The 122,540-nt window shown below is 45.1% G+C and overlaps 1 pseudogene; it reads left to right on the top strand.

Moving 5' to 3' along the window:
* The first annotated feature begins 1,974 nt into the window (after positions 1 to 1,974).
* LOC120394285 lies at positions 1,975 to 97,949 on the top strand (annotated as a pseudogene).
* The last annotated feature ends 24,591 nt before the right edge of the window (positions 97,950 to 122,540 follow it).

Genomic DNA, 122,540 nt, shown 5'->3' with positions numbered 1-122,540 from the left:
GTCTGTCCCCCTCCTGCTGGGAGACAGCTGATCGAAACAGGGAGGAACAGGGTTTGTGCAGCACACTCGGGAAGCCGGCAGAGCCTGCCTGCAGGAGCCCAGCTTGCTGGAGCTCAGTTCTTCCCCTCCCCTCCCTGCGGCAAGGATCAGCTGTCTCCCTCCTGCTGGGAGACACAGCTGAGTCGGCGGGGGTGGGAGTATGCAGCAGGCTGGGGAAGCCGGGCAGGCCCAGCTTCAGGCGGAGTGTGGGCCCCACCTCTGGTGCCATGGTAACCCGCCTAAAGCTCCCGCTTTTTGAAAATGTGCTGAGGGAAGCAGCTGCTTCCTGCACTAGCTACGCTACTGCATGATCCTATAGGAGTCTAACCAACATGGATTCTGCCAACAGACGTCATGTCTCACTAGTCTCAGAATTCTTTGCTTTATTGACATGTCCCTGGACAGAGGCAGCCATCGGATCTGCTCTGGCTTCCCTTTCTCCTAGCCAGTGTTTGATCCTGACGACCCTTTGCCTCTCACCCCCACGACTGCTTAGCTTGTCCGGGAGCCTCCTGTGCAGGACTTTGTCAAAGGCCTTTGGAAGTCTGAGGTCTGTGCACAGAGCAAAGAAAGCTGTGCAGGGCTCCCCCTCCCCAAGCTAGCTTGACTCCAGCTAGTGCAGGTAACAATAGCTGTGTAAACAGCGCAGTGCAGCCCTCAGAGGGCTAGTGCACAGAGTGCACACTCCCGAGCCATGCCAGACCAGAGGCCAACTTCCCTCATGGCAGAAGGTTCTATGCTAGAGTCTGTGTTGTTTAACATATTTATTAATGATCTGCTCAGGGCTGGGGGTGAGCAGGGAGGAGCAAAATCTGCAGCTGACAGCAAAGGTACTTAGATTAGTCAGGTTCAGAGGGGCTGTAAGGAACTCGAGAGAGACCTAAAGAAGCTCCAGGAACAGGCAATGAAAGGTGAAACTCACTGTTGATAAATGCAGAGTGATACCCACTGGAGGAAAGATTTAAACTCCTCAGACACTTTGCAGGGTCCTAGGGTAATGTACTGACTCATCAAAGGGTCCTAAGCATCACTGTAGGCAGCTCCGGTGACGACCTCTGCTCAGGGTGCTGCTGTGGTCAAAAAAAACTAGCAAGGCATTAGGGTCCATAAGGAATGGGCTAATGCAAAGAATATCACAGTGCCTTTAGCCCAATCGATAGTGTGGGATAATGGGATATTGTGGGCACTGGTCATCCCGTCTCTAACAGGTGAATGCAGACCTGGAGGGGGGCTCAGAAGGGCAATGGGAATAGTCACAATCCAGAGTAGATTTAATTAAAGCTGACAAATTTCAGGCAGTGTATTAAACCTTGTACTTCAGGGGTTAAGTAAATCTCTGTTAGAGACCAGGATGAGATGTATCAGCTTGGGGGTGGAGGCAGCGTTGTCCCACATCTGCCCCTTGTGAGGTTCTTACACCTTCCTGTGAATCATGAAGAGCTGGGCACTGTCAGAGACAGGCTGCTGAACTAGATTGCAGAAAAGGGAGCTGAGGACAGAGTCGTATTTCAGACTGTTAAATGTTCCCAGTCACCCAACCCCAGACCCTGGGCTTTCAGCACATGGGGAAAGAGAGACTCTATCAGATGTTGCAGACTTGGGGAAAAGAGCTGATCAACCCAACTGCTTCCCTGATGGGAGAGAGGTACCAGCACTTCACACGCTGCTCTGTTTCCGATGCTGGGGCAGGTTGAGAGCTGTCAGGTTACCCAGTTCCTACAAAGCACATCTGGAATTCAGAGTGGTAGCCATGTGGTCGCTTGCTAATCAGGTTCCAACTCCACCCCACACAAACTACATACATCAATAATTGATTCTATTTCTGTCTTTCCATAAGCACTTAGTTTCAGTTTTACTTTCTATCAGTGACATAGCAGAAGCATCCTATAAATTGCTCTCAGTCCTGGCAGAGCCCCAGTAGCCTGGCCGGACGGCACAGCGGCTGGAAGGGGCTCCAGAGGCTGCAGGAGGAGCACACGTTCGTTCTCCAGGCACACAGGTATTGTTGGCTGCTTGTCCTACACTTGGTTGCAATGTCTGACTAAAGAATGTGTATAACTGAAGATCTGTCACTGAAAGTGCTCCGGGGTTACAGGAAGAACAGGTACTTGACTGGCAGAGCTCTGTCTGACTCTCTCTCTCTGTCTGTACAAGATCCAGCTGATGCAGGGCCAGCTCCAGGCACCAGCTGAGAAAGCTGGTGCTTGGGGCGGCAGATTCTAGGGGGCGGCTTCCGCCCACTCCTAGGGCGGCACTGATGCTTTTTTTTGCTGCTCTGGCCGCCCTGTAGGGGGCGGAGGAGGGCAGCGCCCTGCAGCAAACTCGGCGGGGCAGCCCGCGTCCTTCCCTCCCCGCCGACCGGAGCAGCTCGGAGCTCTCCCGGCAGGCGGCGCGGAGGTGGTGAGCGCCCCCTTCTCTCTCTCCCCCTCGCTCCCTCCCCTTCCCCCCATTAGACCAGGCACCGCGCTCTGCAGCACAGGGAGTCCCCTGGCTCCGGCCGCCCTGTGGGTTTTTTTGTCTAGTTTTTCCCCTGCTTTGCCGGCCTCGCCGTTCCCCACCCCGCTTTGCCGCCCAGCTGCGCCGTGTTTCCCCTTCCCGCTTTGCCGCTCTGGCCGCTGTGGTTTTGTTTCTGTTTTTTCCCTGCTTTGCGGCTCCGGTGGCCCCGCCCCCCTCCTTTTTTTTTTTTTTTTTTTTGGTTGGGGGGTGCCCGAGCCGGCCCGGCCCAGGACGTTACAAATTCCATCTGTGTGACAGCCTGGGGCTTTCAGCTGCTAGTATAGATTCAGCAACATTGAGATCCTCCCAGCCGAGTTTACCTGATACCTGGGCACTATCTTAAAGAAGTTGGTCTCAGGATAGCTGGGTCTGGGGTATTTCAGAGCTTTGAGTAAGCACCAGCTTCAGCCGGTTAGGATTCATGATGTTACATCGCTCGTTACAAGTATTCAGGCAACTGCTGGTTATTTATTAAAAGGTTCACAAATCACAAAAGCTCAATGAGTTTTGCCAGAAATGAATATTCTTTGAACACTTATTGGAATGAATAAGATTCAAAGTGATGAGGATGCAAACACATACCCTGCCAGAGAGCATTTCATCCCGAGTATTCTGAATAGTTAATAAATCATGAATACACTTGCAGAAGTCAGGAGTGATTCACTAACCAAAATATGACAAGCTCATCATTCATTTGGCACATGATATCTGACCAGCTGTAGATATCACCAGGGAATGACCTATAGACCAGAAAAACCTGAACACTGCGAATTCATGTTTATAGAGGGAGCATCCTCTGCAATATGATGCTAAAGATACTAAATTTATGAGATGCTTTCAAATTAGCATGAGATTATTAACCGAGTTCAGTCAAAGCTCTCAAGGATCATCTACTGGGTGATTCCATCTCTCTTTGGGAATTGGCATCAGCCCCAATAAAAATAACAATAATTGTAAATTACAAACGATGGGCGCTGATGAGTGATCGTTCCTGGCGGCCAGGAAAACCAGACTCCCGCCCGGTCACGTTTATGGGGATTGTTATTTTTAATTTTCAAAGGGCGAGGAGGGGATGACTGGAGAGTTTCCATTGTTGTTCGTTCATGAAAAGCACCCGGGTGGGGCACGGGCGCTAAGCGGAGACTCGCCGAACAGCGACGTGGCTCCGCTTTAGGGAAGCAGCGGATAGCTGCGCGGTGTGTAGGAAAAGCCAGTCCCGGCCCGGGCACTGATCGGGGCAGAGCCATCGAACCGGCTGCGATCCGTGCAGGGAACGCGGGGAACCTCCACCTCCCTTCCCTGCCCGAAGGAGGACCCCAAGCGCCGGCTGAGAAGAGGGCTCGGACCCCAGAGCGGAGCGGCCAGGAGGCCAGCCGCGCTCAGCAGCGGGGTTTGAACCAGGCGCTGGCTGGACCTAGCAGCTGACCGCTCCCGCGGGAGTTACAGGGGAACCGCAGAGAGGGGGACAAGCGGCGAGAATTTCACTCCCGTTTCGGAGGGGCCGGGATACCCCGCAATTGAGAGCCTCGGGCTGGGTCTCCGAGGCTAGCGCCGGAGGGTGGCTGGCCGAGCGCTCCCCCTCCTCCCTCGGCCCAGGCTGGGGACTCCCCGGGAGGACCTGAGATCCCCGCTGAGCCCGGCAGCCCCGCAGCCTCATTGAGCAGCCCGGCCCCGCCACACGGGTTCCCGGGATTTCTCCTCTCGCCCCCGTCACTCGAACTCCTGGGGGAGGTGCTGCTTCTAAAGCGCCCCCCCTTTCCTTTCCCGAAGGGATCCCGCCGGGGAGCTGGAGAGTTTGGCCAAGGCAACACTTGAGGTCTCTCTGGGCTCTGCAATCACCTGATTCCTGCCTGGTGCCGAGCCTCGGGTTCACATTCAACAGTCACCGATTTGCCAATTGCGTTCTGAGCCGGCACTCGACTCACCCTGCTGGAAGGGAAAAGTGGGGAGGCTTTAAACCGGTGCTTCCGGCTCAGCACCTTATCTGTCTGCGGGCTACCAACCCCTCCGGTGGCCCCGTTCACCGGGCGGGCCAGCAAGGCGCGTCCGGTTTACACTAGGATGGGGGGAGAAAGAGAATTCAGGATCGAACTGGAAGCTCTGTGCTCTGTCCAGGGTGCTGACTTGCTCGGGCAGGGCTGCCTGTCGCTGTCCCTGGTGCTGAAAGGCGGATCGGCCTCACTCCGTCCCGGGTTCTGAGTGGCGATTGCATTTTCTAGACAAACCCAGAAACGCACACGAAAAATATTTCAGTTTTTTTTAAGAACATAAGAACATAAGAAAGGCCGTACCGGGTCAGACCAAAGGTCCATCTAGCCCAGTATCTGTCTACCGACAGTGGCCAATGCCAGGTGCCCCTGAGCAGTGGTTTCCCCAGGAATTGAAATTAGGGGTGTTCAGAATTTACAGGGGGTGTCAGGACCAATGAGATATATAAAGAGAGAGGACTAAAGTAAAGGTTTTGTTAGGATTATGCAAATTTAACGTAAGAATAATGCAAGTTACACCAAAACACATAACAGGTCTAGATTTCTAAAAATATATATAATTTTTTTAAAAAAGTATTTAATTTAAATTGACTTTTGAAAAGTAAGCCATCATGGGGTAAGAGGGAAGGTCCTCTCATGGATCAGTAACTGGTTAAAAGATGGGAAACAAAGGGTAGGAATAAATTATCAGTTTTCAGAATGGAGAGAGATAAATAGTGGTATCCCTGAGGAGTCAGTACTGGGACCAGTGCTGTTCAACATATTCATAAATGATCTGGAAAAATGGGTTAACAGTGAGGTGGCAAAATTTGCAGAAGATACAAAACTATTCAAGATAGTTAAGTTCCAGGCAGACTGCGAAGAATTACAGAGGGATCTCACAAAACTGGGTGACTGGGCAACAAAAATGGCAGATGAAATTTAATGTTGATAAATGCAAAGTAATGTACATTGGAAAACAATCTCAACTATACATACAAAATGAAGGAGTCTGAATTAGCTGTTAACACTCAAGAAAGATCTTGCATTGTGGATAGTTCTCTGAAAACATCCACTCAGTGTGCAGCGGCAGTCAGTGATTCCCAACATTCTGTTTGCTTTTTTAAAAAGAACAGGAGCACTTGTGGCACCTTAGAGACTAACAAATTTATTTGAGCATAAGCTTTCGTGGGCTACAGTCCACTTCATTGGATGTAGCCCACGAAAGCTTATGTTCTTTTTGCAATCCAGACTAACACGGATGCTACTCTGAAACCTTTGCTTTTTTAAGAAAGGGATAGATAATAAGACAGAAAATATCATATTGCCTCTATATAAATCCATGGCACATGTACACCTTGAATACTGTGTGCAGATCTGGTTACCCCATCCCAAAAAAGACATACTGGAAATGCAAAGGTACAGAGATGGGCAACTAAAATGATTAGGTATGAAACAGGAGACGAAATTAAAATGACTGGGAATTTTCAGCTTAGAAAAGAAACGACTAAGGGGGGATATGCTAGAGGTCTATAAAATCTTGACTGATGTGAAGAAAGTGAATAAAGTAAATGTTTTGTTAGGATAATGCAAATTTAACATAAGGAAAATGCAAGTTACACCAAAACACATAACAGATCTAGATTTCTAAAAAAATATATAATTTAAAAAAAATGTATTTAATTTAAATTGACTTTTGAAAAGTAAGCCATCATGGGGTAAGAGGGAAGGTCCTCTCATGGATCAGTAACTGGTTAAAAGATGGGAAACAAAGGGTAGGAATAAATTATCAGTTTTCAGAATGGAGAGAGATAAATAGTGGTATCCCTGAGGGGTCGGTACTGGGACCAGCGCTGTTCAACATATTCATAAATGATCTGGAAAAATGGGAAACAGTGAGGTGGCAAAATTTGCAGATGATACAAAACTATTCGAGATAGTTAAGTCCCAGGCAGACTGCGAAGAGCTACAAAGGGATCTCACAAAACTGGGTGACTGGGCAACAAAATGGCAAATTAAATTCAATGTTGATAAATGCAAAGTAATGCACATTGGAAAGCAATCTCAACTATACATACAAAATGATGGCATCTGAATTAGCTGTTAACACTCAAGGAAGAGATCTTGGAGTCATTGTGGATAGTTCTCTGAAAACATCCACTCCATGTGCAGCATCAGTCACAAAAGCAAACAATGTTGGGAATCATTAAGAAAGGGATAGATAATAAGACAGAAAATATCATATTGCCTCTATATAAATCCATGGTACGTGCACACCTTGAATAGTGTGTGTAGATCTGCTCACCCATCCTAAAAAATATATTGGAATTGAAAAGGTACAGAGATGGGCAACTAAAATGATGAGGGTATGAAACAGGAGGAGAGATTAAAGTAACTGGGAATTTTCAGCTTAGAAAGAGATGACTAATGGGGATATGATAGAGGTCTACAAAATCTTGACTGGTGCGAAGAAAGTGAATAAGGAAATTTTATTTAATCCTTCACACAACACAAGAACTAGCAGTCACCCAATGAAATTAATAGGCAGCAGGTTTTAAAACAAAAGGAAGTATTTCTTCACACAATATAAAGTCAACCCAGGAACTCTTTGCCAGGGGATGCTGTGAAGACCAAAACTATAACAGGATTTTAAAAGAACTAGATAAATTCCTGGAGAACAGGTCCATCTGTGGCTATTAGCCAGGATGAGAGGGATGCAACACCATGCTCTGAGTGTCCCTAGCCTGTTTGCCAGAAGCTGGGAATGGGCAACAGGGGATGGATCACTTGATGACTACCTGTGCTGTTCATTCCCTGAAGCACCTGGCCTTGACCACTGTTGTAAGACAGGGTACTGGGCTATATGGACCATTGGTCTGACCCAGTATGACCATTCTTATGTAAAAATTAATTATAATAAAAATGTTTAGTACAGAAACTCCCCAACATAATGACCTCCCAAGATAGCAACAATGTGAGATGATAACCTTGGCAAATACTGCATTTTAAAAATCTTCATAGAATCATAGAATCTCAGGGTTGGAAGGACCTCAGGAGGTCATCTAGTCCAACCCCTGCTCAAAGCAGGACCAACCCCAAATAAATCATCCCAGCCAGGGCTTTGTCAAGCCTGACCTTAAAACCTCTAAGGAAGGAGATTCCACCACCTACCTAGGTAAACCATTCCAGATCTTCACCACCCTACTAGTGAAAAAGTTTTTCCTAATGTCCAACCTAAACCTCCCTCTCTTCAACTTGAGACCATTACTCCTTGTTCTGTCATCTTCTACCACTGAGAACAGTCTAGATCCATCCTCTTTGGAACCCCCTTTCAGATAGTTGAAAGCAGCTATCAAATCCCCCCTCATTCGTCTCTTCTGCAGGCTAAACAATCTCAGTTCCCTCAGCCTCTCCTCATAAGTCATGTGCTCCAGCCCCCTAATCATTTTGTTGCCCTCCGCTGGACTCTCTCCAATTTATCCACATCCTTCTTGTAGTGTGGGGCCCAAAACTGGACACAGTGCTCCAAAATGAGGCCTCACCAGTGCTGAATAGAGGGGAATGATCACATCCCTCGATCTGCTGGAAATGCCCCTACTTATACAACCCAAAATGCCATTAGCCTTCTTGGCAACAAGGGCACACTGTTGACTCATATTCAGCTTTTCATCCACCGTAACCCCTAGGTCCTTTTCTACAGAACTGCTGCCCAGCCATTCGGTCCCTAGTCTGTAGCAGTGCATGGGATTCTTCCGTCCTAAGTGCAGGACTCTGCACTTGTCCTTGTTGAATCTCATTATATTTCTTTTGGCCCAATCCTCTAATTTGTCTAGGTCCCTCTGTATCCTATCCCTACCCTCCAGCGTATCAACCACTCCTCCCAGTTTAGTGTCATCTGCAAACTTGCTAAGGGTGCAGTCCACACCATCCTCCAGATCGTTAATGAAGATATTGAACAAAACCGGCCCCAGCACCGACCCTTGGGGCACTCCACTTGATACCGGCTGCCAACTAGACATGGAACCATTGATCACTACCCGTTGAGCCCGACCATCTAGCCAGTTTTCTATCCACCTTATCGTCCATTCATCCAGCCCATACTTCTTTAACTTGCTGGCAAGAATACTGTGGGAAACTGTATCAAAAGCTTTGCTAAAGTCCAGAAATAGCACATCCACTGCTTTCCTCATCCACAGAGCTGGTTATCTCATCATAGAAGGCAATTAGGTTAGTCAGGCATGTCTTGCCCTTGGTGAATCCATACTGACTGTTCCTGATCACTTTCCCCTCCTTTAAGTGGTTCAGAATTGATTCCTTGAGGACCTGTTCCATGATTTTTCCAGGGACTGAGGTGAGACTGACTGGCCTGTAGTTCCCTGGATCTTCCTTCTTCCTTTTTAAAGATGGGCACTACATTAGCTTTTTCCAGTCATCCGGGACCTCCCGATCACCATGATTTTTCAAAGATAATGGCCAATGGGAAACATATTTATATAAGTTTCCGTTCCCAGTCACAAATCTAGCATTCTGGAGCAAAGTGACTAAAATATAGTCCAACAAACAAATGGTTATTTAACGTACCCTCACTTTTCCCTCCACCACTCCACTCACGGTGTTGTCCTTGGTCAGTGGAGACTCAGACTTCACTTTCACGTGAGTACACCTCCCAGGTGGGGGTAAAAGGCACAGTTCGCTCTGGCCATGGCTGTTCATTGTGCCACCGTTCACTCCGCCGCTCTGTTGCCAATGGCCCTGCACAGTCACCTTCTGCTGTCACCTACCACTGTGATCTCTGCGAGTTGGTCTCTTGAGGTTCCACCAGCTCTCAGTGATTTCAGCTGAGCTCTCAGTGTGGGAACCTCACTGCTAGTGCAGTCTGGGCCGTCTCTTACACAAAAACACTGTACCCACAGGAACACTGTCCCCACAACAGGACTAAGCACTTAGACCTGATTGTCAGTGATTTCAGCTGCAGTGGTCACTTAACAGAACAAAAGACTATCTATTGAGCCTAATCAGCTCTGTCTTTAAACAGTGGAGAGGGACAGGTCCCCACCCTCTCTCTTGATGCCTTCAAATCATCACAGGCTAAGTACAGTTCTACTGCCCTTTACTCATACAATAAGAACAACATTTCATCCCCCCTTCCCCCCACATTCAAGTGGTTTGTAACCCAACCCCAGCCAAAATCTATCACTTGGACAACACAGCTCTGTTTGCTGGATACCTAGGTAGATTAGGTGTGAATGTAAATATAATCTGGCCCTGAAGCCTTAGCCCCCAGCTCATCACTAGCTGTCAGGGAGAGCTCATTTAGACTTTGCTTACAAATCATCATTTGAAATTATTTGGTTGGCCAACATCACCGAAATGAATGCACTGACATTGTCATAAAAAACAGCTGTATAAGGAAGCAAGGAAGCTAGTCTATGTTCATACTTTTCAAATCTATTATACTTTTTCAGATACACATATTTTATCATACACTGTATAAGCTTTTAAAGTGTGTATTAATGTTTCAGTTTAAATTCAGATTTCCAAACAGTCACTAAATGGGTATGTAACTAGCTCACAAAACTCGGGGGGGGGGGGTGTTGGGAAAATTCAGGGGGGGTGTAGGGAAATCACTGCCCCTGAGGGAGTGAACCTAACAGTCAATGATCAAGTGATCTCTCTCCTGCCATCCATCTCCATCCTCTGACGAACAGAGGCTAGGGACACCATTCTTACCCATCCTGGCTAATAGCCATTTATGGACTTAGCCACCATGAATTTATCCAGTCCCCTTTTAAACATTGTTATAGTCCTAGACTTCACAACCTCCTCAGGTAAGGAGTTCCACAAGTTGACTGTGCGCTGTGTGAAGAAGAACTTCCTTTTATTTGTTTTAAACCTGCTGCCTATTAATTTCATTTGGTGACCCCTAGTTCTTGTATTATGGGAATAAGTAAATAACTTTTCCTTATCCACTTTCTCAACATCACTCATGATTTTATATACCTCTATCATGTCCCCCCTTAGTCTTCTCTTTTCCAAACTGAAGAGTCCTAGCCTCTTTAATCTTTCCTCATATGGGACCCTCTCTAAACCCCTAATCATTTTAGTTGCTCTTTTCTGAACCTTTTCTAGTGCTAGAATATCTTTTTGAGGTGAGGAGACCACATCTGTACACAGTATTCGAGATGTGGGCGTACCATGGATTTATATAAGGGCAATAATATATTCTCAGTCTTATTCTCTATCCCCTTTTTAATTATTCCTAACATCCTGTTTGCTTTTTTGACCACCTCTGCACACTGCGTGGACATCTTCAGAGAACTATCCACGATAACTCCAAGATCTTTTCCTGACTCGTTGTAGCTAAATTAGCCCCCATCATGTTGTATGTATAGTTGGGGTTATTTTTTCCAATGTGCATTACTTAACATTTATCCACATTCAATTTCATTTGCCATTTTGTTGCCCAATCACTTAGTTTTGTGAGATCTTTTTGAAGTTCTTCACAATCTGCTTTGGTCTTAACTATCTTGAGTAGTTTAGTATCATCTGCAAACTTTGCCACCTCACTGTTTACCCCTTTCTCCAGATCATTTATGAATAAATTGAATAGGATTGGTCCTAGGACTGACCCTTGGGAACACCACTAGTTACCCTCTCCATTTTGAGAATTTACCATTAATTCCTACCCTTTGTTCCCTGTCCATTAACCAGTTCTCAATCCATGAAAGGACCTTTCCTTTTATCCATGACAGCAATTTACGTAAGAGCCTTTGGTGAGGACCTTGTCAAAGGCTTTCTGGAAATCTAAGTACACTATGTCCACGGATCCCCCTTGTCCACATGTTTGTTGACCCTTCAAAGAACTCGAATAGATTAGTAAGACACGATTTCCCTTTACAGAAACCATGTTGACTATTGCTCAAGAGTTTATGTTTTTCTATGTGTCTGACAATTTTATTCTTTACTATTGTTTCAACTAATTTGCCCGGTACCGACGTTAGACTTACCGGTCTGTAATTGCCGGATCACCCCTAGAGCCCTTTTTAAATATTGGCGTTACATTAGCTAACTTCCAGTCATTGGGTACGAAGCGATTTAAAGGACAGGTTACAAACCTTAGTTAATAGTTCCAACTTCACATTTGAGTTCTTTCAGAACTCTTGGGTGAATGCCATCTGGTCAGTGACTTGTTAATGTTGAGTTTATCAATTAATTCCAAAACCTCCTCTAGTGACACTTCAATCTGTCAAGTATCAGAGGGTGCCACAGGATTCTTTGCTACTTCAATCTGTGACAGAGAGTCCTGTGGCACCTTTAAGACTAACTACCCCTCTGATACTTGACACATTAAACACTGGGGATCAAATCCAGAAACTGTGAAAATGGAACCTGTATACTTTCTCTTTCTGTTATATAGGGCAGATCTACACCCAGCTGTAGTAAGTGCAGACCCTGATAAAGGCCCAGTTGAGGCCTGAGGCCTGAACTAAAGTATGGTCAAGCCTTAGCTAAAAGCAAAAGGCAAGCTGTGGGCTGGAAGCCGGCCCTGTTCACAGAAGTTGGCGAGAAAAGGGCTGATGTTGCATAAACATATATTCACCTAGTGTATTATAATATGATCACAGCACCAGAACACACTGTTGCCAGCACAGAGTGCCCGAGGAAGCAACAGCGGTTCGTTGCCCGCTGTGCTTCGCTCCAATAAACACACCAAGGTGGAGAAGCAAAGATTATTTGAGATCTCAAAGCGGTGCTCGGAGACACAGACACGTCTCAGATCAAGCACACAGCTACAAGCAGTTTTTCCCTCTTTATACATAACTTCAGCTAAGCATTCCTATTACCCCCACTACCCCCCCTTCTTCTCCCTCCCGTCTATTTTTCTATAGCAGATACATCATGCAGGTAGCAATTACATTAAGCAGTTAAGTCATACTTGGCGCCAACTAGACTAACTCATTAGTAGCTCTTCTTTGAACCGTTATCTTGTCCTGCTCTCTTTGATCTGTTATTTTGCCCCTTAGCGAGGAGCAAGCAGGCCTCATTATAGCAGGCCTCATTATTACCTTCTGATGCAGGTGTTGCAACTGATAACCATTCTCTGTTGCTGGCCTGTTAGGTCGATTAAAGTTCAAACATGGGAGCGCTTTGGTTTATTCAGGCCTACTACGGAAAGGCTTCATTGACACTGTGGTTTTCCACCCTCCAGAGTTACCTAGAGTCATGCCTAGTGACACCAACAACACTATACTGGAACATTCCACAGATAACAAGGGACAGGCCGACCCATCCCAATGACAGGGGCAAAAGGGTAATATGATGGATAGAGTTGTTTTGATTGAACCAACATGTACAAGGTGAGAGGTGGCACCTTACTACGTAAAGGGGTCGTACCTTGCTGCGTAGAGGGGTTGCACCTCAATACATCAGGTGTGATGTGTAACTTGTTTGTACCTGTGTATAAGATGCATCCCTGGGGCAGTGTCTTTGTCCGGCCGAGGGGGCAGCGGAAAGTCCCGCCACTGACTGAGCCGGGTCCATTGCCAAGAGGCACTTTCTTGTAGTATGCGCTGAATTAGGCTAAGAAACCTACAGGGAACTGCCATTGTGTCCGAGGTCGCAATAAACCTAGTCGACGTGACTTTGCATCTTACTGGACTCTGTGGTTATTGGGGTTCTCGTCGGGTCTGCTGTGTCAGCTATCTGCAGAGCTGGGGCAACACACAGAGGAGCACATGCATGCAGCCGAGTGATATCAACATTGGAGAAAGCAGAGCACCATACGGTAGCACTCTGACAACACCAGTGTTTGTACCAATTTAATTCTATTGATTTAGCTAAATGTACTGAAATAAGCTATAAAGGTGTTTATATCTGTGTAAATGCAGCCACATGAGGGTTGCACTGGATTCTAAACCAATATAGATAAATAAGTACAAAACGGTATGTATACCAGCCCTTTAGAAGAAACAGTCTTGTCTTTTTTAACTTGTAGCCAAGTATAAATATAGATATGATAAGATGTTTATTTTTGTTTTGTCTACTTCTCTCTATGCTTTTGAACTCTAATGCAACTTATTTTACTAAGAAGAAAGTTGCTGTTTGATTTAAAGATTCATCCAGGTTTTCCAACCGAGGAAAGATAAAAATGCAGGTAACTTCATCCAAAGAGACACACAGAGTAGAAGAATCTGTGGACCTAAATGTCAGGGATGCTTATTTTGGTCAGAAGAGCAAGGATCAGAGGCTCTTCTCCTAAGAAGGTGTGTTGAAGGCAAGTATGAAGGGTGTCGTTTAAGGAGATGCTGAAGGACCAAGGAGGAGCAAGAGTTTGAGGTGGCCTAAAGGTTACCGGGATGATACCGCCTCTTTAATACAAACCACACTGATCAATATGAAATATAAGATATAACTTGCCCCCAAGTATCACGTCAAGCTCTTTGTAGAAATAGCAGGTCACGGAGGCAGCACCGGAGTGGCTGTTTGCCTTGCGGGCTTTGCGGTAGGCATTCCGCAGCTCCTTCACTTTAACCCTGCACTGCAGTGCATCCCGGTCATGGCTCCTTTCTATCATGCTCCTTGATATCTGCCTGAAGGTATCGTAATTCCTACAGCTGGAGCACAGCTGGGACTTTACAGCTTCCTCTCCCCAAACACTGATGAGGTCCAGCACCTCATCATTGCTCCATACTGGGGATTGCCTGGCGCAAGGAGGCATGGTCACCTGGAAAGGCTTGCTGAGAGTACTACACTGAGCAAACAGGAAGGGGACTTTCAAAATTCCCAGAGAATTTGAAGGGCAGGTCTGACGGTTGGTCACCTGAGGACAGGGCAGTAGATTTCAAACTGATGACCAGAGTGGCTAGAACAGGCATTGTGGGACACTTCTGGAGGCCATTGAGAGCACATTAACAGACCAGGGCATCCACACAGGCGCCGCGGCACTCCAGCAGGGGTCCAGCAAACGTTATTCCAGTCGCCAAGATGGAGTACCAGGGGTGCTCTAGCTGCGGAGTCAGAGCGCTGTACTTGCCTTGCCAGTGTGGACGCATTGTGAGTTAGAGCGCACTGGGCTGCTTCAGTGTGCTCTAACTTGCAAGTGTAGCCATGCCTTAGACTCCACTCCAACCTCTGCTCAAAGCAGGACCAACCCCAACTAAATCATCCCAGCCAGAGGTTTGTCAAGCTGGGCCTTAAAAACCTCTAAGGGTGGAGATTCCACCACCTTCCTAGGTAATCCACTCTTCTACAGATTAAATAAGGACAGTTCCCTCAGCCTCTCCTTGTAAGTCATGTGCCCCAGCCCCCTAATAATTTTTGTTGCCCTCCGCTGGACTCTATTCAATTGGTCCACATCCTTTCTGTAGTGAGGGCCCCAAAACTGGATGCAGTCCTCTTGATGTGGCCTCACCAGTGTCAAATAGAGTGGAATAATCAATTCCCTCGATCTGCTGGCACTGATCCTACTAATGCAGCCCAATATGCTATTAGCCTTCTTGGCAACAAGGGCACATTGCTGACTTGTATCCAGCTTCTCATCCACTGTAATCCACATGTCCTTTTCTGCAGAACTGATGTTTAGCCAGTCAGTCCCCAGCCTGTAGCAGTGCATGGGATTCTTCCGTCCTAAGTGCAGGACTCTACTCTCCTCCTTGTTGAACCTCATCTTTAGAAAGACACTCAATTTGATTTTAAAAATTGTAAGTGATGGAGAATCTATCATGGCTGTTGGAAAATTGTTCCAATGTGTGGCGGGTTTTGTACCTCATCAACCCCTCAAGTTGGGGGGGGGCAAGTGGTAACCCCGCCTCTCTACACCTGGGTCTGTTTTAACCCCCTCCCCCCAGTAGTCAGCACAGTATGGCCCAATTGCCAGGGTCCATATACTGCCTCTCCCCGAGTGGGATAATGTGCCTGGCGGCCGGAGTCCATGAAATGTGCCCCTAGCGCAGTGTGACCCAATGTCCAGAGTCCACCTAATTGCCCCTCCCTTAGTGGGATAGTGCAACCTAGTGGCTGGAGTCCACGCTGCCCCCTTTGGATGCAAAACAGGGGATCAGGTAACTGGGGGCTGTTGAAAGGGGTGGCAGCCCCTGGTAGGGGGTGGGCCTGGGCCCACTCAACTCCACCGGGCCCTGACCCAGGGCCCTGCCAGTGGTGGAGTGGTCTGCCACTGGGTCAGCAGGGAATCTTCCCAAAACATGCTGACCTCATCATGTTGGGAGGTACCACTCCCCTACCTTCCCTGGGTCACTTCCTACCAGTTCTCCAGCAGCAGTAGTCTATATGGCATCGGAGTCTCCAGGTTCCCCAGCACCGGACACTCCCTGGGGTTCTGATAGCTGTAGGCCTCTGCTCCAGGTTTCTGGATCTTCAGCTCCGGGATCTTCAGGCTCCTCAGCACCCAACATTCCCTGGGATTCTGATAGCAACAAGCCTTTGCTCCAGGTTTCTGTCTCTTCAGCCCTCGTAGGTAAGGGCTGTAGCAGTCTCTGGACTGAAATCTCTACTGAGCATCCTTCCTTCTCGGCAGCCAGCTCTGACTGAGCAGCTCTGCAGGCTTTTATACCTGACTTCCAGTTAAAGCATGCCCAGCAGAGCCTCCGGGACGGAGCTTCCTCTGCTAGAAGGGAAGGGTTAACCCCCTCGGTACCAGTGCAGGGCCAATCTGTCCCATCACACAATGGTTAACTACTCTTACAGTTACAAATTAATGCCTAATTTACAGTCTGTATTTGTCAGCTTTAGCTGCCAGCCATTGGATGGTGTTATGCCTTTCTCTGCTAGATTGAAGAGCCCATTGTTAGATACTTACAGACTAATATAGATACTTACAGACTAATCAAGGCACCCCTTAACCTGTTTGTTAAGCTACATAGATTGAACTCTATAAGACATATTTTCTAATCCTTTAGTGGCTCTTCTCTGAGCCCTCTGGAATTTATCGACATCCGTCTTGAATTGTGGACACCAGAACTGCACACAGTATTCTAGCAGCAGTTGCACCAGTGCCAAATCCAGAAGCAAAAAATACCCCACTACTCCTACTTGAGATTGCCCTGTGTGTGCACTCAACAATCGCATTAGCCCTTTTGGCCACTGCATCACATTGGAAGCTCCTGTTCAGCTAATTATCCACCACAACTCTTTTTCACAGTCACTGCTTCCCAGGATAGAGTCCCCCCATCATGTAAGTATGGCCTATATTCTTTCTTCCTAGATTTATACATCTACAGCCTAAAGAGGCTAGGACTCTTCAGTTAAAGAGGCTAGGACTCTTCAGTAAAGAGGCTAGGACTCTTCAGTTTGGAAAAGAGAAGACTAAGGGGGGACATGATAGAGGTATATAAAATCATGAGTGATGTTGAGAAAGTGGATAAGGAAAAGTTATTTACTTATTCCCATAATACAAGAACTAGGGGTCACCAAATGAAATTAATAGGCAGCAGGTTTAAAACAAATAAAAGGAAGTTCTTCTTCATGGCGCACAGTCAACTTGTGGAACTCCTTACCTGAGGAGGTTGTGAAGGCTAGGACTATAACAATGTTTAAAAGGGGACTGGATAAATTCATGGTGACTAAGTCCATAAATGGCTATTAGCCAGGATGGGTAAGAATGGTGTCCCTAGCCTCTGTTCGTCAGAGGATGGAGATGGATAGCAGGAGAGAGATCACTTGATCATTGCCTGTTAGGTTCACTCCCTCAGGGGCACCTGGCGTTGGCCACTGTCGGTAGACAGATACTGGGCTAGATGGACCTTTGGTCTGACCCGGTACGGCCTTTCTTATGTTCTTATGTTCTTATGTTCTTACATCTAGCATTGCTAAAGTGCACATTGTTTGCCTGAGCCCAGCTTACCTAGCGATCCAAATTGCTTTGTATCAGTGACCGACCTGTCCTCGTCATTATTTACCACTTCCCCAATTTTTTGGGATGCAAACTGTATCAGTGATTTTGTGGGTTTTTTTCCAGGTGACTAATAAAAATGTTAAATAGTGCAGGGCCAAGAACAGAACCCAGTGAGACCCCACTTTAAACATCTGCTCAAAGATGATTCCTTATTTACAATTACATTTTGAGACTTATCAATTAGCCAGCTTTGAATCCATTAAATGTGTGCCGTATTCATCTTATATCTTACAGTTTTTTAATCAAAATGTCATGTAGTACCAAGTCAAATTCCCACAGAAATCTAAGTATATTATGTCAATACTAATACCTTTATCAATCAAACTTGTAAACTCATTTAAAAAAAGATACCATGTTTAACAGATCTATTTTCCTTAAACTCATGTTGGTTGGTGTAGTAGGAGGAAGAAGGCCTGAGACATAAGCCCTTGTATCAGAGGCCTGGTATGAGGCCTGAGGCCTGGGCTAAAGTAGTAGTCAAAGCTTTACTGATATAAAGCAAAGTCAGGCTGTGACTTAGAGGCAGGCCCCGCTCACAGACCAGGGCTGACATTACAAAACCACACATTCCTAAGAGGTGCTAGGCACAGAGCACTCACACAAACACATTCCAGAAGGGTGGTACCAGAAGACATTGATACCAACACATTCCCCAAGAGAACAGGAACACACTGACCCATCCTAAAGATGAGGTCAGGATAACAGTGTTGGTGTTACTAGGCATAAATCTAGGTATCTTGGGAGTCTGGAAGACCACGAGTGTCGATGAAGTTTTCTTGCTCTAGGCCTATGTGAACCAAAGTACCTTCATGTTAAGCACTTCTGTTAGCCTTACTAAACTTTTGTAATCTCCTGTGCTATGTGCTGACTGCTAGCAGCTGCAAGCCCTGTTAGCACTAGCTGCAGCCAATACTACATAAAATAGGCAGAAAGCAGATGCTGTAATCAAGGTTATATGCATGAGAAAGTAGCCCACACAGTGGGAAAGTACAGAAAGAGCAAAACAAGGGGGGGTATAAATACTGGGACCCCACCTGCGTGCGGGTGTGCAGGATTTGAGATTGCTATTTCTCCTTTGCACCTTATTTGGGCTCAGATAAACTTGTGTTAGCTTCTCCACACCGGGCAACGAACCTCGCTGTTGCCCCCACCCTCGGGCACTCTGTGCTGGCAACAGTTCTTGACGCCCAACGTGGGGCTCGAGGCAAAATTGTGCCTTGCCCGGACTCCTCCGACGGCCGGCGGACGGCAGTAGCAGCTGACGCCCAGCGCGCACTGGTACCTTTACCGGAGGCCTCGGCAGAGACGCGTCAGGTCGACCTCGGAGGACACAATGGTGCAACAAGCTCTAGTAGTGGAGAAGCTGTTGCGGACGACGGTGAGGAACCGGTCCCTTGGATAAGGTAGGAACAGTCCAGTGGTGTGGACTTTTGCCCAAGGCTGGGGACGCCCAGTCATTGCAATTCCCATTAGATGATAGAGCACCATATAATGGGTCAAGGGCATGGTATGGGGCGGAAGGTACAATGTACTCCGCTAGAATGCATTCTCAGGTATTGGAAGATCTTTCGATCAGATGTGATCCGAAAAATCGATTAAAAAGTTCTGTACAGTAGACTGGCCTCAATATCAACTAGAGGACCAGGAAAGGTGGCCACCGGAAGGATCACCTAATTATAACACGATCCTTCAATTACTCCTGTTTTGTCAGCGAACGGGTGACTTCTGAAGCTGTTTGTATGCAAAGCTCTTGTAAAAATCCCCCGCCGTGTGTCCCAGAGCCACACCGGGAGGAGGACAATTTTGTTCCTGTTCTTCCCCCCGTCCGGTAGTGCGAGGATTCAAAAGCAGGTTAGGGACAGTTGAGAATCAAGGGGGAGCTCAGAGTGATGTTCCCTCATCTTCAGAGAAATCAGGCAGCCTCACTCCCTCTGTGCAGCCTCCAGCCAGCCTTTCGCAAACTTGGCCAGGGACTGCTTTTCAAACACTCCCAATATTACAGCAGCCCTCGTCCTCACCCTTGTGGACCCCCACTAGGTCACTTAACTCCATGAGGGAGAATGTTTCTGAGACATCCCTGAAATTACAAGCCCTGTTGAGAAGTTATCTGGTTCCACTGGTTGCTGGGGAACATGAGATGGTTTTTATCCATACCCTGTTTAGAACTTTAGATTTGTTTGACTGGCAGTGCAGTATGCCTCATTTATGAGACAATCTTGAGGCAGTGGAAAAATGTTCTGCATAATCTTTTTCATTCGTGTGCCTATTTGGGCAAATGTAATTGTTTGTGTTCAGTGTCTAGACGAGCACCCCTCTGACTTTTGTGCTTGACTGATTTGTGAAATTAGAAAGCATGAGAATTTAAATCCTAAAAATGATCATGAAAAGGAGATGGTTAAAATGGTTTTCATGTCACAATGTGCAAAGGATATTGCAAAGAAATTTAAAGAGCATCCAAATGGTATGCAGGGGAACAGTTTGTCTGAAGTAGTTAGCATTGCTACTAAAATGTTTAATGGGAAAAAAAAAGAAAAAAGCAGCAAGAGGCAAAGAATGTGAAAAAGGAGCTAGAAGTAGTGGTTGTCATTATTGTGGTGCAGAAGGACATTGGAAAAAAAAGTTGTTTGTAAATGAATCTGCATTTGTTCGTGAAGGAATCATACACTCTGGATATGCAGTCACTAGTAGGCAGACTGTATTAATAGGAAAGCTCTCTCCGGGGTGAGTGCCCAAGCTGCAGAGTTAAAAGCCTAACCGCAGCCTGCTTTTATGCTAAGAGAAAAGGGTTAATATTTATAAGGACTTAAAATATGCTTTTGGGGTGTGTTATGCCACTGAGGTGCTTAACCCCTCTTCCTCACTTCTCCGCAGCCCCTGAGGTTTGTGCTCCAATTAGGTGAGCCCTAATAAAATAAGGAAATACTATCTGGTTCTGGTTGGGGGCCGGGCTCTTATCTGGTTATCTGGTTCTGTTTTGGTTAACTGGTTAATGTTTTTCTGCTCTGTTCATTTGGGCATTAGGTGTGTGGGCGGAACTGAGCCTCTCATTCGTAATTCCTCGGGGTGGAAGCCATTGCGTGCAATGAAGCTCTGAGATCAATTGAGATCCTTCTGTCCCGTCCCCTGGAGCGGTCCGTGTATAGAAGTGGAAAAAAACCTGGATTAGACCGTAATTCCCTCTGCTCTCTGTGTAATTCTCTTTTCTGTTTAAGTGTCATCAGACAGATGAGTGGGTCTCTGGGTAAACCCTCTAAAGGGTTTGAATTATATGTTAAGTAAATGGCCTTTACCCAATGGGCCATGTGTTTCTGCCAGTGGCAAGCCTCACAAGGGAGGGCTCAGGTAGTCTTGTGAGTAAAAATGTTTAAGGAAAAAGACCAGAAGGGTGGGGGCTAGTTAAAAGCCCACCCTCCTAACTAAACTGGTAGTGGAACAAGTTGGTGCCCATGGAAAGGACGGTTCAGCGAGAAAAGCAGGATCAGGCCCAGGCGGGCAGGCAACAGACAAAGAAATTGAAAAACAGGTTGGAAAATTTTGAGGTGTAGTGGAAAAAAAGTAAGTAAGTGTAAGCATGGGGATTTCAAATACACAGGACAATGCTTAAAATGGTGATTTAAGTTAAAAAAGTGGCTGTTGGGAGACGAGCAAGTGATTTAAGAAAAAGTGAGAAGTTAACTCTGTAGTTGCTGGAGGGACCTGCAGTTGAACCTCATAAACATGGTAAAGAGGACAGTTCTTGGTGTCTTTAAAATGTTTGTAAATAAATTCAGGCAAAGCAATTATTAAATTGCAATTATTTAGCTATGAACAATTTAGTTAAATTAGCTAAAAAATATATACAGTGCTATGTAATTAACATCTTATTAGGCTCTAAGAGCACTATAAGTGGTGATGTTTTCTTTCAGTGTTTAAACGCAGGAGTTAAAAGTAAAAAGCAAGCCAGAAAGCATCTGTATTAATGTAAATTATCTAACTAATAAGGTAGAAGCCACTGAAACCTGGGCTGCCTATGAAACACATACAAAAATATGGGGTAATTCCCCTGTTTTGCCTGAAATCAGCAAGGGTATTTGTATATTTTAAGCGATAATTGACTGCCCAGAAGGGTAGACCTATGTCTTTTGTCTTTCAAATAATAAGAAAAAAACTGATGCCAGCTGAACAGCATTTAACGTACCATGCATTTACTGGCACAATAGGAATTATGTTTTGTGTTCTATGTTCTGTCTTGTGGCGTTTGTCTCATGGCCAGAATTGTTGTGTTTAGTGTTTTCATGGAATGGTCTGGTTTGGAATCAAGCGGAAGTGTTGGATTGGAATGCAAATACTTGTTTTGTTCAACTTGGAATACAAAAGTGTTTGAATAAATCGGAAAAATGTAATATACTAAAGTCTAATACATTTCCTTAAGTAAGAAAAAGAAACTTCATTGGACAAATCTTTTACTAAAAATTGTTATTAAAATTTGCATACCAACAGTCTTTGGAAGCAAGGACATAAAAAGTTAACCCACTCCCCATATTGTACATGGGATCCTTCTGGCTATCTCAGACTTCTAGCCAGAGGGCTGGGGATGGTGGGAAGCTATTGGACTAGAGGTTGTATTGAATGAACTCATCAAAGTGGGTGTGCTTGTCCTGGCTTGTTGCTCCAAAACTCTGTAATAAGGTTATTTTAGTAGAAGGGCATATATGCCATACATTAAATAATAAGACTAATGTCTTGCATAATGGCAATGTTTATGTGTTCTCTGGTTAAAAAAAAGTGTATAAGTAAAAAGTAAAAGTTTCATTTACAGGTTAAAAAAAGCCAAAAAAAACCCCAAAAACAAATTAACTAAAAAAAAAAAATAGCTAGCAAGCTCAGGCTATAAATAAGACACTGACCCCATTCAAAAACACTGCTCACAGCTAAGACTTGGCTGACAACCAGGAAAAAGGGCAGGGCTTAAATGTACTTACGCAGCTATAAAATCTTGGGTTTTTCCCCATTCCGCTAAAATATTTGCTACTTGGGATTGCATAGAGCTTAATTGCTTGAATGATACTCTAATAAGTGTAAATCTTTTATGTGAGCTCCCATTGCATTCATCTTGTTTGCAAGCACCTCCTCATTAATGCTATTAAGGACTGCTCCTCCCGTTCCAACTGCTCCCCATAAGTCTCTTTTTACCCTCCTACGTTCCCTGCTAGAACTGTCTGGTTTGGGAATATTGCATGTTTCCATCAATTTTTCCAACCTTCAAATAAAGTGAACAAATTGCTTACACCGGGGCTCCATCACTGAGACCTTTGTCAAACTTAGGTCCAGAATGACCTTTTTGAGGGAGGGAGTAGGGTCAGTCACCAATTGCTTTTTGACATTGGTTCGGACAACACAGGGACCGATTAAAGAGGTGGGGAACTGGTGGGTTCAAAACCCAAACATTGCAACTTTTTACACCACGAGGCCCTCACAGAAGCCATTTTCCTGTCATGCCAACCTGCTCTCCCAGCAGATATCAGGTGATTAAAGTGTCCCATGAGAACCAGGGCCTGTGATCTAGTAACTTCATCCCCCTGGTCTGGTGGTCTATAGCAGACTCCACCATGACATCACCCTTGTTGCTCACACTTCTAAACTTAATCCAGAGACTCTTAGGTTTTTCTGCAGTTTCATACCGAAGCTCTGAGCAGTCAACTCCCCAACCTTTTCTGCCCTGCCTGTCCTTCCCGAACAGTTTATATCCATCCATGACAGTACTCCAGTCATGTGAGTTATCCCACCAAGTCTCTGTTATTCCAATCACATCATAATTCCTTGACTGTGCCAGGACTTCCAGTTCTCCCTGCTTGTTTCCCAGGCTTCTTGCATTTGTGTATAGGCACTTAAGATAACTTGCTTATTGTCCCAATTTCTCAGAATGAGCCCGGAGTCATCCCCTCTTGCACTCTCCTGCTCGTGCTTCCTCCTGGTAACTCATTTCCCCACTTACCTCAGGGCTTTGGTCTCCTTCCCCTGGTGAAACTAGTTTAAAGTCCTCCTCACCAGGTTATCCAGCCTGCTTGCGAAGATGCTCTTCCCTCTCTTCGTTAGGTGGAGCCCATCTCTGCCTACCACTCCTTCTTGGAATACCATCCCATGGTCAAAGAATCCAAAGCCTTCTCTCGGCACCACCTGCGTAACCATTTGTTGACTTCCACAATTTGTGGTCTCTACCCAGGCCTTTTCCTGCACAGGGAGGATGGGCGAGAACACCACTTGTGCCTCAAACTCCTTTATCCTTCTTCCCAGAGCCACGTAGTCTGCAGTGATCCGCTCAAGGTCATTCTTGGCAGTATCATTGATGCCAACGTGGAGAAGTAGGAAGTGGTAGTGATCGAGCTCTTGATGAGTCTTGGCAGTCTCTCCGTCACATCATGAATCCTAGCTCCTAGCAAGCAGCAGACCTCTTGTTTTTCCCGGTTGGGGCAGCAGATAGATGACTCAATCCCACTTAGGAGGAGTCCTGACCATCACCACCCATCTCCTCCTTCTCTTGGGAGTGGTGATCGTGGAACCCCCATCCCTAGGACAGTGCATCTCGTGCCTTCCAATCAATGGAGTCTCCTTCTGCTCCCTTCCCTCAGATGTAGAACCTAGTCCACTTTCTGCATTAGTACCTGTGGAGAGAACATGAAAACAGTTTGCTCACCTGTATCTGCATTGCTGGTACATGGATGCTCCTCTTTCTTCTTCTGGAGGTCACAAATCAAGGACTGAGAGATCTGTTAATGGCCAGTGACCCGAAGGCAGGAGCCTCTTACCTGATGCCACAGAAGCTGCAGAAGCAATTAGAATGCAAAAGGCAGCAAATAAACAGCAATTTGAGCATGAACAGAAACTAGCAGAAATTCAATTGCTGGAAAAGGGAAAGAATGCTGAATTAGAAAGAGAAGACAAAGGAAGAATGGCTGAGTTGGAAAGAGAAGCTGCTGAGAGAGAAAGAAGCTAAGGAAGAAATGCTAAATTGAAGAAGGAGGCTGATGAGAGAGAGAGCAAAGGGCTCATAAGGGGCATCTGGAGCTGCTGGCTGCTGAGGAGAAAGCTCACCAGAGGCAACAGGAGACTCAGCAGATGCAATAGGAGATGGCCAGACTTCAGCTCCAAATCAAAAACGCAAGGGAAGAACAGCAGAAACTGTACCCTTTTGAAAGTCCAGTTTATAACAATGTTGGTATGTTATATAACTCTGAAAGTTGTCTGGGTGTAACCAAATATACCCCAACAATGCCACCTTTTATGTCAATGCTGTTACTGTGAGTTAAGTAGAAGGTGACCCCATAAATTGTGCCAGTGCTCTGTATGGAAGTGATAATGAAAAGTTCATAGAAAGTGTAAAAGTTAATGGTAAAAGCTGTTTAGGGCAAATTATGGCTTCTAACATCACTCTTGTTAAAGCGGATCTTGTCAAAGAGGAAGATTACTTACCAAATCAGAGTGTGAATGTTGTAGTCCTCTATGAGTTTACTGTCCATGTGTCTTTAGCCAGAATCCACCTTGAGTGGAATGGGGCTCAGCATGAAGTTATAGCTGGGGTAAGGAAGTTATTGCCTAAATATCTTTTGATTGGGACAGATGTTAAAGCTTTGTTCAGTCCAGGTAGCCAGTCACAGGACAGGAATGATCTTAAACCTGTGTCTGTTATGGGCAATGATTTCCCTGGGAGGTTGCTCCACAGGTTTGTCTGAGGAGAAGAGCTGTTTGGCTGTGAATGAAGTTTCTGAAGGTCTGTCTAATGTCTCAGAAGTGAATCTGGAATTAGATCAAGTACAGAAAGATCTAATTGGTCAGGAAAATATTTCTCAGGAGCAGATTAAAGTGGATGGTCAGGTTGAAGCCTAACTGAGGAAGAAAAGGGTAGATTTGTGATGGGTGATGAATTGGTGGCTAGTACAGCTTGTAAAGGGAAGCTGAAAGAGTAACTGTGATTTGCTGGAAGTAGCTCAGTGTAGTGAGCAGAGCAGCAGTTTATCTGTTGGGAGGCAATGTGCCCAGTAAGGAAAGTTTGGATGAGCCTAGGCAGCCTTGTGAGCTGACGGCTTTGTCTAGTCAGCAGTTTGGGAGGGCAGGGATAGTGGAAGATGAGTGACCCTATCCCTTATGGACTCATGGAAAAGAAGCCCTCGAGGAATTCCACTGTGATTTTAACAATTTCCATCCCACCATCAACCTCAGCCTAGACCAATCCACACAAGCGGTCCATTTCCTAGACACTACTGTGCTAATAAGCGATGGTCACATAAACACCTCCCTATACCGGAAACCCACTGACCGCTATACTTACCTACATGCCTCCAGCTTCCATCCAGGACACACCACATGATCCATTGTCTACAGCCAAGCTCTAAGATACAACTGCATTTGCTCTAATCCCTTAGACAGAGATAAACACCTACAAGATCTCTATCAAGCATTCATAAATCTACAATACCCACGTGCTGAAGTGAAAAAACAGATTGACAGAGCCAGAAGAGTACCCAGAAGCCACCTACTAGTGTTATTCTAGCACTACTACAGGACAGGCCCAACAAAGAAAATAACAGAACGCCACTAGCCATCACCTGCAGCCCCCAACTAAAACCTCTCCAGCACATCATCAAGGATCTACAACCTATCCTGAAGGATGATCCCTCACTCTCACAGACCTTGGGAGACAGGCCAGTCCTCGCTTACAGAACAACCCCAAACCTGAAGCAAATACTCACCGGCAACCACACACCACACAACATAAACACTAACCCGGGAACCTGTCCTTGCAACAAAGCCCGATGCCAGCTCTGTTCACATATCTATTCAAGTGACACCATCATAGGACCAAATCACATCAGCCAGGCCACCAGGGGCTCGTTCACCTGCACATTCACCAACGTGATATCTGCCATCATGTGCCAGCAATGCCCCTCTGCCATGTTCATTGGCCAAACCAGACAGTCTCTATGCAAAAGAATAAATGGACACAAATCTGACATCAGGAATTATAACATTCAAAAACCAGTGGGAGAACACTTCAACCTCTCTAACCACTCAGTAACAGACTTGAAGGTGACAATTTTGCAATAAAAAAACTTCAAAAACAGACTCCAAAGAGAGACTGCTGAACTCGAATTAATATGCAAATTAGATACAATTAAGTTAGGCTTAAACAGGGACTGGGAATGGTTGGGTCATTACACTAATTGAATCTATTTCCCTATGTTAAGTTCTCCTCACACCTTCTATGGGTCATCTTAATTATCACTTCAAAAGTTTTTTTTCTCCTGCTGATGATAGCTCATCTCAATTGATTAGACTCTTCCTGTTGGTATGAGTACTTCCACCTTGTCATGTTCTCTGTATGTATAAATATCTCCTGTCTGTGTGTTCCATTCTATGCATCTGAAGAAGTGAGCTGTAGCTCATGAAAGCTCATGCTGAAATAAATTTGTTAGTCTCTAAGTTGCCACAAGTACTCCTGTTCTTTTTGCCTATACCTTACCTGTTTCCTGTATGAAGAATTGTGACAGTGAAGGGAAAGTACCTGTGTCTGTTAGGGGTATTGACTTAGCTATGGAGGGAGCTACACCAGTCTTCAGGCAGTTGTCTGTGAACAGCCCTGTGTGCTGGGAGAAGGAAAATTTGATCCCAAGCTGTGTGTCTGTTAAAGGGGATGGGTTCTGCAGCTCTTCTTTGTCAGTGGAGCAGACAGAAGGTGCCTTTCAGCCTGTGATGGTTGAGGATAATGCAATTGTTTCAGAGCTGGTTCTGGATTCAACTAAAGCCCAGGAAGGGAATGCGCTGCATCCGAGGGTGCTAAAGCAGTTGGATGTGATTGCAGAGCCATTGGCCATTATCTTTGAAAACTCATGGTAATCAGGGAGGTCTGGATGACTGGAAAAGGCTAATGTAGTGCCCATCTTAAAAGGGAAGGAGGAGGATCCGAGGAACTACAGGCCAGTCAGCCTCACCTCAGTCCCTGGAAAAATCATGGAGCAGGTCCTCAAGGAATCAATTTTGAACCACTTAGAGGAGAGGAAAGTGATCAGGAACAGTCAGCATGGATTCACCAAGGGCAAGTCATACCTGACTAACCTAATTGCCTTCTATGAGGAGATAACTGGCTCTGTGGATGAGGGGAAAGCAGTGGACGTGTTATTCCTTGACTTTAGCAAAGCTTTTGATATGGTCTCCAACAGTGTTCTTGCCAGCAAGTTAAAAGAAGTATGGGCTGGATGAATGGACTATAAGGTGGATAGAAAGCTTACGAGATTGTCGAGCTCAAAGGGTAGTGATCAATGGCTCCATGTCTAGTTGGCAGCCGGTATCAAGCGAAGTGCCCCAAAGGTTGTTCCTGAGGCAGGTAGATACGCTGGAGGGTAGGGATAGGATATAGAAGGACCTAGACAAATTAGATGACTGAGCCAAAAGAAATCTGATGAGGTTCAATAAGGACAAGTGCAGAGTCCTGCACTTACGATGGAAGAATCCCATGCACTGCTACACACTAGGAACTGAATGTCTAGGCAGCAGTTCTGCAGAAAAGGACTTGGAGAACTGGGGAACTGGGGAAACTTCTGGGATGGGAGGAGCCTATACAGGAGAGATGGGCTCCACCTAAACCAAAGCGGAACCAGACTGCTGGCACTAAACATTAAAAAGGTTGTAGAGCAGTTTTTAAACTAGGAGATGGGGGAAAGCCAACTGCTGCAGAGGAGCGTGTGGATCGGACACAGACTTTTCTTAGGGGGGAGTCTGATAGAGAATCTTCAGGTTATAGTCAGGAGCAGAGGACTGAAGAGTATAATGTAAGGGCCGGATCAGATGATAAACAGTCACATAAAAATGAATCTGGCACGTCAGAAAAAGGCAGGCTAATAAACAGGGACAAGTTTTAAAAGTGCTTGTACACAAATGCCAGAAGTCTAAATAATAAGATGGGTGAACTAGAGTGTCTTGTGATAAAGGAGGATATAGATATAATAGGCATCACAGAAACCTGGTGGACTGAGAGCAATCAATGGGACACAATCATTCCGGGGTACAAAATATATCGGAAGGACAGAACAGGTCGTGCAGGGGGAGGAGTGGCACTATATGTGAAAGAAAGTGTAGATTCAAATGAAGTAAAAATCTTAAGCGAATCCACATGTTCCATAGAATCTCTATGGATAGAAATTTCATGCTCTAGTAAAAATATAACATTAGGGATCTATTATCAACCACCTGACCAAGACAGTAATAGTGATGATGAAATGCTAAGAGAAATTAGAGAGGCTATCAAAATTAAGAACCCAATAATAGTGGGGGATTTCAATTATCCCCATATTGATTGGGAACATTTCACTTCAGGACGAAATGCGGAGATAAAATTTCTCGATACTTTAAATGACTGCTTCATGGAGCAGCTGGTACGGGAACCCACAAAGGAGAGGCAACTCTAGATTTAATCCTGAGTGGAGCGCAGGAGCTGGTCAAGAGGTAACTATAGCAGGACCGCTTGGAAATAGTGACCATAATACAATAGCATTCAACATCCCTGTGGTGGGAAGAACACCTCAATAGCCCAACACTGTGGCATTTAATTTCAAAGGGGAACTATACACAAATGAGGGGTTAGTTAAACAGAAGTTAAAAGGGAAAGTGACTAAAGTGAAATCCTGCAAGTTGCATGGGCCCTTTTTAAAGACACCATAATAGAGGCCCAACTTCAATGTATACCCCAAATTAAGAAAAACAGTAAAAGAACTAAAAGAGCCACCGTGGCTTAACAACCAGGTAAAAGAAGCAGTGAGGATAAAAGACTTCCTTTAAAAGTGGAAGTCAAATCCTAGAGAGGCAAATAGAAAGGAGCACAAACATTGCCAACTTAAGTGCAAAAGTGTAATAAGAAAAGCCAAAGAGGAGTTTGAAGAACGGCTAGCCAAAAACTCCAAAGGTAATAACAAAATGTTTTTTAAGTACATCAGAAGTAGGAAGAATGCTAAACAACCAGTGGGGCCCCTTGACGATCAAAATACAAAAGGAGCGCTTAAAGACGATAAAGTCATTGCGGAGAAACTAAATGGATTCTTTGCTTCAGTCTTCACGGATGAGGATGTTAGGGAGATTCCCAAATCTGAGCTGGCTTTTGTAGGTGACAAATCTGAGGAAGTATCACAGATTGAAGTGTCACTAGAGGAGGTTTTGGAATTAATTGATAAACTCAATATTAACAAGTCACCGGGACCAGATGGCATTCACCCAAGAGTTCCGAAAGAACTCAAATGTGAAGTTGCGGAACCATTAACTAAGGTTTGTAACCTGTCCTTTAAATCGGCTTCGGTACCCAATGACTGGAAGTTAGCTAATGTAATGCCAATATTTAAAAAGGGCTCTAGAGGTGATCCCAGCAATTACAGACTGGTAAGTCTAACGTTGGTACCGGGCAAATTAGTCAAAAAAATAGTTAAGAATAAAATTGTCAGACACATAGAAAAACATAAACTGTTGAGCAATAGTCAACATGGTTTCTGTAAAGGGAAATCGTGTCTTACTAATCTATTAGAGTTCTTTGAAGGGGTCAACAAACATGTGGACAAGGAGGATCCGGTGGACATAGTGTACTTAGATTTCCAGAAAGCCTTTGACAAGGTCCCTCACCAAAGGCTCTTACGTAAATTAAGCTGCCATGGGATAAAAGGGAAGATCCTTTCGTGGACTGAGAACTGGTTAAAGGACAGGGAACAAAGGGTAGGAATTAATGGTAAATTCTCAGAATGGAGAGGGGTAACTAGTGGTGTTCCCCAATGGTCAGTCCTAGGACCAATCCTATTCAATTTATTCATAAATGATCTGGAGAAAGGGGTAAACAGTGAGGTGGCAAAGTTTGCAGATGATACTAAACTGCTCAAGATAGTTAAGACCAAAGCAGATTGTGAAGAACTTCAAAAAGATCTCCCAAAACTAAGTGATTGGGCAACAAAATGGCAAATGACATTTAATGTGGATAAATGTAAAGTAATGCACATGGGAAAAAATAACCCCAACTATACATACAACATGATGGGGGCTAATTTAGCTACAACGAGCCAGGAAAAAGATCTTGGAGTCATCGTGGATAGTTCTCTGAAGATGTCCACACAGTGTGCAGAGGCGGTCAAAAAAGCAAACAGGATGTTAGGAATAATTAAAAAGGGGATAGAAAATAAGACGGAGAATATAGTATTGTCCTTATATAAATCCATGGTACGCCCACACCTCGAATACTGTGTACAGATGTGGTCTCCTCACCTCAAAAAAGGTATTCTAGCACTAGAAAAGGTTCAGAAAAGGGCAACTAAAATGATTAGGGGTTTGGAGAGGGTCCCCTATGAGGAAAGATTAAAGAGGCTAGGACTCTTCAGCTTGGAAAAGAGAAGACTAAGGGGGGATATGATAGAGGTATATAAAATCATGAGTGATGTTGAGAAAGTGGATAAGGAAAAGTTATTTACTTATTCCCATAATACAAGAACTATGGGGCACCAAATGAAATTAATAGGCAGCAGGTTTAAAACAAATAAAAGGAAGTTCTTCTTCACACAGCGCACAGTCAACTTGTGGAACTCCTTACCTGAGGAGGTTGTGAAGGCTAGGACTATAACAATGTTTAAAAAGGGACTGGATAAATTCATGGTGGCTAAGTCCATAAATGGCTATTAGCCAGGATGGGTAAGAATGGTGTCCCTAGCCTCTGTTCGTCAGAGGATGGAGATGGATGGCAGGAGAGAGATCACTTGATCATTGCCTGTTAGGTTCACTCCCTCTGGGGCACCTGGCATTGGCCACTGTCGGTAGACAGATACTGGGCTAGATGGACCTTTGGTCTGACCCGGTACGGCTGTTCTTATCTTCTTATGTTCTTATATGACCTAGGAGTTACAGGGGATGAGAAGCTGGATATGAGTCAGCAGTGTGCCCTTGTTGCCAAGAAGGCTAACGGCATTTTGCGCTTTATAAGTAGGAACATTGCCAGCAGATCAAGAGACATGATTATTCCCTCTATTCGAAATTGGTGAGGCCTCATCTGGAGTACTGTGTCTAGTTTTGGGCCCCACACTACAAGGAGGATGTAGAAAAATTGGAAAGAGTACAGCAGAGGGCAATGAAAATGATTAGGTGGTTGGAGCACATGACTTATGAGGAGAGGTGGAGGGAACTGGGATTGTTTAGTCTGCAGAAAAGAAGAATGAGGAGGGATTTGATAGCTGCTTTTAACTACCTGAAAGGGAGTTCGAAAGAGGATGGATCTAAACTGTTCTCGATGGTACCAGATGACAGAACAAGGAACAATGGTCTCAAGTTGCAGTGGGGGAGGTTTAGGTTCGATATTAGGAAAAAAAAATTCACTAGGAGGGTGGTGAAGCACTGGAATGGGTTACCTAGGGAGGTGGTGGAATCTCCTTCCTTAGAGGTTTTTAAAGTCAGGCTTGACAAAGCCCTGGCTGGGATGATTTAGTTGGGAATTGGTCCTGCTTTGAGCAGGGGGTTGGACTAGATGACCTCCTGAGGTCCCTTCCAACCCTGATATTCTATGGTTCTATGATTCTAAGGGAATGGTCCTAACTTTGAATCTGCTGGAGAGAATGGTACTGTAACTAGGTTGCATCCAGTTAGAGTCCTAGCAAAATCCCAGAGTCCAGACAATTCTGATACTTGGATTTTGCCTTTTACTGATGTGTGGCTGGAAAAGGGTGTAGCAACTCTGTCTGATCAGGGTGATACCCTAGCCAGGGCACAAGGAGAGCATGAAGGTGATTTGATTGTGTTGCCTACTGACAGTCTGACGACTTGTAGCAGGAAGGAAAAGATTCCTGAACTTGTGTGTGGCAAAGAGAAGGAAAATGCTTCTAACTTTTATCTAGTGAGTCTATGAGTTTTGCCTGAAAGGGGATTGTGCAGGAATCCGCCTGATGAGCCAAAGGTGATCCTGGATGTATGCAAGACCCAGAAAGAGTCTATTGTTGCTCAGGGAAGTGTTCCTTTAGAACAAGCCCTAGCAAAAGAGGGTAAGGGCAGAATTTCTGTGAGGGGTGAATTGTTGCTTAAAGAAGCTCCTAGGGAAAGAAATTTGCATGGTAATCTGTGCAAACAGTTTGCTGTAGCTGAAACATATGGAAGTGATTTAATCAAGAAAGTTTCAGTTCCTGATAGCCAGAAATTTTCTGCTAAGAATGAATTCATTAACTTTGCTTTGGAAAGATCCAGTGTGGATAGGTCTAAGAGGGCTTCAGATGAAAGGAAAATTGTTATGGAATTTGAACAGCCAATTATAATTATAACCGTGACTGTGCTTGACCAGTTTGTTGGGAAGACAATGTTGTTAGGACAGGAATATCTCCATGTAGATTCTGTGAGTGAACAGTCTGTGTCTCAGGTTCACAGGGAAGACTGGGTAGCTGAGTCTGCAGAGCAAAAAAGCTGTGCAGTTAATCTCTTGAGAATGCAGGGGAGGGCAGTTACACTCATCTCTAGACACTTTGGATGTGACTTGTAGTCTCTCTGTGGACTTAACATCTGATTCCATGTGGAAGCAGAGGTTGGTAATAGAAGGACCACAGAACCTTGCATCTAACGTGCTAGTAAAAATGGACGATATCTCTTTAAAACAGAGTCCAGCCTCGGAATTGGTAACAGTTAAGGATCTAAAAACTGGTAAAGGGGCTCCTGTCTGTTTGGATGCAAATTATCTTAGAGCTTGGATACAACCGCATTTGCTCCAAACCCTCAGATAGAGACAAACACCTACAATAGCTCTATCAAGAGTTCTTAAAACTACAATACCCACCTGCTAAAGTGAAAATACAGATTGACAGAGCCAAAAGAGTACCCAGAAGTCTCCTACTACAGGACAGGCCCAACAAAGAAAATAACAGAATGCCACTAGCCATCACCTACAGCCCCCAATTAAAACCTCTCCAGCACATTATCATAGATAGTTAAGGGTTAATGTCTCTTACCTGTAAAGGGTTAAGAAGCTCAGTAAACCTGGCTGACACCTGACCAGAGGACCAACAAGGGGACAAGATACTTTCAAATCTTGGTGGAGGGAAGTCTTTGTTTTGTGCTCTTTGTTTTTGGGGCTGTTCGCTCTTGGGACTAAGAGGGACCAGACATCAATCCAGGCTCTCCAAATCTTTCTGCATCAGTCTCTCATGTTCCAAACTTGTAAGTAGCACAGGCATGGCGTGTTAGTCTTATGTTTATTTTCTCAACCTATAAATGTTCCTTTTTGCTGAGAGGATTTTACCTCTGTTTGCTGTAACTTTGAACCTAAGGCTAGAGGGGGAGTCCCTCTGGGTCATAAGAATCTGAGTACCCTGTAAAGTATTTTCCATCCTAATTTTACAGAGATAATTTTTACCTTTCTTTCTTTAATTAAAAACTTTCTTTTTTAAGAACCTGATTGATTTTTTTCTTTCTTGATTTAAGATCCCAGGGAATTGGGTCTGGACTCACCAGGAGTTGGTGGGGGAAAGGAGGGGGGAAGGTTAATTTCTTCTTGTGTTAAGATCCAAGGGGTTGGATCGGTATCACCAGGGACTTGGTGGAAAAGCCTTAAGGCAACCCAAGGAGGGGAAGGTTTTGGGGGGACAGGGAGTGTGCCAGAAACTGGAATTTCTGGCTGATGGCAGTGTTACCAGATCTAAGCTAGGAATTAAGCTTAGAAGGGTCCATGCAGGTCCCCACATCTGTACCTTAAAGTTCAGAGTGGGGGAGGAAACCTTGACATGCATCATCAAGGATTTACAACCTAACCTGAGGGATGATCCCTCACTTTCACAGATCTTGGGAGACAGGACAGTCCTTGCTTACAGACAGCACCCCAACCTGAAGCAAATACTCACTGGCAACCACACAACAGAAACACTAACCCAGGAACCTATCCTTGCAACAAAGCCTGATGCCAACTTTGTCCACATATCTTTTCAAGTGACACTGTCATAGGACCTAATCATGTCAGCCACAGTATTGGAGGCTTGTTCATCTGCACATTTACGGACGTGATATGTGCCATCACGTAATAATAATGGGAGGTATACCTATCTCCTAGGGTGGGAAGGGACCTTGAAAGGTCATCGAGTCCAGCCCCCTGCCTTCACTAGCAGGACCATATACTGATTTTTGCTCCAACTCCCTAAGTGGCCCCCTCAAGGGCAGAGCTCACAACCCTGAGTTAAGCAGGCAAATGCTCAAACCACTGAGCTATCCCTCCCTGGGGCTAGCAATTCCCCTCTGCCATGTACATTGGCCAGACCAGACAGTCTCTACACAAAAGAATAAATGGACACAAATCTGATATCAGGAATCATAACGTTCAAAAACAAGTAGGAGAACACTTCAACCTCTCTGGTCACTCAGTAACAGACTTAAAGGTGGCAATTTTGCAACAAAAAAAGCTTCAAAAACACACGCCAACAAGAAACTGCTGAACTGGAATTAATTTGGAAACTAGATACCATTAACTTGGGCTGGGTTATTACACACATTGAATCTATCTCCCCATGTTAAGTATCCTCACAACTTCTTGTCAACTGTCTGAAATGGGCCATCTTGATTATTACTATGAAAGTTTTTTTTCTCCTGCTGACAATAGCTCATCTTAATTAATTAGCTTCTTAGAGTTGGTATGGCAACTTCCACCTTTTCATGTTTTCTGTTTATATCTATCTATCTATATATCTTCTTACTATACGTTCCATTCTATGCATCTGATGAAGTTGGCTGTAGCCCATGAAAGCTTATGCTCAAATAAATTTGTTAGTCTCTAAGTTTCCACAAGTACTCTTGTTCTTTTTGCGGATACAGACTAAAACGGCTGTGACTCTGAAACCTGTCAATATACGGAGTGCCACTAGAGCTGACCAAGGATGAGATAGCCAAAAGCATAGGAGAAGATAAAATGGTAGTCAGTAAGCAACTAATCAGTAAAGGAGGAGGAGAAAAGAAGCCATCAACAGCTGCGCTGATTGCATTTAAGAGAGAGACTCCACCTGAGAAAGTAACACGAGGGTTTCAGATATTCGGAACCAAGCCACATATCCCCCACCCCTCAGGTGTTACAAGTACCAATGGTATAGGCATGTAGCAGCTGTTTCGTAAAGGGAAAACAAGATACGGTAGATATGGGGCAAAGCATTCCAATGAAAATTGTGTAGAAGGGACAGAGATCAAATGCAATACTTGGTGGTAATCACAGTCTGACATATGAAGAGTGTATTGCAGCAGGCAAGCTAAAATAGTACAAACGACACAAATTGTTAACATATCTCAGTGGAAGCTGTAAGGAGACTCTCAAAGCATCAGAGGAGAGGAAAAGACAGCACAGGAAAAGGGGAACTGCAGACACAGCCTCACTGTATAAAGAAAATGATGAACACTGTGGAAGGAATAGGTGATGACATACTAGTAATGAAAACTAAAGGTTTATTGTGTTTATGATAGAAGTGATAAATTGTACTCCACAGACTAGGGGAAAGTCAGAAACAATGATTTTTTTTCCAAAGGCAGCGGAAAAATACTTGTATATTAGCAATTTGTCAATGAACCACCTTCATGCAATTTTGAATGAAGTTAATGGTGAAATATGACTACGAGGGGATCTCAGTCTTTTGTTGTAATGTGCACAGTCTGATAGCATATAGTCAAGAACTACAAGAAAATAGCCTTGAAATAAAAACTAAACAAGATGTCATATGTATCTAGTACACATGGATGGTGAAAATCTTATGCTTACAGTTCCAGGATATATTGCCTTTAGTCAAGACCAAAACCTAGGAAGAGGAAGAGGTGTTTGTACTTTCATAAAGGAAAGGTTAAACTATATAGCAGTAGATAATGAAAAAATAAAGCTAGAAAATAATGCTCTTGAGATCCCAAAGCAGATTATACATATATGTATATAATATCTATGTGGGAAAATTAGAAAGTTCAGAGCTACAAGAAATGGTGAAAAATGTTAAAAGACCACATATCATATGTGGTGAGTTAAATAGTCATAATAAACTGTGGAGATAAAAGTGGTGCATGCTTAGAAAAGTTCATTGCTGAAAACAATCTAGATGTTTCAAGTGATGGCACCCCACCAGATTTAAGGCAGCAGATGGTAGTTTTTCCTGCTTATTTCCTGGAAATGATAACAGCAGATATTGCAAGTAAATACAACTGGGAAATATATAAGGAAGAAGGAATGGGAAGTGATCATTACCCTTGTTAACTTTCAAGGGCAAGGTAATGTTGGAGATGATGGAAAATTACCCATCTGGAATTACCCACTGGGAGCTATTTACAAGTAAATGTACTGAATTTGAATGATCATTGTGTGAGTGATTACATTCAATTATAACGTAATAAAGGGATTACTAGCAGTAGCTACTGTGGCCAGACCTAGGGTACTGATGTATCCCAGATATAAAAACTCACTTTCATAGTAGAATGAGGTGCAAAATGGCCGTTAAACATCTACAGAAAATTTTGTTGATGCTTTGGTCACAGCAAATCCAAAAGACCTCCAGAGAGAAGCTCTTAAAGAGGAACTTAGAATCTTTTACAAAATAAAAGACTATTCCAACTTAACAGTTGATGGACATATAACCTCTGCACTTACACTTCTTAATGCTCTCTTCAAAAAAGGGTTGGAAAATGTGTTTCCACAGATTTGTATTTGTTTACACCTACTAACAGTGTTGCCAGTGTTGGTAGCATCGGGAAACGTGCATTTAGTAAGCTAACATTGATTAAACATTGTTTGTGTTCAGCCACTGGGGAAGAAAGGCTGAACCATTTGCTCACTTTGAGCATAATATATGAAATGGCCAAAGACATAAGTTTTGATGACACTATTAATGAGGGGATAGAGAATAAGACTGAGAATATAGTATTGCCTTTATATAAATCCATGGTATGCCCACATCTCGAATACTGTGTACAGATGTGGTCTCCTCACCTCAAAAAAGATATTCTAGCACTAGAAAGGTTCAGAAAGAGCAACTAAAATGATTAGGAGTTTGGAGAGGGTCCTATACAAGTAAAGATTAAAGAGGCTAGGACTTTTCAGCTTGGAAAAGAGAAGACTAAGGGGGGATATGATAGAGGTATATAAAATCATGAGTGATGTTGAGATATGGATAAGGAAAAGTTATTTACTTATTCCCATAATGCAAGAACTAGGGGTCACCAAATGAAATTAATAGGCAGCAGGTTTAAAACAAATAAAAGGAAGTTCGTCTTCATGCAGCGCACAGTCAACTTGTGGAACTCCTTACCTGAGGAGGTTGTGAAGGCTAGGACTATAACAATGTTTAAAAGGGGACCGGATAAATTCATGGGGCTAAGTCCGTAAATGGCTATTAGCCACGATGGTAAGAATGGTGTCCCTAGCCTCTGTTCGTTAGAGGATGGAGATGGGTGGCAGGAGAGAGATCACTTGATCATTGCCTGTTAGGGTCACTCCCTCTGGGGCACTTGGCATTGGCCACTGTCGGTAGACAGATACTGGGCTAGATGGACCTTTGGTCTGACCCGGTATGGCCGTTCTTAGTTCTTATAGTTCGCCAAAATGAAAGCAAGGAAAAAAAAATTGCAACTTGTGATTAATTTGAGCAAGAGTATGGGGAAGCTTAAGATGAACAACAGTATTACCAGTGTTAGGCCTAAAACTTCTGGAAGCTTTATAGATTGAGCTTTGTAAAATTTTCTTTAAAAGGCGAGCTTTGCAAAATTAAGCTACAACTTGTGGTCAAAAGACACCTGCAACCAGGCAACATTTTATGCTGACTCCTATGTAGTAAAATAGGTCATGCCCATGGGTACGGCTTATTAAGACCACCTTTGAAACTTGTGGTTAAGAGACACTGCAGCCAAAGAACTGATTCCTGTGTGGATTTGATGGGCTAGGCCTTCAGGCATAGGTCATCAAAATAACCTTATCCACAATCAAGACAACAGCCCACTTAGAGGTAAGTTATGTCCTTGTAACTTAAAAAATTAAAGCACCAATTGGCTATTAGAAAAACCACAGTCGAGACAATGGGCTATATGAAAATAAGTTATCTCCTTGTGCATAACTTATAAAACTAAAACAACAATTGGCTACAAGAAAATAAATAAGCATAAATTATACAGCCAAAGCGAAGATTTGGCCTAACCTGATTGGTTGACCTGCTTCAAAACACAGCAGGCAGATGGGATTAAATGTGTAGAGCCTCAGGTGTGTGTGTGTGTGTGTGTCTTGGTCTAAGAAGTTATTCTCTTTGATTGGTTTGACCCACACCACCTGAACCGAGGAAACATGAACTGCACCGACTATCTGCACCTGCACAGTGCAACAAGCGGTCAACTACAAGGTAACATATTCAATGCTGGTCTTTAATTTTTCTCTTCTTATTCTGTCTCTGTTGCATTTATAGACATAAGTCATTAAAAGCCTATCTTGAGGAATAATCAGTAGTTTTAATTTCTTTATACGGACACCACTTAACCTCATTACATCTGTGTTGAGTGGTGGGAAGTATGATCACCCAGAGCCCCATTTGGGCCCTGATGTGTCCCCTTCTTCCTATATCTCTGCACACCTGTATAATTAACGCTCAGAACAATTTGTAAAAAAATGATTTCATAAGAACCATTATGTAATTGCAAATGTATACATACCATTAAAGCATTTAATGTTTTCAAATAATGTATTTTGTATGTTTTCAAATAATTAAAATTTAATTTTTGAATGTATTTGACCGGTTATTTTTTACATTTCCAAATACATGTTACTAGTGTATTGCACCTTTTTTTTATGGAAGGACCCCAAAATTGCTTTGCCCCAGGCCCCCTGAATCCTCTGGGTGGCCCTGGTCCGCTGGCTCTCTCGATGCCTTCGAGGAGCAGTGGGTGCTGTTCGGGGTTCTCTGCTTGGTGTCCCCTTCTGGTTCCCTAGTTTTGTCCCTTTCACCCTCAAGCCTGTTCCCGTTATTGCATTTGTTGTCTCCCAAATTCCGTTGGGTTCCAGGTTTAGTAGCCCCTCCTTAAGCTGGAGGAGGGGCCTTTAGCAGTGGGTGAGCTAGCACTCACCCACATCCCAGTGCTCAAAAGGAGCACACTCTTATATTCTTCTGGTCTGAATCTGTCACACTAGATTAAACTTGTTTTGTGCCTTAGCCTTTCTCACTTTGTCCTTACATGCTTGTTTTGTTTGCTTGTATTTATCCTTTGTAATTTGACCTAGTTTCCACTTTTTGTGGGACTCTTTTTTGAGTTTAAGATCACTGAAGATCTCCTGGTTAAGCCAGGGCAATCTCTTGCATACTTCCTATATTTCCTATGTATTGGGATAGTTTTCTCTTGTATCCTTAATAAAGACTTTTTGAAAAACTGCCAACTCTCTTGAACTATTTTCCCCCTTTGACTTGCTTCCCATGGTAGTCTTACCTACCAGCTCTCTGTGTTTGCTAACAACTCCCTTCCACAAAACCGTTTTCTTTATTCTGCTGTTTTCCCTCCAACCATTCCTTAGAATCATGAACTCTAGCATTTCATGATCACTTTCACCCAAGATGTCTTCCGCCTTCAAATTCTCAACCACTTCCTCCCTATTTGTCAAAATCAAATCTAGAACAGCCTCTCCCCTTGTTGTTTTCTCCACCTTCTGAAATAAAAAACTGTCTCCAATACATTCCAAGATCTTGTTGAATAAACTATGCCATGCTGTGTTATTTTCCCAACAGATGTCTGGATAATTAAAATCCCCCATCACCACCAAGTCCTGTGTTTGGGATGAGTCCCTGGGTTTGGGATGATTTTTGTTAGGGGGCTTATTTTTTTACCCTCTCACTTCCCTGGTATTTCTTGCGTGAACAGAGAGCAACAGTATCCAAAGTCCAAAGGTGCAAACAATTTGATGTTTATTGGGGTGAACTTTTAGCAAGCAGGATTCCAGTTTCCTTCCTTAATGACCCCCTTCCCAGCTCTGACACCACAGAGCCTGGCCTGTGTCCCTGTTCCTGTTCCCATCCTTTGTTTCCATTTTTCCCTTTAGCAACACATGATTTTAATTCTCCCATCCCCGGTCCCTGTTCCCATTTCCCCCCGCCCCTTCCTGATTGACTGCAGACTATATAGTAAAACTTGAATTCTGCTTAGCTATACCTTAACCAATTATTTTATTGAAATTTATCCTAACATATTGTAACATGGTTATTTAACCAATTATATCCCACCACCTTCATTGGTTTACACCCAACAAAATTAATTATACAGCAGACAGAAACAATCACAGAACCAGACAGGGACCATGCAAATAAACATAGAAAACAATACAGAGGTGAGGATTTCACAACTACATCTATACAGACATAAGGGTTTTCCAGCTGTGTCTATTGATAAGTGAGTTCTTGCCAGACAGGATGCTATTAAACTAAGTTTCCTTTTACATCTTCTAGGCTTTACCCTTTCTCTGAAAGTAATAAGAATATCAGGACAGGATTGTATTCCTAATAGCCCAATAGCACCTTATTTCAATGTGACTAGTTTGGAATGTAAGAATGTGACCAGACACTTCCCAGCTTATGGCTGCCTGACTACATCTTAGCGGAAGGCCTTAGCCTGTCACAGTAAGAGAAGGCCATTCCACAGACAGTGATCTTTGATTACTTCTTTTATACCTCTATAACTAGCTAAGTAATAAAAATACACCTACATTTTTAAAGTCGAGGCCTTTGCAGACAGGCCTGAATATCTATATCCTAACAATTTTGTTAGTCATTTATTTAAAAAAAAAGTCCTCATCCACCTCTCCTTCCTGGCTAGGTGGTCTGTAGGAGACCCCTACCGTGACATGACCCTTGTTTTTTACCCCTTTTATCCTTATCCAGAGACTTTCAACAAGGCTGTCTCCTATTTCCATCTCAACCTCAGTTCAAGTGTATACACCTTTGATATACAAGTCAACTCCTCCTCCCTTTTTCCCCCTGCTTGTACTTCCTGAGTGTTCTGGGACTGGGGGATCCGGGGCTGGGAGAACTGGGGCTGAGGCGCCCAGTGCTCAGGAATTAGGGTTGTTGGGACCATGCTGCTCAGCACCCCGGGGCTGGGGTCACTCAGGCAGGCCGGCCCGGGGCTAGGATGGGGTGAGGGTCATGGTTGGGGAGCTCAGGGTTCCGGCAGGGCAGCAGGGCAGTGGGGCCTCGGGCAGAAGTGGTGGGGCCAGGGACTAGCCTCTCTGAATGGGTGGCTCATATGCCACCCATGCCTATTTTGGATTGAATTCCTTCTCCCTGATTGTCAACATTAATTGTGTTGAGTATCTAGTCATCATTAACCTCCTCAGTGAAGGCTGACACAAAATAGACAGTAAGCCCCTCAGCTTTCTTGATGTCATCAATTATTACCTCTCCTTCCCCTCTAAGTAGGGGGCCTGCACTTTTCTTAGTCTTCCTCTTACTCCTAATGTATTTAAAGAACATCTTCTTATTGCCTTTTATATCCCTAGCCAGCTATAACACTGATTTTTGTCCCTACGTGCTTGTGCTGATCTTTTGTACTCAGCCGTGTTTCCACTCTCTGTAACATTCCCTTTTGATTTTCAGGTGATTATAGAGCTCCTGATGGAGCCAAATTGGTCTCCTACTATTCTTACTATCTTTCCTTCCCAGCAGGATGGATTGCAAATTGTGCATTTAATATTGTCTCCTTCAGTAACTGTCAGCTCTCCTGAACTCGCTTAGCCCTTAGATTTTCTTCCCATGGGACTTTACCTACGAGTTCTCTGAATTTGTTGGTCTGTTTGTTTTTAAAGTTCATTGTCCTTATTATGCTGCTTTCACTCCTTCCTTTTCTTAGAAGCATGAAATCTATCATTTCATGATCACTTTCACACAGATTGCCTTCCGCCATCAGATTCTCAACCAATTCCTCTCTGTTGGTCTGAATCAAATCAAATATAAAATGGCTGTTCTCTTGGTTACTACTTTTACTTTCTAAAACAAAATGTTGTGTTTTGCCATATTTTTCCAACAGACATCTGAGTAGTTAAAGTCCCTCATTTCTATCAGGTTTTGTGTTTTGGATATTTGTGTTATTTGTTCTAAAAATGCCTTATCCACATCCTCTTCCTGATTTGGTGGCCTATAGCAGACCCCTACCATGACATCACCCCTATTTTTTTCTCCTTTTATCTTTACCCGAGACTTTCAACTGGTCTGCCTCACACTCCTTCTGGATCTCAGAACAAGCATATATATTTTGGATGTATAATGCAAAACCTCCTCCCTTTTTTCTCTGCGTGTCCTTAATGCACAAGCTATACCCCTCTATACCAACATTCCAGTCATGGGATTAATCCCGCCAAGACTCTGTGATGCTAATTGCCATAAAGTGTAACCCCTCCAAGCTTGTGGGCATATAAAAGGGCAAGGAGGAGAGTGGAGTTGGTGTGTAGGTGGGTGGAGAGGCAGTTCAGAGCAGCAAGGATGTTGGGGGTGCTCAGAAGATCAATGAGGATGCTAGAAGTTAGAGCACTGTGGAGCAGTGCTGGGGGAGACTGAACAGTGGGGGAGATTATGTTATGCAGACAAAACTACACAGGATTGTTTTGGGGGATAAGGCAAAGATGCCACATTTATTATGATAACACAATTTGATTTATGACCAATAACTAATACCTAATACCTACACACACACATCCATTAAATGTTCTGCAGCTTCTGTATAGTTACTAGTATAGCTTGAGTTTGCAGCTTGGGTTCGTAGCTTGTGACGGTAACTGGCCAGGAAAGCTGAGCACAAGGATGAGCTGGGTCTCTGTTGGGCGTGCACCGATGCCCTTCCATGTTGGCAGCAGTATGTGACCCTCTAAAGTCTCCCATCTCACCCATCCTTTTTGTAGGCTTTAGTTTGAATCCAGAGTCTATAGGTCTTGCTGTGTCAGGCTGCCTCTGGATTTGGTGATTGGTCACCCGTCAATTGCAGGAGTGACTTTCAGCCTCAGACCTGGCTTTGATCTTCCTTCTATTGTACCTTTGTTCTTTTCTTTTTAGGGTGGACTCTGCTTACTTGGTTAGGGCTCTTGTCTGCATCTTCAGCTGGTGGTGTTTGAACTCTATTTCATCCGGACAGGCTGGTGCTGGAGGTTGATTCCATCATCCATCCATACCTCATTCACACATTTAACCTAAACTAATGAGATTACAGCAGGGTTTGCAAAAATGAAGGTTGGAGACAGCTTTTACAAAATGGAGTAAGGGGCAAGGGGAAAGGATAGCTCGGTGGTTTGAGCATTGGCCTTCTAAACCCAGGATTGTGAGTTTAGTCCTTGAGGGGGCCACTTAGGGGGCTGGAGCAAAAATCAGTACTTTATCCTGCTAGTGAAGGCAGGGGGCTGGACTCAATGACCTTTCAAAGTCCCTTCCAGTTCTAGGAGATTGGTATATCTCCTATTATTATTGTAAAATAGTTTGAATTACAATATGGCAAACAGTGACCAGAAGTTACAATGCTGAAACAGTGCAAGTCTCAGGGTACGTCTACACTATGGGATTATTCCAATTTTACATAAACCGGTTTAGTAAAACAGATTGTATAAAATCAAGTGCATGCGGCCACACTAAGCACAGTAATTCGGTGGTGTGCGTCCACGGTCTGAGGCTAGCATCGATTTCTGGAGCTTTGCACTGTGGGTAGCTATTCCATAGCTATCCCATAGTTCCCACAGCCTCCCCCGCCCCTTGGAATTCTGGGTTGAGATCCCAGAGCCTGAGGGGGCAAAAATCATTGTCGCGGGTGGTTCTGGGTAAATGTCGTCAGTCACTCCTTCCTCCGGGGAAGCAACGGCAGACAATCATTTCGCACCCTTTTTCCCTGGATTGCCCTGGCAGATGCCATAGCATGGCAAGCATTAAGCCTGTTTTGCCTCTTGTCACTGTCACCGATGTGTACTAGATGCCGCTAACAGAGGTGATTCAGCAGCGCTACACAGCAGCATTCATTTGCTTTTGCATGATAGCAGAGATGGTTACCAGCTGTTCTGTACCATCTACCATGCCATTGTAAATTGGCAATGAGATGATGGTTATCAGTCCTTCTGTGCTGTACCATCTGCTGCTGTCATAGGTGCCCCTGGCTGAGATCGGCCGGGGGCGCAAAAGACAAAAATGGGAATGACTCCCTGAGTCAATCTCTCCTTTATGATATCTAAAAATAGAATTAGTCCTGCCTAGAATATGGAGTAAGTGTACTAGAGAAGCAATGTCCAGAGAGCACAGCTGCTCTGTGTCAGATCCCGCAGAAATGATGAGCTGGATGCCATTCACAGGGGGTGCCCCTGCAACAACCCCACCTGTTGATTCCTTCCTCCCCCAGCCTTCCTGGGCTACCGTTGCAGTGTCCCCCCATTTGTGTGATGAAGTAATAAAGAATGCAGGAATAAGAAACAGTAACTTGTCAGTGAGATAAAATGAGGGGAAAGCAGCCTCCAGCTGCTATGCTAGTCCAGACAGGACATTGAGCAGCATGGGGTAGAGGAGCCCAGCATCCCATTGCTATGATAGTCCAGGCAGTACAGAATCTTTTCTTTACACATGAAGGGCAGGGTCTTATGGAGCTCAGCCCCCTGTTGCTATGATGAAGATGGTTACCAGCCGTTCTGTACCATCTACTGGGAATGACCAGGAGTTTTTTACCCAGGTGCCCCCAGCCAACCTCACCGGAGGCCAGCCAGGAGCACTCACGGGCTGATGATGAGAACTGGTACCAGCCCTATTGTGCTGCACCATCTGCCACAAGGCTGATGATGACAATGGATATCAGTCATATTGCACCATCTGCCACCAGGGAGGGGGAAAGAGGATACTGCAATTGAGTGCCGCAGCATCGCGTGTACCAGCAGCATTCAGTAGACATAGGGTGACATTTAGAAGAGTCAAGAGACAATTTTTTTTCCCTTTTACTTCTGGGGGTGGGTGTGGGGAGTAACTTGATGAGCTATGCCCTGTAACACTGCGGACAATGTGTTTGACACTACAGGCATTGGTAGCTCATCCAAGAATGCAAATGCTTTTCGGAGAGTGCAGTAACTTTTGGATAGCTTGAGTCCTCAGTCCCCCTCTCCATGAGCGTCCATTTGATTCTTTGGCTTTCCGTGACGCTTGTCACGCAGCAGTGCACTGAGTCCCTGCTATGGCGTCTGTCTGGAGATTTTTTAAAAATGCTTTGGAATTTCGTCTTCTGTAACAGAACTCTGATAGAACAGATTTGCCTGCCCATACAGCGATCACATCCATATGGTCCATGCTGGAGCTCTTTCTAGATTTTGATTTGGGACTGCATCGCCACCCGTGCTGATCGGAACTCCACGCTGGGCAAACAGGAAATGATATTCAAAAGTTTGCGGGGCTTTTCCTGTCTACCTGGCCACTGCATCCGAGTTCAGATTGCTGTCCAGAGCTGTCAGTGGTGCACTGTGGGATACCGCCCGGAGGCCAATACCATAGATTTGCGACCACTAACCCTAATCCGATATGGTAATACCGATATTAGCGCTACTCCTCTCATTAGGGAGGAGTACAGAAACCGATTTAAAGAGCCCTTTATATCGATATAAAGGGCCTCTTGGTGTGGACCGGTGTGGCGTTAAATCAGTTTAACGCTCCTAAAACCAGTTTAAATGCGTAGTGTAGACCAGGCCTCGGTGATTTAAGCAGGAATTGCATTGACGGTGAAATTTACAAAGGCAGCAGGCTGAACAGCTGTGGCTCTTAAAAGCATCTTGTCAATTAGCCAGTTATTGGGGTAACCAGTTTTATGAATGACTGTTGTTTCATTCATAAATCTTTACTTATGAAGTTACATTAATAAAGTGAACAATTAAAAACAATTTCATTCATCAATTCTACAGTTATGGGGGTCACAGTGGTGAGGGGGAGTATATGGGGGTTTAGAGCAAGGCAGGGAAGAGTGAGTGCAAAGGTGAGGGTCAGAGCTGTGCAGCGGAGGATTTGGGGGGGACTTCGGCACTGTCCACCAAAAATGCTCCCACATCTTTGCCTCCCCATATTTGTCCTCTCTTCAGAAAGTTTCCCCACTGACTCCCTGCTATCCCTGCACTGTTCCTGCACCCTCTCCATAGACCCTCCTCGTGGGTCCCATGCTGATACCTGCCTCTCCATGGGGATGAGGGCAGAGGTGGGAGAACCAGACTGTGCTGGACGAGCAGAGAAGAGAAGGAAGTAGATGATGCGGGGTAATGAAGGGAATAACATACAGCCCGTGCCTTCTGGCCAGGTAATCATTGCCAAGGAGCCAGAGTCAGTGGAGAGGACAGCTGGGCTGTAGAACATATGGGTGGTGAGAAACTATTTTTTAAAAATCCAAGTAATGAAATGCCCCAAAAGTTTGTTAAAACAGTGTTAAGTGTGTCCAGATATGCCTCATGTCCTTCTAGAATGTGGCGAATGGCTAAACGTAATCCTCTTTAAATCAGGTCACGGAGAGTTAAGGTACACACCACTACTGTAACTTTCACTCTGCCTTCTTTGAGTGATGCTCCAGCACATCAATAACAGACATACTGGCAGTCTGTCAATAACACACATACTGGGCCCAGAGCACATGATCATAGAGCCTTGCAACCTGATCCAAACCTGACGGGACCTGACTACAAGTGTCAGAGCCAGATCTGGTCTGAAAACTACTTGGACTTCTCAGGATTGGGTTGGAGCATCGTTGAAGGCCTCCTCTTGCCCGTGGGGTTAGGCTGGTGGTGGCTGCATGTCCAGCTGTTGTCACCTCGCTGTGGTATGTGTCCTGCAGCTGAACTGACAAGCCACTGCGCCTCTCACTCCACAGCACTCGCAGCACGGCAGGGTGTGGCAGCCCACAGGAGCCGGGCACCCAGCTCTTGCTGTGTTGACTCCGGAGGCAGGGGGCAGCCAGAACTGGAGTGTGAGCTTGGGGCATGGGCTGCTGGAAGCTCTCACGGGGCAAACCCAAGGATGAGGCAGCAGTGGCGGCAGGTCTGACAGAGGTTTGAGGGGAAGTGCCTAGTTTGGGTGGGGTCTGAAAATAACTCGACCCTCTCAGGCTCGGGTTCGGGACAGCTTGTACCTGGGTCAGGTTTGGGTCAGGCTTTGAAATTAGGCCCAAGCCGACCTCTACATGAGCACTGCAGGATACACTCTATTACCTTCTCCTTGCTATGGTGAAACTTGAGTTCAGGCCTGGCAAAGAGGAGCTACCTACTGGGACTACACTCAAACACCAAGCTACTCCACACACCTCAGACTCGCTAAATGTCACTACCCCTCACCCTTCCCTTGAGGATTCTAAGAACATAAGAACGGCCAGACTGGGTCAGGCCAAAGGTCCATCAAGCCCAGTAAGTATCCTGTCTTCTGACAGTGGCCAATGACAGGCGCCCCAGAGGGAATGAACAGACAGGTTATCCTCAAGTGATCCATCCCCTGTCACCCAATTCCAGCTTCTGGCAAACAGAGGCTAGAGACACCATTCCTGTCTGTCTGAGATGTGGCCTTCACTTACCCCTCACTAATCCCTGGAGACAACTCATGGTCTTATGTCTGCCACCAGACTGCTGCCAAACCCTATGGCCAGAAAACACCCGTGTGCCTCTGCTGCAACAACCTAACCTATCGACCAGTCATCTCTGTCAGAAAGCATGTAGACAAGGCCTTAGTTATGCCTCATGTTCACTTATTGTAGAACCACTCATACTGAATCACTCCCAGTGACTATTGCCAGTTACAGGGAGGGGGCAGAGTTAAGGTTGTATTGCAGAGGTGTCGTGTATCTGAACTTTTCACTTTCTGATATTCAGAGGTTTAAGTTTAGCCACTCTCCACAAGGGCATGAGGCACCCCTGGGCAATCTTAACTTTGCATTAACAGGTTTTTTGAGCAGTTAATAAAGGTTGTGAATGGTACAGAATTGTTAACACTTCCCTCCTCCAAGGATATGAAGCCAGGTATGGTGGTGTGGAGGCAGGCTGATATGGGAGGGAATAGATGTCACTTTGAAAATGATACACATGGAGGCTGGTGCAAGAGTCCCAGCCAGGATAAACCAGCTGTCTGAACTCTTTACTGGGCAGCACTAGGCATGATGGATTGGGTCTGTGCCAAGCGCTTAGAGCAGGCATCCAGTTCTGAAAACAGCATGAGGGAGCCGAGAATGGGCATGCTCAGTGCATGCCACGGGCACATACTGCTGAGGTCTGGAGAGAGGAAGGAGATTCTCAAGGATATGAATGGGCAACTTCATATCTGTCTGAGTCCCTTTGTCGCAGCCAAATTTGTGAAGCCTTTTACCCTTGCACTTACCCCCTGCAGTGCGTAAGGACTCTGGGATTCCTCTCCCCACCCCCTTGCTGCCTCCAGCTGGGAGGAACACACTTCACAACCCTCAGCTACTACCTCACCTCCTCCTCATCGCCTCATGGCCCATGGAAATTAATCTCTATATTCAGTGCATGCTTGTGTGCTCAGTAAAGTCTGGGCCCACATATTGAATGTGGGGGATAAAAAGAAATATTGAATAACTACCTGTTCACTGACTGAGGCATAAGTCTTGTGGAAAAAATAGTATCTGATGATGTAATACCTTCATTCTGGCATTTCCTAATGTCCGAGTGCTTGATTTTCCAACCGTGACATTCTGTTAATGTAGTGTAGGCTTGCTAGATCGGAAGACTGGAACTTAAGAATTGTCCGGCTGGATCAGACACAAGGTCCAACTAGTCCAGTATCCTGTCTCTGACAGCCGCCAAAGTCAAATGATTCAGAGGAAGGTGTAAGAACTCCACAGTGGCAGCTGTGGGATAAGCTTACTGTGGTAGTATGTGTGTCTCTGGGTTGGTGGAATTTGCATTTCCATAAACTTTGTGTTCTATGATCCTGTTTCTCCTTTCAATGTGGTTTCGTATAACTCCACTGACATCTGTAGGGTTATTCCTGATTTACAACATTGTCTGTAAGAGTAGAATCGTGCTCTACCTTTTAAAAATACCTGCAGGAAAGTAATATTTTGTGTTTTGATTTTTAGGTGAAGGCTGAATCCATTATGGGAGGAGGCTCAAGTTCAGTGAGTATCACAACAAACACATTTATTTCAGAGTGCAGCTAACTGAAACATGCTGGTGCAAATGTATAGGCAGTACATGGGGAGATTAGATATGCATTGTGGCTTCATCTTGTCTTTGGTCAGCTCAGTATCTTGACGGAAGAAGCAAAAGGAGCCTTCTCAGACACAGCTACATTGCTAGAAGTTTGCTCCCCAGCACCAGGATATGTTCCATTTGATTCCAGCATCCATAACCTTGGTATCATCTTTAATCCTAAATTTGACTCCTCTCACATCTTCACGTCTGCATATCTGCTGCCTCTGCAACATGCTTCTCCCGCACCCCATAGATGACTTAGTGTCATCTGCAAACTTGCTGAGGCTGCAATCCATTCCATCATCCAGATCATTAATGAAGATGTTGAACAAAACTGGCCCCAGGACCAACCCCTGGGGCACTACACTTGAAACCAGATGCCAATTAGACATGGAGCCGTTGATCACTACCCCTTGAGCCTGATGCTCTAGCCAGCTTTCTACCCACCCTATAGTCCAATTAGCCAATACATACTTATTTAACTTGTTGCAAGAATATTGTAGGAGACCGTATCAAAAGCTTTGCTAAAGTCAAGGTATATCACGTCCACCGCTTTTCCCATATCCACACTAAAAGTTTATTATAAAAGCAAAGAACAAGAAGAGAGTTGTTAAATGATAAAGCATGCAGATACATACAGAGATTTCAAAGTCCATAGATCAGGTTCTCAGCAGTGTTGGTGAGTTTGCTGGCTTGAAAGTTCCTCTGGAACATCCACAGCTTGGGTGGGTCATTCAGTACTTTGTGCAGAGCTTCAGTTTGTAGAAAAGTTACTCCAGGGGTGGGAAGCAGGAATGAAGACAAAATGGAGATAATGCAGCTGCCTTTTATCGTCCTTTTGTCATGTGGCTTGTACTTCCTTTGTCCCAAAGACAAGCTTTACAACACAAAACATGGCATGGGAAAGTCTTAGAGTTCTCTGTCCAGAGGCATGACCCTACATATCTTGCTGACTCATAAAGTGTAGCCCCTGCCTTCTGTCAATGGACTCATATAGCTGATTGCCTTTGATAGGCCATCAAACAGGCTGGATAGTGCTGATGCCAATCTGTCTGGGGGTGTCACCCAGTAACACAGCTCAAGTTTGAAATACAGGTTCATAGATTCATAGATTCTAGGACTGGAAGGAACCTCGAGAGGTCATCGAGTCCAGTCCCCTGCCCTCATGGCATGACTAAATACTGTCTAGACCATCCCTGATAGACATTTATCTAACCTACTCTTAAATATCTTCAGAGATGGAGATTCCACAACCTCCCTAGGCAATTTATTCCAGTGTTTAACCACCCTGATAGTTAGGAACTTTTTCCTAATGTCCAACCTAAACCTCCCTTGCGGCAGTTTAAGCCCATTGCTTCTTGTTCTATCCTTAGAGGCTAAGATGAACACATTTTCTCCCTCCTCCTTATGACACCCTTTTAGATACCTGAAAACTGCTATCATGTCCCCTCTCAGTCTTCTCTTTTCCAAACTAAACAAACCCAATTCTTTCAGCCTTCCTTCGTAGGTCATGTTCTCAAGACCTTTAATCATTCTTGTTGCTCTTCTCTGGACCCTCTCCAATTTCTCCACATCTTTCTTGAAATGCGGTGCCCAGAACTGGACACAATACTCCAGCTGAGGCCTGACCAGCGCAGAGTGGAGCGGAAGAATGACTTCTCGTGTCTTGCTCACAACACACCTATTAATGCATCCCAGAACCACGTTTGCTTTTTTTGCAACAGCATCACACTGTTGACTCATATTTAACTTGTGGTCCACTATAACCCCTAAATCCCTTTCTGCCATACTCCTTCCTAGACAGTTTCTTCCCATTCTGTATGTGTGAAACTGATTGTTCCTTCCTAAGGGCTGGTCTACACTAAGGGGGGGTGTCGAACTAAGGTACGCGACTTCAGCTACATGAATAGCGTAGCTGAAGTCGAAGTACCTTAGTTTGGGCTACTCACCCGTCCAGACACCGCGGGATCGAAGTCCGCGGCTCCAAGGTCAACTCCGCCACCGCCGTTCGCGGTGGTGGAGTTCCGGAGTCGACCGGAGCGTGCGGGGAGTTCGAACTATTGCATCTTGATTAGACGCGATAGTTCGAACTCCGGAAGTCGAACTCTCCGCGTCGACCCGCGCGGTAAGTATAGACCTACCCTAAGTGGAGCACTTTGTATTTGTCTTTGTTAAACTTCATCCTGTTTATCTCAGACCATTTCTCCAATTTGTCCAGATCCTTTTGAATTATGACCCTGTCCTCCAACGTAGTTGCAATCCCTCCCAGTTTGGTGTCATCTGCAAACTTAATAAGCGTACTTTCTGTGCCAATATCTAAGTCGTTGATGAAGATATTGAACAGAGCCGGTCCCAAAACAGACCGCATATTTGTAATTCACAACACAAAGATGATACAAACATATAAACAAGATTATCAGCAAAACATAACATTTTTACTGATGTTTTACATGATATAGCTGGTAAAATTCCTTGCAATTTTATAATATTGGTTTCAATAGTATAAACTATCTGACATTTTCCATACAGGGGGAATGGGGAACACAGAGCTCCTGGCTTGGGGGAGAAGGGCAATGGAGATGTTGCAGGGATGATGCACCCCGTAACCTCTGGGAAGAGGTTGAGTGTGTTACAGCTCTGCGGTCGGTTCAGGGTCATGTGGTCCTGTGGGCTTACTCTGGTCTAATGGACAGATTCAGTACCAAGGCCTTGCTTATTGGGGCATTGTGGCCCAACGGCCAGAGTTCAAAGCACGGCCTTCTCTCACTCAGGGTAGTGCAGCCCAATGGCCAGAGTTCAAAGCACGGCCCTCCTTCTCAGGGCAGCGTGGGTGGGACGTCCTTGGCTAGGAGAGAAGGGTTAACCCCTGCTGTACCAGTGTAGGGCTGACACACCCCTTTAGAGGTGCATATTCTGGGCTCTCACTCCCTCCTCCCTCAGTGCTATCTCACATAAGGTTGAACAGTTCCATCTGAGTCATCCTGTTTAATATACCCTTCTGATGGTGGGGTTGTTTGTTGTTGGATGCTGTGGTTGGAGAAGTCATTATCCTGCTGTGAAATAATATGACAGGTTTGGTCACAGAAACTCCCCTCGAGACTGTCACTCGATGAGCTGGGATACCACTGAGAATAGCCCTCCTGCCAGAACAGGCACTCTAAACTTGCTGAGTTAGACAGTCAGCTCCAGCACAGATCCAGAGGGTGGGCCATGCCCCTCTTCAATTCACTGAAACTGAGATTCACTCAGCCCAGGGGCTACTCAGTTAACAGGGACTTTCCCAGTGCCCAGTGTTCAGCCTTTCTGGGAGCCTGAACCCGAAATAAATCTGTTTTACTCTGTATAAAGCTTATACAGGGTAAATTCATAAATGTCCACCCTCTATAACACTGATAAAGAGATATGCACAGCTGTTTGCTCTCCCTCTCCCACCTCCCAGGTATTAATCACTTACTCTGGGTTTATTAATAAACAAAAGTGATTTTATTAAGTATAAAAAGTAGGAGTTAAGTGGTTCCAATTAATAACAGACAGAGCAAAGTAAGTCACAAACCAAAATAAAGCAAAAACATACAAGTCTCAGCCTAATACATTAAGAAATCGATTATAGGTAATATCTCACCCTCAGAGATGTTCCAGTAAGCTTCTTTCAGACTAGACTCCTTCCTAGTCTGGGCCCGATCCTTTCCCTGGTACAGCCCTTGTCAGTTCCAGCAGACATCTCAGGTGGTAAGCAGGGGTTTTCTCATGACCGCCCCTTTGTTTTCTAGACCTTTACACATTTTTGTTGCTCTTCTCTGGACTTTCTCCAATTTGTCCACATCTTTCCTGAAATGTGGTGCCCAGAACTGGACACAATACTCCAGTTGAGACTAGTCAACATGGAGTAGATGGAAGAATTACTTCTTGTGTCTTGCTTACAACACTCCTGATAATACGTTCCAGAAGGATGTTTGCTTTTTTTGCAACAGTGTTACACTGTTGATTCATATTTAGCTTGTGATCCACCCCCAAGATACCTTTCCGCAGTACTCCTTCCTAGGCAGTCATTTCCCATTTTGTATGTGTGCAACTGATTGTTCCTTCCTAAGTGGAGTACTTTGCATTTGTCCTTATTGAATTTCATCCTGTTTACTTCAGACCATTTCTCTGGTTTGTCCAGATCATTTTGAATTGTAATCCTGTCCTCCAAAGCACTTGCTACCCCTCTCAGCTTAGTATCATCGGCAAACTATAAATGTACTCTCTATACTGTTGTGGAAAAATTGACCACACCTTTGAATTTAGAATCAGGCAGCCTGAGGCACTTTATTGTAGTACAAGCATGCATGCAGGGAGAGGGTTAAGCTCCCCTCTGCCTGTTACAAATTTTACCAAGCTTATAAAGGTTAAAACCGCAAATTAGCATTTACTTAAAAGTTCCTTATTTGGGAGTATCAATTGTACCATTAGCAAGCTACTTCAGTTTTCTCCCATATATGGTGTTTTCTTTTATTGTTTCTGGGCAGTTTTCGTTGGTGGTCTGCCAGTCTTAAGACCCTTTCTTTGTGGTTACATTATACAGGCTAAAATTCATAAAGCAATCTAAAAACAAGCTGAACACTCCTTTCTTATTTCCTTCTTTTGGTTCCTCATTTTCCCTGAATGCCCTCTGTACAGATAAACATATTAAAAGCAGAAATGCAAACCTTGGCTTTATATATAACAATTGTCTAGACTATAGGCCTTTGGGCCTAATACAATAAATGCTGCAAGCAAATAATAACCTAGGCTGGACAGGGGGGGCAAATTTTCCCTATCATTCCCTCCTTTTTGATGCCAATATTTCCTTTGGCATCAACATATTAAATTTGGATTTGCATTAATTCTTGAATTTCGGAATCAACGACTTCGGTTTCCCGGGGGTTTTCTAAGGAGTTACATTTATTAACGGAAGGCATGTTTAGGTAATTATAAAAATGGGAGTCAGGAGAACAGGGGTCTACATCTAATCCTCTTAATGGGACAAGGGCTATTTGATGAGGGGGTTTTAAGGGCCATAAAATTCATTAACAATCATAAGCTTCACTTGCTCTTATACATTAAAGCTAACAGGTTTAGGACTAGGCAAGCAATAATAAATGCATCCATTACAAAAGCAACAATAACATAACCCCATACCAAACAATAATAATAAAACAATAACATTCCTATGGCAATTAAAACGAGACACAAAACATCATATTTTGTATATAAAATAAAACCCTATAGGCTATATAAAAAGCATTATTTTTAATTTGATATATATTCTAAAATATATAAATTTGCCATTGAAGTTCAGAAATTTTGTACTTTTGGTAAGACTACAAACAAATTCTGGAACCAGTCAGGCACTAGGGTAATCCAGCTAAAGGGCATTTAAGGATCTAAGGGTATTTAAAGGATTAGTTACAAAATTACTTTTTTTAGGCCAAATACAATATATGACTGCCTGCAGCAGTGATAAGATTAAATGTATGTCTTGTAAATGGTGGTCTTTACAAGCACACAACTATCATTAGCTTAGAGAAGCAGGTGTCCTGTCAGGATAGTTTCTTGTTCTATACCCTTCCAACAAAAGTTATCATTAACTGTGACAACTTCTCCTGGCTTCAGTTTACATACACACTAAAGCTGTGGGGGTTCTAATGGCGAGAGCGTCCATTGGTTTCCTATCCTAATCCAAATATTGTTATTTTACGAGCACTGACTATGAATTGGCTAGGCATATCAGGTGGCTTGATTTCCCAAATGTCTTGGTGAATCACCCAATTTTACATGCATCCTTCCCACGGGCCTGGCAGGATTTGGTATGTGGAAGCCCACACTTCCTTTAACCGGTCCACATGCTTGGAAGGAGCACTGTGAATGCACACACTTTTACCCAGAAAATTTCCAATTATGTCTCTATGACACAGGTCAGATGGTACTCCTGAGATGTCTGTAAGGGCCGTGGGCCAAGCCTGGTGCTCAAGATCACTCTGAATGGCCATGAGCTGGTCATTCAGGAAATCCCGAACTTCTGAGCATGCCTGATCCCACTGCAATGCCTTCCCAGCATCAGAGACACGCTGGATCATACGGCTAAACACGCTTTGGGTGATGACACTAAGGGCGGAGATTAAATGCAGTTCTCCAACCCCAGCCCCGACCCCAGTGATCTGTGCCTCGGAAATAAATCCTGCCGCTTGTTCCAATTGTCCCAATCTGCTTTCATATTGATGGGGCTTATAAACACTCCAAGCAGAGGCAACACTAACTGCCCCTTTCCGCAATGTGTTAGCAAGATCCCTCCTTTTTCTAGACTTACGAACCCAAACGCGTTGTAACAATAGTTGGATGGCTGCCCCGCCCCCCCGGGAACAATTAGGATAGATGGCAGCAATTTGAAAATAAGGTAAAGACAATATAAACCTAATAGTCCCTAATGTGGTATTAAGTATAGTCCATTTAAATCCCTCGGGGTCAATAGTTTCTAAGGTTTCATACCACAACTGCTGGGGGTGGACTTAGACACCCTGCTTGGATGTGGTCTTGTTAATAGTATGTGTGGGGGTCAACTGGACAAAAGTACATGTAATAAAATGGATATGTACAGTTCCCAAAGGTTCCCACTCCACTATCCGTTGATAGAGGTGGCCTTAAGCGAAAAAAAATAATTTGGTTGAACAATAAGAGAATAAATTGTTAATAAGACAGGGCCTAGGCCATGTAAAATTGTCAAAGGTCATTTTCTTTTCCCGGTGGGGATGGGGATGGAGTGTAGGAACAATTATTCTAGTTGGGGCTGATGGAAGAGAAGGTTTAGGTTCTGACAACAATTCGGGGATAGTTTGATATGGGTATGGTACTTGGCCAATTTTTTATATCATTAATGGTCAAAGTCTTAGTTCCCTTCTTTACCTCTGCCGACCGCGCTATCCTTTTCTTTTTTCTAGGGCTGGGCATGGCTTCGTGGGTGGGGTTGGTTTTGTTTTGCACAAGGTTGGTTTGGTCTTCCGTAGGGGGGACCTAAAGATGTTATAGGGATCGGGGTGACGGGAGCACTAGCTTTCCCTGGTATCAAAAAAAACCATAAGGGTATCATGAAAATTTAAAAGCAACAAAAAAAAAAAACATGGTTACACAGATAAACCAAAGGGACGGCATAAGCTACTTTCGCACCATGGCTGATTCTTTGATTTTTGCTCTGGGATCAGCCATTGCAATAAGTCTTTTAACAGATCGGAAATAAGTCTTTTCCTAGTTTTCCTTTAGAGTCTTTTTCTGAGGTTATATCTTGGCTCCTTTTCCTGAGGCTCAGGTGTTGAAGGGTTTTCTACTAGATTATAGTCCCTTTTAGTGAATTGGTGTTGAACCTCAGGAACGAAGGGTGCCGTAGTGGGATCCAAAGGTGGGGCAATCTTTTTACAGTGAGAGGCGTGGACCCAACGTGGGAATCCCTGGTACTTGACCGCCATGTGAGTAACCAACAGCACCTGGTGAGGGCCCTTCCACCGAGGTTCCAGGGAGGATTTCCGCTGGTGCACCTTAAGGTAGACCCAATCTCCTGGCTGCAACGGGTGGCATGAAGTATCCGCAGGTTCAGGCAGGGTGTCTTTAACAAGTTTCATTTTCAGGTAGTTTTGGCTAGCTTCCGCAAGCTATTCTTCGAGATTTCGTAGTCTTAATTCACTTAGCTGTCCGGCAGTGAGGCGGCAAGGGAGAGGTTACTAGCACAATCACCTTGCTTGCTTGGAGGCTTTATTATGTCCTTAGGTGGAGAGGTTGTTTTCTCAGCAAGATTCAAAGGCTCAGTGGGTCTGTCAGCCGACAAAGGAAAGGTTGCCACATTTTTACCTTGTCCTTCACTCCTGCTGTTTAGAAGGAGCAACAACGCCAGAAGGAAGGATAGACCGATCATCAGTCGGAGAGCCATTACAGTGAGAAACATGGGCAGGTAGTTAGTTTTTGACACTTCACAGCGGTGTTGGCAATTAACAGGATTTGATAAGGGTCTTTCAGAATGAGGCCAGAGTAGTTTTTTACTGGTGGACCTCCATGTAGATTCAGCCTTCTGGTTTCAGCAAGCAGCAGAGCTACTGTATATAAAAAGCCTAACACATTTAATTAGTCTCTGGCAATAATTAAACATTGTGTTATGTATTAAATAAATGTCCATCTAAATCAAAGCCAGCAGGGCGCTGTTGATAGTTGCATTAGGTGCCCTGGTACAAATTGTAGAAAAGCTTAATTAGGCCTTTCAATTGGGAGTGGCCTTCAAAAGGCATGTTACCATACTAGATCTGTGAAGCTGCACATAACTTATTACAATTTGTCCAATATATTAAGTTCACAATCACTGTTGCTACTCACAGGTATGCCAAAGTTTTACAGCAGTTTTGGCATTTGTCTTTTTACAGAAAATACTTTACTAAAATTAACACATACGTACAATTACAACATTCAAACATATAATTAATCTAAATAATTTTTCTTTATAAATACCCTTACCGATTGCAGGCAAAACTGAGGAATTACTCAAATTATTCCCCATATTTCCTGTATTTGTTTTATAGACAGGTCAGGTTTTAATGGTTTTTATCTTTTAACTTCTGTTTTTAAATACATGTTGATTTTTAAATGGAAAACACAATCCATTTTGGCTTTCCCTTGACAGCGTAACCGTTGATTGCATAGAGCCACCTTAAGGCTTAGTGTGGGGTACTTACTACAGCTTTTATTTGCTATTTGTTACCAAAACAGATTTAAAATCTTTTACCAAAATTGTATAACACATTAAAGTACCTTAAGGATTAAATACTAAATTCCAAAATTAACACTAGTTTCTTTTTGTTTGTTTTTACAACCCCAAAACAACACCAATTTATTATAAAACAAAGATTGTACCCACCATACGCGTTTTTAACAAAATTGACTATCTTTTATAGTCAAATGATTTTACTTAAATAACCTCTTGCCTGGATTATTCACAGACACTCCCAAAGGAATGACTGCAAACAAACCAAGATTTCTCTTTTCATAACACCTTCTTTTAATAATTGTATATAGTTTTATTGCTTAATTTCCTTCAATAACTACAGAGTTAAGTTCCAACTTTCCTTCTTTTAACTTCCTCAAACTGCGGTTGCCTGCTTGTATGGGCCCGATCCTTTTTTTTCTTGCTACGTTAGTTCTTTTCATGGGCACAGGCATTGTTTCACTACCAATTTAGCAAGGAGGGTGGGCCTTTTGACTGAACCCCCATTTATCTATTTATATACAGCTATTTACATACCCACATTACATCTTGATGCATTTTATTTAATAACAACATTTTTCTATGTCCGGACTTGATACAATCCTCTTTTGAGGCGATAACAACACCTCAGCACCGGTACATTATAAGAAAGAATAATAGCAGGGCTACAGACAATGGGAAAGGTAAAAAAAAAAAAAACAACAGCATCAACAGCATAGTAAAATTCCCTTCTCGGTCTACTTTGAGAGAGGGTTCTACTACACTTTGGGAAGTGGTCTTGCTGGGTTTAGGCAAAATTTCAGCCAGTTGGGCAGCCCCAATGTGCCCAACCTGGTTGGCATGATCAGCTCACAATGCCCGCAGGGAGGGAGAGACCTTCACCAGCTGTTCCTGTTGCAACGAGGAAGGGCCGGGGTCGGTCTGCTCCTGTAGAGTATCCTTCTGAAAACCTGCCAGGACCTTATTGTGAGCGGGATCAGACACATCCAGATACACACCATTTGGTGATTACAGAATTTAATTCACAAAACAAATCTTTTTGATATTTCTTACCCTCGGGGCCTGTGGGGGCTGGGCAGCAGCTTCCTATCTACTTCCTAGGACCATAATTTGGGTATATATACGTGGCAGGAGTGCCCTTTTTTGGCATGGGAATCTGCTTAGATTTCCCCATGCCCCCATTATGGATACCGGGCAGACAATTACAACCCAGCTGACAGGCATCCCTAAAGGACTAAATATAAAACACCTAACAGACATGCTAGCACAGTAGACAAAACACACAATAAAACATACCACATTTACCATGTGCCCTTCCGCCCCGTCACCATCAGTCAGGGTGTAACTTTTAATTATTTCAGGATTTACTGACACACCTACGGGCTTTTAGCTTCAATTACTGGCAGCTAGTTTTACGGCCCCTCCACTGTCTGCCTATTGCTGACGAGAGCCTTGGCCAACCTTATTTTTAGGGCCACTCCGGGGTTACTCACTTTTCAGGGTCCATAGTGGCTTTTACCTCGGAGGGGGTTCTAACCCCAAACCTATAACCAACACAGGCATGGCGTTGACAAGGAGTGCACTCCTGAGGTGTACAATCTTGTTAAGGTTAAAACTTCCCTTCAGGGGAAACTGCAGGGTTGGATCATCTCTGGTATACCAATTCCATTTCTTTAAGTATTTAACAGTCGACTGATTATAATTTAAATACCTATATGCAGCAGGCGTGCCTTTGGGTGGGAGCGGAAGGTCTTTTGACCCTCGGTTCCCCATACTCACTCCAGCTCGGTTTCACGCAAGCCAATCACACAAGGAATGCTTATTAGGACTGCCCCGGTTCTATCACCAGTGGCCCACTGACCTGCCCATGGCAGGAACACAAGGGAGCAGGTTCCGAGGCTCGGGATACCGCCTCTGCCAAACCTACAGGGCAAGCGGGTAATGGGGGCGGGCTAACAGAAAAGCCCGTGGTCTCCGCACGTCTCTTTTCAGCCCTGAGCACCAGCCTTCAAGCCAACGGTGCTGCAGCAGCTTCCGAGCCGACGGTGCAGTTTCCCTGGGGCTTCCCTCCTCTCCGAGAAGGGAAGGGAGCTTATAGCTCCGGGGGGGAAACAAAGGGACCCTGCGGCCTTCGGTGAAGGCAGTGCTCAAAGAGCGGTCACAGGATCATGGGGACGTGGAGAGGGAAAAGGGTAACGGGACGGGGGACGTACATGCACCTCGACTGGTTAGCCACTCACCAAGGCCTGCCAGTCGGGGAAGCTTCCACAGTCTCTCTTCAAGCAGGGTTGTGGGGCTTGCTTTCGAGACACTCCCGGTCATGAGCTTTCGCTTCGCAGAAGGTTCGGGGCATCTTCCCACAACCGACAATCACACTGGCCGCATGGCCTTCACACATACAGGCACGTTTCTGGCACAGTCGCCAGGGCGAATACTGCTCTGGTCCCTCCCGACCTGGCGGCTCCGGGACCCCCGAACCCCTAAAAAGGCGATCAGTTCCCTCGGACGAAAAGGAGCGCGGGTCCGAGGCTTGAGCTTGCCGGCACTTTTAAACAACCAAACAACCAACCAACTCCGGACTCGTTACCACACCGGGATTTACACGGGTCAAATTAACCTCAAGAAAAGGCGTCCGGCCTGACTGATGTTAAAAGTTCAGATCCAGCTTGTGACTTACCCCCAAGCCAGAGCCTACGGATCAGTCCTCCTCCAGACCCCTCCAGAGATTTCAAAAGGTCTCTTACCTTTCAGATGGGCCCGGGGTCTGTAAGGGAACCGCCCGCGGTCCTCCGATTCAGGGATGCCATCTGTGGATCCCGGACGAGCCCCCAAATTGTTGTGGAAAAATTGACCACACCTTTGAATTTAGAATCAGGCAGCCTGAGGCACTTTATTGTAGTACAAGCATGCATGCAGGGAGAGGGTTAAGCTCCCCTCTGCCTGTTACAAATTTTACCAAGCTTATAAAGGTTAAAACCGCAAATTAGCATTTACTTAAAAGTTCCTTATTTGGGAGTATCAATTGTACCATTAGCAAGCTACTTCAGTTTTCTCCCATATATGGTGTTTTCTTTTATTGTTTCTGGGCAGTTTTCGTTGGTGGTCTGCCAGTCTTAAGACCCTTTCTTTGTGGTTACATTATACAGGCTAAAATTCATAAAGCAATCTAAAAACAAGCTGAACACTCCTTTCTTATTTCCTTCTTTTGGTTCCTCATTTTCCCTGAATGCCCTCTGTACAGATAAACATATTAAAAGCAGAAATGCAAACCTTGGCTTTATATATAACAATTGTCTAGACTATAGGCCTTTGGGCCTAATACAATAAATGCTGCAAGCAAATAATAACCTAGGCTGGACAGGGGGGGCAAATTTTCCCTATCAATACCATGATCTAAATAGTTGATGAAGACATTGAAAAGAACCTGGGGTAGCTACCTAGTCTCTTTTCTTGTAATTTCCATACAATGTGCCATCAGAAAATCATTTCTTCCTACCAGATACTAGTTTGCTATATTTGTCACCTTGGTGGAATTACCACTTCCATCCTTTAGAGGATTGTTACATCCTCTGCCATAATTACTCCAGCAAATTACAGAAATGTGTTTCCCAATTACAGTTCATGTTTTATCTACCATATTATGATTAACTCCATACCTCATCAAGAAATCAGTTTGAACCAATGCCCTCAGTCGAAATCCTATGCCACACACACACACACACACACACAAAAACCCCACCAAATTAAGAGTGTTGATTTGTGTGGTCATTGGCCAATTACCAGATTTGGCATCTGCCACGTGAAGCACCCCAAAATAGGGAGCTAGTTTCTGAGCTCTCACCCTAGAGGCTTCTTTCAATTGGCTTTGAAGTAACCCTGAAACTAGTGACTCAATCAATTAGGATCTTACACCAAAAGTCCTGGGTATAAAGGCACCACTCCCCAGAGTGACACTTAAATACCTAAATGGTTTCTAGCTTCCAGATGGGGAGTTAGTGGCACTATTGCCTGCTCTGGTCTGCCAGTGTCAGTTTTAATCAGTGTGCAATCCCATGTAAACTTCAAAGACTTTATGGCCAGATGGGACTATTGTACCTCATCTGACCTCCTGTATAACATACACCAGATAATTTAATACAATACTCCTTTATTGAGCCCAGTAATTTATGTTTGGAATTCAGCTTGGAAAAGAGGTGACTAAAGGGGGATATGATAGAGGTATATAAATACATGAGTGATGTGAAGAAAGTGGATAAGGAAAAGTTATTTACTTATTCCCATAATACAAGAACTAGGGGTCACCAAATTAAATTAATAGGCAGCAGGTATAAAACAAATAAAAGGAAATTCTTCTTCACGCAGTGCACAGTCAACTTGTGAAACTTCTTGCCTGAGGAGGTTGTGAAGGCTAGAACTATAACAATGTTTAAAAGAGAACTGGATAAATTCATGGGGGTTAAGTCCATGAATGGCTATTAGCCAGGATGGGTAAGGAATGGTGTCCCTAACCTCTGTTTGTCAGATGATGGAGATGGATGGCAGGAGAGAGATTACTTGATCATTGTCTGGTAGGTTCACTCCCTCTGGGGCACCTGGCATTGGCCACTGTCGGTAGACAGATACTGGGCTAGATGGACCTTTGGTCTGACCCGGTACGGCCGTTCTTATGTTCTTGTGTTTGGCTTAAGCATAACTTTCAGAAAGACAGCCAGTCTGGATTTGCAGGTGTCAAGAGATTGAGAATCCACCACTTCTTCTGGTAGCTTGAATTTGATTGGATTTAACTTCCACTCATTGGTTTTTGTTCTGTCTTCCTTTGCTAGATTAAAAAGCCCTTTAGTACCTGGTATTTTCTCCCTGGAACAGTGCTTATACACTGTAAATCAAGTCACCTCCCAATCTTCTTTTTGATAAACTAAACAGATTCAACTCCATAAGTCTCTCACTAAACTGTTTTCTTCAGCCCTCACATCATTTTTGTGGCATCCTCTACAATTTTTCAATATTCTTATAATGTGGTCATCAGAACTGGATGCAGTATTCCAGTATTGGTCTTACCAGTGCCATATACATAGGTAAAATCACCTCCCTGCTCCTACTCATTAACCCCCTGTTCATACATCCAAGGATTGCAGCAAACCTTTTTGCCACAACATCACAAAGGGAGTTTACGTCAGGTTGCTTGTCCACTATGATCATTTTCAGAGTCATTGCTTTCCAGGATACAGTCCCCCATTTGCTAGGCAAGGCTTGCATTCCTTATTCATATAATCATAGAATATGAGAGTTAGAAGGGACCTTAGGAGATCATCTAGTCCAAGTCCCTGCTCAATGCAGGATCTACTTCCTACTAAATCATCCCAGCCAGGGCTTTGTCATGCCGGACCTTAAAAGGACCTCTAAGGAAGGAGAGTCCACCACCTCCCTAGGGAACCCATTCCAGTGCTTCACCGCCCTCCTAGTGAAAAAGTTTTTCCTAACTGTGACGGGTTTGATCACAGAAACCCCTTTGGGAGCTGCCCTCTGATGTGCCAAGACTACCTCTGCTCCTGCTTTCCCTGCCAGCTCAGGACTCCAGTATCCTGTCCTGCTGAGCCAGACACTCCCGTCTGCTCCAACAAAGACCCAGGGTCCGAATTACTTGCCCCAAAACTGCAGGTTTACCTAAAACAGCTCACAGAAGTGTGCTTGTCTTTAACACCCAGATGCCCAACTCGCAATGGGGTCTAAACCTAAATAAATCTGTTTTACCCTGTATAAAGCTTATACAGGGTAAACTGATAAATTGTTCACCCTCTGTAACACTGATAGAGAGATATGCACAGCTGTTTGCTCCCCCGGGTATTAATACATACTCTGAGTTAACTAATAAGTAAAAAGTGATTTTATTAAATGTAGAAAGTAGGATTTCAGTGGTTCCAAGTAGTAACAGACAGAACAAAATAAGTCACCAAGCAAAATAAAATAAAATGTGCAAATCTATGTCTAAGCAAACTGAATATAGATAAAATCCTCACCAGTTCCAGAATGCTCCCTTTTACAGACTAGTCTCCTTTTAGCCTGGGTCCAGCAATCACTCGCACCCGTGTAGTCTTTGTCCTTCGTTCCAGTTTCTTTCAAGTATCCTTGGGGGTGAAGAGGCTCCCTCTTTAGCCAGCTGAAGACAAAATGGAGGGATCTCCCAAGGGTTTAAATAGACTCTTTTATCTGGGTAGACACCCCTCCCTCCCCCCGTGTAGAATCCAGTCACAAAATGGAGATTTGGAATTACATGGGCAAGTCACATGCCACATGCATGACTCAGGGCTTGCAGGTAGCGGCCATTACCCACATCCTACTTTGAACGTCCTCAGGTAGACTTCGTATGTGGATTGGAGTCTTCCAAGTTCTTTTGTTTGTTAAGTGCTTCCTGATTGAGCACTTAACTTGCACATTCCTTTCCCAACAAGTGACCAAATGTTCTAATTAAGGCTATTTAGAAATTAAGGAAGTATATAGCCAATGTTCATAACTTTGAACACACAAATGGTACCTGCATACAACTAGGATGAACATGACCAGTAGATCATAACCTTTACATAGATATGTTACATGGCATATATAGCGAAACCCTATTCCAGTTATATCATACATACATCTATAAGCACCCCCCCATAAAGCCTTATGGGATACACTGTCACACTAATATCCAACCTAAACCTCCCCCACTGCAACTTGAGACCATTGCTCCTTGTTCTGTCATCTGCCACCACTGAGAACGGCCTACCTCCGTCCTCTTTGGAACCCCCTTTCAGGTAGTTGAAAGCAGCTATCAAATCCCCCCTTACTCTTCTCTTCTGCAGACTAAACAATCCCAGTTCCCTCAGCCTGTCCTCATAAGTCATGTGCTCCAGCCCCCTAATCATTTGTTGCCCTCTGCTGGACTCTCTCCAATTTATCCACATCCTTCTTGTAGTGTGGGGCCCAAAACTGGACACACTACTCCAGATGAGGCCTCACCAGTGCTGAATAGAGGGGAATGATCACATCCCTCGATCTGCTGGCAATGCTCCTATTTATACAGCCCAAAATGCCATTAGCCTTCTTGGCAACAAGGGCACACTGTTGACTCATATCCAGCTTCTCATCCACTGTAACCCCTAGGTCCTTTTCTTCACAACTGCTGCCTAGACACTCAGTCCCTAGTCTGTAGCAGTGCATGGGATTCTTCCTTCCTGAGTGCAGGACTCTGCACTTGTCCTTGTTGGACCTTATCAGATTTCTTTTGGCCCAGTCCCCTAATTTATCTAGGTCCCTCTGTATCCTATCTCGACCCTCCAGCATATCTAACACTCCTTCTAGTTTAGTGTCATCTGCAAACTTGCTGAGGATGCAGTCCACACCATCCTCCAGTTCATTAATGAAGATATTGAGCAAAACCGGCCTCAGGACCAACTCTTGGGGCACTCCGCTTGATACCGGCTGCCAACTAGATATGGAGCCATTGAATACATTGAATACTGTGGAAGACCGTATCTAAAGCTTTGCTAAAGTCAAGGAATAAAATGTCCACCACTTTCCCCTCATCCACAGACCCGGTTATCTCATCATAGAAGGCAATTAGGTTAGTCAGGCACAGTCAGGGAATTATGATGTAATTGGAATAACAGAGACTTGGTGGGATAACTCACATGATTGGAGTACTGTCATGGATGGGTATAAACTGTTCAGGAAGGATAGGCAGGGCAGAAAAGGTGGGGGAGTTGCGTTGTATGTAAGAGAGCAGTATGACTGCTCAGAGCTCCAGTATGAAACTGCAGAAAAACCTCAGAGTCTCTGGATTAAATTTAGACGTATGAACAACAAGGGTAATGTCGTGGTGGGAGTCTGCTACAGACCACCAGACCAGGGGGATGAGGTGGACGAGGCTTTCTTCCAGCAACTAACAGAAGTTGCTAGATCACAGGCCCTGGTTCTCATGGGAGACTTTAATCACCCCGATATCTGCTGGGAGAGCAATACAGCGGTGCACAGACAATCCAGGAAGTTTCTGGAAAGTGTAGGGGACAATTTCCTGGTGCAAGTGCTGGAGGAACCAACTAGGGGAAAAGCTCTTCTTGACCTGCTGCTCACAAACAAGGAAGAAATAGTAGAGGAAGCAATAGTGGATGGGAACCTGGGAGGCAATGACCATGAGATGGTCGAGTTCAGGATCCTGACACAAGGAAGAAAGGAGAGCAGTAGAACAGAGACCCTGGACTTCAGAAAAGCAGACTTCGACTCCCTCAGGGAACTGATGGGCAAGGTCCCCTGGGAGAATAACATGACGGGGAAAGGAGTCGAGGAAAGCTGGCTGTATTTTAAAGAAACCTTATTGAGGTTTCAGGAACAAACCATTGCAATGTGTAGGAAGAAAAGTAAATATGGCAGGCGACCAGCTTGGCTTAACAGTGAAATCTACGCAAAAGAATAAATGGACACAAATCTGACATCAGGAATCATAACATTTAAAAACCAGTGGGAGAACACTTCAACCTCTCTAACCACTCAGTGACAGACTTGAAGGTGGCAATTTTGCAACAAAAAACTTCAAAACAGACTCAAGAGAAACTGCTGAACTTGAATTAATATGCAAACTAGATACTATTAACTGTGGGTTAAACAAAGACTGGGAATGGTTGGGTCATTACACCAATTGAATCTATTTCCCTATGTTAAGTTCTCCTCACACCTTCTATGGGCCATCTTAATTATCACTTCAAAATGTTTTTCCTCCTGCTAACGATAGCTCATCTCAATTGATTAGACTCTTCCTGTTGGTATGCATACTTCCACCTTTTCATGTTCTCTGCATGTATAAATATCCCCTGTCTGTGTGTTCCATTCTATGCATCCGAAGAAGTGAGCTGTAGCTCACGAAAGCTCATGCTTAAATAAATTTGTTAGTCTTTAAGGTGCCACAAGTACTCCTGTTTTTTTTAGTGAAATCCTTGCTCGTCTTAAACACAAAAAAACAGCTTACAAGAAGTGGAAGATTCCAAATCACACTTGGAGTTGCAGCTAGCCGAGATGTTAGGCGTAACAAGAAGGGTTTCTTCAGGTATGTTAGCAACAGGAAGAAAGTCAAGGAAAGTGTGGGCCCCTTGCTGAATGAGGGAGGGAACCTAATGACAGAGGATGTGGAGAAAGCTAGTGTACTCAATGCTTTTTTTGCCTCTGTCTTCACAGATAAGGTCAGCTCCCAGACAGCTGCATTCTGCAGTACGGTATGGGGAGGAGGTGACCAGCTCTCTGTGGAGAAAGAAGTAGTTCGGGACTATTTAGAAAAGCTGGATGAGCACAAGTCCATGGGGCCGGATGCACTGCATCTGAGGGTGCTAAAGGAGTTGGCCGATGAGATTGCAGAGCCATTGGCCATTATCTTTGAAAAATCATGGCGATCGGGGGAGGTCCCGGATGACTGGAAAAAAGCTAATATAGTGCCCATCTTTAAAAAAGGGAAGAAGGAAGATCCAGGGAACTACAGGCCAGTCAGTCTCGCCTCAGTCCATGGAAAAATCATGGAACAGGTCCTCAAGGAATCAATTCTGAACCACTTAAAGGAGGGGAAAGTGATCAGGAACAGTCAGCATGGATTCACCAAGGGCAAGCCATACCTGACTAACCTAATTGCCTTCTATGATGAGATAACCGGCTCTGTGGATGAGGGGAAAGCAGTGGATGTGCTATTTCTGGACTTTAGCAAAGCTTTTGATACAGTCTCCCACAGTATTCTTGCCAGCAAGTTAAAGAAGTATGGGCTGGATGAATGGACAGTAAGGTGGATAGAAAACTGGCTAGATGGTCGGGCTCAACGGGTAGTGATCAATGGTTCCATGTCTAGTTGGCAGCCGGTATCAAGTGGAGTGCCCCAAGGATCGGTGCTGGGGCCGGTTTTGTTCAAGAGGTAACTATAGCAGGACCGCTTGGAAATAGTGACCATAATACAATAACATTCAAAATCCCTGTGGTGGGAAGAACACCTCAACAGCCCAACACTGTGGCATTTAATTTCAAAAGGGGGAACTATATAAAAATGAGGGGGTTAGTTAAACAAAAGTTAAAAGGTACAGTGACTGCAAGTTGCGTGGGCCCTTTTTAAAGACACCATAATAGAGGCCCAACTTCAATGTATACCCCAAATTAAGAAAAACAGTAAAAGAACTAAAAAAGAGCCACTGTGGCTTAACAACCATGTAAAAGAAGCAGTGAGGGATAAAAAGACTTCCTTTAAAAAGTGAAAGTCAAATCCTAGTGAGGCAAATAGAAAGGAGCACAAACACTGCCAACTTAAGTGCAAGAGTGTAATAAGAAAAGCCAAAGAGGAGTTTGAAGAACGGCTAGCCAAAAACTCCAAAGGTAATAACAAAATGTTTTTTAAGTACATCAGAAGTAGGAAGCCTGCTAAACAACCAGTGGGGCCCCTTGACGATGAAAATACAAAAGGAGCGCTTAAAGATGATAAAGTCATTGCAGAGAAACTAAATGGATTCTTTGCTTCAGTCTTCACAGCCGAGGATGTTAGGGAGATTCCCAAACCTGAGCTGGGTTTTGTAGATGACAAATCTGAGGAACTGTCACAGATTGAAGTGTCACTAGAGGAGGTTTTGGAATTAATTGATAAACTCAACATAAACAAGTCACCGGGACCAGGTGGCATTCACCCAAGAGTTCTGAAAGAACTCAAAGGTGAAGTTGCGAAACCATTAACTAAGGTTTGTAACCTGTCCTTTAAATCGGCTTCGGTACCCAATGATTGGAAGTTAGCTAATGTAATGCCAATATTTAAAAAGGGCTCTAGAGGTGATCCCAGCAATTACAGACCGGTAAGTCTATCGTCGGTACCGGGCAAATTAGTTGAAACAATAGTTAAGAATAAAATTGTCAGACACATAGCATAACATAAATTATTGAGCAGTAGTCAACATGGTTTCTGTAAAGGGAAATCGTGTCTTACTAATCTATTAGAATTCTTTGAAGGGGTCAACAAACATGTGGACAAGGGGGATCCGGTGGACATCGTGTACTTGGATTTCCAGAAAGCCTTTGACAAGGTCCCTCACCAAAGGCTCTTACATAAATTAAGCTGTCATGGGATAAAAGGGAAGGTCCTTTCATGGATTGAGAACTGGTTAAAGATAGGGAACAAAGGGTAGGAATTAATGGTAAATTCACAGAATGGAGAGGGGTAACTAGTGGTGTTTCACAAGAGTCAGTCTTAGGACCAATCCTATTCAATTTATTCATAAATGATCTGGAGAAAGGGGTAAACAGTGAGGTGGCAAAGTTTGCAGATGATACTAAACTGCTCAAGATAGTTAAGACCAAAGCAGATTGTGAAGAACTTCAAAAAGATCTCCCAAAACTAAGTGATTGGGCAACAAAATGGCAAATGAAATTTAATTTGATAAATGTAAAGTAATGCACATTGGAAAAAATAACCCCAACTATACATACAGTATGATGGGGGCTAATTTAGCTACAACGAGTCAGGAAAAAGATCTTGGAGTCATCGTGGATAGTTCTCTGAAGATGTCGACGCAGTGTTCAGAGGCGGTCAAAAAAGCAAACAGGATGTTAGGAATCATTAAAAAGGGGATAGAAAATAAGACTGAGAATATATTATTGCCCTTGTATAAATCCATGGTACGCCCACATCTCGAATACTGTGCAAAAAGGTTCAGAAAAGGGCAACTAAGATGATTAGGGGTTTGGAGAGGGTCCCATACGGGGAAAGATTAAAGAGGCTAGGACTCTTCAGCTTGGAAAAGAGAAGACTAAGGGGGGATATGATAGAGGTATATAAATACATGAGTGGTGTGGAGAAAGTGGATAAGGAAAAGCTATTTACTTATTCCCATAATACAAGAACTAGGGGTCACCAAATGAAATTAATAGGCAGCAGGTTTAAAACAAATAAAAGGAAGTCCTTCTTCACGCAGCACACAGTCAACTTGTGGAACTCCTTACCTGAGGAGGTTGTGAAGGCTAGGACTATAACAATGTTTAAAAGGGAACTGGATAAATTCATGGTGGCTAAGTCCATAAATGGCTATTGGCCAGGATGGGTAAGAATGGTGTCTCTAGCCTCTGTTTGTCAGAGGATGGAGATGGATGGCAGGAGAGAGATCACTTGATCATTGCCTGTTAGGTTCACTCCCTCTGGGGCACCTGGCATTGGCCACTGTCGGTAGACAGATACTGGGCTAGATGGACCTTTGGTCTGACCCGGTACGGCCGTTCTTATGTTCTTATATTCTAATATCTTCATTCATTGTGCCTGACTAACCTAATTGCCTTCTATGATGAGATAACCGGGTCTGTGGATGAGGGGAAAGTGGTGGACATTTTATTCCTTGACTTTAGCAAAGCTTTAGATACGGTCTTCCACAGTATTCAATGTATTCAATGGCTCCATATCTAGTTGGCAGCCGGTATCAAGCGGAGTGCCCCAAGAGTTGGTCCTGAGGCCGGTTTTGCTCAATATCTTCATTAATGAACTGGAGGATGGTGTGGACTGCACCCTTAGCAAGTTGCAGATGACACTAAACTGGGAGGAGTGGTAGATACGCTGGAGGGTAAGGATAGGATACAGAGTGACCTATACAAATTAGAGGATTGGGCCAAAAGAAATATGATGAGGTTCAACAAGGACAAGTGTTAAGTCCTGCACTTAGGAAGAATCCCATGCACTGCTACAGACTAGGGACCGAATGGCTGGGCAGCAGTTCTGCAGGAAAGGACCTAGGGATTATGGTGGACGAAAAGCTGAATATGAGTCAACAGTGTGCCCCTGTTGCCAAGAAGGCTAATGGCATTTTGGGTTGTATAAGTAGGGGCATTTCCAGCAGATTGAGGGATGTTATCATTCCCCTCTACTCAGCACTGGTGAGGCCTCATTTGGAGTACTGTGTCCAATTTTGGGCCCCACACTACAAGAAGGATGTGGATAAATTGGAGACAGTCCAGCGGAGGGCAACAAAAATGATTAGGGGGCTAGAGCACATGACTTACGAGGACAGGCTGAGGGAACTGGGATTGTTTAGCCTCCAGAAGAGAAGGATGAGGGAGGATTTGATAGCTGCTTTCAACTATCTTAAAGGGGGTTCCAAAGAGGATGGATCTAGACTGTTCTCAGTGGTAGAAGATGACAGAACAAGGAGTAATGGTCTCAAGTTGCAGTGGGGGAGGTTTAGGTTGGACATTAGGAAAAACTTTTTCACTAGTAAGGTGGTGAAGAACTGGAATGGGTTACCTAGGGAGGTGGTGGAATCTTCTTCCTTAGAGGTGTTTAAGGTCAGGCTTGACAAAGCCCTGGCTGGGATGTTTTAGTTGGGTTTGGTCCTGCTTTGAGCAGGGGGTTGGACTAGATACCTCCTGAGGTCCCTTCCAACCCTGAGATTCTATGATTCTATGATTTGCCCTTGGTGAATCCATGCTGACTGTTCCTGATCACTTTCCTCTCCTCCAAGTGCTTCAGAATTGATTCCTTGAGGACCTGCTCCATGATTTTTCCAGGGACTGAGGTGAGGCTGATTGGCCTGTAGTCCCCCAGATCCTCCTTCTTCCCCTTTTTAATGATGGGCACTACAGTAGCCTTTTTCCAGTCATCCGGGATCTTCCCCAATCACCATGAGTTTTCAAGGATAATGGCCAATGGCTCTGCAATCACATCAGCCAACTCCTTTAGCACCCTTGGATGCAGCACATCCGGCCCCATGGAATTGTGCTAGGCCAGCTTTTCGAAATAGTCCTGAACCACTTCTTTCGCCACAGAGGGCTGGTCATCTCCTCCCCATACTATGCTGCCCAGTGCAGCAGTCTGGGAGCTGACCTTGTTTGTGAAGACAGAGGCAAAAAAAGCATTGAATATATTAGCTTTTTCCACATCCTCTGTCACTAGGTTGCCTCCCCCATTCAGTAAGGGGCCCACACTTTCTCTGGCCTTCTTCTTGTTGCTAACATACCTGTAGCAACCCTTTTTGTTACCCTTCACATCCTTTGCTAGCTTGCTAGGGTGATTTGGCCTTCCTGATTTCACTCCTGTATGCCTGAGCAATGTTTTTATATTCCTCCCTGGTCATTTGTCCAATCTTCCACTTCTTGTAAGCTTCTTTTTTGTGTTTAAGATCAGCAAGGGTTTCATCAATCATCTTATGGTCACTTCCTCCTAGGTTCCCATCCACTTTTGCTTCCCCTACTAATTCTTCCCTGTTTGTGAGCAGCAGGTCTAGAAGAGCTCTGCCTCTAATTGGTTCCTCCAGCACTTGCACCAGGAAATTGTCCCCTACACTTTCCAAAAACTTCCTGGATTGTCTGTGCACCGCTGTATTGCTCTCCAAGCAGATATCAGGGTGATTGAAGTCTCCCATGAGAACCAGGGCCTGCAATCTAGTAACTTCTGCTAGTTGCCAGAAGAAAGCCTCATCCACCTCATCCCCCTGGTCTGGTGGTCGATAGCAGACTCCCACCACGACATCACCCTTTTTGCTCACACTTCTAAACTTAATCCAGAGACTCAAGTTTTTCTGCAGTTTATACCAGAGCTCTGAGCAGTTATACTGGTCTCCTACGTACAGTGCAACTCCCCCACCTTTTCTGCCCTGCCTGTCCTTCCTGAACAGTTTATATCCATCCATGACAGTGCTCCAGTCATGTGAGTTATCCCACCAAGTCTCTGTTATTCCAATTGCATCATAATTCCTTGACTGTGCCAGGACTTCCAGTTCTCCCTGCTTGTTTCCCAGGCTTCTTGCATTTGTTTGTAGGCACTTAAGATAACTTACTGATCGTTCTGCTTTCTCAGTATGAGGCAGTAGTTCTCCCCTCTTGCGTTCTCCTGCTCGTGCTTCCGCCTGGTATCCCACTTCCCCATTTACCTCAGGGCTTTGGTCTCCTTCCCCCGGTGAATCTAATTTAAAGCCCTCCTCACTAGGTTAGCCAGCCTGCTTGCGAAGATGCTGTTCCCTCTCTTCGTTAGCTGGAGCCCGATTCTGCCTAGCACTCCTCCTTCTTGGAACACCGTCCCATGGTCAAAGAATCCAAAGCCCTCTCTCTGACATCACCTACATAACCATTTGTTGACTTCCATGATTCAATGGTCTCTACCCAGGCCTTTTCCTTCCACAGGGAGGATGAACGAGAACACTACTTGTACCTCAAACTCCTTTATCCTTCTTCCGAGAGCCACGTAGTCTGTAGTGATCCGCTCAAGGTCATTCTTGGCAGTATTATTGGTGCCCACATGGAGAAGCAGGAAGGGGTAGCAATTCTAGTGCTTGATGAGTCTTGGCAGTCTCTCCGTCACATCGTGAATCCTAGCTCCTGGCAAGCAGCAGACCTCTTGGTTTTTCCAGTCGGGGCGGCAGATAGATGACTCAGTCCCCTGTAGGAGGAAGTCCCCAACCACCACCATCCGCCTCCTTCTCTTGGGAGCGGTGGTCATGGAACCCCCATCCCTAGGAGAGTGCATCTCATGCCTTTCAATCGGTGGAGTTTCCTTCTGCTCCCTTCCCTCAGCTGTATCATCTAGTCCACTCTCTGCATCAGTACCTGTGGAGAGAACATGAAAACGGTTCCTTACTGTATCTGCATTACTGGTACATGGACATTCCCCTTTCTTCTTCTGGAGGTCACATGCTGCCAATTTTCTTCCCCATCATTCTGTCCCCACTCTGCAGCCAGCTCTGATTCTTCAGAACGTTGTGCCCATAGAAGCATATCCTGACATCTGTCTAGGAAATCTTCATTTTCTCTTATGCAATGCAGGGTTGATACTTGCTTCTCCAGTCCTTGAACCTTCTCTTCAATATGGAGACCAGCTTTGTTAGGTTCTATGGAGGCCGTAGGTCCTCCTAAGGTGCTCTGCAAGAATGTGAGTTATTGGCTTTAATGAAGGTAAAGTGACACACCCGCAACAGGGACTACAAGCATTGCTGTCACGGAGGCGGGGAACCCAGCGCCCCGGAGCTCGGCCTGGTACGGAGTCCAAAAAAAGCTCAAAGCATGCTCATATTTATATAACCGGCAGCAAATCAGCTTATGCATAATGCAATAGGGACTTTCCACCCTCCGGGGCTGCCCCCCTTGGCCGACAGCCTAGGGGCTTTCCACGCAGCGGTTCCAACCGGTTATGGCAGGTTGGAACTAGCATGCTGTGACCTACAATAACTGGGCACTGAGAAAGCGGAGCTGCCTAAGCTAGGCTGTGACAAAATCTTCCGTGATTTTCTGTCCTCCTACAAGCTTGCACTTTGTCCTGTGGAAGAAAGACAAACATGGCACAACCTGTGCAGGTCACAGCAGCTGATCACTCACCATCCATATTTCTTTCCTTCTAAGAGCTTCCTCAGCTGTTGAAGTAACTACTCAGAGAAACCCGCAAGATGAAAGCCTCAGTGGGTTCTCCCCAGGCAAACTTCCAGTCAAACTCCCTCTATTAGCTTCTCTGCTGTTCGCCACTCACCTGGTTCACAGCTGACTGCCTTTTTATAACTGTCAGACCCACCTGGAACAAAGCACTCCCAATTCACACATTCCTAGATGTATAGCTTTGCATTTGTAAAACACACTTTATTTGAATGGGCCCATCTTACTAAAGGATCTAGGTCACTTTGTATGACTGGTCCTTAGAATATAGCAGGTCTACTAGCTGGGCCTGTGCCTTTGTCTTTCTCTGCATAACTCAAGCACCTGGCTTTCTCTTCAGCTACTCATAGCTCATCTTTCCTGTCTCTCTTTTCACTATTCTTTTCCCCAAAAGACTGAGACACTTTTTCTCTTTACTTTGTCTCTCTACAGCACTTGCTTTCATTGCTGCTGGCACTTATTGGCAACTCACGACAGTCATAAGTAGTAGATGCTGCCACCATATATCACAGTTCCAGAGTCAACTGCATCTCTGCCCCTTCCATGGTCTCCTCAAGAGACCCGTGTCCCTTTCCCTCCAGATCAGAGTGTTGGCCTTACAGTCCCCCTGCAATTCACTGTGCTTATCCCAACAAGTCTGACTTTAGGCCAGCAATTGTGCTTTCTTCTAGGGACTATGACAGGGTTACTAGTGATCAGCCAGCTTTCATAGAGCACAGTATATTTATTTTGGACTAAAGCATCACAGAGAAAACATAATAAAACAATAAACGGTCAACACCCATGCAAAGCTTGCCAGGTGTCACCCATCTGCCACATGGAGACCCTGATAAGTTCCAGATCTTCCACCCTTCCACTAACTTTCCCTTTGAGCTAAAGCCTCATGTTCATTTGTGGACCACATGAGGGTTAACCCGAATTAGTTCAGGCTTTCTTCAGTTTACTGCTGTTGTTCCCTAGCCTTCTGAAATAGGTAAAACCAGTCACTGTCCCCTTCCTTAGGTGACAAAGCTTCAAAGAGTGGATATCTGCATAACCAACTGCACTGGAACTTTACATAAATCACTCCTTAGTGATTCTAGTTTCCACAAGAACCCCCATTCCCCGCCCCAGCCATTCAGGAACATAAAGACACACATAACAAGTATTGATACAAAATTCTATAAATATTCCATGTGCCTAAAGCATCTGGCATATCTGAATGTAACTGTCTTTGAAGTTTTCTACGCTTCCAACATCTCACATCTGTCACAAGTAATTGCTCCATCTTTGATTTGATATAACTTCTTACCTTGGGTACCATTTAGTAATAAGTGCCTAGGAAAGAGATTTGTCAGGTTAGAAGACACTGCACACTCTGTTTACTGCACATGGAGCAGCCTCAGGTGGAGATTTCTCAGGCTTCTGGAAATATCCCAACATACTCAGTGGCTTCATAGGGGTGTCAGTATAATCACTCCCATACCAAAATCACATGATCACATTACCAGAGTTGTTCTTATACTAGTAATGTGTTATCTGGTCTTACAATAATCATTCTGAATCTAGGAGTATAGAAGCTGTTCCAAATAGCGCAACTTTGCTTTAGGAAGATATCCCCCCTACCCTATAATCCACATTTCTAAGTGTAATTTGGTTTATAAATAGTATTGTTTTTCTGCATCTATTTCAGCCAACGAAAATCGAAATACGGGAAGATGACATGGAAGATGCAAACTACTCCTATGGTAAGACAATGGCTTCAAGAGCCCTGTTCTGCTCTCATTTCTGACATTCAGTATTGCCATGTTCCTCTAAGAACATGCACATGGCCAAGAGCTGGAAAATACACGAACCTCTGAAATCCAGGAAATAGTTAACAAGATACAGATATTAGAAAACTGGGAAATACACAGGTAAGATTATGCATCTCTGCCTGCCTTGTGCCTCTTCTCTCCCCCAAGAGCCTTAGGACCTTCTTTAGTGACCAATCAACTCCGCCCTTTCTCCACCAAAATCTAAGGCAGCTTATCTGTCTCCATTACACTGACACTGGATCATCAGCCCCAGGGCCTTCCTAAAGATGATTGTCTTGCTTCTAATTATCCTACTTAAGGCTTTCCTGATCTACTGAGCCTATCAAGAAAGATGGAGGTGTCTGTGAGGCCACCTCCATCTACTAACTAGAGCAAGTGGAGGAGGGCAAGAAGCCTAGTAAGGCTTACAGAGGGATAGAGGTCTTCACGAAAGCATTCTAAGGTTTCCAGTGCGATGGTGGGCTGGGTTCAGAGGATCCTCCTAACCCTCACAGGTAGGGCCACCAATACACCTGGCATGGCATGCTGCTATTCAGTTGGTGCCTTGCTCTCTTCTTTCGCTGTACGGCTGCTTCGCCACCCCTTACTACTCTTCCCTTTCTGCTGTCACCTTCCATGTTCCACTCCAACACTGCTTTCCATAAGCTGTACAGACCTCCTGCTGACCTCAGAAGCCTCTCAAGAGGTGAGCCTGTTAGGAAGGCTACAGGAGCAGAAACCGGGGCTATTGGTGACTGAAATGGAGGTAAAGTGGAGCAGAAAGGTTAAATCTTTCATAGAATCATAGAATCATAGAATATTAGGGTTGGAAGAGACCTCACAAGATCATCTAGTCCAACCCTCCGCTCAAAGCAGGACCAGCCCCAACTAAATCATCCCAGCCAGGGCTTTGTCAAGCCTGACATTAAAAACTGCTAAGGAAAGAGATTTCACCACCTCCCTAGGGAACCCATTCCAGTGCTTCACCACCCTCCTAGTGAAATAGTGTTTCCTAATATCCAACCTAAACCTCTCCCACTGCTACTTGAGACCATTGCTCCTTGTTCTGTCATCTGCCACCACTGAGAAGAGTCTAGATCCATCCTCTTTGGAACCCCCTTTCAGGTAGTTGAAAGCAGATATCAAATCCCCCCTCATTCTTCTCTTCTGCAGACTAAATAATCCCAGTTCCCTCAGCCTCTCCTCAGAAGTCATGTGCTCCAGCCCCCTAATCATTTTTGTTGCCCTCCGCTGGACTCTTTCCAATTTTTCTACAACCTTCTTGTAGTGTGGAGCCCAAAACTGGACACAGTACTCCAGATGAGGCCTCATCAATGCCGAATAGAGGGGAATGATCACGTCCCTTGATCTGCTGGCAATGCTCCTACTTGTACAGTTCATAGCAGTGCATGGGATTCTTCCATCCTAAGTGCAGGACTCTGCACTTGTCCTTGTTGAATCTCATCAGGTTTCTTTTGGCCCAATTCTCTGATTTGTCTAGGTCCCTCTGTATCCTATTCCTACCCTCCAGCGTATCTACCACTCCTCCCAGTTTAGTGTCATCTGCAAACTTGCTGAGAGTGCAGTCCACGCCATCCTCCTGATCTTTAATGAAGATATTGAACAAAACCGGCCCCAGGACCAACCCTGGGGCACTCTGCTTGATATCGGCTGCCAACTAGACATGGAGCCATTGATCATTATCCATTGAGCCTGCCGTTCTAGCCAGCTTTCTATCCACCTTATAGTCCATTCATCCAGCCCATACTTCTTTAACTTGCCAGCAAGAATACTGTGGGAGACCGTATCAAAAGCTTTGCCAAAGTCAAGGAATAGCACATCCACTGCTTTCTCCTCATCCACATGGCCAATTACCTCCTCATAGATGGCAATTAGGTTAGTCAGGCATGATTTGCCCTTGGTGAATCCATGCTGACTGTTCCTGATCACTTTCCTCTCCTCCAAGTGCTTCAGAATCGATTCCTTGAGGAGCTGCTCCATGATTTTTCCAGGGACTGAGATGAGGCTGACTGGCCTGTAGTTCTCCGGATCCTCCTTCCCTTTTTTAAAGATGGCACTGCATTAGCCTTTTTCCAGTCATCTGAGCCCTCCCCCGATCACCATGAGTTTTCAAAGATAATGGGCAATGGCTCTGCAATCACATCCGCCAACTCCTTTAGCACCCTCGGATGCAGCGCATCCGGCCCCATGGACTTGTGCTCGTCCAGCTTTTCTATATAGTTCTGAACCACTTCTTTCTCCACAGAGGGCTGGTCACCTTCTCCCCATACTGTGCTGCCCAGTGCAGCAGTCTGGGAGCTGACCTTGTCTGTGAAGACCAAGGCAAAAAAAGCATTGAGTACTTCAGCTTTTTCCACATTATCTGTCACTAGGTTGGCCTCCCCCATTCAGTAAGGGGCCCACACTTTCCCTGAGCTGCTTCTTGTTTCAACCTTGTTGAATTGATACCTCTGATTAGCTTAATTTCAATTGATTCCCACTTTCTATTCTCAAGTTGTCTTAGCCAAAAAGTATTAGAAAATATTTCTATTTGCAGTGCACATTGCTCTTTAAAAATACATGTGTCGTTAACTTCCTTTTGGTATTCAGATTCTCATGTTTGCATTTTCATTGGTTATTGGTTTGTATTTCATGGTCTATCTCTGCAAGGCAAATGATTAAACTTAAGCTTTAATTTAAAATTTAAAACCTTGGTCTTCAATTTCAATTTGTCACTTCCATTCACAGATCTCTCTATTCCATTATTCTATTGAAAAGCAATGTTATCATATTATCCACCTCTTGCTGTAGGACTACATCCTGGGTTCCAAGTGTCCATTTAAAAAAATGTTCCTAACTCTTATTGTGCAAAGATACTCATGAAAATTTACTGTACACTAAGTGTAGCTGATGAAGTGATGTATTCCCAAATCTGCAGACAGCTTGAAATAATAGCTATGGCATAGAACTTCACTGCGGTTTCATGTTGAGGTAATTATCTGTGATGACCCCAAGTGTTTTGCTGAGTCATTGCTTTCCAAGACAGTCTCCCTTCTGGTAGGTACAAACAACATGCTTTGTTACCAGGTGTATTTCCTTGTATTTGGCTGCATTAAAACATGTTTTGGTGGATTGTGACCATTTAACCAGGCATCTCAAATCACTCTGTAACAGTAATTTGTTCTCATTATTTATTAGCTCACCAGACCTTGTGTCATCGATAGATTTTACCAGCCAAGATTTTATATCATTGTTTTATTTGTTGATAAAAATATTGAATATCATTGGACCAAGAACCGATACCTCACGGACACCAGTAGAAATAGCCCCACTCATTAATGTCTCCTTCTTAACAATTACATTTTGAGATCTACCAGTGAGCCAGTTTTTAATACATCTAATATGTGCCTTGTTAGTTCCATATCATGTAATGGTTTTTTTAAAATAAAAATGTCATGAAGCAAGTCAAATGCCTTGGAAAAATCCGAAAATACTATATCAGCACATTGGCTTTTATTAACCATAATCTTATCAAAAAATGGCAACTGGCTTGTTTGACAAGATCTTACTTTCAATGAAACCATACTGATGGGGATGCCATTTACTTTACTTTTTTCCATTATTTATATATTGATTTTGTGTGTGTTTTATCACCTCTTCCACATCGCCTTTTAACTAGGATGTTTTTTGTCCAGTATAAAGCTTTTATGTTTGTTTGTGGAATTGTGGCTTTTTGTGAATCCAACAAGATGTCCTAGAACAATTTCCAGTTTTCGGTATGTACCACTTTAAATTTATGTTCCCAGTCAGTTTTGCCAACAATTGCTTTAAGCTTTGGAAAATTTGCCCTTTTAAAATTCCAAGTGTATTATTGGTTGGTGTCATATTCTGTTGACTCTTGACAACTTCTCTGTGGCAGTTATGAATTATCAATTTGACATATTGAAAAGTGATGGTGGAAATTAATTAATTTAATAAGAAAATAACATTCTTATCCATATACATGTCCAATACTTTTCTGAATCCTGCTAAACTCTGCCTGATACTTTTGGCAATGAGTTCCACAGGTTCTTGTCAGTTGTGTTTAAAACACCATGAGGAAACGAATTTTTCATTCACTGTAAGCTTTGAATAGTATGCAATAATAAGGTCACCAACTGAAAGATGAGGATTAAAATTTTGAACATCTGCCACATTCCCTGAACACGGTCCATCTTGTGCACTGAGGGGGATCAGGCCCTGAATGAGACAAAGACCTATGGAAAATATATGATCATGTAATTATTCTGTTATAGCACATTTGCACAAGAGAGCAGAATTAAGGTGGCGTGGGCAATCTAAATTCTGGCATTTCCTAACTTTTTATAGCTTGACTTTGTAATTTAAATAACTGTCCTTTAACACAAGGTTTTAACAAAATGTAATTAATACATGTGTTAAACAACACTTCTTACACAGAACACTAACACTTCACTGTTCACCTATTGCCGTGATGAAAAGTGCCCATTCATTCTTTTTCGTTGAGGCATTTTGTCAAATGTTATTTCAAAGTCCATATATATTATGTCAACTAGCTCTCATTTGTATACTATTTTATTGACACATTAAGAGAATTCCAATAGATAAGTGAGGCACAATTTTCCTTTGCAGGAGTATGTTGATAAGATCATATCATGATCATCTTAAATGTTGTATAAATCTCTCTTCACTTATTGTTTCACCCAGTTTACGAGACATGGAAGTAAGGTTCACTGGTCAGGAATTCCCTGGATCAACCATAATGCTTCATTTAAAACATAACTACACTTGCTAACTGCCAGTACTCTGGTATAATACAGAATTCAGTCTAATGCCATGCACTCATCTGTTGGTAGTCCAATAAAGTAAATGTTATCCCTCTTTTTTGCTGTGTCTGAAAACTCAGGAACACTTTTTGAACTTTTGTGAACATAGTTGTTTCTGGATATCATAGTTGATAAACTGTTCTGTCCTATTCACTTGAATTTTGATTTTTAAACAATGCTACTACTTTAGGTACAAGTCATAGGCACCGACTGTGTGGGTGTTCTGGAGCAGGAGCACCCATGTCAAAAAATTAGCGGGTGCTCTGCACCCACCAGCAGCCAAGCCCTTCCCTGCCCCAGTGCGTCTTGCCCATTGGCGGCCCCCTGACCCTCCCAGCACTTCCTGCCTGCCGCAAAACAGGACACTCCAGGAGGAAGTGGGAGGAGCAGGGACATGTCATGCTCAGGGGAAGGGGCGGGAAAGGGGTGGGGACTTGGAGAAGGGGGTGGAATGGGGAGGGGTGGAGCAGGGGAGGAAGAGGTGGGGCTGGGACAGGGGCTTGGAGAAGGGGTGAGTGGGGGCGGGGACTCGAGCGGAGGAGGGGTTGACCATCCACTGGCCAGAAGGGAAGTCACTGCCTATGGTACAAGTGATCATGACATGATCACATTTGTTATGCACAAACAGAATAAAGTACAAACGTAATAAATATACTTCTTGTTTTAAAATGACCAATTTCACAAAACAATTATGAACCAAATCAGCTGGGAGGAAGAATTTAAAAAGAAGAATGGGAATAATTGCAGAACTTTTTAATAGATGCCCCAAAAGCCACAATCAAAGAAGGGCACACTGATTAACAAGACAACCTGGCTTACAGGGGAAGCTAAGCTAGCTCTAAAAACAACAACAACATATATATATCTCAAATACAAGAAAAAGGGGAAGTAGATAATAATGACTATAAATCAGAATCTAGACATTGTAGAAAATTGATAAGGAAAGCAAGAGGAGTGGTAAATACTGATGAGGCCAGGGCAGTCATACAGAGAGATCTAGATCCCTTTGTAAGCTGGTTCAATTCAAACAAAATATGTTTTATTACAGCCAAATGCACCTAAGAACAAGGAACTCAGGCCTTGCCTACTGAGTAGGGCACTGTATCCTCAAAAGCAGTGACTCTGAAAAAGATTTTGGGGGTCACAGTGGACAGACAACTCAATATAAACTCCCAATGCAATGCTGTAGCAAAAAGGGCTGATGTGATCCTTGAATGTATAGACAGGGGAGTGGTGAGTAGGAGTAGGGAGGTGATTTCACCTCTGTATACAGTACCAGTGAAACTGATACTGGAATACTTGTGTCCAGTTCTGGTGTTTACATTTTAAAAAAGCATGTTGAAAAATTGGAGAGAGGGCAGAAAAGAAATACAAAAATGATTGTAGGACTTGAGAAAATGCTTGACAGTAAGAGGACTTGAAGAGTTTGATTTTCAAAGAGTTTAAGTTTATCAAAAGGAAGACTGAGAGATGACTTGATTACAGTGCACAAGTGCCTTCATGGGGAGAAAATACAGGTATTAAGGGCTCATTAATCTAGTGGAGAAAGCAGATCATGAACCATTGGCTGGAAACTGAAGCTAGACAAATTCAAATTGGAAATAGGGCACAGATTTGTATCAATGATGATGACTTAAAGAAAATACCCAGGAAAATGGTGGATTCTCCATCCCTTAATGTCTTCAGATCAAGACCACATGCCTTTCTGGAAGAGATTTTTCAGGCAAACGCAAGTTGTTGGGCTCAATATTTAGGATCTGGGTGAGATTCTCTGGCCTGTGTTGTACGGAAGGTCAGTCTGGTTGATCTAATGGTCCCTTCTGGCCTTAAACTGTATGGGCTAGATTTACAAAAGGACTTAGGTTCCTCCCTGTCACCTTTGCCTAGATACAACATTTAGGCATCACAGGCATTCACAGAACCCCCACTCAGCTGCCGCTGAACTCTGTAGGCACCTAAACTCCCTTGGCGGCTAAATTTCCAGCTAGTAAAGTCCTCTCAGCATCTAAGCTTCACCCTTTGCATGTGTTCACAAAAGCTTAAGTCTAGGCATTGCTGAGCAGTTCAGCATCTAACTCACACCTGGCTGTCAGTGGGAATCAAAGTAGGTGTTCCCCAGCCTAATTCACCTCTGGGAGCTGATCTGGCAGGCACTCACTCATGCTGCCTACCAGATGGCATCACACACAAGACAGCTGGAGGAGGAGAACACTCTTCTACCCACCAACCCAGTAGTTTGAGCACTCATCTGAGATGTGAGAGACCTCAGTTCAACTTGCTGCTCTGTCTGATCAGAGAAGGGGCTTGAACCCAGGTCTTCCTCATCCCCCATGCAGTGCCCTAACCATTGGGCTATAGGATTATCTGGGGTGGCATTTTCTCCTGATGAAGTGGTTCCACTTGGTATAATAATTAAATATTCATTGAAGCAGGGATCTCCCATATCCCAGGATCCTTACCTAACCACTGGGTGATAAAGACATTGTCACTCTCTCTCTCTAGCTCAATGAATGTTATATACCCCGTTTCTATCTTCAAAAAATGGCCCCCACTCTCTTTATGTCATCCCCTGCACCCGCTAGCCCCACAGTCTGTGGGCCCTCATCAATTCCCATCTTCCTGTGGGGAGGAGGCTGTGGAGGGGTGACTGGTCTGTGTTGGACAGGCAGAGAAGCTGCAAATGGGGATATGATGCTGGGGCAGGGAAGGGGTTAACATGCAGCCGCTGAAGTCTGGGGCTGGGGTAATCATTGCTAAGGAGCAAGAGGCATTGGAGGAGGAGAACTGGGCTATGGTACTGTGACATTCCCCACGGTACATGCTGGACTGCTGTGCCCCTTAACTCTCCAGCCTGGCGTGCCTTTTACATTGCTTTGCTGTGAGAGCAACCACTTCTGGTTGGCTCACACACAGCCTCCATCATGTAAAATCAGATCTTCCCCCTGCCAGAGAATGGCCGCTTAAGCAGGTGATAGCCTTTTAACATCTGGCTGGGTGCTGGTTTGTCCTTTATTTCTGAGAACCTGGTTTGAGCCTGTGCGACAGGTTGAACCCCCTGGGATGTCACCTGAGGTCCTGGGACACCACTGGGTCAGACTCTTCTGCCAGCCTGGGCCCCCTTTTTGCCTGGACTTGCTGGGCCAGGCTCTCCAGCCTTTTCCAGCCAAGCACACAGGCAAGGCCACACCCAGCTGCACAGAGACAGAGATCTGCTCTGGGAAGGCTCAGCTTAAGGGACTTGCCACAGCACCCAGATGTTCACTCCCCTTGGAGAACAAACCCAAAATTATATGAAATTCGCCTTTTCCCTCAGTGTGGAAGAGAGTATGCACAATTTCTTGCCCCCCCCAGTTAGAAATCACATAAACAGTTGTATATTATAAATCAGAAGTAAATGTATTAACTATAACAGGTGTATTTTAAGTACAGTAACTCCTCACTTAACGTTGTTACGTGGCTGATCTATTAGGGAACAAGTTGATTTAATGTTGCACAATGATCCCTTATAAGGTGGTTTGGCAGCTGTTTGCTTTGTCCACTGCTTGTGGGATTCTCTAGAAGAGCAGTCCCTCTTCGTGGGGATTAGAACCAGGGCGGCCCGGCAGCCCCCACATCAGCTCCCCTAAACTCCCTGTAAGGTATGTGGCTCTGCAGCTGCCCAGCAGCACTTATGGGGACCCTCCCCCGACTGCCCTGCTGCTCCTGCCCTGCCCTCTGCCTTAGAGCTGCTCTCGGGAGCCTCCTGCTTGCTGGGGGCAGGGCCGGCTCTAGGCACCAGCCTACCAAGCTCGTGCTTGGGGCGGCACCTTGGGAGGGGGCGGCGATCGGGGTTTGGTTTGGTTGTTTTTGGTTTGGACAGGTGGCGCTGGGGGGGCAGGGACTTGGGTGCTGCGCCGCGGCGCTCCGGGGCGTGGGGACTTGGGTGCTGCATCACGGCGCTCTGGGGGCGCGGGGACTTGGGTGCTGCGCTGCGGCGCTCTGGGGGCGCGGGGACTTGGGGGCTGCGCTGCGGCGCTCTGGGGGCGCGGGGACTTGGGTGCTGCGCTGCGGCACGCCGGGGCGTGGGGACTTGGGTGCTGCGCTGCGGCGCTCTGGGGGCGCGGGGACTTGGGTGCCAGCCGCGCGCCTGAGGGCGCGGGGACTTGGGTGCTGCGCCGCGGCGCTCGGTGGGGCGGGGACTTGGGTGCTGCGCTGCGGCGCTCGGGGGCGCGGGGACTTGGGCGGCGTGATGCGGCGCTGGGGGCAGGGACTTGGGTGCTGCATCACGGCGCTCGGGAGGGTGGGGACTTGGGTGCTGCACCGCGCGCTTGGGGGCGGGACTTGGGTGCTGCGTCACGGCGCTCGGGAGGGTGGGGACTTGGGTGCTGCACCGCGGCGCTGGGGGGGGCGGGGACTTGGGTGCTGCGTCACGGCGCTCGGGAGGGTGGGGACTTGGGTGCTGCGCTGCGGAGCTCGGGGGGGCGGGGACTTGGGTGCTGCGTCACGGTGCTCCGGGGGGGGGCGGGGACTTGGGTGCTGAGCCGTGGCATTCGGGGGAGCGGGGACTTGGGCGGTGCGACGCGGCGCTCCGGGGGCGGGGACTTGGGCGGTGCGACGCGGTGCTCGGGGAGGGGTTGGTGGCGCTCTTTTTTTTTGCTTGGGGCTGCAGAAATGTTAGAGCCGGCCCTGGCTGGGGGGATGGGAGGGGAGGGTGCTGATATCAGGATGTGCCCCTGACCCCCACTCCATACCCCCGCTCAGCAAAGCGGAAGAGGGGACAGGGCTCAGGGACAGAATGGAGGGAGCTTGCTGGAAGCTGTTGCTTCCTGTCCGAACTGGTTGATCTGCTTAAAAGGGCAACGTACTTGAAGTGGGGTCAACGTACTTAAAGGGGCAATGCACATCAATCTCTCTCACTCATGCATGCACCCCCCAGCATTTTGGAACGTCGGCACCTGTGCAGCCATGCATGTGCTGTCAGGAGGAGGGAGTGGGGCGCTCCAGCTGGAGAGCATGGGCTCATCATCATTTCAGTTTTTGCAGGAAAGTGTTTGCAGCTACTGCCCTGCATCTACTGTGTTTCTTCCCTCCTACCTCAATCCATGCTGCCTCGTAGAGTGTGAGGCTACATTAAGAACAGCCTATCAGCCACTGAGGGCTCAGCCAAGTGCTAGTTCATCATTTAGCAACAAGGCATTACCTGGGAAATATCCCACTCTCTGACTCCACCACCTCAACCAAGCTTCACATCATCAATTGCTGTGTACAATATTAAACTGTTTGTTTAAAATTGTTTAAAACTTATACTGTATATGTATATAATGTCTTTTGTCCGGCGAAAAACATTATCCTGGAGCCTAACCTCCCCTATTTATATTAGTTCTTATGGGGAAATTAGATTCGCTTAACATCATTTTGCATAAAGTCACATTTTTTCAGGAACATAACTACAATATTAAGTGAGGCGTTCCTGTAATTAAAAAGGTAGCTGACAGAACAAGGCATATTACTTAGAAAATAAAACAGAACATGCAAACTAAGCTTAATACACTAAAGAAACTGGTTACATGTAACTTCTCACTCTAAATGTGATTCTAATAATCCTCGTCACAGGCTACACACCCTTCCAGCCTGGGCCCAGTTCTTTCCCCCAGTTCAGTCTTAGTTGTTTCCAGCAGTCTTCTTGGGTGGAGTAGCAGGGGAAAATTGACGACAAGGATAACCTCATTTCCCCCCCTTAAATTGGATTTGCATAAGGCAGGAGTCCTTTGTTTCCTAGTTTGACACTCCAGCTCCTTGTGGGAAAGTACAGAATTCAAGGTGGGTTCCAATATCAGGTGACATGGTCATGTGCCTCTGTAAGACGCCTGAAGCCATTCTTCACAGGCTGACCCACACGTCCACAGGAAGATGAAGCTCTTTTGCAATTCATTGTCAGCACTGATGGCCCCATTGGCGCTGTCTGGCTTTTCCATTGTTGTATCTGAAGTGTTAGCAGTGGGAGTAACCCAAAGCAGCAAACATGAAATACAGATACACAGGTCATACAAGCATGATACATACATATGAATGGGATAATCATATTCAGCAAATCATAACCTTTCCAATGATACCTTACAAGAGCCATCTTGCATAAAACATATCTTAGTTATGCCATATTCCTACCACAAAAATATTTTCATAAAAATATGGAGTATAATGTCACATCCTGCTTTTCTTAAACTTGGAGGATGTTACAGTGATGATGCATAGAACAATCTTATAACGTCACATACAATGTTGATACACATATTTTACTGACTATAATGTTCTACAGGAACAAAGGACTCGAAAAATCTGGCTAGAAATCTGGCATGACATAAGAAGGCAGCAAATCACCACAGAGAATTCCATAGGTGGAAAGAGCTTGAGATGAGACTAAGATTAAAGGCCATCATAGATGATCAGCATCAAGAGAAGATTGCATCAGAGTCTCTTTACTGGAAAAATGTTCTGAAAAGGCTCATTGCCATTGTGAGAATGCTTGCTACCTAAAACCTAGCACCGTGTGGCACTTCAGATCAGCTGTATGTGCCAAACAGTGAAACTTCCTTAAAATTGTGGAGCTGATGGGTGAGTTTGATGCTGCAATCCAGGAGCATCTAAGAAGAGTCACCACCCAAGAAATGTACACACACCACTACCTTGGAAAAAGAATTCAAAATGAGATCATACAGTTACTGGCAACAAAAGTCAAACAGAAGATTGTGACAGATCTGAAGTCAGCAAGATATTACTCTGTTATTCTGGACTGCACACCTGACATCAGCCATATGGAACAAATGACTTTAATGGTGCGTTTTGTAACAACAGAACCTATTGACCATATCCCTGCAATGGTGACTGTCAGAGAGCATTTTCTAGAATTTATTGACATTGATGATACTACAGGAGCTGGTATGACAAATGTGCTTCTTAAAAAGCTGGAAGATAGGGAATTGCGATAGCTGACATGAGAGGTCAGGGCTACAATAATGGTGCCAACATGAGAGGAAAGAACAGAGGAGTGCAGACATGCATCTGAGTTAAACCCTTGAGCTTTTTTTGTCCCTTGCAGTTCTCATTCATTGAAGTTGGTGGTCAGTGATGCAGCCTCAGCTTCTAGTGAGGCTGCTGAATTTTTAAATGTAATTCAAAGCATCTAGGTATTTTTCTCTGCATCAAATCATCAATGGCAAATTTTGAAGCAACATCTGGGAACATCCTCTCTGACACTGAAACCACTGAGTGCCACACGATAGGAAAGTCGAGTGGAGTTGATAAAGCTTATTAAACACCAAATTGGGAAGATAGATGATGCCATAGTTGCCATTATGGAGGATAATGCTATGACAGGAACTGTTTGTAGGAGAACAGTGGCAGAGGGAAATGGAATCACGAGAAACATACATAACTTTAAATTTCTGTGTGGCTTAGTGTTGTGGCATGACACACTGTTTGAAATAAATGTTGTAAACAAGAGGCTCCAAGGTGTTGACCTTGATATATCTGGAGCAATGGAACAGCTGGACAAAGCAAAGTCAGACCTACAGTCTTACCGGTCAGATGAGGGATTTCAAAACATTCTGAAGAGTGCACAGAAGTTGGCAGAGGAACTTCATACTGAAGCTATTTTCCCACCCATTCAAGAATACAAGAGTCACCGAAGAAGATGACATTTTGATTATGAGGCACAGGATAATCCCATGAGAGACCCCAAACAACAATTCAAATTTGAATTCTTTAACCAAGTGCTAGATTGTACAATACAGTCAGTTGACGAACGTTTCATGCAGCTCAAGGAACACAGCAGTATATTTGGGATGTTGTATGATATTACAAAACTCCTCACTATACCTGAAGAAGGCCTGCACCAGCAATGCAGGGCACTAGACAGTGTTGACACATGATGACATGCATGATATTGATGCGAGTGATTTAGGTGATGAACTGAAAGCCCTTTCAAGATACATTTCAGCGGGATCAACTCTAAAGGCTGTTCTGGAATAAGATGACCACCCTCTTTCCAAATGCTTTTGTTGCTCGGTGCATGCTTCTAACACTTCCTGTAACTGTTGCCAGCGGAGAACGCAGCTTCTCCAAGCTGAAGTTAATAAAAACACAGAGTACAGTTACAAATAAAACAAAGCTAGAACACACTTCTAAGTGACTAAGCTTAATTTCAGCATGTTACAGTCCTTTGTCGATGGTCAGGTCTACAGTCAAAATGCTGCAGTGGCGCAATTGCATTGGGGCAGCTGCACCACTGTAGCGCTTCAGTGAAGATGCTACTACCCTGATGGGAGAACTTCTCCTATCAGCTTGGTTAATCCACCTCTGGCAGAGGTGATAGCTCTATCGACAGGAGAAGCCCTTCTGTCGGCACAGCGCAGTCTCCACCGGCAGTTAGGTCAGTATTACTGCATTGCTCAGGGGAGTGGATTTTTCACACCTCTGAGAGATGTAGTTATACTGATGTAAGTTTGTAATGTAGACCTGGCCTAAAACAGTTTTCTCACCCTCCAAGTTCTCTTGCAGATCTGCTGATTTTCAGTCAAATCAGGATCCAGGTTTTCATGATTCTCCCGCACCTTACTAGGGGTTTTCTCAGTGAATGGATAACCAAAATGTCCTTCTGCGGCTCCTTATATCCTCCCCAAAGTTCATTGTCTCAAGAGTCAGGATGAACTCCTGAGGTTCAGACTCCCCAGTGTGCAGATGCCATGCTGACCCCTTGCACTCCTGGTAATTGATGTTTATCCTGCAGTTTCTGATGCAGATGAACAGCCCAGTGTCTTTGGCCTCACTCTGCTCAATCTATGTTCAAGTCAGGGAGATAACTACCTTTGTCCGGAAGAAAACCTGTTTTCCCTTTCTTTGGTTACAGACTCTAAAGCATAATATCAGAGAGTATCCATAAAGCCAACATCTAGTGTTTACACACACATTTCACAGTGATATTAGTGACCAGTGTGTTACCAGTTTTCATGTGATATCCCACAAGACACATTTTTCTAGTACAGTAATATTATATACAATCAGATGATTCAGTTGCATATTCTTTGTGGGTTCTGTCCCCCGTTCTGTCCTTGGGATGTCTGGACTCTGATTGGCACACAGGGACCATCTGTTTGTCTGTGTCTGTAGAGCATGCAGCACAATCTGACCCTGATCCATGACTGGACTTTCTAGGCACTACTGCAATATATGCATATAATAGTAAAAATAATTATAATTGTTTTGTATTAGATGTAATTGGGTCAGTGTTGTTGTTTAAATAAATCACTAGTTATATGTATACGTTTTATGAAACAGACTAATGAAGGGTGCAATTTAGAAAGGAAAAAATGTATTACAATTGGAAGTTTTTTAAGAAGAATTTACTAGATGTCACTGTGATGTGTTTCTTTGGCATTCCCCCACCCCAAAGGATGTTAAAGTTAATTATGGTCACTATTGCTGACCAGTTCAGCTATATTCATCTCTTGGACCAGATCCTGTGCTCCACTTAGGACTAAATCAAGAATTGCCTCTCCTCTGGTGGGTTCCAGGACCCAAGAAACTTTCATTTCAGGTGTCTAAAAAATTTATCTCTGCATCCTGTCCTGAAGTGACAGGTAGCCAGTCAATATGGAGATAGCTGAAATCCCCCATTATTATTGGGTTTTCTGTTTTTGTAGCCTCTCTAATCTCCTGCAGCATTTCACAATAATTGTCACCATCCTGGTCATGTTCTTCAAATTTTTCAAATATGGCATTTCTATCTATAGAGATTCTATGGTATTGAATGATTCATTTCAGGTCATTACTTTATTAGTCTCTAGTTTCTCCTTCATATACAGTGCCACTCCCCCACAAGCAAAACCTATCCTGTCATTCCCATATATTTTATACCCTAGGATTACAGTGTCCCATTGATTATCCTCTTTCCACCAAGTTTCCTAGCCCCTTTTACCTAGCCCTGAGGATTCCTTCTGAGACACTGGATTCACTAACCCCTCACTAAGCCATTAATCTGACCTCAGTAATATGCAAGGCTTTAGAACAAATTTTAAAAGAAAGAATAATATAAGACATGGAGGAAAATGGAAAATGGAATGCAATGTGACAGGGGTTTACCAAAGGTACAGCATGGCAGGCTAACCTGATATATTGCTTTGATAACTGAGGCTTTAGACAAGGGAAATGTGGTAGATCTAATCTTGCCGGACTTCAGTAAAGCATTTAGTACAGTACCACATGTGAAATTATTAGTTAAACTGAAGAAGATGGGGATCAGTACAGGTATTGTAAGGTGAGTATGGAACTAGATAAAGGGGAGATAATGGGTTGTGCTGAAAGGAGAACTATAAGGTTGGCAAGAGGTTACTAGTTGAGTTCTTCAAGGATTGGTTTTGGGACTAATTTTATTTCATATTTTCTTTAATGACTGTGGCACAAAAAGTAGAAATGTGCTAATGAAATTTGCTGATAACACACAGTTGGGAGGCATCATCAATACAGAGGAAGATCAGAATATTTTATTGGAAGAGTTTAATGACTTTCAGGACTGGAGTAATAGAAATGGGAGTAATTTAACAATGAAACTGCAAGGCCACATATTTAGAATTTCAGCTTATGGCAGAATAATAATTTCTGCCATAAGCTGATGCCAATCAGTTAGAAATGACCGACGAGCAGAAAGATGTGGTGAGGCTATGAAAAAGGTATATGCAATCCTAGGATGTATCAGGCAAGGTATTTCCAGTGAAGACAGGGAAGCATTAATGCCATTGAACAAGGTATTAGTAGGACCTCTGCGGTGTTTTGGGGTTCAACCCAGGCCAGTAAGAGGTTGGTCACCACCCTGTCCTGTAACTCTGGGTGTCTTAATTGCTATGACTAACAGCCCTGACACCAACAGCCAGCCTACAAGCATGCAGGCCACACCCTGGCTTCCTCCAACCAGTTGCTTTGTGCAGAGTGACCTCAACACCCCGCCAGTCCTAAATTTCCCCAAAGCCATCTCCCTGAAGTTTCCATCCCTCTCCTGGAACAGTCACAGAAATAATTAACATCATTGCTTCTTTAAAGATACAATACACTGCAATTCATTAGTTTAGCTGGGATTTGACAAACACTCTTATTTCAATCACAGACCTGTGTTGGTTTATATTAAAAGTAAAACAAGTTTATTTAACAAAAAGTCTTAAGTGTAAGTGATCCCCAGTATAAGGAATAAAGATAGAAAGTGTTCCAAGCAAATAAAAGTAAAACTATGTTTCTAAGACTAAAACTTAATTTCTGCAAGTTACAATCTTTGCCTAATCTTTGTCTCAGCTATGTCAGTTCCCAGAGACTTCAACCCCCTTGGCTGAAGGACCCAACTTTCTGTGATTTCAAGAGCTCTGGCCAGGGCCGGCTCTACAATTTTTGCCGCCCCAAGCAGCCAGCTGAATTGCCGCCCTGGGGGGCAGGGTGAGGGGGGGAAGGGCTGGGCGGCTTAGGGCGGCAGGCTCTTTTAAAGGGCTCTGGGCTGTCAGCCGCGGGCAGCGCAGAGCCTTTTAAATCCCAGCCGCGGCGGGGAGTCAGAGCCCTCTGATTCCCAGCTGCGGCTGGGATTTCAAAGGCTCTGGGCTCCCCGCCGTAGCAGGCAGCCCAGAGCCCTCTGATTCCCGGCCGCGGCTGGGATTTCAAAGGCTCTGGGCTCCCCCCGGCGCAGGGCAGCCCAGAGCCCTCTGACTCCCAGTCCCGGCTGGGATTTAAAGGGCTCTGGGCTGCCCGCGGCTGCAGGCAGGGGCGGCGCTAGGGTTTCTGCCTTGCCACGGGGGTGCTTTGGCAGTGGCTGGTCGGCGGCTCCGGTGGACCTCCCGCAGGCATGCCTGCGGGATGTCCATCGGGCCGTCTGCCGCCCTCTTGCAGGATGCCGCCCCAAGCAGGCGCTTGGCCCGCTGGTGCCTGGAGCCAGCCCTGGCTCTGGCCCCTTGAATCCCCCAAGTGATGGATGCCAAAATGTGTTCTCCTGTCTCCTTATATCTTCCCAAGCTCACTGTTTTGTCCTGAGACCTCTTGCTGTTCTCACATTGCTGTGGTCTTCCCATTCTCTTGCTGATTTGTATGTAAATGGAGCTTCCATTGTTTTGGTTCTCCCCTGCTTAATTTACACAGGAGAGAGGTAGATAGCTGTCATCCCTCCTGTCTGGCAGAAAACCTGTTTCTCCCTGGGTTTGGTCACAGACTTAAAGCATAGTATCAGTGGGTATCCATAATTCCTCCTATAGTGTTAACACATACATTTCATAATGTTATTAATCACAAGTGTGACACAGGCTTTCATGAAAGACCTTACTTGATACAATTTTATAATACAATAAGACTGTATACAATCAGTTGATTCAAATGCTTATCATCTTTATAGTCTAAATAAAGTTTCTCTCTCTTGCTGGGGTGTAGACAACATGTTGTCTTTTCCCCCGCTTGTTAGCTTTATTTACCTTATGTGTAAATGAACCTTCATTGTCTCTGCCAGACAACCAGGCTGGTCAAACAAGCAAATATCCATTCCAGCATGTTACCAGTTTGTATATGATACTTTACATGGCACTTTTTAGCCACAGATTATGACAAGAGTGTGTTAGGTCCAGTGATTATATCAGGCCTGACAAGAGTTGCTGACACAGAGTGGTGAATCACCAATAGACCTCTTGGTCACAACCTCATCTCGAATACTGGGTACAGTTGTGGTCAGCTATGTTAAAAAAGGATGATTTCAGACTGGAACAGGTGTAAAGAAGAGCTACTAGGTTGATCAGGAGAATGGAGGGTCTGGCTTATGAGAGATGAAGAGAGCGTGACTTGTTTAGCCTAGCAGAATGCAGGCTGAGAGGGGCTATAATCACTATCAATACATTAGTGGGGAGCTATTGATGCTAATGGACAATTTGGCACAAGAACAAATGGATATAAACCAACAAAGAATAAATTCAGGCTGGGAATTAGAAGAAGGTTTCTAACCCTCGGAGGAGTGAATGTGTGGAATAGCCTTCCAATAGGAGTCGTGGGGCAAGCAGCCTAAGTGGCTTTAAGAAGGAGCTTGATAAATGTATGAACAGGATTATGTGACAGGTTTCCCTGAAAGAGCAGGGAACTGGACTCATGAGGTTCCTTTCCATTCTAAGTCCTAATAAGCCATGGAGACCACTGTCAAGTATGTCACCAGACTACTGACAATTCCCTTTGCTAGAGGACATCCTTGTGTTCCTCTGCTGACACCACTTACAGAACTCAGCACTGAAATGAGGCATATTTGATCCCTCAAGGTAGATGTGCACCTCTCCTCATATCACAGTGACAGTTCTGTCAATCTGCTCCAACTAATATACCCACTATTCAATACAGCTACCCCTAATATCCTGAATTGCGGCTTGAATGCATGCAGCTAACAGCTAGAAGTAAAATCTTTGGAGCACAACACAAACAATGGCGCATTCGCTTAGTCATTTCTTATAGCTTCCTATGATGGCACCACCCTTAAGGAACCATTCTAGTATCTATTGACAGCTCTGTGGGATGGGGGTGGAGGAAGAGGGGGTCAGAGTTAAGTTTGCATTACAAGGATGGTGTGTATTTTAACTCTTCATTTCCTGGTTTTCAGAGGTTTAAGTTTATCAAGTCGCCAAATTCTGGAAGAGCACGAGGCAACACTGGACAACCTTAACTCTGTATTAACAAAATGTTTGGGTCATTAATTTCAATAAGACTTGCATTAGGCTGCATTAGATATGTTGTCTTGTCTATCTGGATTGCAAATGTCACAGTTCAAGGTTAGTTGCATCTTTGATCTCTCTCAGTGTCTACGAGTGCAGCTGTCCAGGTGACAGGCCTCTTGTCTACACCTGTCCTGGGGTGCAATCCCATGATTCTCCCACTTTGAGACTGAGTTCCTGGGCTGCAGCATCCTGTATACACACTTTGATTCCTCTGCAGGCCCAACTGAGTGTGAGCCCTGCTCTTTTTCCCTCTGGGAGCTGTGACCAGCGTATGAATACAGGAACAGCAAAGAGCCTTTTCAAATCTTAACAGTAGGAATCAAAACATAAAAAGAAAAGAGTTTTTAACACAACAAACAGCATACAGTACATGCTTCTGTTGTACCTAAAGTTTAAATAGGTTTAGCTTATCCAGGTACCCTTGCTTCTGGGTATCAAGGATTTGCCCCCTTGGCTAACATCTCCCCTTTGAGCTTCAGGGACTCAGGTGTTTAACCATTCCCAAACTCTTTTTCTCCCTGTCTCTCTTGAACCTGCTCCCACTGGTTTATGCATCTCACCAGGGGTGGCTGAAGGTAACATTTCACAGTTAATAGCCGGTGGTGTTTGCTGAGGAAATCTTATCTGGGCTATTGTTTCTTCTCCTGTTGGCCTGCCAAATAACTCATGTCTGAATTAACTCCTTCAAATGCCATAGCCAATAACATAACAAGCAGGCAAACAGACAGAACATATAATATTCATAAAATATTACTGGCATTTTCCCAGTCCTTCAGAGTAAGCTCTTTGGAGGAGGGATCTTCCGTCTCCAAGGACTTGTCTCCATGGAACTTTAGCATGTGGCAAGCAAGGATGTGAATCTGCAGTGCACTAGCTTGCTATGCAGTAGGACCCTGTGTAGATACAGCTAGAACTCAGTGAAAGTCCCAGAGAGAGCTTTGACATACTCCTGTTTCAAACTGGAGAACATCAAAGTGCACTCTGGAACTTTCACTCCATTGTAGTAGTGTCCACCTGAGGCATTACTGTGTGGCAAGCAAGTGTGCTGTAGATTAACCCCTTGACTTGCCATGCATTAACATCTCATGTAGTCAGGCCCTAAAACATTTTAACTCACATGTTGTAAAACGCTTGTGTAGACTGAGATTAATACCTTTAGAATGTGTGAGCTGGTTGTGGAAAATCCTAGGCTCCCCTCTAGTGTTAGTTACAATTTTTTAGCTAACACATTTTAAAACATGACTTAATTTTCCTAGTCTAGACAGGGTGTGACGGTGCTGCCCATGGGAGCCAGCTGAGGTCATTCAATCAGGGTGAACTGCAAACAGAACGGGGCAGACAAACCCCAAACGCTGGTGGATATTCAAATACTTAGATTCACCAAGCCAGCACAAAATAGCTTCTGTAGCACCTCACTGGTTACTCAGAAGTCCAAACAACGCAGTTCCCTTAAAGTGCCCAGCCTCAGGCCTCCGTCCAGACACACCTGTCAAACATATGATGATGATTCCTGAAAATCTCATCGCATCATATAAAAGAAAAGGTTCTTCCAATCCCAAAGGATCAGCCACATACCCAGGTTCAATTATAACTTAGATCTTACCCAAAATACACACTTAGAGCCAATTCTTATTAACTAAACTAAAATTTATTAAAAAAGAAAAGAGAGAGAGTGTTGGTTAAAAGATCAATATACATACAGACTTGAATTCAATTCTTGAGGTTCAGATACATAGCAGAGGTGAGCTTGTAGTTGCCAAAAGTCCTTTTAGAACTCTTTTTGGATTTTAAACTTTTGAAATAAACCATGACAAACAAGGGAAACTAAGCTAAGATTTCCAGTTTAACAAACTATTCATGAACTATTTTTCCATGATTGAAGTAAGCTGTACTGACTGGCTGGTATACTCTCTCTCTTGTTCCCAGCACAACCTGATCTAAGAATCATCCTTGTTGGTAAAACTGGAGCTGGGAAAAGTGCAACAGGAAACACAATTCTTGGTCCTGACAAATTTATTTCGGATATCTCATCCTCTTCAATTACGCAGGATTGTGAGAGACAGGAAGCGGTTGTTAATGGGAGGAAAATTACGGTGGTTGATACTCCTGGCCTTTTTGACACTAAAAAGAGTAACGAAAAGACTTGCCAAAAAATACATGAATCTGTTAAACACCTCTCCAGGGATCCATGCTATTATTCACGTCATACAGCTGGGTCATTTCACCCAAGAAGAAAAGGACGTGGTCAAAGAGATACAAAAGATTTTCAATTTTAAAGCAAATAAGTACATGATCATCCTGTTCACCCGAAAAGAAGATTTAAGGAAAAAAACACTGGATAAGTTCTTATTAGATGGTGACAAAGATCTTCAGAGTCTGATTCAGACTTGTGGAAACCGATGCCTCGCTTTCAACAACAGAGCCGAAGGAACAGAAAATTCTGCTCAGGTTTCTCAGTTGCTTAAAATGATTGATGCCATGGTGCATGGAAACTGTGAACAGCCCTGTTATACTGAAGAAATGTTAAAGACAGACAAGTCATCTCTCCAAACATTTTGTTCTACACGCTAATTGATTACGCTCATCCGAGACAGGGGTTTATTGTAGTTTCTACCATTTTAAAATTAGGTTTGGAAGACTTCTTTAATGTTAAGGTTTTTATTGGTACAAAAATCTTAGAACTCCCTCTGCCCCCATTGTTCAGTGAATTAACAGTTACACTCTTGGAAATGTGAGTTTGTGACTCCTCCAACTTGAACTAAATTTTCAAAAATGTAAAATTGCTGCAGGCTTGTGACGATGGTGCCCGTGGGAGCCAGCTGAGGTCACTCAGTCAGGGTGAACTGCAAACAGAATGGGGCAGACAAACCCCAGACGCTGGTGGATATTCCAATACTTAAGTTTACCAACCAGCACAGAACAGCTTCTGTAGTACTTCACTGGTTACTCAGAAGTCCAAACAACGCAATTACCTTAAAGTACCCAGCCTCAGGCCTTTGCCCAGACACACATGTCAGATATGATGATGATTACTGAAAATCTGATCTCATCATATAAAAGAAAAGGTTCTTCCAATCCCAAAGGGTCAGCCACACACCCAGGTCCAATTATAACTTAGATCTTACCCAAAATACATGCTATAGTCAATTCTTGTTAACTAAACTAAAATTTATTAAAAAAGAAAAGAGAGAGAGTGTTGGTTAAAAGATCAGTAAACAGACAGACTTGAATTCAACTCTTGAGGTTCAGATACAAAGCAGAGATAAGTTTGTAGTTGCCAAAAGTCCTTTTAGAAATAGTCCATAGGTAGAGTCCAATGTCTATGTTCAGGGTGACTCCAGTCAATGACTGGGGAATCTCAATTCTTATGGCTTAGGGTTTCCCCTTCTTGAAACCCAGAGCAGATCTGAGATGAAGAAGGATCATGTCCCAGGGTTTTTATACATTTTCCAGCAGCCTCTTGGCCTGAGAGAATAAGCTTAATCGTCTGTCTCCCAAACATCCTGGCAATTAGCACAGGGTAATGTATCCATTAAACAGTTTATATACACTTTATCACAACCTTCAAAGAGACAAAGGGCAGGTGGTAGCGAGATGCCTCACAACCCTGGGTGCCCCCGGGAAGCGTCGCAGTCCTGTTTCCCTGAACAGCAGCAGGAACAAACTATGCCCAGGCAGCCCCTCTTTTGCAGAAGTTCCAGAAAAGGTGTCTCAGCTTGTTCCCAGCAAGAGCTGTCTTTTAATCGCTGCTTCTCTCCAAGGACACACAGAGACTCCGTCAGCTTTACTCCAAACTGCTTAACCCAGCCTCTGCAGCTGGAACCTGCAAAACCCTTTGAGCCACACATGCCTCAGCTGTGGCCACATGACCCAGGGCCTCAGCCTCATGATATCCCATGAAGAGGCTCTGGGCGGTTACTGGCATTACAGCCTTTCTGTGCAGTGACAAAAAGCTTTGTTGATGCAGAATTAAGGTTGTCTGGTGCATGGGCGGCAGGTTATATATTTGTGTGGGGCCCGGGCCCCAGCAATATTCAGGGCTGGGCGCCCTGCTCCAGCAATAGTTGGAGCTGGGTCTCTTCCCACCCCCCCCCCAGTCCTGCCTGGATCGGCCCCGGCCACCGCAGGTCTCCCCCCGCCGCCGCGACCCTGCCTGGAGCAGGTCCCAGCCCCCGCCTGCCACCCCCCTCCGCGTGTTCCCCGCCCTCCGCCGCGTTGTGTTGCGTCCCTGCCTGACAGAATGCAGCGCGCCTCTCCCCTGCCTGCTGCCCGGAGGGCTCCCAGCAGATTTGCTGTCTGCTGCCGCAGGTCCTAGTGCCTGCCCTCCGCCAGTACTGGCAAGGCAGGCTGCCCTACCCTGAGCCTCTCCAACCCCAAACCCTCAGCCCCAGCCAGAGCCCTCATTCCCCCCGCCCCCTAAACCTCAGCCCCAGCCCTGAGCACCCCACATCATGAACCCTCATCCCCCCGCACCCTAATCCTCAGCCCCAGCCAGAGCCCTCATCCCCCCACACCCTAATCCTCTGCCCCAGCCCTGAGCGCCCCCACATCATGAACCCCTCATCCACAGCCCTCACCCCACACTCCAAACCTCTGCCCTAGCCCTGAGCCCCCTCGCATCATGAACCCCTCATCCACAGCCCTCACCCCACAGCCCAACCCACTTCCCTAGCCCTGAGCCCCCTCCTGCATCATGTACCCCTCATCCTCAGCCCCACAGTCCTCACCCGGCACACCCTCCGATCCCCAAACTCCTCCCCTTCCCACACACCTTCCCAACCCCAAACTCCATTCCAAAGCCTGCACCCTTCACCTCCTCCTGCACACCCACCCCCTGCCCCAGCCCAGAGCCTGCACCCAGCACCCTTCCTGCACCCTAATCCCCAGCCCAGGATCTGCACCCCAGACCTCCCCCGCCGAGCCCCCTCCCAGAGCCTTAGGCAGGTGGGGGCGGAGTTGGGGGGGCGGAGTTGGGGGCAGGTTCTGGGCCCCACCAAAATTTTTACAAACTTGCCACCCATGGTCTGGTGATATCTCCAGCCCTCCCAGAATGTCAGTGTAAGCAGGCTCTGAATGAGTTCTCCTCTGACAGCTAACTGGGAGGGGGAGAGACTTCAGGAGCAAATTGTATTTACATGAACACACCTACTCTAGGTATGCAGCAGACAGAGCTGTGTTGCTCAAACTGATCAACTTTGGCTGGTTTAAACTAAATGTGTTAGTCTCTAAAGTGCCACAAGGACTCCTCGTTGTTTTTCAAGATTCCGTGGCAGGAAAACCTGAGGTGAGTCCTGAGGTGGTGGAATGCTCAGGCAGATGGAACCTCACCAAAGGCGGGAAAACCTGGCTCAAACCGGTTCTCCAACAGCCTTTGAATGTTCCAGAGAGTGAAGGCAAAACCCAAGATGGAGCCCAGAGGTCAAAGGTGACTGACTCCATTTTGAAATACACAAAATATTTGTTTTAACATTAAAATCATTAACATGTAATCATAAATATACAGCAACACTTAGGTATTTTATACTTAACCACTAACAGTGTCCAGTTAAATCAAGCAACTTCTACCATGGCTGCACTGAAAGAAGAGAAGGGATTTTTTTTTTATCCTATGTAATACAGTTCTCATTTTAAACTCTTTGGTATTAAAGGAATCATCACTCTTTTAGCAGAAATTGAAATATGCACCTATGGAATTGCTTCATTCATTTATTAAAATATGAATGATCTGGGCAGGGCTACCATATTCCAGTTATAGACATGAGAGAGATTTTCATGTTAGTGGAAGGAGATCACACAGGACTAGAGGGCGAGTTGGGTTTATCTCTTCTGATTTTCTGCTACCTTCTTCACAAACACCCTCTTATTCTTGTGCCACTTTTTCTTCTCTCTCTCTCCCCTATTTTTCATCTTCCTCAGACTCACCATCAGTAGCAGAGAATTTTACACTGAAGAATGTCCTGGAAGAAATAGCTAGGAGACAATGCTAAGAACCATCCCCCAGAAAACTGCAGGTAGAGATGAATTATTGGATTGGAATCTCACATTGATTTCAATGGAGCAGTATTTCATTCTCTGGCTCTGAGCTTGTCCACACACAAACTCACTCTGAAATAACTACATTGGATTCAATTAAAATCTCTTCTTATTTCACAGCAACTCAATGTGGACTGTTATTTCAGAATAAAAGTGTCCTATTTAAATACTGTCTTAAACTAAATGGAAATATGTCCACATAGACTTGCACTGAAATAACAAAAGGTGTAAGTTAAAATGATTTAGTTATTTCAGTGCAAGTTTGTGTGTAAACAAGACCTCTGATAAAGTTGCTCCCTCTCTAGATATTGCTAAAACTTATCTTTGATTCTTATATAATTATGCTAATGAAAAAAGTCCCATGGTTTTTTTTCTTCTTAATCTAATGGACTTGACTGCCTCAAATATCAAACATTTCTTTTCAAAACTAAAACAAACCAAACAACCCTGCCCCCAACCTGGGGGAAGTACACGCACACTTTTCTAGTCTCTCAAATCTCCTCTCTGAGACACTCTCACCTCTGACACACAGATCTTTTAACACATACTGAAAGAAAACCATTTCCTTGGAAACCTTTACTACATTTTAACAAGATGTTACACATACACACCCTAATCCACCCCATTTGCTCCTACATTCCAATCATCAGCTTGGCCTGAAATACATGGCAGAGAGGGATTGTGGGTGCTGAACAGGGAAGCATTCACATCAGTGATTACTCCTAAAAGCCCACTTCTGCAACACTGAATATTGTGATTAATGTGCACAAGCCTTGTCAAGTAGTATCAGGCTAAGCAGTGTTAGGCCTAAAACTTCCAGAAGTTGTAAGAAGTGAGTACAGTTAAATTCTGCAAGCATAAGCATAATTTAGCTAGAAAGCTTTATAGACTAAAGAGAAAACTCTGTAGAGATAAATACAGATTTGTGGTTACTATGCTCTGCAATCAAATACCTCTTTAAGCTAACTTAAGCATTTTTGAGTCTAGCAAATTGACCACAATTAGCCGCATAAAAAAAAAAAAGATGAGCTGAGCACAGGTGCACAGTTCATAAAATCAAGACAACCACAAATACCACACTGAAACATTTGGTCACCTTCATTGGTTGACCTGTTTTGAAACACGGCTAGCAAATACCATATAAATAAGGTGTAAAGATGCAAGTGTTTGTGTGTGTGTGTTGACCTAAAAGAGATCACTCTTTATTAGGCTTACGTACACCCCCTGAACCAAAGAGACTTGTGCTTCACTGACCATCTGTACTTGGCCAATGCGGAAAACGGTCAACTAAAGGCAACATATCTTTGGAAGAACGCAGGGTAAGATTTTGGGCTGAAGAGGTCTGGTTGTGCTCGAGCTAATTAATCTTAAGTTTGTATTAATACTATAGTTTAATTATATTAGTAAATTGTTTAAGTTGCTTAAAGATAGTAGTAGTCAATAGTTAATCAATATATAGAAACTATATGTTTTTGTACCTTGTTATAGATGGGTACAGCACTGGTAAAGCTAGTAGTTTGTAAACAATAATAGCTTTTGTGGAAGTAGAGCAAAAACTGACAGGAATTTAAAGGGAATTTCAATGCATGACATTCTCTGTTAGCAAGAGTCAGGCTAATAACACAAGATTTGTAAAAGTAAGGATTGTGTAAGATGAATGAAAAAGAACTGTTTAAAAAGTTGTTACGACCTTGTGTTAGATATGGAATGTAGACTGTAGTCTAAATAAAAGTAACAAAAAATAAAATATCAAAATAGCCTATGTATAAACAAAATGCAGCTGTTGCTTATTATTGTATGTAACAAAAGGTATAAATGCTGTAATTGTTTACCTGTAGAGAGACTTGCCTAGGAGGGGGAAACCCTGCATCCTAGCGCACTCTCTCCCTCTATGTAATTGCTTGAGAATAAAGTATCTGACTTTGCTGCACCCAATCAGAAAGTAAGAACTATGTTTTTCTCCAACACTTTGCATGTCGCTGTGGCTGTCTTCAGTATAAGTTGTTATTCAGTTTATTATAAAAAGCCAGTAAAAGTTTATACATTGTTAAATAAATTAATAAAAAGGTTAAAATTAGTAAACTATAGTTAATTAATGTATCAGTATTGCATATAAATTTGTGTTGGCTGGGAATGGTTACAATACATGTGAAGTCACTAGACACATTCTGTCTGTGTTGCCTTTATGTTGTAAGTCATTAAAAACCTTTCTTAAGGAATAATTAGTTGTTTAGTTTCTCTTTTGCAAACACTACTCAACCTTATTACATCTGTGTTGGGTGGTGGGAAGTAGCAATCACCCAGAGCCCCACTAGGGCCCTAACGTGAGCCCACCTAGGGCCCTAACGAGTGCCTCCTCCTTCCATTAATCTCCAGAAATATACATGTGTGTTTTATATGTAGCTGTCGGGCGTTACAAGCTTCCACAGTGCTATGGCCACTTGCTTCTCAACTGTGAGAGCTGCTCTCATTTTGGTGTCTTTGCACTTCAGGGCAGGGGACAGCAAGTCACAAAGTTCCATGAAAGTGGCCCTATGCATACGAAAGTTTTGCAGCCACTGGGAATCATCCCAGACCTGCAACACTATGCGGTCCCACAAGTCTGTGCTTGTTTCCCGGGCCCAGAATTGGCATTCCACAGCATGAACCTGGCCCAATGCCACTATGATCTCCCAATCGCCACATGCCATGCTTCTAGAAACGTCTGTGTCCATGTCCTCATCAGTATAGTAATCGCACTGTCGTCGCTTCCTCGCCCAGTTTTGCAGGTACTGCACATACTGCTGGATAATACATGAGGTATTTACAATGGTCAAAAGTGCAGCGGAGATCTGAGTGGGTCTTGCCACGCTGTGGTGCCTGCATGGGTAATCCTGGAAAAAGAGCGTGAAATGAGATGTTCGGTTCAAGATGGCCGATAAAAGGCGGTAAATGGTTGTCTTCTGTAGCTTTCACAGAGTTGGGAAGCTCATTAGAGCTGCAAGAGCAGGAGAGCAGAGTTTGCAGCAGAAGCTGTGTGGCTCTGTTCACAACGGCTGAAAAACAGCAGGGAATTGTTGCTATCTGCAGCTTCCACAGGAGCCCATGACCAACAACATGGAAAAAGTGGCGGAAGCTGTGCAGCTCTGTTCATGATGGCCAAAAAACGGCGGGGAATGATTTGATGAAAGAGTAGATAGAAAGACAAGAGGACATGCGAGCTGGATTCATAGTACCAGGAGACTACCATCTGCTGGTAGTATGGCGTCTGCTGTAGCTTTCACGGAGGGAGGAGCGAATTACGGCACACACCCAGAAACACCCACAGGAATGTTTTTGCCCCATCATGCACTGGGAGCTTAACCCACAATTCCAATGGGTGGCAGAGACTGCAGGAACTGTGGGATAGCTTCCCACAGTGCACTGCTCTGACATTCAATGCTAGCCTTGGTACTGTGGATGCACTCTGCTGAATTCACGTGCTTTAGTGAGGACACACAACACTGAATGTATAAAATTGCTTCCGAAAATTCAAATAAAATAAGTTTCAATTAATTTTGTACTGTAGACGTACCCTAACTCATTAGATTTAAACTCAGGCACTTATAATCAAAATTACATCCTTTAACTGTAACATGGCAGAAGCACTTATTTTCATGGGTTATATTATAATTTCAAAATTACACAAAACCCTTCTCCTTTTAGGTGCATTACACATCTTGTTGCCTTCACTGTACATCCACACACTGATCATAATTCAACTTGCTCTTTACCTCATCTCTACATGCTTTGTCCCTTATTATCTAATTTGGAGTAAATAGTTTTTAAGTGTTTTCCCTCATATATTAATTGGCTTAGACATTCTGCCTTTGCCTACTGACCTATTTACTTATCTTACTCAACATCAACATTCTGGTTTCCACCTAATAATTTATTTCCTTCCCTACTCCTGTCTTCAAAAATGTGGCCTTCCTCTATGTATTAATCACTTATGTCGGGCCAGGTCTTAGCTACAATCCCCGAAATTTCCCCCCCCAGCAGCACATTCCCAAAACCACAGAGAAGGTAATTATTTAAACCACCATTAAAATGCAAACCAGGGGGTGCAAGATCACCTCCTCTTTTATGCTATTAGAAACCCCTACCCCAGTATCAAAGCTCCCAATATATCCCTTTTGTAAATTTCTTGAGAACCCAGGGCCTCCACATTGCAGGGCAAGATACCCTCCCATTCCCCTACTGGTGTTACTATTTGCAAAACAACCTCTCCCAGACCTCCCTTCCCAGTGTTTGGGGTAAAATGGATTATTTCAGCCTAAAGTGAATTGGGTTTTCCCCTGGTGCTGTCCAATTAGAGATGTCAGTCCACAAATGAATACAAGGAGGTTTACAGATGGGAAAAGAACTAAAAGTAAAACTAGCATTTGTCACCCATCTGTAATCCCAAAGTCCCCTATTTGTTTTCATTTTTTTTCTTCCACCAGCAGACGGTCCCTTGTTGTGGTCTCTGAGTGGGATTATTTTTGTCCCATTGATATTTAAATACTTCCAGGAAGCACTGGCAGCATTGCTCCAGGCTTTGCTGGTCACTAGGGTCAACATTAATTTCTACTGTGTCCTTCGCTTTGCACACCACTGTCAAATTTACTATCCAGAGCAGGGGAGAGACGACAACACAGCAGCCCACCATGGCAGCATTTAATTTCAGAAAGGTGAAGCACTGGGAGGGCGGTAGAGGAATTGGTAAGCAGGGCCACCAGTGGGCAAAAGGCACAGTGGGAGGGAGGAAGAGGGGGGATTTGGCAGCCGGTGGGTGCTCAGCACTCACTAATTTTTCCCCATCGGTGCTCCAGCTCCGGAGCACCCATGGAGTGAGTACCTATGATTAGAGGAGATTTTGGAACAAATGATAAACTAAACAGTAACAACTCATCAGGACCAAATGGGATTCACCCAAGAGTTCTGAAGGAACTCACATGTGAAATTTCAGAACTACTAACTGTTGTATGTAACCTATCATTTAAATCAGCTTCTGTGCCAGATGACTGGAGGCTGCCTAATGTGGCACCAATTTTTTAAAAAGGCCCCAGCGGTGATCCTCGCAATTATAGGTCGGTAAGCCTCACTTCAGTACTGGTCCACTGTAGCCTTCACTGCTTCTTCAAGGCTATGCCTGTGACTGCCCAGGAAACAGTTCAAGCACTCGTGGAAGGTGTTGATGGCGAGGGAGAAAGCAGCTTCCTCCTTATTCATGAGCTGAAGAATTTCTGTATCAATAGTGACTATGGAATTGTCATCCAGCATGGTGACCCTCAAGTAGTGAATGGGAGCCCTGTCACAGGCAGTACTGTGCAGATAAGTCCTCTCTCTAAGGAAGCACATGTTCCTGGGTTGGAAGAGCTTGCTGGCATATGGAAAATCATCTGTCAAGATGTAATAAATGTTTCCGTCCCCCTTGTGAAGGCGGATGGCTGCTTGGTACAACTGTGTAGTCATCTTCACTTCCATTCCATCCTGAGAAGTTAGAAAACCACATCAGGACAGCACAGGGCAGCTAAAGATTATTCATTATATTTTATGGTAGCACCCGTATGAGCTAGCTGCTTTTCAAACACACAAAAAGAGACCGTGCCTGCCTTGAGGAGATCACAAACTAAGGACACATCTACACTTGCAAAGTTATAGCGCCGGCAGTTACATCACCGCTCAGAGAGCACCAAAAGAAAACCACTGTTGTGTGTTCACACTGACAGCTGCCTGTGTAATAATGTGTTCACACTTGTGCCACTGTGCGGCGCTATTCGGAGTGCTGCATTCTGGGCAGCTATCCCACAGAGCACCTCTTTCTCTTTTGCCACTAAGACTTGTGGGAAGGCAGAAGGGGTCGTGGGGCATCCTGGGTCCTGTCCCAATGCCCCGTGATGCATTGCTTTGCATCCCAGCAATCCCTGTCCTTCCATCCACATTTGGGGCCATCTTTCAACAGTTTGTGTACTGCGTGCCCTGCCCTGCCACTTTCTGGCTGCAGGAATGGATCCCAAGCTGTTGACCAGAATGCTGCTGGCTCTCACCAACACGTCATGAGTGGCAGTGGAGTTATGGCAGTGGAGGGGGCCATTTGGGGAACTGGGGCAAAAAATCTGTCTGGGGATTGGTCCTGCTTTGAGCAGGGGGTTGGACTAGATACCTCCTGAGGTCCCTTCCAACCCTGATATTCTATGATTCTATGATTCCTTAAACTACTAAGGCAAGAGGAGTGCGACATTGATCTCATCATGAGTACTAGCTACAATACAGGAATGCTTGTGGCATTCACGGAGGTGCTGACCACAGTGGAACGCTGCTTTTGGACTCAGAAAACAAGCACTGAGTGGTGGGATCACATCGTGATTCATGTCTGGGATGATGAGAAGTGTCTGCAGAACTTTTGCATGAGGAAAGTCACATTCGTGGGACTGTGTGATGAGGTCACACCAGCCCTGTGGTACAAGGACATGAGAATAAGAGCTGCCCTGCTGGTGGAGAAGCACGTGGCTATCACACTGTAGAAGATGACTACTCCAGATTGCTACCGATCAGTTCGGAGTGGGAAGGTTGATTGTTGGACTCGTATTGACGGACATGTGCAGGGCCGTTAATCGCATCCTGCTCCAAAAGACCACGACTGTGGGCAACGTGTGTGAGATTGTGGATGGCTTGGCACAAATGGGCTTCCCTAGCTGTGGAGGGGTGATAGATGGGACACACATTCCAATTCTGGCACCAGACCACCTAGCCACCGAGTACATTATTAGGAAGGGGTATTTACTCAATGGTTCTCCAGGTGCTTGTGGATCACTGTGGGCGTTTCATGGACATTAACGCAGGCTGGTCCGGAAAGGTGCATGACGCATGCATCTTTCGGACCACTGGTCTGTTCAGGAACCTGCAAGCAGGGACTTTCTTCCCAGACCAGAAGATCACCATAAGGGAAGTTGAAATGTTCATTGTGATCCTGGGAGACCCCACCTACCCCATAATGCCATGGCTCATGAAGCCATACATGTGGCAACTTGACAGCAGCCAGGAGCAGTTCAACAGCAGGTTGAGCAGTGCACAAGGACTGCGGAGTGTGCATTTGGCTGTTTAAAAGCCTGTATGGGAAGCTGAACATGGCCAATGACAATATTCCAATGCTTATAGCCGCATGCTGTACACTCCATAATATTTGTGGAGGGAAGGGTGAAAGCTTCACTCAGGGCTGGACCACAGAGGCTCAGCACCTGGAGGCTGAGTTTGAACAGCCAGAGACCAGGGCTATTAGAGGGGCACAGCGCAGGGCCATAAGGATCAGGGATGCTTTGAGGCAGCAATTTGAAGCTGAGAGCCACTAATGTTTGTTGCTACGCTCGGGATTGCAGTGTTTGTGATGCTAGGAGGTGATTGGTGCACATGATGCAAAAGGGGCTGTGACACAATTGTATGTTGCTTTGCAGGGCTGTTTTTGCTTTCACTGAATAAAATAAAGATTGATTTCAAACAAACACAATTCTGTTATTGAAAGACAACAACCAGAGGAGAGAGTCAAATGAAAAAAATCATCAGCAGGGAGAGGGATGGGGGTGTAGGGATGCACCCTGGCTCCCCGCCGCGCCTGAGAAGGATGAGCCAGACCAGGCGCCGGAGTGGGCAGAGTCACTGTCACCTGTCCCCGCCCCCCGGAAGTCAAGGGGGCGGGACAAGAAGTATAAAAGCCCGCCCTAGCGCTCAGTTAGGTGGAGGCTGCTGGAGAGGACGGATGTCAGTGCTCGAGCTCCCACCGGGGCCAGCCTTCCCCGTGCCCGGTACCCAGAGGAGCTGCCGGAACTCCCCTACGCCCGTTATCCGGAGGAGTCACCTGAGCTCCCCTACGCCCAGTATCCGGAGGAGTCGCCTGAGCTCCCCTACGCCCGTTATCCTGAGGAGCCCATGGTCTGGGACCCACCGGATGACGCTGGCGAGGGACAGGTACCTAGGAAGGGGGAGATTGGAAGTGGCCCGGGGGTAGCCAACCCCAGTCTGGCTCCAGGGGACCCCGAGCCTATGTCAGTGTGTTGCGGTCAGGATCCCCACGGACAGCAGCGAGTCTTTGCCGCTGCTAGGGCCCTGGGCTGGGACGCAGTGGAGTGGGAGGGCCTGCGTCCCCGTGGCAGACTCCCCCTCCCCCTGGCCTGGGGAGGCCTTTGCTATTGTTTAGTTCGCTGCTCAGCCCCTGCCTAAGGGTCTGAGCCTTACCTGTGTTTGTTGCCCGCCCAGAGCCAGGGCTTGGGCTATATAGACTCCTGCTGGTTAGCTCGCTGCTCAGCCCTGCTGAAAGGCCTGAGCCTGAACTGCTACTGCCCCGCCCTGCTCCAGGGCTGGGCTTATAGACTCTGGGTTTGCTCACCCCCTGCTGAAGGGCCTGAGCTAGGACTACTTGTTGCCCGCCCTGCTCTAGGGCCGGGCTTATAGACAGTGTGTTTACTTGGGCCCTGCTAAAGGGCCGGGACTCTGCCTTGTTCAGAGACTATTAGTTTGCTCAGCCCCTGCGGACGGGTCTGAGCCCGAGACAGATTGCTGCCTGTAGGGAGGCGCCCTGGCTCCCCGCCGCGCCTGAGAAGGACGAGCCCCTTACCGGAGCCTTACAGGGGAAATGGAAGGTCTCAAGAGGAGCAGGGGTCCCAAGACTGCTACAGATTTATATATGTCCAGGGATCATACCCAACCTTCTCCTTTGGAGTATGATGCTGCAAATACTGGACTTCACCAGGGCCAAACTGCAGAGGGATGGGGGTGGAGTGCAGTGGGTACTGGGAGTCCGGACTGCAGGCCTGTGAGGAGGAAGGAGTGGAATGCTGTGGGTAGAGAGTGGAGCCAGGAGGTTGATACGAGTGTTGGTGGTGTGGGGGCCGGGGCAGAGCATGGGAAAAAGTTTTGCAACAGCGGCTGCAGGGGAGGATGAACATGGAGCTGGAGCGTGTCTGCTTGGTGCTCCATAACTGTTAAGAGCAGCTCCGTGGCTTCTTTCTGGAGTGCTGCATTCTCCTTTCATTCTCTCTTCTCACTATCCTGCCACTCCTTCAATTCCTGTTTCTCAGCAGTGGAGTACATCATAACCTCATGCATAAAGTCCTCCTTAGTTCTTCTTGGATGCTTCCTAATTCTTAGCAACTGTTCTGTCACCGATGACAAAGAGAGAGGCTGGGCTCCCAAGGTCATTTCTGTGAAGTTTAAATGCAGCATTTTACAGAAGCAGTATTGTTTACAACACAGACAACACTGATTCAGTGCTTTAAAACACAGCCTGTACTCACACACCTGTCACTGACTGGCTGATCCCAGGCAAGCACATGTAAACAGAGTCAGGATGAGCTCTACCCTGCCATCTGGTGGTGAATTATGGTGAGTGTGGAAAAGAATTTCAGGGGCTGATCTTGTTTGCATAGGTACACCCACCCCGCCTAGCATAGCCCACCACAGCCTAAAATGGTCACTTTGACAGCTGTGGGATCCTCAATTTCTCTGTTATTGGGGCAGGAGGAATAAAGTGTTGTTACCCTGATTATGTGAATGAAGGACTATGAGAATGTTTTACGACAGAGGGTCTCACCATCACCTCAGTAGAACTTGCTAGACAAGGGACATGGGTTCCAAAACTCAGTGAATTGAGAGAGAATGGGCTTGTGTGCTTGATGGCAAGGGCCTGTTTTGAGGGTCTGGTGCAATTAAAGTGGGGGAATGGTTCTGTATTGTGGAATACTTTCTTGGCTTATACATGACCCCAGTAGAATTGGCTAGTGAAAGGATAAAGGTAATAATTGGAGATATTCCAATCTCCTAGAACTGGAAGGGACCTTGAAAGGTCATTGAGTCCAGCCCCCTGCCTTCACTAGCAGGACCAATTTTTGCCCCAGATCCCTAAATGGCCTCCTCAAGGATTGAACTCACAACCTTGGGTTTAGCAGGCCAATGCTCAAACCACTGAGCTATCCCTCCCTCCTTGCTCACACTCCCCTTACTCAGAGCCCTGCCTGACCTCAAGGGCTCCCCATTCACTCTCCTGTGTGGCAGAGTCCTCGTAGCCCCAACAAGGCTGGGCCCAGGATTCCTGGGGGGCTTGACTCCCAATCTTGTCATGGTCACTTAGGGCAGGGGCTAGGATGTCCCCGCTCTGGGGTGCTCTCTCTGCACTGGATGCTTCCCTGACCCACTGATCATTACATACAGTTCAAAGCAAATACAATTTATTAAACAGAAACCAGTTTTTTAAAATACCGGTAAGTGTAAGCAGAGTCAGGATGAGCTCTACCCTGACATCTGGTGGTGAAGTATGGGGAGTGTGGAAAGGAATTTCAGGTATTTGCATTGGCACACCCACTCCACATAGTATAGAACACGGCAGCCTGGGATGGTTATTTTGACAGCTCTGGGATCCCAAATTTCTTTGATTATTGGGGCAGGAGGAATAAAGTGTTGTCACCCTGATTATGTGACTGAGGAACTATGAGACTGCATTAGGACAGAGATGTCTCACTATCCATTAAGTAGTAATTGCTAGACAAGGGACATGGGTGCCAAAACCCAGTGAATTGAGAGAAGCTGGGGACTGGTGTGTGTATTTGATGGTATGGGTCCCTTCTGAGGGCCTGGAACACCAATTGCACAGTCTTCTCTCTCCACTGTTGAAGAGCAGAGCTAATTTTGAATCATTTAGGAATCCATCTAGAGGCTGCAAAGAATTCTGTGGTGCCTTATAAACTAACAGACATTTTGAAGCATGAGCTTACATGGATGAATACCCACTTCGTCGGATGCAAGTAGTGGAAATTTCCAGGGGCAGCTATATATATGCAAGTAAGAAGCAAGCTAGAGATAACGAGGTTAGTTCAATCAGGGAGGATGAGGCCCTGTTCTAGCAGTTGAGGTGTGAAAACCAAGGGAGGAGAAACTGGTTCTGTAGTTGACAAGCCATTCACAGTCTTTGTTTAATCCTGAGCTGATGGTGTCAAATTTGCAGATGAACTGAAGCTCAGCAGTTTCTCTCTGAAGTCTGGTCCTGAAGTTATTTTGCTGCAGGATGGCCACCTTAAGATCTGCTATTGTGTGGCCAGGGAGGTTGAAGTGTTCTCCTACAGGTTTGTGTATATTGCCATTCCTAATATCTGATTTGTGTCCATTTATCCTTTTCCTTAGAGACTGTCCAGTTTGGCCGATGTACATAGCAGAGGGGCATTGCTGGCATATGATGGCGTATATTACATTGGTGGATGTGCAGGTGAATGAACCGATGATGGTGTGGCTAATCTGGTTAGGTCCTGTGATGGTGTCGCTGGTGTAGATATGTGGGCAGAGTTGGCATCGAGGTTTGTTGCATGGATTGGTTCCTGAGCTAGAGTTACTATGGTGCGGTGTGCAGTTACTGGTGAGAATATGCTTCAGGTTGGCAGGTTGTCTGTGGGCGAGGACTGGCCTGCCACCCAAGGCCTGTGAAAGTGTGGGATCATTGTCCAGGATGGGTTGTAGATCTCTGATGATGCGTTGGAGGGATTTTAGCTGGGGACTGTATGTGATGGCCAGTGGAGTCCTGTTGGTTTCTTTCTTGGGTTTGTCTTGCAGTAGGAGGCTTCTGGGTACATGTCTGGCTCTGTTGATTTGTTTCCTTATTTCTTCGTGCGGGTACTGTAGTTTTGATAATGTTTGGTGGAGATTTTGTAGGTGTTGGTCTCTGTCTGAGGGGTTAGAGCAGATGCGGTTGTACCTCAGTGCTTGGCTGTAGACAATGGATCGTGTGGTGTGCCCGGGATGGAAGCTGGAGGCATGAAGGTAGGCATAGCGGTCGGTAGGTTTTCGGTATAAGGTGGTGTTAATGTGACCATCACTTATTTGCACCGTGGTGTCTAGGAAGTGGACCTCCCGTGTAGATTGGTCCAGGCTGAGGTTGATGGAGGGGTGGAAGCTGTTGAAATTGTGGTGGAATTTTTCCAGAGTCTCCTTCCCATGGGTCCAGATGATGAAGATGTCATCAATGTAGTGTAGGTAGAGAAGGGGCGTGAGTGGACGGGAGCTGAGGAAGCATTGTTCCAGGTCGGCCATAAAAATATTGGCATATTGTGGGGCCATGCGGGTGCCCATAGCGGTGCCACTGATCTGGAGATATATATTGTCATCAAATTTGAAATAGTTGTGTGTGAGGATAAAGGCACAGAGCTCAGCAACCAGTTGTGCTGTAGCATCATCAGGTATACTGTTCCTGACAGCTTATATTCCATCTGTGTGTGGGATGTTTGTGTAGAGAGCCTCCACATCCATGGTGGCTAGGATGGTGTTTTCTGGAAGATCACCAATGCATTGTAGTTTTCTCAGGAAATCAGTGGTGTCACGGAGATAGCTGGGAGTGCTGGTGGCATAGGGTCTGAGCAGAGAGTCCACATATCCAGACAGTCCTTCAGTGAGAGTGCCGATTCCAGAGATGATGGGGCGTCCAGGATTTCCAGGTTTGTGGATTTTGGGCAGTAGATAGAATAGCCCTGGTCGGGGCTCTAAGGGTATGTTGATTTGTTCCGGTGTTAGTGTAGGGAGTATCCTGAGTAGATGGTGCAGTTTCTTAGTATATTCCTCAGTGGGATCTGAGGGAAGTGGCCTGTAGAATTTGGTATTGGAGAGTTGTCTGGCGGCCTCCTTTTGGTAGTCAGACCTGTTCATGATGACAACAGCACCTCCTTTATCAGCCGCTTTGATTATAATGTCAGGGTGGTTTCTGAGGCTGTGGATGGCATTGCGTTCTGCACGACTTAGGTTATGAGGCAAGTGATGTTGTTTTTCCACAATTTCTGCCTGTGCACGTCGGCGGAAGCATTCAATGTATAGGTCCAGATTGTCATTTCGACCCTCAGGAGGAGTCCATGTGGAGTTCTTCTTCTTGTGCTGTTGGTGGGAGGGTAACTGTGTATCAGTGCGCTGTTCAGTGTTGTCCTGAAAGTATTTTTTGAGTCGGAGACGGCGAAAGTAGGCTTCCAGATCGCCGCAGAACTGTATCATGTTGGTGGGGGTGGCAGGGCAGAAAGAGCGTCCTTGAGATAGGACAGACTTTTCTTCTGGGCTGAGTGTGTGGTTGGATAGATTGACGATATTGCTGGGTGGGTTAGGGGTATCACGGTTGCGGCCCCATGTGACAGGTAGGAGTTTAGACAGCTTACAGTCCTTTTTCCTTTGTAGAGAGGTGAAGTGAGTAATGTAGATCTCCTGTCTTATTTTAGTGAAGTCCGTTTGTGTGGAGGTTTGGTTATTAATGAGAGTCTCCAGGTTGGAGAGCTCTTTTTTGATGTTTTCCTGTTTGCTGTATAGGATGCTGATCAGGTTGTTCCTCAGTAGAGGCTGCTGACCTAATAGGTAATAAAAGGAGATATACCAATCTCTTAGAACTGGAAGGGCCCTTGAAAGGTCATTGAGTCCAGCCCCCTGCCTTCATTAGCAGGACCAATTTTTGCCCTAGATCCCTAAGTGGCCCTCTCAAGGATTGAGCTCACAACCCTGGGTTTAGCAGGCCAATGCTCAAATCACTGAGCTATCCCTCCCCTCTGAATTCACATTGGGCCAATGGTGCACCAGCACCGGGGCTCCCCTACTACAAGCTGAAATCACTAAGAGCTGAAATCACTAAAAGAGCTAAGCTTACTGAGCTGGGATCACGGAGTGCTGTGTTAACTAGTGGGGGAGCCTGAAGATCTATCGCTAAGCGGCTGGCAGAGCGGAGCAATTTGCAGCATGTTGGAGCAGCCCATGGAACAGTGAGCGGAGTGGAGCGGTTTGCGGGGACGGCTGGAGCGGTTCATGAGTCGTGGGGGAGGCTGCAGCAGAACTCCACGGAGAGGCAGAGCAGTTGGCACCGGCCCACGTAAGGTGCCCCTTAACACCCTGTGTGCGCGCCCCCCGCCCCATTTCCACCCAGGCTGGGGGGCGTAAAACTCTGCAGATAAACTTTTGAACTCTGGGGTGGCACTAACCAGAGACTTTTGGGTTGTTGGACTTTGGGGTGATTGGACTTAAGACCCTAAGGGGGAAACGACATTGCCAAACATACTTGGAGGTGGATTGGGTTTTTTTCTGCTTATGGTTTGTGTTATAATCCGGTTTGTGGTGTTTCTCCAATGGTGATGCCGCATTGTTTCCCTCCCTTATTAAAAGGATTTTGCTACACTCGGACTCTGTGCTTGCGAGAGGGGAAGAATTGCCTCCTAGAGGTGCCCGGGGCGGGGTGGTAGGTAATTGTCCCAGGTCACTGGGTGGGGGCTCGAGCTGGTTTTGCATTGTGTTATTGAAACAGAACCCCTGGATACTGAACCCGGCCCTTGTTGCTGCCAGCTCAGAGGGGCAGAAGGGTTACATAAGGAAAAAATGGGAAAGGTTAAAGGAAAACACATCACCCTGCTCTGTGGCATGGGGACGTCACAACCAGCGTCTCTGGAATGTCAGGGAAGTTCGGTCTGTTTCTCACATGTCCCAGGCCTGTTCTCAGGCCCTGGCCATGCTGCAGGGACGCTGCAGGTCGGACACTTGCTCTGGCGGTGGCTATGCCCTCAGGCAGGTGGCAGGACCCTTCTTCCCAGCATCACCCCCGCCCCATCTGGGTTACGATCCACGCCCAAGTCTGGCCTGCAGAGCCTCTTGGCTGGGGGCCTCTCCCTGTGCTGGGCCTGCTGCCCAGGGTCCCCCTCGCTCTCCCCAGCTGCTCACCGCACCTGGCTCCGGACAGCCCCAGCTCCACCACTTTGGCTCAGCCCCAGCTCCACTCTGTCTCAGCACTGATGCTGCTGTTCTGCCTCCTGCTCCCAGGGCTGCTTCTCTGGCCCCTCCGGCTCTGGTTGCTGCCATTCCGCTCTCAGCATCTGCTCCCTGGGCTGCTTTTCTGTGACTCTGCTCCCAGCACTGACCTGCTTCCTGGGCTGCTTTTCAGGCCCCTCTGGCCGGCCCGGCTCTGCTCCCCAGCTCAGCTCAGGCCCCTGCTCCCTCCTTAGCTCTGCCCCACGCTGACTGACCCAGGCAAATCCAGCTCACAGCAGGATGGGAACCCCCTCCCCCCCCCCTGGCCTCCTGCCTCCTTGATTAGCCTGCCCACCCTGTCCATCAGGCTGACCTGGAGCACTGGCCTCTCCCCATTGTTCCTGGGGACTGTCAGTCTCAGGGCCCTGATTTCCCATCCACTCTTCCCCTTTTAGTGCTGGGAGCTAGCAGCCAACCCCCCACCCCTCACACACACAACAGTCCCCTCACACTAGGAACTAATTGCTGCGGTTCCCAGGGATGCACTGCAAGCAGCCAGCCACCCTTAAACCAGACTGGGACACTCTCCCTGACCCTCTCACAGCTGATGAGTGTATCTGGTCCCATCACAGCTCTGGGGAGAAGGCTGGTGTGGGAAATAGACTCATTCTTGGGTTCAGATCTGTTCAGCCCTGACAATCTCCCCCCATCTTTGTTGTACCCCACCTCACTTTCCTCTAACCTTCACTAATCCTAGACAAGAATTCTGCTGACTTGACAGCCATTAGCTGAGACACTGAGTGCAGGAAGCAAACAAGGGGGAAACCAAATATCCTGCCCCAGAAACACAGAAAAAGACAGACCTGGATTCTTCATCATTTCCCAGTTTATAACAAAATAATCTTCTGGCTTATCTGAAAGGGACGAGTAACAGTAAACTGCTGAGAGGGTTTTCTGCTCTGGTAGAAGAACATTATTAATTCTTATTGTTTATACTGCAGTAGCACAAAGAATATCATTGCACTTGGTGTTGGACATGCACAGAGACAGACAGACAGCCTCCAGCATGGCCAATGTTTACCCTAGACTCAGAATTCAGCATCATTCATTGCAGGAAGATTTTAGAACCCTGCCGGCCACTGTTTAATAGACCTCAGTTTCTATTGACAAAGAGCTAAACCCTTGGACTTTGTGAGTAGTTTTTATGTGACTCTTTTAGTAAGACATGACTTTAGTATAAATTCAGACTAGCCTTCTATACAGTTATCAAACAGGCTTTGAATTTAACCTCCTGTTGCTACAGTAGTGACTAATGAAATGGGTTTTGTTTGTTCCTGTGCTGTTGCTGAAAAAGGCAGCTGACTGGTGCCACCGTGTGGCGTTTGCTGTTCACATCTAAAGAGGGACTGTTTTATGCCTAAGTAATTTCAAAGTTTGGGTCCAGATTCTGATCTGTTGTGCTGGTGTCAATCCAGTAATAACTTCTCTGAAATCAGCAGAGATTGTCTAAATTTGCATCAGTCTGATTGAGGTCACAGGCCTGTATGATTTTAAAGCTTCTGTGTGATTTCAGCACTTTTTTATATAGCAATATAGTGAAAATTCAAATTGGAAATAAAGGGCAAATTTTGAAATGAGTCTGATTAGCCACTGGAAGGAGCTTCCCAAGGGGATGTGGTGGATTCTCTGTCACTTTAAGTCTATAAATTGAGATTGGATGTCTGTTTTCTAAGACAGTGTTTCTCAACTTTTTCGATACCAAGCACCGGCTTTCTGCATTTCTAAACTGTCGGAGATCTCAGGGACCAGCGCCAGGCCACAACCAGTCATTGAGAAACACTGTTGTAAGAGATGCTTGAGTTTAACCACCAGTTTACTAGGCTCACAGTGTCACTTACATATGAGGGAAGAATAATTCCTCCTCCAGTACAGGAATTGCTGGGTCTTGAGTGAAATTCTCCAGCCTGTGTGTGCAGGAAATCAGATGGGATTGGCATAATGGTCCTTCCTGGTCTTAAAATCTATGAACCACGGCTGAATTTAACCCAATATTCTGGGATATTGACTCTGTTTGGGGAGTGTCTTAGTTTTTTAATGTCAACATCCACTGTCAACAAGATAACTTCAGAATCTCTATATTATATCCAGCAGGTGAGGTCCCATGGATGAAAAGGAAAAGCATCAACCTGGAACGGTCTCAAGAAGCTGAGAAGAGAATGGCTTCCAGAGCTGTGACAGTGGGAGTCAGGGCAGGAGCCCACACAGTGTGATACAGGAACCCAGCAGGAAACACACCAGACATTACTGTGTTGTGGAAGAGGTTCCAACGGAGCCACAAACTTTATACCCGTATGAATGTGGGAAAGAATTGAAAGAGGTGTTAGATTTATGCCTGTGGGTCTGCACAGGCCAAACTAACAGAAATATCCTCCGGGAAAGGAAGATGCTCAAGGTGCATCCGGGTATCTGCAACCAAGGAAGAGGGTGGTGTAAATGCACTGAGTGTGGCAAAAAGCTGCTGGCAGATCCTGAAGGTGCATCAGATTGTGCCCACAGGGGAGAGGCCACACAGTGCAGTGTGGGAGAAGACAGCTACCAGCATAAACAGATGCGTCTGAGACACCAGCACCTGCACACGGGGAAGTGGCCATATGCCTGTGCCAAGTGTGGGAAGAGCTTCCGGCAGAGGAAGATCCTGCTGAAGCACTAGACAATCCACATGGGGGAATGGTCCTATCCCTGCACCAATTGTGGGAAGAGCTTCTGGCAAAAGAAGATGCTGATCATCCACCAATGTATCCACCCTGAGGAGCAGCCTTCCACCGGCCTACACTGCGGGAAGATCTTCTACCAGAAGAGTGGCTTGAACAAGCACCAGAGAGTCCATGGGGCGGACATGGCAGCTGAACTCACTGGGAGAGAAACTCAATCAATGTAAATATGAGCAAAGCTGTTCTGAATGTTCCATGCCACACTAGGTGTGTATAGAGTCATGAGTCCTGTGCTGGGAGTGCAGGGCCAGGTGTGTCCTGTACCCATGTGTATCTTATGTCTACACAAGAGTGTCTTGTTGCCCTCAGGGAGCTTGTGGGGTGTTTATTATGTAATGGTTAGGGATTAGAAAGTTGGGGGGCTTAAATCAAGAATGGAATTTCTAAGCTTGTTTTCATTTAGTGCCTGATTTTTCAGCCCCAGGGATCTGGGAACCTGACAGGGCTGGTGGGTATCATAGGCCAGGGGAGGCTAAGCTTAGTCTGTGTCGTCCGTCCCCCCCCCCTCCAAGACCCTGCCCCCCAACCCCTGAAGCTGGCCCACAGTTCAGTCTCTAAGGATTTTCAGCAAGGATTGCACAGGGTCAACCTCCCTACATTCAAATCCCAAAAAGAACTAAAGAAATGAATTTAATTAAATAACTTTATAAAATCTTATGATGAGAAAAAACAAATAATCTAATTTTCACAACATGGGTATGTTATAACCCACAGACATTATCTTCACAGTTCTACATAAACATAAATAAAGAAAACAAATTAAAATCTGAACAGTTCAGTCCCCACAGAAACACAGTAAGAAGAAACTAAGAGTTCCCAAAAGCTTAGGTTTAGTTCACCTAAGCCTCAGTTAGAGTCTTTGATCATCAAATCTGTAGTCTGCTGAGTCTAAAACAGCATCTTCCCTCCACTTGCTGGCAGGAATCTTCCATTGGAATCCATGCAGACTCTTCCTCTGCTGAAATCAGTGCTAGCCAGTCAGCTAACTGATTAGCCAACCACTCAGTTAAGACACAAGTGTACAGATTTTAAAAAAAACCTTGTTACAAGAAAATACAAAAACAATAGGAAAACATAAATGACTCTTTCCCCGTTACTACATTTAAAGAAAAGTTGGTGAGTCACACTAGTTGAGAAAGTTAACTGGAACAAAAAGGGAAGAAAGAGACCCCAGGGAACTACAGGCCGGTCAGCCCCACTTCAATCCCCGGCAAAATCATGGAGCAGGTCCTCAAGGAATCCATTTTGAAGCACTTGAAGGAGAAGACGGTAATCGGGAACAGTCAGCATGGATTCACCAAGGGCAAGTCATGCCTGACTAACCTAATTGCCTTCTATGATGAGATAACTGGCTCTGTGGATATGGGGAAAGCAGTGGACGTGATGTATCTTCACTTTAGCAAAGCTTTTGATACGGTCTCCCACAGTATTCTTGCCAGCAAGTTAAAGAAGTATGATTGGATCAACGATTGTGTAGTATCCAATGCAAAATTTATCAAGTTGAGTGTCTTCAAAAGGCTCATAATGCACTGAGCATGGTTGTTATAGTCATGTTACAGTAATTGTTACAGTAATGTTATAGTGAGGTTAAATGTTATAATTTCATGTATATAGTTATGAGGCTGAAAATGTGTCTTCATGGCTTAAAGCAAGCCCAGGCAAAAGCACTCCAAGAACAGAAAGGCAGTTCACACCTCATCAGGGAATGGATGGGACAAACCCAGCCCAGCCTCACAGGAACAATGGACACTGGCTCAGGCAGCAACAAAAGAATCTGTTAGACCCTCGAGGGAGTCACCGCCCTTCCTCTGGGCAGTTTGGGACTGCGAAAGGTAATGCTCACCTGACTTGGAGCCGGGGGCAAAGCCAGGAGGAATCATAGAATCATAGAATATCAGGGTTGGAAGGGACCTCAGGAGGTATCTAGTCCAACCCCCTGCTCAAAGCAGGACCAATCCCAACTAAATCATCCCAGCCAGGGCTTTGTCAAGCCTGACCTTAAAAACCTCTAAGGATGGAGATTCTACCACCTCCCTAGGGAACCCATTCCAGTGCTTCACCACAATCCTAATGAAATAGTTTTTCCTAATATCCAACCCAGACCTCCCACACTGCAACTTGAGATCATTACTCCTTGTTCTGTCATCTTCTACCACTGAGAACAGTCTAGATCCATCCTCTTTGGAACCCCCTTTCAGGTAGTTGAAAGCAGCTATCAAATCCCCCCTCACTCTTCTCTTCTGCAGACTAAACAATCCCAGTTCCCTCAGCCTCTGCTCATAAGTCATGTGCTCCAGCCCCCTAATCATTTTTGTTGCCCTCCGCAGGACTCTTTCCAATTTTTCCACATCCTTCTTGTAGTGTGGGGCCCAAAACTGGACACAGTACTCCAGATGAGGCCTCACCAATGTCGAATAGATGGGAATGATCACATCCCTCGATCTGTTTGCAATGTCCCTACTTATACAGCCCAAAATTCCATTAGCCTTCTTGGCAACAAGGGTACACTGTTGACTCATATCCAGCTTCTCGTCCATTGTAACCCCTAGGTCATTTTCTGCAGAACTGCTGCCTAGCCATTCGGTCCCTAGTCTGTAACAGTGCATGGGATTCTTCCGTCCTAAGTTTTGTCCTTGTTGAACCTCATCAGGTTTCTTTTGGCTCAGTCCTCTAATTTGTCTAGGTCCCTCTGTATCCTATCCCTACCCTCCAGCGTATCTACTACACCTCCCAGTTTAGTGTCATCTGCAAACTTGCTGAGGGTGCAGTCCACACCATCCTCCAGATCATTAATGAAGATATTGAACAAAAACGGCCCCAGGACCGACCCTTGGGGCACTCCGCTTGATACTGGCTGTCAACTACACATGGAGCCATTGATCACTACCTGCTGAGCCCAACGATTTAGCCAGCTTTCTATCCACATTATAGTCCAATCATCCAGCCCATACTTCTTTAACTTGCTGGCAAGAATACTGTAGGAGACCGTATCAAAAGCTTTGCTAAAGTCAAGGAATAACACATCCACTGCTTTCCCCTCATCCACAGACCCAGTTATCTCATTATAGAAGGCAATTAGGTTAGTCAGGCATGACTTGCCCTTGGTGAATCCGTGCTGACTGTTCCTGATCACTTTCCTCTCCTCTAAGTGCTTCAGAATTGATTCCTTGAAGACCTGCTCCATGATTTTTCCAGGGACTGAGGTGAGGATGACTGGCCTGTAGTTCCCTGGATCCTCCTTCTTCCCTTTTTTGAAGATGGGCACTACAGTAGCCTTTTTCCAGTCATCCAGGACCTCCCCCGATTGCCATGAGTTTTCAAAGATAATGGCCAATGGCTCTGCAATCACATCCGCCAACTCCTTTAGCACCCTCAGATGCAGCGCATCCGGCCTCATGGACTTGTGCTCGTCCAGTTTTTCTCAATAGGCCCGAACCACATCTTTCTCCACAGAGGGCTGGTCACCTTCTCCCCAAGCTGTGCTGCCCAGTGCAGCAGTCTGGGAGCTTACCTTGTTTGTGAAGATAAAGGCAAAATAATCATTGAGTACATTAGCTTTTTCCACATCCTCTGTCACTAGGTTGCCTCCCTCATTCAGTAAGGGGCCCACACTTTCCTTGACTTTCTTCTTGTTGCTAACATACCTGAAGAAACCCCTCTTGTTACTCTTAACATCTCTTGATAGGAAAGAAAAGACACGATAAAAGGGAGAGACATTTTACCACCTCTTTTCCACCTACATCTACAGACACCACCACCAAGTGACCGAAGCGCTGATCAAAGGGGAGAGCCTGGCTGAATGCAACTCACCAGCACAGCAACACCAAATTGAGAGCTGCACTGATGGTAGAGAAGCAAGTGGCAATTGCTGTGTGGAAGCTTGATCAGCCAGGAATCGGTTTGGAGTTGG

This window comes from Mauremys reevesii, unplaced genomic scaffold, assembly GCF_016161935.1.
Source record: "Mauremys reevesii isolate NIE-2019 unplaced genomic scaffold, ASM1616193v1 Contig47, whole genome shotgun sequence".
In the NCBI taxonomy this organism is placed as follows: Eukaryota; Metazoa; Chordata; order Testudines; family Geoemydidae; genus Mauremys; species Mauremys reevesii.
This window is presented reverse-complemented; position numbering and strand designations above follow the sequence as displayed.